General features: G+C 43.9%; 1 protein-coding gene across 1 annotated transcript; it reads right to left on the reverse strand.

Moving 5' to 3' along the window:
* Positions 1 to 14,621: 14,621 nt before the first annotated feature.
* On the reverse strand, positions 14,622 to 106,347 carry LOC137360845 (alpha-synuclein-like). Its single transcript, XM_068026028.1, has 6 exons — positions 106,258 to 106,347; positions 105,979 to 106,115; positions 104,802 to 104,843; positions 82,581 to 82,726; positions 16,915 to 17,007; positions 14,622 to 15,065 (listed from the first exon to the last, which is right to left on the reverse strand). Exons 2-6 carry the CDS (start codon positions 106,097 to 106,099, stop codon positions 15,033 to 15,035), a joined length of 435 nt encoding a protein of 144 aa, XP_067882129.1. The 5' UTR covers positions 106,100 to 106,115; positions 106,258 to 106,347; the 3' UTR covers positions 14,622 to 15,032.
* Positions 106,348 to 129,822: the final 23,475 nt, after the last annotated feature.

The raw sequence follows: 129,822 nt of genomic DNA on the forward strand, positions 1-129,822 counted from the left end.
ATTGCCTACAGCTCCACCTCACAGCATCCAATCACCTACAGCCCCACCTCACAGCATCCAATTGCCTACAGCCCCACCTCACAGCATCCAATTGCCTACAGCTCCATCTCACAGCATCCAATTGCCTACAGCTCCACCTCACAGCATCCAATTGCCTACAGCCCCACCTCACAGCATCCAATCACCTACAGCCCCACCTCACAGCATCCAATTGCCTACAGCTCCACCTCACAGCATCCAATCACCCACAGCCCCACCTCACAGCATCCAATTGCCTACAGCCCCACCTCGCAGCATCCAATTGCTTACAGCCTCACCTCACAGCATCCAATGATCCACAGCCCCACCTCACAGCATCCAATTGCCTACAGCCCCACCTCACAGCATCCAATTGCCTACAGCTCCACCTCACAGCATCCAATCACCCACAGCCCCACCTCACAGCATCCAATTGCCTACAGCCCCACCTCACAGCATCCAATTGCCTACAGCCCCACCTCACAGCATCCAATTGCTTACAGCCTCACCTCACAGCATCCAATGATCCACAGCCCCACCTCACAGCATCCAATTGCCTACATCCCCACCTCACAGCATCCAATTGCCTACAGCCCCATCTCGCAGCATCCAATTGCTTACAGCCTCACCTCACAGCATCCAATCACCCACAGCCACACCTCGCAGCATCCAATCGCCTACAGCCCCACCTTGCAGCATCCAATCATCTACAGCCCCACCTCACAGCATCCAATTGCCTACAGCTCCACCTCACAGCATCCAATTGCCTACAGCCCCACCTCACAGCATCCAATTGCCTACAGCCCCACCTCGCAGCATCCAATTGCCTACAGCCCCACCTCGCAGCATCCAATTGCTTACAGCCTCACCTCACAGCGTCCAATCGCCTACAGCCCCACCTCGCAGCATCCAATCATCTACAGCCCCACCTCACAGCATCCAATTGCCTACAGCCCCACCTCACAGCATCCAATTGCCTACAGCCCCACCTCACAGCATCCAATTGCCTACAGCCCCACCTCGCAGCATCCAATTGCTTACAGCCTCACCTCACAGCATCCAATGATCCACAGCCCCACCTCACAGCATCCAATTGCCTACAGCCCCACCTCGCAGCATCCAATTGCTTACAGCCTCACCTCACAGCGTCCAATCGCCTACAGCCCCACCTCGCAGCATCCAATCATCTACAGCCCCACCTCACAGCATCCAATTGCCTACAGCCCCACCTCACAGCATCCAATTGCCTACAGCCCCACCTCACAGCATCCAATTGCCTACAGCCCCACCTCGCAGCATCCAATTGCTTACAGCCTCACCTCACAGCATCCAATGATCCACAGCCCCACCTCACAGCATCCAATTGCCTACAGCCCCACCTCGCAGCATCCAATTGCTTACAGCCTCACCTCACAGCGTCCAATCGCCTACAGCCCCACCTCGCAGCATCCAATCATCTACAGCCCCACCTCACAGCATCCAATTGCCTACAGCCCCACCTCACAGCATCCAATTGCCTACAGCCCCACCTCGCAGCATCCAATTGCTTACAGCCTCACCTCACAGCATCCAATGATCCACAGCCCCACCTCACAGCATCCAATTGCCTACAGCCCCACCTCGCAGCATCCAATTGCTTACAGCCTCACCTCACAGCGTCCAATCGCCTACAGCCCCACCTCGCAGCATCCAATCATCTGCAGCCCCACCTCGCAGCATCCAGTCGCCTGCAGCCCCACTTCACAGCACCAACTGCCGAGCAAGTGTCTAGGTTTTATCTCTGCAGACTTATCTTGTGAACTCAATCCCAAATGCTGATTACTCTTCATATGGAGAAATAAATCATAAGATTACAAGAGAATCACAGAATTGTTACAACACAGAAGGAGGCCATTCAGCCCATCATGTCTGCACTGGCTCTCCGAATGAGCAATTCACCTAATGCTATTTCCCCGCCTTCTCCCCGTAACGCTGCACATTCTTCCTTTTCAGATAACAGTCTAATTCCCTTTGGATGCCTCAATTGAACATGCCTGTACCACGCTCTCAGGCAGTGCATTCCAGACCTTAATCACTTGCTGTGTGAAAAAGTTTTTTCTCATGTCGCTTTTGCATCTTTTGCCAATTACTTTAAATCTGTGCCATCACGTTCTCGACCCTTTAATGAGTAGGAAGAGTTTTTCGCTATATTCTCTGTCCAGACCCCTCATGATTTTGAATACCTCTATCAAATCACCTCTCAACCTTTTCTTCTCTAAGGAAAACAATCCCAACTTCTCCAATCTATCTTCATAACTGAAGTTCCTCATCCCTGGAACTATTCTCATGAATCTTTTCTGTACTCTCTCCTAAAGTGTGGCACCCAGAACTGGACACAATACTCCAGCTGAGGCCGAACTAGTGTCTTATACAAGTTTAACATAACCTCTTTGCTCTTGTACTCTATTCCCCTATAAATAAAGCCTAGGATACTGTACGCTTTATCAACAGCTCTCTCAACCTGTCCTGCCACCTTCAATGATTTATGCACAAATACACCCAGGTCCCTCTGCTCCTGCACCCCCTTTTGAGTTGTACCCTTGATCTTATATTGTCTCTCCATGCTCTTCTAATCAAAATGAATCACTTCACATTTCTCCGTATTGAACTTCAGCTGCCACTTGTCTGCCCATTCCAGCAACTTGTCTTAGTCGTTTTGAAGTTCTACATTGTCCTCCTCACAGTTCACAATGCTTGCAAATTTCGTATCATTCGCAAATTTGAAATTGTGCCCTGTACACCAAGGTCTGAGTCATTAGTATGTATCAGGGAGAGCAAGGGTCCCAACACTGACCCCAGGGGAACTCCACTACAAACCTTTCTCCTGCCCAGAAAAAACATCCATTAATCACTACTCTCTGTTTTCTGTCACAAGCCAATTTCATATCCATGTTGCTACTGTCCTGTTTATTCCATGAGCTATAACTTTGCTCACAAGTCTGTTCAGTGCAATTGTATCAAATGCCTTTTGGAAGTCCATGTACACCACATCAACAACATTGCTTCATCGACCCTCTCTGTTACCTCATCAAAAGATTCCAGCAAGTTGGTTAGACATGATTTTCCCTTGACAAATTCATGCTGGCTTTCCTTAATGTGCCTATTAATTTTGTCCACAATTATTGTTTCTAGAAGTTTCGCCACCACTGAAGTGAAACTGGCTGACCAGTAGAAAATGAAGGCAAATCCCAGTTTGGGATTTGATACCTAGTTTGGGTTCCAACAGGGCCACTCAGCACTTGACCTCATTACAGCCTTGGTTCAAACATGGACAAAAGAGCTGAACTCAAGAGGTGAGGTGAGAGTGACTGCCCTTAACATCAAGGCAGCATTTGACCAGGTATGGCATCAAGGAGCCCTAGCAAAACTGGAGTCAATGGGAATCAGGCGGAAAACTCTCTGCTGGTTACAGTCATACCTAGCGCAAAGGAAGATGGTTGTGGTTGTTCGAGGTCAATCATCTGAGTCCAGGACATCACTGCAGAAGTTCCTTAGGGTAGTGTCCTAGGCCCAATCATCAGCTGCTTCATCAATGACCTTCCTTCAATCATAAGGTCAGAAGTGGGGATGTTCGCTGATAATTGCACAATGGTTAGTACCATTTGCGACTCCTCAAATACTGAAGCAGTCCGTGTAGAAATGCAGCATGACTTGAACAATATCCAGGCTTGGGCTGATAAGTGGCAAGTAACATTCGTGCCACACAAGTGCCAGGTAATGACCATCTCCAACAAGAGAGAATCTATCCATCTCCCCTTGACATTCAATGGCATTACCATTGCTGAATCCCCACTATCAACATCCTAGGGGCTACCATTGACCAGAAACTGAACTGGAGTAGCCATATAAATACCGTGGCTACAAGAGCAGGTCAGAGGCATGGAATCCTGCGGCAAATAACTCACCTCCTGACTCCCCAAAGCCTGTCCACCATCTACAAGGCACAAGTCAGGAGTGTGATGGAATACTCTCCACTTGCCTGGATGGGTACAGCTCCAACAACACTCAAGAAGCTCGACACCATCCGGGACAAAGCAGACCACTTGATTGGCTCATCATCCACAAACATTCACTCCCTCCACCATCGATGCACAGTGGGAGCAGTGTGTACCATTTACAAGATGCACTGCAGCAACGCACCAAGGCTCCTTAGACAGCACCTTCCAAACCCGCGACCTCTACCACCTCGAAGGACAAGAGCAGCAGATGCATGAGAACATCACCACCTGCAAGTTCCCATCCAAGCCACACACCATCCTGACTTGGAACTATATCGCCATTCCTTCACTGTCGCTGGGTCAAAATCCTGGAACTCCCTTCCGAACAGCACTGTGGGTGTACCTACCTCACATGGACTGCAGCGGTTCAAGAAGGCAGCTCAGCACCACCTTCTCAGGGGCAATTAGGGATGGACAATAAATGCTGGCATAGCCAGTGACGCCCACATCCCATGAATGAATTTTTAAAAAATCCCCCAGTGCCCTGTTGAACACCATGTTTCAAGTTTATATAAAAGATTATAAAACTTCTTCCGTACCAATTTAAACATTGTTCCCATATGTATTAGCAAGTTTCATGACTATTTTATTGCACATTATCTTTGCATGAATTTGTGTGCTCACAATTATATTGGTGGTATGTCTGCTATTCGTTCCAGTTTATCGAACTTCACTATTGACTTGCATTATCACTGACACAGAGAAGAGTTGCTATGCAGCAGTTTCATTAGCTGGATCCCCTCAGTCATCTTCCAAATGTATTTTCATTAGCAAACAAGAATTGGTGGCTAAAGACTCACTTTGGTTTGATCCATTATACATCAATAATTACTTCCATCTCCCAAGCATGTCACTGTGGGAGTCTGTGTTTAATAAAGCTGGTTGTAATTAAATGCGTTGATTGATCTATTTGTCAACACGCAACTTATTAAGCACGCTGATTTACATTTCTCCATGGTAATGTATTTGAACTTACTAATGCCATACAAGATGGGTATTTGTGAATAGTGGCGTTGAGTACAAGAGTAAAGAGGTAATGATAACGTTGTTCAAAACATTGGCTTGACCATAGTTAGAGTAGTTTTGTACCCTCCCTTATTATTGAAAGAGCATTTGAGTTTTGGGGCAGGTTCACCAGGACAAAAAGAGGGATGAGAAACTATAATTATGAGGAGACTTGACATACCAGAACCATTTGAACTGGAGCAGAGAAAGCAACAAGGAGATTTAATAAATATTTTTTTTTTAAATTATGAAGACTTTTGATAGAATGAATAGGGAAAGATTATTCCCTTTGGTTGGGGCGACAATGCTAAAGGATTGTGTAATGAAGAGCTGCCACCATACAATGAGTTCTTCTATGTTGTCTGATGCAACATAAATGAAATGCATGGATTCTATGTTGAAGATCTCAAACAGTTTTATTACAGCTAAACTATTATACAGTGTAGAGCTATTTACAGAACGTGCCTCTTGGTGTTACAGTGGTAGAGTGATTCAGGATATGAGTCACATAACTGCATCCTGGCACTTAGCATACTAAAATTTTAAAGGGACATCACACTTAAAGGCAATCACACACCAGGTTATCAATTTAAGATTGTCACTAAAAGTAATCTAGAGGAGTTAGGAGAACTTTCTTCATGCTGAAGGCTGTTTGGTTACAGAATGGGAGATGTGGGGTGCGAGTGGACGGCTTTGATTTCTGTTGTCACTAAAGGCAGAATAACCTGCTGATACTGCTTCACCTTGAGTCCAAATCCAGGTTCATATCTATAGTGAGTTTGCCACTATCAATCCTGTTTCCTGGTTGGTGGAGGAAATTCTGTTTACCAGCCTTGTGCTTTTAGACGTGGACAATCTGAGTTTTCAATTACATTCTGGCATTCTCTTGCAGTTTATTCCAATTTCCAACATCCTCCGAGTCAGATCTTTATTCTGCAATCCAGCTTCTCCCCTGCCCAATTCAAATTGCTTGAAGCTGATTCTGGCTGCAATAAATAGAAGAAGATTGTTCCATTCCTCAGTGCTGACGTCCCTCACCTTGATGAACACAGAATTAAATCCTTCTCTCTCCCCTGACCCCCCACAAAACATAGAAGATAAAAGGTACAAACAAGGCAGAGAGAATGTGAATATTGCGGTGTCCAAATCCGTAACTGCTCTGGAAATCCAGAATATAGATTAATCTCCATGAAACACCGTGAGGGGTCACAATAAAATTATAGTCGGTCTCAAGCCTGAATGAATTAGCAATAAAAGTAGCAGAATGGTGCGTTTTTCGAGTTTTACTTCAGATATTTTTCCTGGGTTCAGTGCTTTGGTCCTCTGTATGAACTGGAATTATCTAGGAATTATGGATTGAACAGAAAACCTTTTCACCTTTACTTTGGCTTGGCTTTCTCATGTGCTTTTTCATGAACTTCCACAATAAAGAATAAAGTCTTCGCTTGACCGTGAACTAGGCTTTAAATTGCCAAACAGTTTTTTATTAATGATGAATGAGAAGTGAGATGGCTGAAACCAGTTCACAGCAGGAATATCATTAACCTCTTCAGAATGATCGACACAACACAACTGATGAACTGACTCAATGACAGAGCTGTAAGGACTAAACTACAGAACCAATTAGCAAACAAATTGACATCGTAATTGCCAGAATTGTAACAATAAAATTAAATTACAAAGTGACAGACTATTGCTAGAATGGATTCATATGGTAATAGTCTAGTGTGGTTCGGGGTCTAATTTTTTGGGATTTTTCCACCTTTCTGATTTAAGAGATGAAATTCCTCCCATCAATAGTTTTATTGGGAAAAAGCTGAGAGTCTAAGATAGATTTCTTTAGTTTGTGTACTGACTTTTCTTTCAGTAAGAACTTTTGTCAGATGGAAATGCGCCATTTAATTCTTGTGCATCATCATCAAGTTTTGCCAATGAATTAATTGATTAGATTATTGATAAATTCTACAGCTTCATTCACCATCCCCAGTCTGTTCTGTTTAGTCTGTTGTTGATCAAACATTTTACACCATATTAGTCCTGTTTGAACAGGAGTGTCTTTCTAACAGGGGACCATTTCTGCCATTTCTTTTCTGAAGTGAATTTCTTTCAGGCTCTCCTTGTGTCAGGCACAATAGCTACAGGTTTGTTAGTCTATTTGATCAGGCTTTTGCCCCAATTGTCGCTTAATTTCTTTTCAGGCAGTGAGGAAGAACAGTCCCAAGGTGTTGGCATCCCTCCAGGATCTTGACCAAGTAACTTTTTATCGTGAATGATAGGTCATCACTTTTGGCTCAGTGGTAGCACTCATGCCTCAGACGGTTATGAGTACATCCCACTCCAGAAACTTCAGCACTTAACTCCAGGTTCACACTTTTCCGCAGTACTGAAGAAGTACTGCATTGTCTGTGCCAACTTTCATTAAACTGAGGTCCTGTCTGCCCTCGCAAATGGACCTAAAAGATCTCATGGCACTATTTTGAACAGGAGCAGGGAACTTCTTTCTGGTGTCCTGGCCAATATTTATCCCTCAACTAACATCACGAGAAGGGATTATCTTGTCAGTTATCTCATTGTTGTTTGTGGGAGCTTGCTGTGTGCAAATTGACTGCCGCATTTCCCTACAACAGTGCATATCTGAGAACATACACACATAAGAATGTAAGAAATTGGAGCAGAAGTAGACCATTCAACCCCTCGAAGCTGCTCTACCATTCACTATTATTATGGCTGATCTTCTGCCTTAACTCCACTTTCATGCCCACTCCCCATATCCTTTGATTTTCTGAGACCAAGAATCTATCTAACTGCCTTGAATATATTCAACGATGGAGCATCTCGAACCCTCTGGAGTAGAGAATTCCAAAGATTCTGATTGAAGAAGTTTCCTCTTATCTGTCTTAAATGATCAACCCCTTATTCTGAGACTGTGCCCCCATGTTCTAGATTCCCCCGCCAGCGGAAACAACCTTTCAGTGTCTACGCTATCAAGCCCCTTCAGAATGTTGTATGTTTCAATAACATCACCTCCCATTCCTCTAAACTCCAGAGAATATAGGCCCAATTTACTCAGCCTTTCATCATAGGACAATCCTCTCATCCCAGGGAGCTTTCGCTGTAGTGACTCCAAGGTAATTATATCCTTCCTTAGAGACAGAGACAAAAACTGTCCACATTACTTAAGATGTAGTCTCATCAATGCCCGATATAGTTGTACCAAGACTTCCTTATTCTTGTATTTCAATCCGCTTACAATACATAAAGGCCAACATGCCATTTGCTTTCCTAATTGCTTGTTGTACCTACACAGTAACCTTCTGTGTTCCTTGTACAAGAACACCCAAGTCTCTCTGAACATCAGCATTTACAAGTTTCACACCATTTAAAAAGTATTCTGCTTTTCTATTTTTCCTACCAAAGTGAATAACCTTACGCTTCCCCACATTGTACTCCATCTGTCACCTGTTGTCCACTCACATAACCTGTGCAAATCTCCTTGCAGCCTCTTTGTGTCCGCCTCACAACTTAATGTGCCACCTAGCTTTGTATTGTCAGCAAACTTGGATATATATACCTCTTAGTCTCTTCATCTAATTCTTTAATATAAATTGAAAATTGCTAAGGCCCCAGCACTTATACTTGCGGCACTCCAATTAATTACTTCATTGACTGCAAAACATTTTGGATGTCCTGAGCTTGTGAAAGGTGCTATATAAATGCAAGTTCTTTCTCTTGTTTTTGATGGTAGGTTTGGACAAGTCGGACAGTGATGTAGCTGAGCCTGATCCAGTCCTCACCCATTGTCCACACTGCCCATCATCGGATACCAGTCGAGTGAAAAACTTGGCTTACACTTCCTTTTCTCTACTCCAGAGGAAGTCAGGGCAAACTCCAGCACCTTATTCCTGCAAGCAACTCAGCACAGAGCAGAGAACCTGGGACCTTTCTGCTGTATGTGACTCAGCTTTGCACCAAGCAATATCTTTCCCTTTAGAATGGACAGGGAAGTTGCTGTTGCTTCCTGCTAATCTTCAACAGATTAAGTTGCAAAATTTAAAATACTAGAACTGCAAAATGGAACAGTTTGCAAAGGGTTAAAATTCTCTGGAAGGAGGAGGTTGTGTTTTTGGGGTCTTAGGCTAGATGTTTCTCTTGGGTTCAGCATTCATCTCAGCAAGTTCTCACTCCCTATGATCTGGAGCATGGCTTCACCTGCCTTGTATCTAGGACATCTTGGTGTGACCAGGGACTGTTCAGAAAAGCCTTTCTCTTGTGTTCTGGTTTGATTACATCCTTTTCTCTTGCTCAGTTTCAGTAAAAGTGTGGAATAGAGTCTTTATTTGACTGTGAATGATGATTTTTAACTGCTGAAAGGGTTATTAACACCGTCAACCATGATGAATTTGCAGTAGTTACATGTTAACTAATTGCTTCTCAGAAGATGTAAAATAACAGTCGCTTTTGCTGAAGCGAATTGCATGACTCGACGATGGGAACCCCATTTGCATATTTAAATAAAATTTAAACAAATGCATAAATCATACTTACGCTGCTGCCTTCTGCCTTGCTGAGATCTTCCTGCTGCTAGCCGGCACTCCCGTGCCTTCGGATCCTCGTCCAGGGAAACGAAGCGGAACGCTTGTGGGGAGGAGGAGGTAAGTTTCTCAGTGCGGTGGGCGGGAGGATGGGTGGGGGGTCGGGGATAGCAGAGTCAAGGTAACATCATTGGTGTAGAGGATGGTGGGAAGGGTTTGAGGTTAAAGTTTATGCACTTTGTGGAGGGGAAGGTCAGGCGGACAAAGTAAGTGTTTTGGGGGCGGAGAGGGCAAGTAATTAATTCAATTGTTTTTCGGGGGTGGGAGAGGGGCAAAATAAATGTATTTAATTATTTTCATTCACTGTATTTTTAAATATTTAAATTTAACGGTGGGGCTCAAAGCCCTTTAAAAATGGCATCAGCACCCGCGCACAGGCAGCTGACACCATTGTCGGGGAAGGACAGCCCGCCCTCTCCATGTGATCGGAGATGGTGGGGGAAGCCCGCCCTAGCTATTTAAATCAGCCGCCACGCTTAGGATCGTAGCGGCTCCGCGACGAGCCGCCATTGTTTTCGCTTGTAAAATTCAGCCCCTTGAGTCTACCTGCCTTTCTCCCGCCTCATTCCCAGGCCATGGGAATCTTCTCCTCTTATTCGGTTTTTACATGCTTCCCTCCTCTTCTGCTTTAACCATTTACGCCTCCTAAGGACCCAACTCTTGTTTTCTTACTTGCCCTATTACCACCCCCAACCTTATAATAAAATAAAAGTAAAATACTGCAGTTGCTGGAAATCTGAAAGAAAAACAGGAAGTGCCAGAAATACTCAGCAGGTCGGGCAGCATCTGTGGAGAGAGGAGCAGAGCGAATGTTTCAGGTCTGTGACCTTTCATCAGAACACCACCCCAACCTTGCACCATCATCCCTCTTTGTCATTTAATCGCTCCTTTCCTCTGCCCTTTTGCAGGCCTTCACCTTTTGCGCTTTACCTGTGCTGCTCTTCTCTGACTCGCTTATAAACTGTTAAATCTTAAAACATCTTCCAGTATTCACAAAAGATCACTGACCTGAAATGCTAGGGGGAATTTTATGCTCTCCCCCCGCGGCGGGTTTTGAGGCAGGGAGAGCATAAAATTGGGTGGGATTGAGGCAGGGGTTGGGGCCTTCCCACCTCCGCCAAAATTTAGGGCAAGGAGGCCTGTGAATAGCCTTCCCGTCGTGCTTTCAATCGGGGGCCTTAACTGGGCAATTAATGCCCAATTAAGGGCCTCATCCTATCGTCACCGCAATTATCCATGTGGAGGACGGCCCTGTTGCCGCACGGGAAGCACAGCATGAAAAATCGTGCGGGCTGCTTCCCAGTTCCAGGGTGGGGGCATGGTGGGGGGGGGGGGGGGTCCCTCATTAAAAGGCACTGACCCACTGAAAGCCACCCCACCTGCCGTTGCTACCGACCCACAACACCCCTGCGTGACTCCCATGTCGCGAGACCCCTCCAGCTCTGACCTACCTGTGGCCTGGGTCTAGTCCCGGTCCTGGGCCTTGGGTAGGTGCTCCACTGGCAGCAGCCCCCACCTTTGCAGTGGCGCTGCTCAAAGAGTTGCCAGCCACTGATTGGCCGGCAGCTGTCCGATGGCGGGACTTCTGTTATAGGGGAGCTTGATCCCGTGGAAGGCCCACCACTGCCCACTTAAGTTCCTAATTGGCATTAGATTCAGTGGTTGCTTTTCTGGATGTCGACAGCCCCGTCGCCAGGATAAAATCCGCACCATTAACTCTGTTTCTCTCTCCACAGATTGTGCCTTACTGCTGAGTGTTTGCCAGCACTTTTTATTTTTATTTCAGATTTCTAGCATCTGCGGTATTTTCCTTTTGTTTCAGTGTGAACTGGACCTAACTCACAATGTACCACTGCTGACCTTCCACAGTGTCTCTGTTGTAACATCCTGCATTTATATAGCAGCTTTAACACAATAAGACATCCCAGGCACTTCACAGGAGTGTTATCAAACAAAATTTGACACTAAATCACATTAGAGCAAATTACAGCAAAAGCCCAGACACCAAAGTTTTTGACTATGTCCCCAAGTCCTAGACTCCCCATCCAGTGAAAATAGTTTCTATCTACCCTATCTGTTCCCCTTAATATCTTGAAAACTTTAATCAAATCACCCCTTAACCTTCTAATTTCCAGGAAATACAACCCTAGTTTGTGTAATTGCTCCTTGTAATTAAATGCTTGGAGTCTGGCAAGTGGGAGGCTTTTAAAAGTGAGATAGGAAGAGTTCAGGGCCGGCATGTTCCTGTTAGATGGAAGGGCAAGGCTGGCAAGTTTAGGGAACCTTGGTTGGCGAGGTATATTGAGGGTCTGGTCAGGACAATGAAGGAGGCATGTGTCAGGTATAGGCAGCTGGGATCAAGCGAGTCCCTCGAGGAGTATAGGGGATGTAGGACTACATTTAAGAAGGAAATTAGGAGGGCGAAAAGGGGCTATGAGATTTCCCTGGCAGATAAGATAAAGGAGAATCCTAAAAGATTCTATAAGTATATTAAGAGTAAAAGGGGAGCTAGGGAGAGAGTAAATCCCCTTAAGGATCAGTGTGGCAATCTATGTGTGGAGCCATGGGAAATGGGCGAGGTCTTAAATGAATATTTCTCGTCCGTATTTACCGTGGAGAAGGTCATGGAAGCTAGTGAGTTCAAGGGAGGGAACAGCGATATCCTGGAGCATATCAACATTACAAAGGAGGAGCTGTTGGAGGTTTTGAAGCGCATTAAGGTGGATAAATCCCCAGGGCCTGACTAGGTGTATCCTAGGATGCTATGGGAAGCAAGGGAGGAGATTGCTGGGGCCCTGACAGAGATTTTTGTATCATCGGTAGCCATGGGTGAGGTACTGGAAGACTGGAGGATAGATAATGTTGTGCCTTTATTTAAGAAGGGCAGCAGGGATAAGCCAGGGAACTACAGGCCGGTGAGCCTTACCTCAGTGGTGGGAAAGTTATTGGAAGGGATTCTGAGACAGGATTTATATGCATTTGGAAAGCCATAGTCTGATTAGGGATCGTCAGCATGGCTTTGTGTGTGGGAAATCATGTCTCACGAATTTGATTAAGTTTTTCGAGGAGGTGACCAAGAGGACAGACGAGGGCAGAGCGATGAACGTTGTCTACATGGACTTTAGCAAGGCCTTTGACAAGGTCCCGCATGGTAGGCTGGTCCAGAAGGTTCGAACGCATGGGATCCAGGGTGAGCTAGCAAATTGGATACAAAATTGGCTTGGTGATAGAAGGCAGAGGGTGGTAGTGGAGGGTTGTTTTTCAGCTTGGAGGCCGGTGACCAGTGGTGTGCTGCAGGGATCAGTGCTGGGCCCTCTGTTGTTTGTCATATATATTAATGACTTGGATGTGAATGTCGGGGGCATGATTAATAAGTTTGCAGATGATACCAAAATTGGTGGTCTAGTGGACAGTGAAGAAGGTTGTCTAAGGTTACAACAGGATATAGATAAACTGGGAAAGTGGGCAAGGGATTGGCAAATGGAATTTAACGCAGACAAGTGTGAAGTGATGCATTTTGGGAAGTTAAACCAGGGCAGGCCATATACAGTGAATGGCAGGGCCCTGGGGAGTGTTGTTGAACAGAGAGACCTTGGGGTGCAAGAACATAGTTCCCTGAAAGTGGCATCACAGGTAGGCAAGGTGGTGAAGAAGGCGTATGGCATGCTTGCCTTCATTGGCTGAGGCATTGAGTACAAGAGTTGGGAAGTCATGTTACAGTTGCACATAACGTTAGTTAGGCCGCATTTGGAGTACTGTGTGCAGTTCTGGTTGCCGCACTACAAGAAAGATGTGATTAAGCTAGAGAGGGTGCAGAAAAGATTCATAAGAATATTGCCTGGTTTGGTTTGAGTTATAAAGAGAGATTGGATCGGCTGGGTCTGTTTTCCCTGGAGCGAAGGAGGCTGAGAGGGGACATGATAGAGGTATATAAAATTATGAGAGGCATAGATAGGGTAGATAGCCAGAGTCTGTTTCCCATGGTAGGGGTGACTAAAACTAGAGGGCATAGATTTAAGGTGAGAGGGAGGAGGTTTAAAGGGATCAAAGGGGTAAATTTTGCACACAAAGGATAGTGGGTATCTGGAATGAGCTGCCTGAGGAGGTGGTGGAGGCAGGAACAGTAGCAACATTTAAGAGGCATCTGGACAGGCACTTGAATGAGCAAGGCATAGAGGGATATGGAATTAATACAGGCAGGTGGGATTAGTATCGATAGGCATTATGGTCGGCCTGGGCGCGGTGGGCCGAAGGGCTTGTTTCTATGCTGTACGACTCTATGACTCTTGGTATTATTCTCAAGTAACACAGTATCTACACGTAGTGAAACATTCACTTTATATGTCCACATTGCAACACAAGTAGACTGTTGGAATTGAGTGAAGCCTCTAGGAAAGGTTAAAGGAACACTTTATGGTATAAATCCCATTGAACTCCAGTATTTTAAGCAGGGGGCGTAGTTAAAGTATTTACTTCCCTTTTTCTTAGGTTTCCATATGCCTTCTGTGTCTGGGCAACTGGACAATATACTCCCAAGCCTCTGCCACTATGAGATAGAATTTTTCCCGCTCCTCACCTCTGGAAAAGTGTCAGATATCCAAGGCGTCTTCCTGATGGGAGCACAGATGAGATATGAACTTCACTGTGATAAAACCACAGCTCCAATTCTGTAAACAGCACCGTGCAATGGGATTCCCACATACCACACCTCCAGCACTAGTGCATTGTGTCCTCACCACATGCATGGCCTCTACATTCCAAGTGAAACAGACTCAACGACAGTGAGAGTTTTGCATATTCAGTTTAATTGGTTTCACAGAAACACCAGATATTTACATACACTTGCCAAAACCACCAGCACAAACTGATTTTCAGTGTCACAGTAGATACTAGTAATGTGCATAGCTCCATGCTTACCATTGTATACACTGTACACACAATAAAGTCCTCAGCAAACAGAACCATCATACATAGAAAACGTAGCAGTAAATATATAACATCAAGTTACACACGCACACACACACAGACACGTTACACACACACACGCACGCACACAAAATCTTTCATTTTTACACATACACATGAAAGCAGTAGACAGATAGGCAATTTTGTACTGTTGAACCTCAAACACAACAGAGAGGGTCCTGCTTCCAGGCCCTCATTTCAGTGGGAGGGAATCACTGGAATGGGGCCTGGTCAAAGCCACAACACTCTTGAGTACAGCTGATGGAAGACTTCAAAGTACACTGTAAAAAAAACACACACTTAAAGGAAGAATTTTACAACTAGTAACATCTGAATTTAAAGTACATTCACATACGAAATGAGAAAAGTCAAAGTAAAAGAGAGTTCTTGGTCAGTGTGCCCAGTCTGTTGATACTCACGCTTCGGGCTCATAGTCTTGGTATTCATCCTATGGAGAGACAGAGTGGAATCAGAGAAAAACATCAATTTGAATTCAACAAAACTTTTCCTTCCCTTCTCCTTCCTCCTTGGGATGAACCCTAAAGGTAGAACCTCTGTATGTTAAACAACCACAGCCAGAAGGGTGGTTTTACTAGCAACTGGTCCCGATGACTCAACCAGCCACACCCTTGCATTGCATTAGTTGGTACTTGCAACCTAGTGACAGTAGCTTAGGGGTAATGGTCAAACACTTGACGAGTTCTAGACCTCTGAAACCAATCTCCCTCATCATTGCTGCTGAGCTGACAGAGGAGAATTTGTAAGCGGCATTCCCTCCTCCTCGCTTGGAGTGCAGGTCCACTGGTGCCTCCAGTTCATCACTTGAGTGACCGCTTGTCTCATGTGAACTCAGACATTGAGTGTGGACATCAACGTGGAGCCCAACCCATAACCTCACCTTCCTAGCAGGCATCATTGGATAGCGACCAGAATTTACAGCACGGCTACCCGACCCGAACCCGACGGGACCTGACGACATGTATCGGGTTTGGGTCAGGTGGGGTCGCTCTTCCGGGTCCGGCATTTGGGCTCGGGTCAGGTCGGGCTGGGTAAGCTGGGTCGGACACATTCTATCACCACCTCCAGTAAGTGGCTCCAATGTTAATGTACTTTTTGGACTTGAAAGGTTGTTTAGTTACAGTTTTTTTAAGCTTGTGCAGATAAGCAACAAAGTGAAAAACGGAAGCTAGGTTAACTGATGGTCAGGTCGGGTCGGGCTCAGCAAAAAATGAAAGGACTTGGGCTGGGTCGGGCTCGGGGTTGGATGTGGTTCTGTCGGGCTCGGATCGGGTTTCATTTGTACACCCAAGCCGGCCTTTACCAGAACTGGCAACCTGGTTGATCTTGAGTGCCAGGCCAATTATTGAATAGCAGTTGCTGCTTGTCTGAGTTCAGCTGACTCAACATCCTCTGGATAACTGAACCTGGGACCATTAGGTCTGTACAGGATCCAAAGATTACATAGAATCTACTGCAGAGAAACAGGCCACTTGTTTCAACTATTCTATGCTGATGTTTATACTCCATATGTGCCTGCTCCCACTCTAATCGTCTCTTCCTAACAAACCCCATTATCCCTCTATTCCCTGCTCTGTCTCATGTATGCATCAAGCCTCCCCTTAAATGCATCAATGTTATCTCTTTCAACCACTCCATGTGGCAACAAGTGTCTACATCCTTACCACATTCTGTGTAAAGAAATTCTTCCTAAATTCTTTAACCACTGTGTTAGTCACTGTCTTATACTTACTCTCCCTTGTTGTGAACTCATCCACAAGTGTAAGCAGTTTCTCCACATTTACACTATCAAGAAACCGTGCATCTACTCACTATTCAGTCTCAGACAAAGAATGGTCACTTGGGAAATATGTTCTAGACTGTCTGTCTATGGAATTGTACCCAAGTCTTTAAAAGGCCATGGGAACACGTATTACAAAATATAAACTAAATGTTGAATTATATGAAAATTGATGTCACCTTAAAGGATTTCTCAATATTTGAACTCATTACTGCTACTTAAACAACCAAGAAAGAACAAGTACATTTGAACAGTAGAATGCCCTCCGAATTTTTCTCTAAGGAAAATGCAGTCAGGAGTCACAATCTCTCGCAGTTCAGTTCTACAGCTTACGGTGCCATTTGTAACCTCATCATTGGATTCTTGACTCTTAATTCAAAAGTCCATCCAGCTTCCCATATTTATTTATTGGTTTAAGTTGGCATTTAACTCTTCTGGAAGCTCACTTAAGCTCCTCCAGTCTAAATTACCCACAATCAGAGCAGTTTCATGAACTTACCCCAGGGGCTGCTCCAAAGGCCTCAGTATCAGGATCTATTTGAAGTGCTTCTGTGCTGTCCATCACACCCTCCTGAGGGAAAAGATCCTCATCCTGTCAACAAAGTAACTTGCCATCAATACCGTTGGATTCAATCCACCTGGCATTTTAAACTGCCCAGCACCTTCAATTGAAATGTAAATCTTGGAAATCCTTTCCAAGCCAGTAAGACAGCAAAATGAAGATTCAAAGGTAACATTCGTTGTTGCAAACAACAAGCCCAATCTAACCCTGAGCTACAAGGAGTGCTGTTGTAACCATGTGTGTCTGGCACAGGAACCACATATTCCTCTTGTGCTCATTGCACATGGTTGAAGAGATTAGGTTGCAGAAATTTGGCAATGAGATGGATGCTTCTACCAGTAGCTTTAACAATACAATTCTAAAGTGGGTGCAGGAGCAGAGGGTACTGGGGGTATATGTGCACAGATCATTGAAGGTGGCAGGGCAGGTTGAGAAAGTGGCTCAGAAAGCACGTGGAATCCTGGGCTTTATAAATAGGGGCCCAGAGTACAAAAGCAAGGAAGTTATGATAAACCTGTATAAAAACTGGTTTAGCCTCAACCGGAGTATTGTGTCCAGCTCTGGGCACCACACTTTCGAAAGGATTTAAGGCATTAGAGAGGGTACAGAATAGATTCATGAGAATGGTTTCAGGGATAAGGAACTTCATTTACGTGGATAGGTTGGAGAAGCTGGGTCTGTTCTCCTTGGAGAAGAGAAAGTTAAGATGAGATTTGATAGAGGTGTTCAAAATCACAAAGGGTCTGGACACAGTAGATAGAAACTGTTCCCATTGGCTGAAGGACCCAGAACCAGAGGACACTGAAATAAGGTGATTGGCAAAAGAAGCAACAGAAACATGAGGAAAAACTTTTTTTTGCACAGCAAGTGGTTAAGACCTGAAATGCACTGCCTGAGACAAATTCAACTGAGGCCTTCAAAGGCGAACTGGATAATTATCTGAAGAGAAAAGAAATTTCAGGGCTGCAGGGAAAAGGCAGGGGAGTGAGACTAGGATAGTTACTCTTGCACAGAGCTGGCATGGACACGATGGGACGAAAGACCTCCTTCTGTGCTGTAACCATTCTATGATTCGACGATAAAGCCAGATAACCAATTCTCTTTTCTCATTCTCCTCTTTCTGGTTCAGCTTTCCCACCTCTTCCCTCTTTGTTGCGCCCATCATTTACCATTTCCATAGCACTGATCATAATAGACTAAAGGAGGTGTCCAGGCTGTAGGCCCGGCAATGTGCCAATACATTAGTAAGCACTGAGTGGCTTCAAAGACTTTAATGTGTAACAGGGCTTTGTAGGTGGGATATATTCCACACATAACATTTATATAGCAGTTTACTTTGTTTCAGGTCCAGATGACACACAAACAAATTGTATTTATTACTGTGCATACAATACAGAGACAGTACCGTTGGAAGGAGCTGTGCAATATGTTCTGGCAACTGGGGTCCTGGAACTGCCCCTACCTCACTGGTAAAATTGTAGAGCAGATTTCAGAATACACTTGTTCTCGTGTTGTCACTAGTCCATTCTGGCTAATCTACAGATCAAAAGACCTGGTTGAACCATTGCAGACAGTACTAGATTCTGTGAACTTATATATGTATTTCTCCTTTGGAAGGTGGACCAATAGATAGTCTGGTGGGACAAGGCCAATTGCAAACCAAACTAGTTTATGTATGACTGAACAAAATACAGTTTTATGTGAAATTTTATGATTTTCTACTTGTAACATTAACAAAAATTACAAAACTGTGTCCCTTGATATGGGCCTAGATTCACTTTACACATCATTATTTGCTGAGTTAACTGAAGGTAACTTTAGAAAAAGAAATTCCTGTCCCTTTGATTGTTTCAAAATTGCCCAGAGAGGAAAAAGTCAAAAGCTTAATCTCTGTCTCAAAGACTGGCTCATTGAGCTGCCAATCAAACTACCACCACCTCACTTCTTGGAGTTGGGATCATAGCAACACATTGTCAGGTTAGTTAGGTCTTGCATTGTACTCAATAAAGAGAAACCATTCTAACATAACGGATAAAAATGTCTCTAAAATGCACTAACCTTGTCTCAGACTGATCATGTGCAAGAAACACAATTGTATTGACCACCTAGTCTGCTACTAGCTAACAAGCACAATTAAAGCTCCTAGATGGCTTGGTGTTGTTAAAAGTTTATTTGGACTGAATTTAACCGAATAGCAATATCTTCATATAAATTAACCTGAATTGAACATTCGCAAGATCGAAGTCATCATCTTTGGCCCCCGTGGTAAACTCTTTCCCCTCACTAACCCTTTCCTGGCACTGTCTCAGGACTGATCCTATTGGAACCTAGGCTGAGCTTGCATTTCCAGTACCTCACCATCACAAAGAGTGCCTACTACCACGTGTATAAGATCATCCGTCTCTGCTCCTGCCATAGTCCATCTGCTGTTGAATCGCTCACCCACTCCATTGTCAGCTCTTGACTCGACCTCCTTGTCGGTCTCCCAAACTTCACCTTCCATCAACTTCAGCTCATCCAAAACTCTACTGCACCAAGTTTCATAGAACATAGAACATAGAACAGTACAGCACAGTACAGGCCCTTCGGCCCACGATGTTGTGCCGACCCATTAACCTACTCGAAGATCAAACTACCTACATACCCTTCATTCTACTATCATCCATGTACCTATCCAAGAGTCGCTTAAATGTCCCTAATGTATCTGCTTCTACTACCACCGCTGGCAGTGCATTCCACGCACCCACCACTCTCTGTGTAAAGAACATACCTCTGACATCTCCCCTAAACCTTCCTCCAATCACCTTAAAATTATGCCCCCTGGTGATAGCCCTTTCCGCCCTGGGAAAAAGTCTCTGGCTATCCACTCTATCTATGCCTCTCATCATCTTGTACACCTCTATCAAGTCACCTCTCATCCTTCTTCGCTCCAATGAGAAAAGCCCTAGCTCCCTCAACCTTTCTTCATAAGACATGCCCTCCAGTCCAGGCAGCATCCTGGTAAATCTCCTCTGCACCCTCTCTAAAGCTTCCACATCCTTCCTGTAATGAGGCGACCAGAATTGAACACAATATTCCAAGTGTGGTCGAACCAGGGCCTTATAGAGCTGCAGCATAACCTCGCGGCTCTTAAACTCAATCCCCCTGTTAATGAAAGCCAACATCCCATACGCCTTCTTAACAACCCTATCAACTTGGGTGGCAACTTTGAGGGATCTATGGACGTGGCCCCCAAGATCCCTCTGTTCCTCCACACTGCCAAGAATCCTGTCTTTAAGCCTGTATTCTGCATTCAAACTCGACCTTCCAAAATGAATCACTTCACACTTTTCCAGGTTGAACTCCATCTGCCACTTCTCAGCCCAGCTCTGCATCCTGTCAATGTCCCGTTGCAACCTACAACAGCCTTCCACACTATCCACAACTCCAGCAACCTTTGTGTCATCGGCAAACTTACTAACCCAGCCTTCCACTTCCTCATCCAAGTCATTTATAAAAATCACAAAGAGCAGAGGTCCCAGAACAGATTCCTGCGGAACAACACTGGTCACCGAGCTCCAGGCTGAATACTTTCCATCTACTACCACCCTCTGTCTTCTATGGGCCAGCCAATTCTGTATCCAGACAGCCAAATTTCCCTGTGTCCCATGCCTCTTTACTTTCTGAATGAGCCTACCATGGGGAACCTTATCAAACGCCTTGCTAAAATCCACATACACCACATCCACAGCTCTTCCTTCATCAATGTGTTTTGTCACATCCTCAAAGAATTCAATAAGGCTTTTGAGGCATGACCTGCCCCTCACAAAGCCATGCTGACTATCTCTAATCAAACTATGCTTTTCCAAATAATCATAAATCCTGTCTCTCAGAATCCTCTCCAATAATTTGCCCACCACCGACGTAAGAGTAACTGGTCTGTAATTCCCAGGGTTATCCCTATTCTCTTTCTTGAACAAGGGAATAACATTTGCCACCCTCCAATCATCTGGTACTACTCCAGTGGACAGTGAGGACGCAAAGATCATCGCCAAAGGCGCGGCAATCTCTTCCCTTGCTTCCCGTAAAAACCTTGGGTATATCCCGTCTGGCCCCGGGGACTTATCTATCCTCATGTCTTTCAAAATTTCTAGCACATCCTCCTTCTTAACATCAACCTGTTTGAGTTCCAGGCACAATTTCCCTCCACTATCCCTGATCGGCCCTACGCTCACTCTGGCCATCCTCATGTTCCTCACATAAGTGTAGAATGCCTGGGATTTTCCTTAATCCTACCCGCCAAGACTTTTTCATGACCCCTTCTAGCTCTCCTAAGTCCATTCTTCAGTTCCTTCCTGGCTACCTTGTAACCCTCTATAGCCCTGTCTGATCCTTGCTTCCTCAACCTTAAGTAAGCTTCCTTCTTCCTCTTGACTAGCTCCACATCTCTTGTCATCCAAGCTTCCTTCACCCTACCATCCCTTCCTTGCCTCATCAGGACAAACCTATCCAGCAGTCGCAGCAAGTGCTCCCTAAACAACCTCCACATTTCTGTCGTGCATTTCCCTGAGAACATCTGTTCCCAATTTAAGCTCCCCAGTTCCTGCCTAATAGCATTGTAATTCCCCCTCCCCCAATTAAATATTTTCCCATCTCGTCTGCTCCTATCCCTCTCCATGACTATAGTAAAGGTCAGGGAGTTGTGATCACTATCATCGAAATGCTCTCCCACCGAGAGATCTGCCACCTGGCCTGGTTCATTGCCAAGCACCAAATCCAATATAGCCTCCCCTCTAGTCGGCCTATCTACATATTGAGTCAGGAAACCTTCCTGGATACACCTGACACACTCATCCATAACTCCTGTAATCGCAGTACATTTCAAATTTAAAATCCTCATCCTCATTTTTAAATCACCTCACAGTATAACTCCTCCCTATGTCTACAACCTCCTCCAGCCTTTTGAAAACACTGTGTTCCTCTTGTGCATCCCTCAATTCCTTTGCCCCACCATTGGCGTCCATGTCATCAGCTCTGGAACTCCCTCCCTAAACATTAGCTCTCCACCTACCTCTCTTTCTTTAACTTTCCCCCTTAAAACCCAATTCAACCATGGCTCTGTGGGTAGTACTCTCAACCTGCCTCAGGAGGTTGGGAGCTGAAGCCCCACTCCAGAGACTTGAGCACATAATCTAGGCTGGCACCCCAGTGGAATACTGAGGTAGTGTTACACTGTTGGGGGTGCTGTCTTTTAGATGAAGCATTAAACCAGGGCCCCATCTGCCCTTTTAGGTGGCTGTGAAAGACCCTATGGCACTATATAAAGAAGAGCAGGGAGTTTTCCCTGGTGGCCTGGCCAATATTTATCCCTCAAACAACATCACTAAAACAAATTGTTTGGTCATGACCTTATTGCTGTTTGTAGGACTTTGCTGTGTGCAAATTGGCTGCCCTGTTTCCTACATTGCAACAAAGTCTACAAATCAAAAAAGTACTTCATTGGTTGTAAAGTGCTATGGAACATTCTGAGATTGTGAAATGTGCTCTATAAATGCAAGTATTTCTTTTTGACCAATGCTTTAGTCACCTCCCCACCCCAAAACCTGGCTCAGCTTCCATTTTCTGTCTGATTCTGCTATTGTGAAGTGCTTTAGACTATAAGGTAATAAATAAATAAATGTTCAGAAATGTGATGTTCACTCTCTGATGTAGATCTCATTACTATAACAGAACATTCCTGAAAGCAAAATGAACCAAACCATTAGCCTTTGCTCCATGCTGTAGTATAAGGGTCTGAAAGGGTTAATGTTTGGGACAGTGAGAGTAAAACCTCCCACTGTGATGATGATGTAAGAGATCACATGTGTAATGGGCTTGGGGAGAAGCAAGAAGCATCACGTAGACTAAGAGCTAGACAGGCTTATGAAAGGTGTATATAGTCCATGTAAATATAATAAATGAGTTACTGTTTAGATTTACAATGGCTCCAAAATCTCTGTAAACCAAGCTCAACCTAGTATCTGAAATGATATCAAATAATATACATGCTACCCAAGCACAGAAAACTTCAATAGTGAGAAAGAAATCTTGGCTACAAAAGCATCTCAGAGGCTGAGAATTCTGTGGTGAATAACTCATCCCCTTATTCCCCAAAGTATGTCCACCATCTACAAGGCACAAGTCAGGAGTGTGATGGAATACTCTCCACTTGCCTGGATGAACATACGAACATACGAGTTAGAAGCAGGAGTAGGCCACTCGGCCCTTTGAGCCTTCTCTGCCATTCAATAAGATATGATTGTAACCGCGACTCCACATTCCCGCCTATCCCCGCTAACCTTTCACCCCCTTGCTTATCAAGAATCTATCGACCTCTGCCTTAAAAATATTTAAAGACTCTGCTTCCACTTCCTGATTGAGGAAGAGAGTTCCAAAGACTCACCACCCTCTGAGAGAAAATTTTTTTCCTCATCTCTGTCTTAAATGGGCGACCCCTAGTTCTAGATTCTCCCACAAGGGGAAACATCCTTTCCACATCCACCCTGTCAAGACCCCTCAGGATCTCATATGTTTCAATCAAGTCACCTCTTACTCTTCTAAACTCCAGCGGATGCAAGCCTAGCTTGTCCAACCTTTCCTCAGGAGACAACCCGGCCATTCCAGGTATTAGTCTGGTAAACTTTCTCTGAACTGCTTCCAACGCATTTACATCCTTCTTTAAATAAGGAGACCAATATTGTACACAGTTCTCCAGATGTGGTCTCACCAATGGCCTGTATAACTGAAGTATAACTTCCCTGCTTTTGTATTCAATTCCCCTCGCAATAAATGATAACATGGTAGATTTCCTAATTATGTGCTGTACCTGCATACTAACCTTATGCGATACTTGCACTCAGACACCCAGATCCTGCTGCATCTCAGAGCTCTGCAATCTTTCACCATTTAGATAATATGCTTCTTTTTTATTTTTCCTGCCAAAATGGACAATTTCACATTTTCCCACATTATACTCCATTTGCCAGATGTTTGCCCATTCGCTTAACCTATCTACATGCCCTTGTGGCCTCCTTATTTCCTTATAAGTGCAGCTTCAACAACACTCAGGAAGCTCAACACCATCCAGAGCAAAGCAAACCGCTTGACTGGCACCCCATCCACCTTAAACATTCACTCACTCCACCATTGAGGCACAGTGGCAGCAGTGTGTACCATATACAAGATGCACTGCACCATGCCTCCTTCGACAGCACCATCCAAATCTGCGACACCTACTATCTAGAAGGACAAGGGCAGCAGACGTGTGGGAACACCACCGTCTGCAAGTTCCCCTTCGAGATACACACCATCCTGACTTGGAAATATATCGCCTTTCCTTTACTGTTGCTGGATCAAAACCCCGGAACTCCCTCCCAACAGCACCATGGGTGTACCTCCACCAGATGGACTGCAGCAGTTTAAGAAGGCAGCCCACCACCATCTTCTCAAGGGCAATTGGGGATGGGCAACAAATGCTGGTCTTCCCAGTGATGCCTACATCCCATGAAATGAATTTTTAAAAAACTTATGATGAACAAAATCCTCATATATTTTGACTAGTTAATTTCACAACTTCTCTGGAGCATACTGTAAATAACGAAAAAGCTTCAAGATAAACATTTTAATTAATTGTTCTGGCTCCAACACCACCTTAAGCATATCTCTGTACAAATAGCAAGCCCAGAAAAATGTATATTAACAGTAATTAAATGTAAACATGTAAAAAAGGAAATGGAACAACACAGAACCCACTAAGTAGATTGGATAGAGGCTAAAGGAAAGCAACCATTATATTTGGCAAGATTGGATTTTTAATAGAACAAAGAACAGTACTGCACAGGAACAGGTCATTCAGCCCTCCAAGCCTGCGCCGATCTTGATGCCTGCCTAAACTAACACCTTCTGCACTTCCGGGGCCCATATCCTTCTATTCCCTTCCTATTCATGTATTTGTCAAGATGTCTCTTAAACGTCGCTATCGTATCTGCTTCCACCACCTCCCCTGGCAGCAAGTTCCAGGCACTCACCACCCTCTGTGTAAAAAACTTGCCTCGCACATCCCCTCTAAACTTTGCCCCTCGCACCTTAAACCTATGTCCCCTAGTAACTGACTCTTCCACCCTGGGAAAAAGCTTCTGACTATCCACTCTGTCCATGCTGCTCATAACTTTGTAAACCTCTATCATGTCGCCCCTCCACCTCCGTCGTTAATGAGTGTAAGGGAGGGGAGACTCCTGGTTGATAACTCTTTTGCTGACGTGAGGTAGCTGAACCAAATCTTGAACTTTCAGTTGCTCTCCTCTTAACCTGTAATATGTATTTTTACAGTCTGAGGTCCATGGAGGAGCCTTACCAACATTGGGCTCTATCTAACATAGGCTATCATATTGTTTTATTGGTAGCCTCTGACAAAACTGGGCACGAGCCCCAGAAAACTATAATCTTTGTTTTGAGTGATACCTTCACAGTATATACATCAATCTTTCACTGGCTGATATCTCCACAATGCTATGCTATAGAAGTAGTGAAAACCTGGAACTTTCTTCTCCCCAAAAGCTGTTGAGGTTGGGTTAATTGTCAATTTCAGCACTGATATCAATATATTTTTTATAGGTAGAGTATTAAAGGACCTGGAGCCAAGGCAAGTAAATGCTGTTAAGATACAGATCAGTTTTGATCTAATTGAATGGTGGTGTAGGCTTGAATGGCCTACTTCTGTTCCTATGCTTTGCTGCTTTTCACACCGTGGCTGCGTGCGATTCACAGAATCCTTTTTTTCTTGGTGTGCTGCACAATCATGGTACTGCCAGCAGGCTGGGAGCTGTTAATCAGTTGTCAAGATGTCCATGAAGTAGCAAGACTCTGACGAGGAATGGTAAAATGATGGGCTGCAGTCAGGAAGGCAAGAACAGTTGGCAAGATGTCAGTCAATTGATACTGCTTAATGATTAAGCAGCACAGTTGGCGGGTTGCCCAGCACTGGCAGTAGGAAGCACAGTAACATGGATATGACAAGAATGATCTGCCAGTTTGCCACTTTCTCACTTTCTGCATTAATCATGTAGCAATAGACTGAATACATAAATTATGATTATATATCCACTTTTATTCCCCTTCCCCACCCCCGTCCCTCTTCCCACAACAAAGAACACATCAGCCCTACACTTCACACGAAGTGCCCTTTCTTCTTGCATAAACCTAAACCGTGTGTGTTGGCAGCTCCTTGGCCATGGATGGCCATCAAATCAAACCTGATCCCATCACTGCGTGATGCCCATACAGGAACTTCTATGCTTTGGGGCTTTGACGCTTGATATTTTCTCGTGTTTACAGTCAGTAACCACCCCTAAAGGTGGATCTTGCATCCTCTATGATATTGAAGGTACTCTATTCTGCCCAATATCTGGGTAACAATAGTGAGACCCCAAGGGTCACAACAGAGAAGGCGGACACTGTACACTGACTACCGGAATGCATCGCGTGTTGCCACATGGTTCACCTCTCTTTGAAAAGTCAATGAATGTCCTCTCTATCAGATCAAGATTCTAGCTCTAAGCCAACTGACAGTTTATTTAAATAAAACAGGTAAGCGAACAATATACTGCACAAAACAGTAAATTACATAGAATTTACAGCACAGAAACAAGCCATTCCACTCAACAGGCCTGTGCCAGTGTTTATGTTACATACGAGTCTTCTCTCACCCCATTTTATTTAGTTCTATCAGTTATTCTGCTATTCCTTTCTCCCTCATATGCTTAACTAGCTTTCCCTTAAATACATCAATGCTATTTCCCTCAATGACTCCTTGTGGTATCGAGTTCCACATTCTAACCAGTCTCTACATAAAGATTTTTGCCTATGAATTTCCTATGGGATTTTTTGGTGGCTATCTTATATTTATGGCCCCTAATTTTGAACTCCCCCACAAGTGGAAACATTTTCTCAATGTATTAGAAGTATGACTTTACGCTATTAAACCCATACCTAATCTTAAAGACCCCTCAACCTTCCGTCTTCTACAGAAAACTGACCTAGCCTTTTCATTGTTTCATGATAGTTATAACATTTCAATTCTTGTATCATCCTTGTTAATCTTTACTGAACCTTCTCCAGTGCCTCTATATCTTTTTTATAAAATGGAGACCAGGACTGTGCACAGTACACCAAGTGTGGCCTAACCAGAGTTTACTACTCCAGCATAACTTCTCTGCTTTACAATTCTATTCTGTCCCTCCAGAAATGAACCGCAGTACTTTTTGCTTTCTTTGCATTCATTAACTTGTGACCTTTAGTGATTTGGGTGTCTGTACCGCTAGATCCCTTTGCGTTCGACCCAATTTGACTCATTTTCCAGAATATGTGGCCTTCTAAGTCAACAAATGCGGGAAAACTCAAAAATTTGATGAAGAAGCAGAAATCTAATGACCTCAGAAAGCCCTAGGATCCCTTCACAGAGTTCCTTATATCTGTGAACCTCAGTTTGAAAATCTATGGAATAGATATCTAAAACATACAGTAGAATCTAATGTACTGGATTTGTTGGAATAGAAGAGTGTACTTATTAGGGGATTAAATGATTTATAATGGGGCATACTGTGCAAGGATCACAGAAGAAAGATGATTGATGTACCAAAAAGAATTCACCCATTCTATGCTTTCATATCAGTACAATTAACACCAAGAAATTCACACTGAAAGGCTGACCCTCAGTGCTGCTAAGCATTAAAAATTTCAATTGAAAGGACTACCTCTTTGTGTGAAGAGTTTCTTGCAAATGATAAGGGTAAAAGAACCTAATCTTTCAGAGTCAATGACACTCCATTTATAACCGTGAACAACTGGGACAGGGGTTTCTGTTCATACAAATACAAGTGGACTGAAGATAAATTAAAACCAATACAATGGAGCAGAGGGATGTGATCTCTACATTATAGAATATACTATAGAGATCACACAACAAAAGGAGGGTCAGATTACTTAAAGTCACACAGTTGTTGATGTAGAGCATGCTGCTGTGAAAATTAAATACAGAATCTGATAGCTCCCTTAATTAGTCGGGATCACAGTTAGGCTCCCAAGGACATTATTAATTACCTGTAAAGGTAGAATAACATCAGCAGTGCTAATATCATTCTGTTATCCACAGGTTGCTGCATTAACATTGCACAAGGTGAATGCCTTCAAACCATTGCATTCCTTACTCCTTATTGTGCGTGGATCAAGTATTTACATATTTTGGAATTATTTCTACATCTTTGCAATACAAGTGAATCAAATTCTTTACAAACTATACAGCAGCTCAGCAGAACAGGTATTTTAGTTTGACAGTTCTTAAAAATGAATACCTAGTAAATAACATCAAACACTGAGCAGGTATGAAGAAGGCAGTACTTCAGCCTATTGGTTTAGGATACTTTCTGAATCACTCAATTTAAATAAAAGCAAAATACTGCAGATGCTGGAAATCTGAAACAAAAACAAAAATTGCTGGAAATACTCAACAGGTCTGGCAGCACCTGTGGAGTGAGAAGCAAAGTCACAGACCTGAAACATTAACTTTGCTTCTCTCTCCACAGATGCTGCCAGACCTGCTGAGTATTTCCAGCACTTATTGTTTTTGTTGCACTCAATTTAAATGATGCCCTTCAATACTTTTCTTTGAATCTTTCAGTGGATATTCTGCCTGGTTCAGTGTCGTCGATCACCTCTATAAGTGAACCCTGTGTCCCTTATCATCTGGAGTGCACCTTTTACTGCCAATTTCCAGTTAAACAATAGCATCATCTATAAAACGTGTTGCTACATGCACATTCCTCTCATTACCAAGGATGGACTGAAAAGCACTATACAGACACATGCTGTAGAGAAGCACAACAAAAATCATCCCAAACAATCAGAAATGATTAAAGAAGTTTAAGATTTTCAGTCTTGGGAGATGGCAAAGAAGGAACCTCACTGATGTGCAGCATCAGGAGAATATAGGGACAGGTGGGGATGTGGTAGGAATATGGGATTAGTGTAGGATTAGTATAAATGGGTGGTTGATGGTCAGCACAGACTCGGTGGGCCGAAGGGCCTGTTTCAGTGCTGTATCTCTAAACTAAACTAAAGTGTGAAATAATACTGATAAAATGAACACAGAAAATTATATCAAGATAAGTCAGTACGAATAACAAATTTAGTTGGTGAGAAGTAAATATAAAACAGCTATTAGAAAAAAAATCCTCTCAGGTAAGGTGGCAGAGTGAAATAGAGCATGGCTACCTGACCCGAACCCAACAGGGCTCGACGACATGTGTCGGGTTCGGGTCTGGTCAGGTCGTTCTTCCGGGTCCGGCATTCAGGCTCGGTCCAGTCGGACACACTCTATCATCACCTCTGGTACGTGGCTCCAATGTTAATATACTTTTTGGACTAGAAAGGTTGTTTAGTTACAGTTTTTTTAAGCTTGTGCAGGTAAGTAACAAAATGAAAAACGGAAGGTAGGTTAATTGATGGTCGGGTCAGGCGCGGGAAATAATGTAAGGACTCGGGCCAGGCTGGGCTCGGGTCGGATGTGATTCTGTCGGGCTTGGGTCGGGTTTCATTTGCAGACCCGAGCCGGCCTTCAGAGTGAAAGATATTAGAGTCATTCAAAACACTGTTGAATGGTAAATGTAGTGAGCTGGAATACTAAAAAGATGAACTAGATAGAATGGGCTAAATGCCCTTTCCATGGTTCAATGTCAATGATCACCCTTCAACTGGGCACAGATGCAGGGCCTAGAGAGTCACAAGAAAGGAGGCTCTACTTAGCAGAAACAGATGTGCTCCCATATGTCAGAATTTTCCAAGGCAGTGTGTGCTCATGGGCTGAAAATGGAGGAGTCCATTCAGCTCATGCTCGGCACTATGGCTCAGAGCTTTGAGCGCATGAGCTCGTCCATTGAGAGAGTGGCCAACCTCATGGAGAGCCACATGCTGCAGCACCCAACCAACTGGTCCAGGCACCAGAAACACATCTTCAGAAGCCTGATGGCTTGCTCAATGTTTGTCTAGTGAGCAAATGGCTTCAGTTGTAGCACCTCTGTGTCTCTGTCTCAGTTCCTTGTAGTGGGGCGAACAGCCATCTCTTCAAGGGATATCCCTTGTCCCTGAAAATCCATCCACAGAGTTTTGAGGATGGAATTAAGAGCTGCGGCAGCCTGGACTGCTGGAGGATGAAGGAGGCACAGTAGCTGCCAGCAAAACAAGAACACACGTGCAGGAAGCTCTTGGTTGTGTTCGCAGATTAGTTGGGAGTGGAAGCCCTTCCTGTTGGTGAACCCGACTGGCTGGTCAGTTGGTGCCTTGATGGCCAGATGGGTACATTCGACAATGCCCTGCCCCTGGGGGAATTGAGTGATGGTGGCGAAACCCAATACCCTCTGTCTCTGCGAGGGCCCATTTGGCTGGAATTGTATGTACTGCCCAGCTTTTGCAAATAGGGCATCAGTAACCTGCAAGATAGTGGTGTGCAGCCATTTGCAAGATGCCACCAAGATCCACTTGGAAAGAGCCAGAAGCAAAGAAGTTCAATGCCACAGTGAGTCTGATGGCTACTGGCAGGGCATGGCAAGCAGTGCTGCGAGGTGTGAGATGTTCCGTGATGAGGGCACAAACCTCCGTGACCATCTGCCTGGAGAGTTGCAGTCTCCTCCGTCACTGGTTCTCAGTCATCTCAAGGTACTTCTCATCTTCGGAGGTAGATCCTATGCTGAGAGTATGACCTCCTTTACCTTCCTGTCCCTCGTCCCGCTCCTCTGCCCTCCTGATGCCCAGGGGCTCTGCCCTTCCTGTGGAGGATGTTGCTCCTCATTGCCACTGGACTCAAAATCTGAGAGACACGCTCCCATTTCCAGCTGCTGCCTTCCTTGTGCTCAGGTGGCCTCCCAATTGTGTTTGGAAGCCTTGAACCCCCTCCTGTTAAGCCACCGTGATGCCAGCCGGGTGACGGCCCCTGCACTGACCGAGCGCTTACTAACCATTCTCCCTGCAAGCTGTCCTGAACTGATGGCACCAGTGTGCCAGTTACCAAGACCCTCTCTGTGCTGTTCTCCCTTTCATGTGGCCCACCTAATCTCCTGGGGCGGCCACGACTGCCTCCCTGTTGTGCATCCGCCTCCATGCACCTGGTCTGCTCCAGACTCAGCGTGCAGTCTGTGCACCCCTGCCAAAATCTGAACATGGCCCTCAACGAGCTCTTAATGAGGTCTTTAACAACCTTAATTGCCATTATTACCAGATTGGGCACGCTCTCGGGGCTGCCCTTGCCCCTGCTCTGGTGAAACTCACCGGCAGTGGGTACGGTGATGGGAAACCTGCACGTCGGCTGGCACGTGGTTGGGAAACTATTGGAAAAAATTCTGAGGGACAGGATTAATCTCCACTTGGACAGGCAGGGTTTAATCAGGGATAGTCAGTGTGGCTTTGTCAGGGGGAGATCGTGTCTAACTAACTTGATTGAATTTTTCGAGGCGGTGACTAGATGTGTAGATGAGGGTAAAGCAGTTGATGTAGTCTACATGGACTTCAGTAAGGCTTTTGATAAGGTCCCGCATGGGTGATTGGTTAAGAAAGTAAGAGCCCATGGGATCCAGGGCAATTTGGCAAATTGGATCCAAAATTGGCTTAGTGACAGGAGGCAGAGGTTAATGGTTGAGGGTTGTTTTTGTGAGTAGAAGCCTGTGACCAGTAGTGTACCGCAGGGATCGGTGCTGGGACCCTTGCTGTTTGTAGTGTACATTAATGATTTAGACGTGAATATAGGAGGTATGATAAGTAAGTTCACAGATGGGCAGCACAGTGGCGCAATGGTTAGCACCGCAGCCTCACAGCTCCAGCGACCTGGGTTCAGTTCTGGATATTGCCTGTGCGGAGTTTGCAAGTTCTCCCTGTGACTGCGTGGGTTTCCGCCGGATGCTCCGGTATCCTCCCACAGCCAACAGCTTGCAGGTTGATAGGTAACTTGGCCATTGTAAATTGCCCCTAATGTAGGTAGGTGGTAGGAGAATGGTGGGGATGTGGTAGGGAATATGGGATTAATGTAGGATTAGTATAAATGGGTGGTTGTTGGTTAGCACAGACTCAGTGGGCCGAAGGGCCTGTTTCAGTGCTGTATCTCTAAACTAAAATAAATGTGACATGAAAATTGGCAGAGTCATAGTGATGAGGAAAGCCCTAGATTACAGGATGATATAGATGTGTGGAGCTGTGGCAATTGGAATTTAAGTGTAAGGTGATGTATTTTGGGAGGACTAAAAAGGCTAGGGAATATACAATGGATGGTAGGACCCTAGGAAGTAGACGGTCAAAGGGACTTTGGTGTACTTGTCCATAGATCACTGAAGACAGCAGCACAGGTAGATAAGGTGGTTAGGAAGGCATATGGGATACTCCCCTTTATTAGCCGAGGCATAGAATATAAGAGCAGGTAGGTTATGATGGAGCTGTATAAAACGCTAGTTAGGCCACAGCTGAAGTACTGTGTACAGTTCTGGGCACCACACTATAGGAAGGATGTGGGTGCAGAGGAGATTCACCAGCATGTTGCCTGGGCTGGAGCGTTTCAGCTATGAAGAGAGACTGAAAAGGCTAGGGTTGTTTTCCTTAGAGCAGAGAAGGCTGAGGGGAGATATGATTGAGGTATACAAAATTGAGGGGCATTGATAGGTTCGATAGGAAGAAACTTTTTCCCTTAGTGGAGGGGTCAATAACCAGGAGGCATAGATTTAAGGTAAGGTGCAGGCGGTTTAGAGCGGATATGAGGAAAAAAAATTTCACCCAGCGGGTGGGTGGAATCTGGAATACATTGCCTGAAGAGGTGGTAGAGGCAGGAACCCTCACAACATTTAAGAAGTATTTAGATGAGCACTTGAAACGCCATAGCATACAAGGCTACGGGCCAAGTGCTGGAAAATGTGCAGGATTCAGGATTCAGACTGACCAAAAGTAGCCCAATTCAGATCGCGTTTGATTCTGTATGCAGTAGGTTGATGTTAAATATTTCACAATGAGTGCTAATTTAAGGCTCAGCAGGTAAGTAGAGGACACAGTGGGTAAATCAACTATACATTGTAGAAATCAGCCCGGCAGCCCAGATTTGTTTCTCAGTAAAACTTGAGATCTTAGCTGAGTGTCAGGAGGGTCATTATAATTACTCTCAACATCCCTGGGCTGGAGAGGGAGAAAGAACAGAAAAAAAGTCAGTAATTACTGCTAAAGAGAGCAGGGCAGGACAGAAGCAGTGGCAACCTGCACAGGAGACTGGATGGCTGGGCCGGAAGGTGAGTTAGTGCCTTCAGAAGATAAAAGGACATTTTATTAGAGGCCTGCAATGGAAAAAGCAAAAGGCGTAGGAGGTTTCATTGATTTAATTTATGGGAGTAATTTGTAGTCCTGCAGTATAACTGCTGCAATAAGATCCTTGTCAATATTTCCCTCTGTTTTCTCTGTTACTTGCCACAGTAACAAAGATGCAGGTTAACAGCCAGCTGTATGCTGACTGTTTTTTGTTTTGGTCTGTGAAAATGAAGGAAGAAAGGTGATGCAAGGAGGTAAGGAAGGCTGGTGTTGTTTGTTGGTTTATTCATTACAAAATCATTTGAAAAAGTACAACTTTCTAGTATGACATGTTAGTGCCGCACTGAGGGAAAGCTGCATTATCAGATGTACTCTATCTTTCTGATGTAAAACCAATGTATGGCAGATATAAAAGATCCCAGGGTATTATTTGAAGAGCTGTGATGGGGAGTGGATTTTTGTGGGGTTTCGATCAACATTCATTCCTCAATCATCACCACCAAAACAGAGTAACTGATCATTTATTTTGCCCCTGTTTGTGGGATCTTGCTATGTGTGAATTGGCTGCTGTGGTTGCCCACATAACAACAGTGATTGCACTTCAAAGTGCTCTGAGACATCCTGAGGGTAAGGATAGTGCAACATAAGTGCAGATTCTTCCTTTCATAAATCAGTCTTTGCATTAGTCATGAAAGAGTGTTCCAAGTATTGACTTTATGGCATTTGAGAGTAAAACTGTTGAAGTAATTGAACTGCAAACATGCCCAAATCTACTTATGTATGTCCCCAAGAGAGTTATAATACACAAAGCCTGTTGTTCTCAGGCCCAGAGGGAGCACTGATTAGGGACTAGCAGGGGAGCTTTTTAATTAAATGTATATTCAATTCAAGTATTGTACTTAACAATTACAAAGCATTTAATGTGAGTACAACTCCATTTCACTGCAATGACACAACTGGGCAGGATTTTTCCTGTGGGCTTCTGAACCCCATCGTCAGGTTCAAATGGGGGTCAGAAGCTCGCACTGTGTGGAAAGCAGTTACCTATTGGGCCGAATATTCGGGGCCCCCTAAAGTTGGGAATGAAAGCGGGGGGGGGGGGGGGGGGGGGGGGGGGGGAAGGCCCCTAAAATAGCAGCATCGGGCAGCATGTCAATTTCAAGGCACCAATCCCGGCACTGCCAAGAATTACCAGGGTGGGGTGGGATGGCGGGGGGCACGGAGAGGGTAGGACAGGAATCCCACTCTCCTCCCAATTAAGGCCAATTAACATGGTTGAAAAGCTCGTTAAGAGTTTGTCAGGGGTTCAAGTTCAAATTTGTAAAGGTTGCCTGCACCTTCAGAAACAGTTTATCTGAAAGCAGTTGGGTACAGGGTGGGGAGCCAGCAGTGGCTGCCCAGGGAATCACTCCTGCCCCATAAAAGGGTCAAAGGGGCAAAGGGGTCTGGGCACTTGGCTCGGAGTTACCATTGGCGCTGCACAGTTGGCAGGGAGAATGGGAACTCAGTGCTCGGGATTTGAATGAGGTTGGCAACGCTTGGCATTGCAGGGGCAGAAGAGTGGGGGGGCAAAGCTGCCAAGGACAACTGGATGGCAACCTGCCCAGAAGGAAGGCTGCAGCTGGTAATGGGGGGGCACAACTGCCAGATTTTGGGCCCAGTGTCAATGAGGGGCAACACCCTCTGCAGAAAAGGCGGAATCCCGGCATCAGAAGGACACGGGACAAGAAAGAAAGGCAGGAAAGCAATGCAGGCTAAACACTCAACACAGGATCGACTGCCGAAGATGGAGCCACCTGGAGATGACTGAGAACCAGTGCCGCAGGAGACTGCGACTCTCCAGGGAGATGATCACAGACATCTGTGCTCTCGTTGCCAAAGACCTCGCATATCGCATCACTAGTCACCATGCCCTGCCAGTGGCAGTAAAAGTCACTGTGGCCTTTAACTTCTTCACTTCTGGATCCTTCCAAGGATCAGCTGCGGACCTTACTGGCAACTCAAAAGCATTTGCACACAACTGCATCCTGCTAGTCATTAACACCCTCTTTGCCAGAGATGGACAGCACATTCAGTTAATGACAGATGCGGCCTCGCAGGGACAGAGCGCATTGGCTTTCGTCTCCATTGCTGGATTTCCCCAGGTGCAGGGCATCAATTGCACCCATGTGGCCTTCAAGACACCCAGTGACTGGCCAGTGAGATCTATCAACGTCTAACTGGTCTGCTACTACAAGAGCTTCCTCCATGTGTGCACTCACTTTCCTGGCAGCTGCAATGACTCCTTCATCCTCCGGCATCCCAGGCTGCCTCAGATCTTCATTCCAACCTGCAAATTGCGTGGATGAATCCTAGGGGACAAAGTAAATCCCTTGAAGAGATGGCTACTGACCCCTCTATGAGAGCCCCAGGCAAAGGCACAGAGGCGATAACACCTGCTCACCAGGTCAACCACTAGGCAGGCCATCAGGCTTCTAAAGATGCAATTCTGGTGCCTGGACCAGACGGGCGGTGCCCTCCAATGCCCTTCTGCAAGTGTCTCGGTCATTGTGGTGGTCTGCTGCACTCTCCATAACACGGCCCTCCAGAAAGGTGAGGACTTGGAGTAGAGTGAGGCCCTGGAAGGGGGAGGAGCAGGAAGTGAGAGGAGGAGGAAGAGGGAGATGACGCTGAACAGAGAGGTCGCCCTGCTGCATGACAAGGTGGCCTCCTCCTACCACCCTCAGAAAGAGGACCTCCCTCCTCACCCTCACTGCCTCCGGCATTAGATCCAGGTTGAAGTGTGGGTCTGCCCTGCCCGAGTGCCAGGCCTCCAGCTCCGCTGTGACATCTCGCTTCCCTCTGGTGCTGTGGAAGGCAGATCTCTCGCTCAGGACAACCAGCAGCGTCAGTGATGGCTGCTGTGGGAGTCTAAGTGAGTCCCACCCTCCATCTGACGCACCTCCATTCCCATCCCCGCTGGCTGTAAGTGGACATGAAATCCATCTCCTTATCAATTAAAGGCTCACCCTGATGAAAATCTGAACTTTAATTAGTTTCCCACTGGAGAAGGGTTTCTGACCCGGCTCCTGTTTCCTGCCTCTGTGGTGAAAATTCGGCCCCTTGTGATTTTCCCTAGAGCAGTCAATTAATCAGTTCAGCGTCCAATTAAGGACAGCGGGTGGGCTCGTGAAGCTGGAAGGCTCATCAGAGGCAATAGGATGCCATGGCAGATATATGACGGTGAGGGCACTTCAAAATGGAAGCACCCTCACTCCAACAGTTTTAAATTTAAAATAAAAAATAGCCATTGAGACTGGGCCACCAACGTGTTGGTATGAGGGTGTTGGGGGAGGGGGGGGGAAATGAGCCCCTCCGCAGGCGGCCTGTAGCTGCTGCTCCCAGGCAAAGGCCTCTAGTCCTGCCTGGAGAGCTGGCATCCCTCCCGGTCGGCCGCCAAGAGGCTGCCTCCAGGCAGCTAAACTGTCCTCTGCTGCCTCCAGAAATCCGGAGGCCGACTGGAAAATCCCAGTCATCGTCTGTTAACAGGCCTCGATAGGTCTTAAACTGGGACAATTGGCTACCTGCTGCGTGTGGGTGGGTAACCCTACCACCCCATCCCCACCCCCCCATTCCAACTCCAGGAAAATGGCCCAGGGGCGGCGGGATGGAGCCGGGGGAACTGTCACGCAGGCCGGCTGTGCGAAACTCCATGCCCGCCCAGCTCTGTTCCCAGCGGGGGCTAAAAATCCAGCCCTGTGTACTGAAGATGAGATTTTAAATAACAACTGTTTGCTTTACTTGTCTCGGCAGCAATTGGAAATCAATAAGTTTCTGATAAGCTTGAATAATCTGCAGGGCTCATTGATTTTAAGCTGCTGATTAGATTTGTATCTTTGGCATTGCTGACTTAATGTAATCAATGAAATAAGGAGAAACTGTTTCTACTGGCAGGTGGGTCAGTAACCAGAGGGCACAGATTTAAGATAATTTGAGGAAGATAATTTGAGGGGAAGTGAGGAGAAGTTGCTTTCTGCAGGGAATTGTTCTGATCTGGAATGCACTGCCTGAAAAGGCAGTGGAAGCAGATTCAATGGTAACTTTCAAAATGGAACTGGATAAATACTTGAAAAGGAAAAGAAATTGCAGGGCTAATGGGGAAAGAGCAGGGGAGTGCGATGAATTAGATAATTCATCCAAAGAGTTATCCAATGGCCACAAGGTTCTATGATTCTAAGCTTGCAGCTTTCCAGTATTCAAGGAAAATTGCCGAGGCATTCAGTCAGGTGTCATCTGCTTTTCTTAACTTAATAAGGCTACCCTACACAAGCCAAGATATTATATGGTTTAACATTGTAATAAAAGCTCTGATGATGACAGCAGATCAGTATTTCCCCCCACTGCATCTATGAAATATATTGCCAAATAAAATGGGTCAGTTAACACTGCAGCAATAAAAAAAAAAGCATTAATATCTGGTTAAGAATGAGTTTGAAGGTTGTAAGGATAAAAAAAAGTAGCGATATCTGAATCCAACCTGAAGTATGATAACTCGTGAGATACTCTGGCCACAGTCATGTCAAGCTAAGGAATGCAGCTGATCCAGGATATACGATTTGACAGATAGGGCTGGATTTTGTGTAGGAGGAGGGGCTCCCGGCACCTGGCTGAAAGGCCTTTTCGTGCCCCCACCCCAGCCACCACCCCACCCCACTCCGGAGAAATCCTCCGCCGTTTTTCTGCCTGTGTCCCGCACCAGGATCCTTGTCCCTTTAAAGATGGGGATCCAACTCAAAGAGCTGCCGGCCAATCACAGGGCCGGCAGCTCAGCAGTATCAGCAGCGCCACTGCTAGGTACCGGTACTACAGAGGCCTTGGACGCAGGCCCCGTGCTGGAGGTCCGGACCTCAGGTAAGTGAAGCTGGGTTGCTGGTATCAATCCAGAAGTCCCCAGCAGGTTGGAGGGAGGGGGGGTTCCGGTTGGTGAAAGGATGGGTTTGAAGTCCGGGGGGGAGGGTGGTTTTGCCAGTGTGGGTCCTCCGACTGCCCACGAAGTCGGGAATCCAAGCCCGAAGGGAGGGTGCCTCATTTTACGAGGCACACCCCACCATTGGTAAGATCCCAGCGGCAGTGGGAAGAGGCCCTTAAGTGGCCATTAATAGGCTACTTAAGGGCCTCAATTGGCCTCTGGTAGGAAGGCCATCGTTGGCCTATCCCACCCCTGGCAAAATCGCTTGGCGACGGCACAGTGACGGGCCCTCCACCCCCACCACCTGTCATGATTCTGTGGACCGCACCCACCTCCGACCCCGCCTCAGGAGATCCATAAAATCCAGCCCGAAATAGTCTCTGTTGTTTTTTTGGGACAGGGAAAAACTCAGCAGAAATTGTGATATAAGGGTATGAAAGGGTGAATGTCTGCGACAGTGTGAGTAACACCTCCCACTATGATGATGTAAGAGATCACATGAGAAAGAGAGACTTGAGGAGAAGAAGCAGCAGCATGGTCTCAGCGGAGTTAGACATCCTTAAGTAAAACTGTATATAGTTCTGTAATATGTAATAAATGTGAGAATAAGAAATACTGAAATGTTGTTTCTACAGCTTGTGGAAAGTTACCAAGAAGTCATTTGTACTCAACATAATGAAATCACTGAAAAAGAGAACTGATAAGGGGGTATGTAAGTAAAGACCTTAAGACAGTACATCACTGACAAAGAGAACTGATAAGGGGGTATGTAAGTGGAGACCTTAAGACAGTACATCACTGACAAAGAGAATTGATAAGGGTATGTAAGTACAGACCTTGGGACAGTACATCACTTAAAAATTGTGCTTAGGCAGATAAAAGAGAAACAGCAAGAGTTAGAACAAAGGATGTAGTGAATAAGAAACTGCCCCACTAAGATAAAGGCTGACAGCTGCAAGTTAAAACACACAATGGAGAGCCAAATAAGGTAAAACAAAAACAAGAGTTAGGGGCTAGAAAGTTAGAGTAGGGGGAGAAGTAAACAGAGGAGGAGACTGTAGCAACCATAGGATAGGTTAGTGTCATAATACGTTATAACCAATAATGTAAAATAAAGGCGTGGACAAATGGATTTGTATTGTATAAACATGAACTGAATATGTTGATCGGTGTGCCTGCTTGTAGGACACCCGATCTTGCAAGACCGTTAAATAAACTTACTTCTTCAGAGTTTGACTTGGTGTAAATTATTATTAAGTGGGCTACGTTTCTCACATAAACTGGTTATTGTTCAAACTTACCGAAGACTCAGAAATCTCTCCTGGCTGAACTAACCAAACATACACAGAAACTTTCCTCTGGAGGTGGAATGGAATGGAAAACAGAGAGTAAACAGAGACAGCAAATTTTGTGTGGCCTGGAGAAGGATTGTTGTTGAGTTCTTTTCTTCCATGCTTTATATAAGTGCATGTGCGGACTTGAGTACTGTATCTTGGTCACTGAGACACAAGATGGGGGCAGAGCAAAGGAGAAGCCATTGAGAGACTGATTCCCAGTATTAAAGTCCTGAGATTGGAAACTTATGTCCCTAGAAATGTGACTGTGATTTTTGGGCATTTTGGGCCGGCAAGGTGGTGTCGGTGGGCAGTATCTGCAACTGAATGGTGAGGCCTAAAGTGCATCTTATATTGGGCCTCAGGCTTTGCTATCAGGCTTCCAAGTTATGTCCACCTAACAGCTATCTCCAAATATTGGGCCTTGGTTCAGGCAGACACCTAATGGGCATCCCTGGTGGAACAAAGTGGAGCACTCAAAGCAACTAGGGATGTGCAATAAATACCAGCCGAGCCACCAACACCCAAATCCCGAGAATGAATAATTAAAAATAAGTCAAAACTCCTTCACTTCATGGGCTGGATTTTACTAGGCCCCAGATGTCGGGCTCCGTGGTGGGGCGGGGGGGCCAGAAGATGGTTCCGGCAGATGGCCCCGCTTGATCTTCCTGCCGTGGCGGCACCCCCACCGCTGGGCGACAGGACCTGCATTTAAATATTTGAATTAATAAAATAAGTAGATTTAAATAAACTTACCTCAAATCTTCCGGGCCCGCTGCAATCTTCCGTGCGGCAGCTGGCACTCCCGCGCCTTCACTTCCCCACTTGGGGAAAGCAGGTATGCCACTGGTGGGAAGGGGAGGAGGAGGAGTTCAGATTTTTAGTGCGGGGGGGGGTGGGGGCGGTGGGGGTTGGAATCAAGGTCAAATAATCATGATCAGTGGAGAGGATGGTGGGAAGGGGTGAACTTTACACTTTGTACAGTCTGGGAGGGGAAGGTCACATTTCAAAGCTATGTGTTTTGGAGGGAAATGGAAAATACTTAATGAAATTGTGACTGGGGGTGGGAAAAGGGCGTTACAATTTTATTTGGTAAATTTTGGGGGGTTGGGGGATACTTCTTTTAAAATTCAAATTGACTGTTAGGGCTGGTTGACCTTTTAAAATGGCACCAGCGACTGCACATAGGCAGCTGACGCCATTGCCAGCATCGGACAGCCCGCTTCCTCTACGTGGCCACCCCGGCTATTTAAATCAGCCATCGCGTGGGAGATCGCGGCAGCTCTGCGGCGTGTGGCCAGCATGTGCGAGCCACCATTTTTTTCACCCACCACCGGGAACGGCAGTGGGCTCTTAAAATCCAGCCCAATGTGTGTACTTTCATTGGGGAGATGGATGGCGTCACTGGCTTTTCCCTTGTGCCCGGCGACGCCAGCGAGTATTGTGGTTCAGGCACAGCACAGGTCAGATGCAGCTTCAAGAAGCTCGTGTCCCAGTTTCAGAGATGGCTCTTGCTTCAACTGCTTGGAATTTCCATTTCCCATTCAGGCGTGATATTTGCATTGTCCCATTAGTGTTGAATTGTTCACACGTTCCGCGTAATCGACTCACATCAACTGGGAAATTGCCAAAATATTCCATCATATTTACAGGAATGTAATTCATCTTTGATGCACATGTAGCCCCTTTGCCAATCATTAGTTTCTCTGTGCAGTCAGGTATGGTAAAGGCCCCAACGAAACAGAAAGCAGCAATCTGTCACGCCTGGTAACTGCTCATGTGCTACACAACTAACGCGTTAATTCAATTAGTCCCAGTTGAAGTCGACTTAAAAGAAAAGTGCCATTCTGATAATATCAAAACTGTTCCAAACATCTGCTAAAGCCTCCCAGTACAGACAGAAATTTTTTAATAAACCACCCATATAAATTATCCAATAACCTTAAAAAATAAGTATCCCCAAAGCAACTCTGATTTCTTCAGCAGTAACACAAACCATTGCATTCTCCTGTTCAAAATGCCTGAGGCCCCAGCACATTCAGAGATCTCATTTGCTGCACCTACCATGGCATTTAACTATCCGCTGTTCCTGAGAAAGATTGGAATTAGATTTTGGGAATAAAAGAACACAACTTAAGGCTCTGCTAAGCATTTCTCTGAAAGTCTCTCAGTCTTGTCTCAGTTTCTGCACTATTAGAATTCATAATTTTTTCTGGCAGTGATATTAGGATTACAGAGTGAGGGGAGCCAGTCCTTGAAAACAGAATCATGTCTACAATGGCCATTGCTTGACAAAACATTCGTTTCACCTTTCTCAACTGAAGTTATAACGACCACAAAAGACTGAACAGGTTGGGAGCTCTTTTCTCTAGAAAAGAGAAGGCTGAGGGGTGATTCGATGATAAAAGGAAATAAAAGCAAAATACTGCGGATGCTGGAAATCTGAAATAAAAACAAGAAATGCTGGAACCACTCAGCAGGTCTGGCAGTATCTGTGGAAAGAGAAGCAGAGTTAACGTTTCGGGTCAGTGACCCTTCTTCGGAACCCCAGCTGTGATGAATAGCATAGATGGATTTAAGGATCAGCTAGATAAGTACATGAGGGAGTAAGGAATAGAAGGGTATGCTGATAGGGTGAGATGAAGAAGGGTGGGAGGTTGCTTGTGAGGAGCATAAACACTTGCATAGGCCTGTTTCTGTGCTGTAGACTCAATGTCACTCACTGATGTAACATAAGAATCATAGAACGTTTATGGCACAGAAAGAGGCCACTTGGCCCATCGTGTCTGCGCTGACTGAAAAATGAGCCACCCAGTCTAATCCCACCTTCCAGCATTTGGTCCGTAGCCCTGCAGATTACAGCACTTGAAATGCATATCCAGACAACTTTTAAATTAGTTGAAGGTTTCTGCCTCTACTACCCTTTCAGGCAGTGAGTTCCAGATTGCACCACCCTCAGGGTGAAAGAGGTTTTCCTCATTTCCCCTCTAATCTTTCTACCAATCACTTTAAATCTATGCCCCATAGTCACTGACTTCTCTGCTAAAGTAAATAGGCTCTTCTCATCCACACTATCCAGGCCCCTCACAATTTTTTACATTTCAATTAGATCTCCCCTCAGCCTTCTCTGTTCTAAGAACAACCCCAGCCTATCCAATCTTTCCTCATAGCTGCATTTTTCCAGTCCTGGCAACATTCTTGTAAATCTCCTCTGTACCCTCTCTAGAGCAATTACATCCTTTCTGTAATGAGGTGATCAGACTGCACACAATATTCAAGTTGTGGCCTAACCAATGATTTATATAGTTCCAGCATAACCTCCGTGCTCATATATTCTGTACCTCAGCTAATAAGGGAAAGGATTCCATATGCCTTCTTAACCACCTTATCGCCTTGTCCTGCTACCTTCAGGCATCTGTGGATATTCACTCCAAGGTCTCTCACTTCCTCTACACCTCTAAGTATTCTCCCATTGATCGTGTATTCCTTTGCCTTGTTTGACCCCGCCCCCCCCCCCCACCCCCCAAATGCATCACCTCACACTTCTCCGGGTTGAAATCCATTCGCCACGTTTCTGCCCACCTGATCAGTCCATCAATATCTTCCTGCAGCCTACAGCTATTCTCCTCGCTATCTACCGCACGGCCAATCTTTGTGTCGCCTGCAAACCTCTTGATCATGCCCCCTTCATTTACATCCAAATCGTTAATATATCCCACAAAAAGTAGGGGACCTAGTACTGAGCCCTGCGGAAAGCAATTGGAAACAGCCTTCCAGTCACAAAAAACACCTGTTAACAATTACCATTTGTTTCCTGTAACTACAACTTCTCCACAGACTCCATCTCATTTTCATTTCCTACACCAAGCCAACTCTGTGATCTCTCTGAGAGAGATTCCGAATTGTAGTCCACTCCGTGTTCAACTGCTTGACTATACCTATTAGGCAAAAATTCCTCATTTCATTTTTTTACGCCCACCTGAACAGGCATTCAAGTTTATGCCTCATCCAAAAGATGGCACCTACAGTAATGTAGCACCAACCAAAAGTGTCAGCCTAGATCACATGCTCAGGTCTTCAAGTAGGGATTGCAAATAGGGCTGGGAAAGCTATCACTGAACAAGGTGCCCTGTTCATCAGCTTCCCACCTGAGGAGATCAGAGTATCACTCCAATTAGATCAGAACTCAACTCTGAATTTGCTTTCAACCTCTTTGCAGTAATGTGATCTTTGTAAAGTAACTATTCTTTTCAAGATCACGGTCATCAGAAGCTCTGATCTTCAGAGCTATTTAGGCAATGAACAAGTTACAAGGAAATATTTTTATAGCTCATTTCTACCCAGTAAAAATGATAAAGAACTACTTTGCAGACATCATTTCTGAAATACTTGAGAACAATAACTGGCAAAGTACAATCTTCAACCCCCTTTCTGTGCTTCACATAGCATCTTCTATCTCCGTGGAAATCATTAAAGGCCTAGGAAAATTTCACTGTGATCTGAAGCACCACCACAGTTGAAAAGGAACAAGAGCTACCTCAATGGAAACCAACCACCTTGCTTAGAGTATCCACTAGCACATGCTCATAGCTGTTAAAGCCACTCATGTCCAGCATGGGGCCTTTGTGCTGTTCAGTTTTTCATTAAACCCCTAGTTGATTGGCCACTTCGAAGAGTTTTCTCCAAGGCCAGGAAAGAGGAAGAATGTATTTGGCTCTGCTCACCCAGCTAAAGCATTGCTCTGGCTCTTAAACAATTTAGCAACATTACCGCTTTGAAAGGTCTGTTGACTGGTGGGAATTTTACTTCTAAATAATAGCATAATGCTTCCTCATGCTGAAACATTTGCAAGCACCACACACAATGGCCTTGAAATTCTTAGGCCTCACTTCACTGGCTTAAGTGCAGCAGAGTAGAATGGTACATGGCTAGATAATACCTCTCCCCCCATCCCAAATTTTGGGGAGAGGATCATTTGCATAGCTGCTGATGTGCTGTTTCATCTCCAAGGGCATATCATTGATGGCCATGACAGGTCTCAACGAGCTTGAGTTCTGTTGAGGCCTCATAAGGGTGAGAAGGCAAGCGCAGGAACTCTCCCTGACACGACTCCTTGATGTAGGAGATGGGGCTGTAAAATCCAGCAATGATCTTTTCCACTTGTAAAGACCCAGTCTAAATGGATTTTAGTGCATATTCCAGGTGCCACTCCCCCTGCGGAAATGGTTCTTGGCCTCTCTGGCTAGAGGAACAACAGGGTCAATGAAGGCTTTTGAGAGGTAGGGATTGCGTGGACTGATGTGGGGCAGTGCTCAGTAATAATACTTTTTGGGGGGGTGGTACTGGACAAAAAATGATTATCTGTGCATTGTCATGTGCCTCCTAATAGTGGGTTATAGAAAAGAATTCACACTGTTTGCTAATACAGCAAGACTTGTATGGGGGAAAAGATAGGAATTTCACAACATTGGCTCAGTGCTGGCACACTTGCTTCAGTCAGTAGGTCTTGGGGATCAAGGCCCATTCCAGAGGCCAAAAGATGTTAAATCGAGGCTCTGCCTGGCCTTTCAAATAGACAGAAAAGATCCCATGATATTATTCGATGAAGAGCAAGGGAATTCTTCCTGGATTCCTGACCAACATTTATCCCTCAACCAACACCTAAAAAAGACGGATTATCCGGTCATTATCGCATTGCTGCTTGTGGGAGCTTGCTGTGCGCAAATCAGCTGCCGCATTTCCTACATTACAACAGTGATCACATTCAAAAAGACCTCATTGGCAGTGAAGCGCTTTGGGACGGCTTAAGGTTGTGAAAGGCTCTATATAAATATAAGTTCTTTCTTGAAATTAAAAAAATAAGGAATTTATGCTAGAATTTTCCCTCCTCCACCTTTTCATTCCATGCTCTTGAACATTGGTGGGAAAGGGAAATTTCTTCTTATAAGTCTCCTTTTGCAGTTATGGAATTATTGCAAACATTTGTCCTCACGCCGGCATAACCAAGGCAACCGTGTGTGCCCCTGTGATTAGTGGTGAAAATCTACATTTTCCTTGCAGCGCTGTAGCAACAATATTCAAAACCAGCTCGATAGAAAGATAAATAAAAGGATGAGGCTGTGTGAGGCATACAAATAAAGACAGTGATACAGAATAAACATAGGAACAGGAATCAACTATTCATCCCTTCAGACCTGTTCACCCATTCAATCAGATCATGACTGATCTGTACCTCACCTCCATTGACCCAGATTTGTTCTATATCCCTTGATATCCTACCTAACAAAAATATACTGCTCTCTGTCATGAAAATTTTAATTGACCCCACATCCACAGAGGCTGGGAATTCTGCAGTGAGCAACTCACCTCCTGACTCCCCAAAGTCTGTCCACTATCGACAAAGCACAAGGCAGAAGTGTGATGGAATACTCTCCACTTGCCTAGATGAGTGCAACTCCGACAACACTCAAGAAGCTTGACACCATCCAGGACAAAGCAGACTGCTTGATTGACACCCCATCCACCACCTTAAACATTCAGGTGCACAGTGGCAGCAGTGCGTACCATATACAAGATGCACTGTAGCAACTCGCCAAGGCTCCTGCAACAGCACCTTCCAAACCTGCAATCTCTCCCACCTAGAAGGACATGGGCAGCAGATGCATGGAAACACCATCACATGCCAGTTCCCCTCCAAGTCACACACCATCCTGACTTGGAACTATATTGCCATTCCTTCATTATTGCTGGATCAAAATTATGGAATTCCCTTCCTAACAGTATACCTACATCGGATGGACTGCAGCGGTTCAAGAAGGCAGCTCACCACCACCTTCTCAAGGCAATTAGGGATCGCAACAAATGCTGGTCTATTCAGTGATGCTCACATCCCTTGAAAGAATAAAAAGTTATAGATTTTCACCTTTTGTGTGAAAAAAAATGCTTCCTGATTTCACTCCTAAGTAGCAGCACTCTAACTTTAAGATTATGCATTCATTTTCTCTGTATCTACCCTATCGAATACCTTGATCACTTTAAACACCTCGATTGGATCAACAGAGAAAAGTTGTTATGGATCAGTTGCAGAAAGAAAATGGTAAGTGACTTACATGCCAAAATGAAACAGGACATATTTATTTTATTAATAGCAAGCAATTAATGAATATGTTATATTATGTGTGAGGCTAAATTCCCTGAGGAGCCCAAAACTCAGGCAGTTCTCCAAGAGTCGTTCTGAGATAAACCCATTAACTCACAGTTGCTGCACAGCTGACTTTCTCCCACTTGTGCAAATAACTACGATACATCACTCATGGTTTATGGGCCTTTGATGCTGGCAAAAGAGCCCTTGTAAATGACACAATATCTAATAGTTCCTATTTTTTGCCCAGTAAGAACATCCAGTATCTTCTCCCTCATTACTCTGACAACATGGTGCAACCTCAAATGAGCTGCATCTAGTGCACTAGTATGGCACTTCCATCTGTTACCGTTTGTCCTTAAGGCCCTCTTGAGTATGACTGTCAAAGTGGCACCAATTAGAGAAGTTAAGGGCAGTTTTTTTATGGGGCAGGCTCTCACCCGCTGGGAACTGGATGGAGAGTGATTTAACTCATTTCAATTCAGACCCTTAGCAACCAGCAGTAGAAGTGGGAAAAGTAAGCAAGTTAGTGAATCAGCCTAAAAACATAGCCAAACAATTCCCAAATATATTTCAGTTCTCTTTCTCAGGTCTTTGCCAATGCCCGTTCAACAACAACTTGCAATTACATAGTACCTTTAATACATTAAAACATCCCAAGGCACTTCACAGCAGCAGCATCAGACAAAATTTGACACGAGCCACATAAAGAGTTATTAGGAAAGGTAACCAAAAGCATGGTCAAAGAGGTAGATTTTAAGGACTATCTTGAAGGAGGAGAGAGAGCTCGAGATGCTTTGAGAGGAAGGGAGGGAATTCCACGAGCTTAGGGCCTACGCAGTTGAAAATACAGTCACTAATGGTGGGGCTGATGGAAGTCGAGAATGCGTAAGAGGTCAGAATTGGAGGGACACAGAGTTCTAAGAGGGTTGTGGAGTTGGAGGAGATTACTGAGATAGGGATGGGTGGGGCCAGCTTCATTTTGGGCAATTCTCTTTCAGCCGAACAACATTTACTTGCAAGCCAATTTACACTAGAAATCCATCATCTGCTGAAGAATTTGTACTGGAGTTGATACAATTATAGAATCGGTCGGCACAGAAGGAAGCCATTCAGCCCATCATGCCTGTGCCAGCTATTTTAAAGAGGCATCCAATTAGTCCCATTAACCCCCCCCCCCCTGCACCCCCCCCACCCCACCACCTTTCCCCATAGGCTTGCAAATGTTTCCATTTCAAGTATACAGTCAATTCCCTTTGAAAAGTTACTACTGAATCAAATGTAAGCTGCTAAACGTTTAATCATTCTACTAATTAAATATATTAATTGCTTGAATTCTTGAGGGACCCTTCCCACAAACTGAAGTGTTAACACTCAACACTCCGTTAAAAGGTAGGAATCCTCCTGATTTGAAAACAACTCTACAATTTACCTCATATTCCTGTAAGATTATTGAATATTCAGTTGATCATGTAAGGTGTTTTCCTGACTGAAAGCAAAGTATTGAGTTACTCATAAATGTGAGCAAGGGATAATTACTCCCTGAATAAGTAACCTTTGGCTGAATGCATGATTATATTTCTGAAGCTATAAAACAACCCACTTAAGGAATACAAGAACAGAAGTGAGCAATGGAACTGAGCCAAAGGCTAGATTCAGTTGCGAGCCCAGCCAGGATGCAACCAGGATGTTCTAAAACAGCACGTGCAAGTAAAATACCATCTGTAATCCATGGGGAAATGTCTCTCAAGAACTGTCAAGAAGATCAGTGTTTAAGGTAGATGCTTCATTGATTGTTAAGCTCAGTTAACACACTATAGACAAGGAACAATTGGACAAATGCATCAAGTCAAGCAGATGTGAAACTGAAAACTATCTTAAACATATAGACAATATCCAGTTTCCCACCACACCACTGAAAGAGAAATATTTCAAATGAGATGTTAAACTGAGGCTCCGTCTGGCCTCTCAGGTGGATGTAAAAGAACCCAAGGCACTATTTCAATGAAGAGTAAGGGAGTTCTCCTCGGTGTCTTGGCCAATATTCAGTGCTCAACCAACATCAGTAAAACAGATTATCTAGTCCTTATCTCATGGCTGTTTGTGGGATCGTGACCGCTGCCTAAATTACAACAGTGACTACACTTCAAAAAGTGTTTCATTGGATAAAAAAGGCTTTGGGACATCTAAAAGTCTTGAAAGGTGTTATAACGATTGGGGTTATATTTCATGGAGTCTATCAACCCATTTAAACCTGAGGTTTTGAAAGGTGCTATATAAATGCGAGTTCTTTCTTGCTTTGGTATAATTGTAAGTTCAGGGAAGTACAACGCAGGTCAAGGGTGTCTCTCAGAAGTCTCTGTGGTAGAATCAGCTGCCTATTTCAGTTAGTGGATAAAGTGGCTGGAAGCTATCTCTACAGAATTCCAGCCCTCAATTTAATATTCTTGACTGATTCAATTCTCTTTGTTAATAAAAGACCTACAGATTTTTTGGACTTGGGTGAGTTTCAGCTTTCCTAGCAAGCCTCAAAGTGCTGCCTGCACTCCAGCATGTGTGTGACATGCTGGTTCCCTCAGCCCAGGACTGGCACAAACACCCACTGAGTCCTGCCACAGTAATTTCATTTATTTTAAGTGCTTAACACAAGTGAAGAGAGCTTGAAAAAAACAGAGAGTTGAATGACTGACGTGCACCACAGGTACACTGTGTGGTACCAGAGTCAGACTGATTGATGGATCGTAATCAATCACTATTTGTAAAATGTAAGCACAACTCCTAGAGTGTCTACCAGCCTAGAAATAAAGACAGATTTCATGGCTTAGAAATTCAATGATGGCACATTTGTTTTTCAGATGCAAAAATGGCACCTAATCATGCAACATGGCAAGCGCCCACCATATTGGCAAAGGCAGAAAAAGATCGAAAGAGGCATGCGGCCCTTTGCTTATGAAAATGGGACTAAGGTCCCTTTTGCAAATTGGGCAGCCTCGAATGGAGCCAGCATCAGTCCGACTGCACTCAGGAAAATGTGGTCTACATGCGGCCTACCCGGCCCTCTGTAAAGGGACTGTTGGAGGCTGCTGCCAATAAAAGCTGCTGCTTTTAATAAATCTACTTACTTGAATGTGAAGCCTGGAGGTGCATGAATAATCCTCCTCAGCTCATTGTGGTGTCGAAGACTCCGCTCAGCTCCCTTTCCCGGGACCTACCTGAGGGCTGTTGCCAGCAATGCAGTGGCCTGATGTTTAAATATTCATGCTGGGGAACTGCCTGGGGAAGCCTAGTAGTTGCCTGTGGCTTATCAGTCTCATGTAAAGCCCAATATTGGGCCCACCCACTCTGGCACAGGGATTAGCTAGTTTGTGCAAATCCCTTTCATCCATCACCTCCGTGCTTGCTGACCTACAGTGGCTCCTGGTTAGGCAATGCCTCGATTTTAAAATTCTCATCCCTGTTTTCAAATCCCTCCATGGTCTCGCCCCTCCCGATCTCTGTAATCTCCTCTAGTCCCACTTAGATACCCGCACTCCTCCAATTCTGGGCTCTTGAGCATCCCTGATTTTGATTGCTCCAACACTGGTGGCCGTGCCTTCAGCTACCTAAGGTAGAGCCCTAAGCCAGAGGCCCTAAGCTCTCTGCCTGTCTACCCTGCTTTCCTTCTTTAGGACTTGCCTTAAAACATACCTCTGTGACTAAGCTTTTGGTCATCTGCCCTAATATCTCCTTATGTGGCTCAGAGTCATATTTTGTTTATCTAATGTCTCTGTGAAGCACTTTGGGAAGTTTGATTATGTTAAAAGCGCTATAATAAATGCACATTGTTATATTTCTAGGCCCACAGTTCTAACCCTATGTTTCATACGGATTTTAAATAGTGCCGTCAGTGGACCATGTTTCCTCTCCTGAAAAGGCAGTCACTACCAGCCAGTAGGAAATTAAGTAAAGTTGGACAGATCCTGGATGGAAAGAAAGAAATTCCTTTGTACGACTGACGACAGTGAACACTTTACATGCAAGGTATTTCCTCTTGTACCTTCACTTTGAAATCAGCCACTGCGTTGAACTGTAGTTCTAAATTAACACTGCCATCTATCATTTGGATTCTTGAATTAAATATTTATTCTATAAGACACTGTTATATTAATAAGACTCAATGAAGTAAATGAGGGCATTCTGTCACCATCTACAAGGCACAAGTCAGGAGTGTGATGGAATACTCTCCACTTGCCTGGATGAGTGCAGCTCCAACAACACTCAAGAAGCTCGACACAATCCAGGACAAAGCAGCCCACTTGATCAGCAACCCATTTACCCAGCTAAAATATTCACTCTCTCCATCACTGGCATACAGTGACAGCAGTGTGTACCACCCACAAGATGCACTGCAGCAACTCACCAAGGCTCCTTCGACAGCACCTTCCAAATCCGCAACCTCCATCACCTAGAAGGAAAAAGGCAGCAGATGCATGTGAACACCACCACCTGCAAGTTCCCCTCTAAGCCACACATCACCCTGATATGAAACTATATCGCCGTTCTTTCACTGTCGCTGGGTCAAAATCCTGGAACTCCCTTCCTAACAGCACTGTGGGTGTACCTACACCACATGGACTGCAGCGGTTCAAGAAGGCAGCTCACCACCACCTTCTCAAGGGCATTAAAGATGGGCAACAAATGTTGGCCTTGCCAGCAATGCTCACATCCCATGAACTAATATATTAAACAAATCTGAAGCAGCTGTTCTACTTAGAACTTGGTCACGGAGAGGAGACTCCCAGGAGGACAGTGGAAATGCTTTCGAGATGTCCTTAAAGCATCCCTGAAGAGATATAACATCCTCGTCAACTTGTGGGAGTCCCTGGCTCGTGACCATGCTAGATGGAGGAAGCTCATTCGGGAAAGCATCGTACACCTCGAGGGACTTCGTCTGGAACATGCGGAGGTTAAGTCGATGGGTCAGAGGGAGCACACAAACCTCCAAACTAGTCGTCTATCTGACTCTTCCAGCACCACCTGCTCCTCATGTGGCCGAGTCTGCAAATCATGCATTGGACTTATTGGCCATCTCAGAACCCATCAAACTGGAGTAGAAGTAAGTCATCCTCCACCCCGAGGGATTGCCTAAGAGAAGGTAAACCCATGTTGTCCGTGGCATGATGGTCTGTTGCAGCTGAGTTGCCTGGACTGGGGCAGTTAAATTATTGAGCCTTTGCAATGGTTGCATTATTTGTGGATCCTAATCAAACAGTAAGAACAGATTGTGTTGCAGTCAGATAGCAACATCAAAAAACCAACAGACTGCTGCTTGTCATTTGTCTGCCTACCTGCTAGGAATGCTCAATATTGTAAATGCCTGACCATTTAGATGAATTATGCTTGACCTTCAAGAAAATGTTTCTCAACATCTCGGCAATGGTAAACTTATAATGGACACCAGTACTTGGGTCCTCCATTCCCTTTTTTGCAGTCCCTATTCCACGTTATTTGGCAAAGAGGGGTTTTCGTGAAGTCACTGCCCACATAACATTCCATCCAAGATTCACTCAAGAGCAACGGAGAATAATAAAACTTTGGACATTCTATTGCATTGGAACGGTTTGTGCACTGTGCAAGTTTCTGTACTGCTAGCTCTTAGCTGTATTCTTTATTCTAATTATCTTACTCAGAATCATAGCATTTTACAGCACAGGAGCCCAATGCACACATCATACCCACACTGATTCTTTACAAGAGCTATCCACTTGTTCCCAGTCCCCTGTTCTTTCCCTACGTCCTTTAAATTCAGTTTCTATTTCAAATACGTATGCACTTTATTTTTAAAAGCCATTTTGAATTTCACTTCCACAGTTTCGGATAGGAAGTTCCTTGGAAATAAAATTAGTTGTGAATGAACCAGAAGGTAATGTTCTTGTAGTGTGATATTCACACCCTTTCAGAGCTAATAGGAGAGCATGGTGAATTATTGTTAATTCTGTGACTTATTGTTGTATTCATTGCACACGTAGACTACCTGTACAGTCCATAGCAGACTTGGTCCATAGAGAATGGCCCTTTTCCTGCAGACAATAATGTTGGAAATCAGCAAGAACTGAGGGGTAGCCTAATCGAGATCTTTAAAATTATGAAGCGATTTGATAGAATAGAAGTAGAGAAGATGTTTTCACTTGTCAGGGAGTCCAAAATTAGTGGCCATAAGTATAAGATAGTCACCAATAAATTCAATAAAGAATTCAGAGGAACTTCTTCACCCAGTGAGTGGTGAGATTATGAAACTTGCTACCACAGGGAGTAGTTGAGGCAAATATCATAGATGCCTTTAAGGGAAATTAGACAAGTAAATGAGGGAGAAGGGAACAGAAAGCTATGTTGATAGGGTGAGATAAAGTAGGATCAGAAGAGGCTCATGTGGAGCGTTAACACTGGCACAGATTTGTTGAGCTGATTGGCCTGTCTTTGTGTTGTTAATTCGATGCAATGATCATTGGGGGTCACTTTGATGTTGGGTGATAATGTCAAGTCAGAATTAACCCCCTTAAAAGTTTACGGCACAGAAAGAGGCCATTCAGTCCATTGTGCCTGGAATGTCTCTTTGAAAGAGCTATCCAATTTCTCCCACTCCCCTGCTCTTCCCCATTGCCCTGCAAAATTTCCTTTTGAAGTATTTATCCAATTCCCTTTTGAAAGTTACTATTGTATCTGCTTCCACCGCCCTTTCAGGCAGCGCATTCCAGATCATAACAACTCACTACATTGTCCCCTCTGGTTTAAACCTATTAATTTTAAATTGATTAACATAGCTGTTGAATAGTGGATCCAGGCAAGTCGCACAAGCACATTTTTTTTTAAGAGATACAGCACTGAAACAGGCCCTTCGGCCCACCGAGTCTGTGCCGACCATCAACCACCCATTTATACTAATCCTACACTAATTCCATATTCCTACCACATCCCCACCTGTCCCTATATTTCCCTACCACCTACCTATACTAGGGGCAATTTATAATGGTCAATTTACCTATCAACCTGCAAGTCTTTGGCATGTGGGAGGAAACCGGAGCACCCGGAGGAAACCCACGTAGACACAGGGAGAACTTGCAAACTCCACACAGGCAGTACCCAGAATTGAACCCGGGTCGCTGGAGCTGTGAGGCTGCAGTGCTAACCACTGCGCCACTGTGCCGCCTGTGATCTTTCATCACAGACCTGAAACATTAACTCTGCTTCTCTCTCCACAGATGTTGCCTGACCTGCTGAGTATTTCTAGCACTTTCTGTTTTTCTTTCAGATTTCCAGCATCTGCAGTATTTTGCTTTTATTATATTGGATCAATTTGATCCAGATTCATAAAATCCTGTCTCTGCACCCCTCCCTCACCCCCCGCCATCCTGCAAGGCTGCATGCTTGTTGTCCCATTGTTCTGACAATACGGCAGCTTTGCACATCTTGCCATTCTGTGATGGTGTCGTCCAGCAGCAGCATAAGACGGCTTAGGTCATAGTAAGACTGGACAAAAAAGCATCCATCATGTGCCACCCAACCCTCTGCAGTGTAGAGCCGTGGCTCAGCTGGTAGTGCTCTCGCCTCTGAGACAGGCAGCCATTCCCTTTTTAGTGTACGAGTGCTTCTCAACAGTGATCAAACAGCTTTTAAGATTCAAAAAATGAAGAATGAGATTGTACAAATAGTATTTAAAAATGAAGCACAAAAATCTAGGCTAACACTCCAGCACTGAGGGAATGCTGTACTGTCGGTGGTGCTGCCTTTTGGATGAGACAATAAACTGAGGCCCCGTCTGCTCTCTCAGATGGACATAAAAGATTCCATGGCACTATTTTGAAGAGAAACAGATTACCTGATCATTGTCACCTTGCTGTTTGTGGGAGTTTGCAGTGTGAAAATTGCTTGCTGTGTTTCCTACATTACAACAGTGGATATAAAAATACTTCATTGACTTTAAAGCACTTTGGGAAGTGATGAAAGGTACTATATAAATGCAAGTCCTCTTTTCGTTGAAACTGGTTTATGATGCATATTCTTGGCTGAGAGCTATGTGTGGGTGCGGGTGCGGGAAGTTATAGGAATCTATCTTAAATATTGATGAGCTATCAACAAGTAACATACTTTGTGGAAATTCTTCTGTACCAATGTCTCAGATATGGAAATGCTGATTAATAATTATATTGATCTCCATTGTGATGAGGTATTAACCCAAGAACTGGGTGAAAAAGATGTATATGATTGTGCAATGCCAGTGCCTTGATGCTCGGTAATGCCTGTTCAAATATTTACACGATCAGTCAGGATCAAAAAGGCAGCCATTCCCTTTTCAGTGTACGAGTGCTTCTCAACAGTGATCAAACAGCTTTTAAGATTCAAAAAATGAAGAATGAGATTGTACAAATAGTATTTAAAAATGAAGCTTGCTACCAGCTAATTGGCAAAATGTACTGTGAATGTCAGTGTGGCATTTCCCAGTAGGAATTCCTTTCTTTGCCAAACAACGAGGCCAAAACCATTTAATTAAAAGTGAAATGGATTGAGCAACAATCAAGCTGTAAACTACAACAACAACAATTTGTAATTATATAGCGCCTTTAATGTAGTAAAATGTCCCAATGTACTTCACAGGAGCGTTGTCAAACAGAATTTGACACTGAGCCACGTAAGGAGATATTAGGACAGGTGGTCACAGAGGTAGGCCTCAGGGTCTGTCTTAAAGTGGGGAGGGGGAGGAGAGAGGTAGAGAGGTGGGCATAAGGTGGACAGCAGAGATTGAACCCATCCCCACTTCTATCCCCATATACTGTGGAAGAAGAATGCCCCCGGAAGAGTTCCAAGGCAGCAGGTTGCCCTACTGCTATCAGTTTTAGATGATCATAGAGTGAGAGAAGAATAGGACTTGAGAACAGGCATCCTTGATTCTTCTGTATCAGCCCCACTTCAACTCAAGCTTTGGAGAGGGCAGGCTGGAGATTCTCTATATTGGAAATTGCCATCTTCCTGGCTCGAGAACAGACTGGGACAGAATCTGCGGCTGGCACATCAGTGACAAGAGGATGCATCTGGGCCCCAACTCGATGGTCCAGGCTGGAGTTGTGGCCTGTGTTGATTCTATTTCTGTATGCCAGTGATGGGCATTAACTGGGGATTCAATTGTATTCCCATAAATAGGATCAGACTGAAAGTAGGGTTGCTGGGCTGGAAGGTGCATGTTTGTAATATGTATCCCTGCAAATAAATGCTGATAAAGTTGTGTAAAGATTGGTTCCAGGTCCATCCTTTACCATGAGGTTTTCTAGAATAGAAGAGCCTGAACCGTAGGGAAAAAAAAGCCAACATATTTTTGTACATGTAAAGTGGCTTCCTTACAGATTGAATTTCTACATTCTTTCCTTCTACAGTTTATCCCCTACCTCAGTCTCAGAGATGACAGCAGTCCCTGGATTGTATGATGTATTGTGCCATGTGGGCATCTGAGATGCACCTTTATTAGTGCTTGGGCACGCAAAGCATCTAAACGGAGTGTCTGTCATACATCCCGCAAATCTCATACTGCTTCTGTTTACATGGACCACAAGCACTTGAAATAACTCAGGCCGTGGAAGATTTGTTTTGTGAGGCGGGGGAGGGGATTTTCAAATGGCAAATTTGTGTCGCCCCCCCCCCTTTAATGATTGAATCCTATGTACTTTTCATGCAGTAGTTTTCTAGTATGAGTTTGAGCTTTGACCTTTAGAATGAGCACAGCAGCTGTACAATTACTGCAAACACCCCCCATGGGGATTGAGGTCTCACCACTTAACTAATTCTGACAATTCTTTGCCAAATCTATCTACAATCGAGCTCCATGATGTTTCACAATATATTTGAAACGTGACCATCATCTGAATTGTCTCTAATGTTGCTTTCCATGGGCGGAGGGAGAAATACTGATCTTAGCATGCTAAGAAAAACCAGCCCCTTCGAACTTATGGTGACGGAACAACAACCATCTGAAGTCCGCATCAGTCTGGTGTTAGGAAATGGAAGATCTTTCTTCCGAATATACAAGTCCTTCCACAAGATAACAGAGGTCAAAGGCACTCATTGGCTTTCATAGGAACTAAGCCTACAACAGTGATATTATTAATAATAATTACACGTATACTTGTATTATACTTAGAATAATATGAGTAACCAGAGATTTCATACGCTACAAATCTTGATCTCGAGGGCACTAGTTTGCCAAACCTTGTCCAATTCTGGAGTATCTGTTCTAACACCTCTCTTTTATACCTTTCTTTCTCTCTGGCTATGTGAGATCCTGCATGTTTCAAAACATTACCCCCTCCTGTTGTTCACTTTACAGGTTTCAACTTTGACAAGGAGGCTTCCCATATACATTATCACGGCTTTATCTTGATTGAATTGTCAATCAACTGGATGAATTATCGCTTGCCTTGGATCGATGTGTCCTTGGAGAAGTTAATCCCGAGGACACTGAGCTAAAACAAAGAAAGCTTGTGGCAGAATGCTCGTCAACCAAAATCAAAACTGATATTTCCAACCTTCTAACAGCAAAGCTAAAGTTAATGTAAAGAATGTAGCTGCTTCCTTACAGTGGATTCGAATGGAACAGCCTGCAAGTAGGGATCAAATATCCATGTTTCCTTTAAAAGAATGAAAGAACCCACAGACATCCCCAGTGTCTCTGTGTGAGATTGCATTATGTGCTGTGATACTCAGGCAGACTGATCAGCAAGGCTCCTACTGTACATTCGACCGGTGTATTTTTCTCTGATGCAAAAATATAAAAGGGAGTTCAAAATGCAGAAAACCCATTTAAAATTGCACTGACTCTTTTAGCTTGTGATAAAGTGATAAGCCTGATTAGCAACAAGAAATCGGACGTCAACCAGGGAAAAGTTGGGGCACAGCAACGAGCCTCTGTTAACAACTGAGAATTGGATTCCCAATTCTCAATCGCTATCCATCGACCCTTGCTTGTAAGTGTGTGTGTGTGAATATTAAGTGAGGGCCAGGACTGAGCCCTCAAAGCCAAACAAGACCTAGCTTTCACACTTTATGTTCATTCATGATCAGCAAAGTACTGAAGAGCATGAATCATTGAAGAGGGAGAATGCCAGAAGGTAGCAAGATGTTTTTTTAAGGATGCTGTTGAGACTATTACTATTCAGCTGTACTGTATAGACATTCTCCAGCAACCTCAGAAGATTGGAGCTCTTGAGGAATAGTTACTGCTTGGGACTTCATAACAATACAGAACAATTGGGATGGCTTTTCCAGCAATGGAAATTATAGCTAGTCATTGCAGAACCATTTCAGGAGGTTTCCAATTTGATGCAGCAATTAAGACGTGGTCTGACCCAGAACTTTACTGAAGTTCATTCGGTGTTGGAGCAGGGATACACAATAGTGAGCTACATATAATGTGGTGAACAGCCACACAACACCGTATGGGGAATAAGATGGGGAGTGACTTCACCACATTCTCGTCCTCAATGCACCAAGAAATTCTTCGAAATATTATATGACACAAAGGGCAGTTTTAAATTACGTCAAGTTTTTTCAGTAATGGGACAAATGGCCTCCTTCTGTGCGGTAAATGACTCAATGGGTTGAGATTTATGAGTGCGCCACCATTTGCGGTGGCCCGCTCCAATATCACCGGTCTTTCCACATGGATGCGCCGTTGCTGAGACCCTGCGATATTTCTCACGTGGAGCTCACTTAAGTGGAAGGGATGGAACGGCCGCCCCCGATGACGTAGAGGGGGACGCCGGTCCGTCCCCAGAAATGGTGTCCGACGCCACCTTGCAAGCGCCAGCGCCATTTTAAAGGGCTTCAGGCCCTTCACTTTTATTTGCATGTTTAAAGGTACTGTCTTGGTAGAAAGTGCAGAAACTTTTAATTTATATTTGATTACCCGCTTCTCCCCCCACCCATTTCATATATTGACATGTCCCCCCCAAAAGCCACTTTGAAAAATGCTTCCCTTTAACCCCCCACATCTTCAGAACATTTGACCCTCGACCTCTTCCCACCATCCCCACAGCCAATCGGAGAGGTTTCTCCACTCCCACATCCCTCCCAACCTGAAATTTAAACTCCTCCCCCCTCCTCACTAGTGTCTCACCTTGAATCCCCAAACATGGATTGGAAGGCACAGGGCTTCTGGCCGGTGGCCATAATATCAGTGCGTGACAGCTGCCGGGACAAGGTAAGTTGATTTAAATTTATTTCCATTGATTTTAATATGTAAATGAAGGCCCCGCCGCCTAGCGGCGGGGGGAGCTCACCGAGCCCTTGCCACCGCCGGTAAAATGTGGCAAGCCCTTCTCGCCATAGGGGGTTGTGGTGGGCCTCTCCTGGAAGACTTTTCCGGGCCCCCTGCCATGACCCCCGACACTGGAGGGCTTATAAAATTCAGCCTATGACTCTATAATGGGTGGGATTTGGTATGGAATAGGATGCAGGTTAATTTTAATGGAGAGATTCAAACATGGACTAGTGGGAAAAGTGGGTATGAATTGCGAAAGTGGCACATTTGAGAGCTTTGCAGAGGAAAGAGAGGTTGGAGATGGGGCTGCAAGTTGCATTGACAGAGGGGTCGAGGGTGTATGTTTTTTTGGGGATGTGGGTGTTGTGTAGAGGGAGTGAATGCATAAGATATTCAAGGGGCAGAAGACCAGTGAGGGCAATGCTGGAGGTTGTCCAGTGGAGACAGAGGGCTGAGAATGAGTAGACAGTTGAGCGTGAGAGAGTGGAAATTGATTCAAGGGGCTAGCGGAGATACAGAGTGTCTCAGGTGTTAGTGCACACCAGTGGATCTGCTATAGCAGCAGAGAAAGGAGGAGCATTGGCAGTGAAACCCAAGGGCTAGGGGCTCGGAAGTATATGGAGCTGGGGGAAGGTGACAAGTAAAGGCATGGATTAGTAGATATGGGAAGCAGTCCCAGGGAGATCGAGAGCAGCAGTAGGGGCTTGAAGAGTCAATCCAACCCAGTGTAGCAAAGGGTGACAGAGGAGTTCTGAAGGATGAGTGGAGACAGCGGCCACAGGAAGTGAGTGAAAAGTAGTAAAGCAGAGATCATTCTGCAGCAAGGGAGCAGGTTGGGAATCAGCATGGAACAGATCAGAACTAGCTCAACACAGAGCAAAGCAGTCACAGTGGAGGAGCAGAAAACCCAGCCTGCAGAAGCAGAATAGACACAGCCCAGCAGAGAAGCCAGCGGAGTAACAGACCTCGTGCAGCAGCAGAGTAAAGCTGAGAATTGCTATTCATTACAGGTTAACATTTGTTGGAACCTAACTGAATTTATCCTGTCTTGGATTTCCAAGCATTATTCTCAGAGGTGGAAGATACTTCCTTTGATCTTTTAGAAGCAAACACACCTTCAGATGATATTAAGAATGTACTTCATTCAGGTGAAGGAACAGTCCTCATGTTATCCCTGAAAAGGCCAACGTCGGATCTCATTAATGGGAAATCACAGTGTAATTATATCTCTTGTAGAAGTTGCCCTATTAAAACTAAACAGAGGCGTCAAATAGAGTCGGTGTTTCTCAGCATCTCTCCATAGGTCATCGCAACAGATGTAGACCATTCAGCACCTCAAGCCAGTTCCACCACTCAAATTCCTGGCTGGCATCTACAGCCTATTGAGGGATAGCGTTCCACATTTTTACTACCCTTTGCCTGCAGAAGTGTTTCCTAACTTCTGCCCTGGATGGCAGATCTCCGATTTTAAGGTTATGTTTCCTTGTCCTCCCTCACCTGCAGATAAAGTTTCTATCTATTTGTCCTATCAATTCTTTTCAAAATCCTAAAAACCTAAATCAAATCACTTCGAAACCTTCTATATTGCAGAGAATACAACCCTAGTTTATGTAATGTCTCCTCATAATATAACTCTTAGAGCCATGGCAACATTCTTATGAATCTGCACAGCAAGGCCAATATATCTTTTCAAGGTGTGGTTCTCAGAAGTGTACACAGTACTCTTGATGTGGTCTAACCTGAGCTTTGCATAGCTGAAGTAAAACTTCCCTCATTTTATATTCTGACCCTCTAGCCTTTTTGATTATGTTTTGTAACTGACTGCTGCCTTTTAGAGATCTGTGTACATGGAACCTGAAATCGCTTTGAACTTTCATTGTTCCTAACGTTTCACCCTTTAAACAGTATTTCAATCCATACATTTTTGGTCCAAGATGGGTGACCTCACTCTTACTTCCAATGAAATCCATCTGCCACAGTAACTTAGCTTGTCAGTGTCTCTTTGTAATTTTATGATCTTGCCTACCCTCCTTACTATGCCACCAATCTTTACGACAATAGCAAATTTGGATATACGATTCTCTATTGTGATATCTAAGTCATTATCAAATATAGTGAATAGTTGAGGCCCCAGCACAGATTCTTGTGGAACACCACAAATCGCTTCATTCCAATTTGAGTACATACCATTATCTCTACTCTTAAACCAGGCCAATAACCTGCCTTCAATTCCATGAGCTTTAATTTTAGCTAACAGTCTCTTATGTGGAACCGTATCGAATGTCTTCTGGAAATCTATATAAACTAGACAGAACACCTGTCAACTACATTAGTTTCTTTCTCCAAAAATGCAATTAGGTTTGTTAGATGTGATCTACCCTTTACAAATTCATGTTGGCTCTTATTAATCAGCTCAAATTTCTATAAGTGCTCAGTAATTCTGTCTTTAATTATAGATTAATGCTTCAAGAAATAATATCCATGTTAACTGTATTCCTATTAATCACCGCCAACAGGGTGAAAATATAAACGATGTAAAGATTATTAAATAACATATTACAAATGAGTAAGTCCAGAGTGCCATAAAGGAGATGGCCACTTGTGCCACAATATACTGTGGTTGCAGTGTATACTATTTACATGATCCATTGTATCAAATTACTGAAGTTACTTTGACTGCACATCCCTCCCTCTGACCTGCTCCCACTGAGAAGAACAAAAACAGCAATGTCAATGGAAACCATCACCTCTCAGTAAAGACGTTATAAACCACTGGTTAGGCCGAAGCTGGAGTATTGTGTTCAATTCTGGTCACTGCACTTTTGATGGATGTCAAGACCCTGGAGAAGGTGCAGAATGATAACATCTGCCAAAAGCCATCTAACAAGCCAAAAGACTTGCAGGTTGGTAGGTAAATTGGCCATTATAAATTGTCCCTAGTATAGGTAGGTGGTAGGGAAATATAGGGATAGGTGGGGATGTGGTAGGAATATGGGATTAGTGTAGGATTAGTATAAATGGGTGGTTGATGGGTCGGCACAGACTCGGTGGGCCGAAGGGCCTGTTTCAGTGCTGTATCTCTAAACTAAACTAAAACTAAACTAAACATCTGTTGCATCACTAACTTTTTCCAGTTCTGAAGATTGTCGACCTGAAATGTTAACTCTGTTTCTCTTTCTACTGACGCTGCCTGACCTGCTGAGTATTTCCTGTTTTTACAAGAATGATACCAGGGATGAGGGATTTCAGTTATGTTGAGCGATTTGAGAAGTTGGGATTGTTCGTCTTTGAGCAGAGGAGAGTAAGGGGAGATTTAAATGAGGAGTTTTGATAAAGTAAATAAAGAAAACCTGTTTCTAGTGGTGGAAGGGTCCGTAACCAGATGGCACAATTTAAGATAATTGGCAAAAGAACCAGAGAGGAAATGAGGAGAATTTTTTTATGCAGTGAGTTGTTCTGATCTGGATTGCACTGCCTGAAAGGGCGGTGGAAGCAGATTCAATAGTAACTTTCAAAAAGGAATAGGGTAAATGCATGAAATGAGAAGTTTTCAGAGCAGGGAAGTGGGACAATTGGATACCTCTTTCAAAGAGCTGGCACAAGCATCATGCACTGAATTGCCTCCTATTTTACTGTAAGATGCCATGCGTCTAACAAATGAGAGTAGCAGAGGGATGCATAGTGTCTGTTCGCTTAGGGTTCACTCTGTAAACCTGATGCCTGCCTTTATCATGTTGAATGGAACCACTCTTGTGCTGCATACACTAGTATGGCAATAGCCTTTATGCCCGGAAGCTGTGTAAGGCGTCCCCAGAACAGTCGCAATAGCATGAGAAGATGTTGGAGAAAAGGCCAAATTTTTATCACATAGATGTCATAATGTCCCTCTGGAACAAAGGTACTGTCAGTGGCTTTTACAGCACCCTGGGGTGTGTACAGATTTTTTTCTTAACATTTCTGTCAGTATTTTTTATTTATATTTTTTATTCAATCACAAGATGTGGGTGTCTCAGGCAAAGCCAGCATTTATTGCTCATCCCTACTTACAATGAGAAGGTGGTGGTGAATCACTACAATCCATGAGGAGTAGGTACACCCACTGTACTATTCGGGAAGGAGATCCAGGATTTTCACCCAGCGACAGTGAAGGAATGGTGATATAGTTCCAAGTCAGGATGGTGTGTGAATTGGAGGCGATAGCTCCTCAAGCACTTGCTGCTCTTGTCTACTGAGCAGCAGTGGTCATGCGTTTGGAAGGTGCCATTGAAGGAGACTTAGCTAGTTACTGCAGTGCATCTTGTAGCTGGTAGACAATGCTGCCACTGTGCACCTCGATCATCGTGGGAGTGAATGTTTAAGGTGGTAGATGGGCTGCTTTAGTCCTGTATGTTGTTGAGCTTCTTGAATGTTGTTAACTGCACTTATCCAGGCAAGTGGAGAGTATTCCATCACACTCCTGACTTGTGCCTTGTAGGTGGTGGAAATGCTTTAGGGAGTCAGGAACTGAGTCACTGTCCAATGTCACCATATTAAATACTTTGAGAGTTCAAGTTAGGGCACAAATAGAAGACTAAGATGCTAAATGGAGAAAAAATTGTCTGGGAATCACTTTCAATGTCAAATAGTTCACCTCATCCTTGGTGCAGCTTTGAATTTTACATGCTGGATTTTTTCATTCTTGGGATGTGAGCATCATTGGAAAGGCCAGCATTATTGCCCATCCCTAATTGCCTCAGAGAAGGTGGTGGTGAGCTGCCTTCTTGAATTGCTGCACTCCATGTGGTGTAGGTACATCCACAGTGCTGTTAGGAAGGAATTCCATGATTTTGACCCAGCAACAGTGAAGGAATGGCGATATAGTTCCAAGTCAGGATGGTGAGTAGTTTGGAGGGGAACTTGCAGGTGGTGGTGTTCCCATATGTCTGCTGTCCTTGTCCTTCTAGGTGATAGAGGTCATGGGTTTTGAAGGTGCTGTTGAAGGAGGCTTGGTGAGTTGCCGCAGTGCATCTTGTAGATGTTACACACTGCTGCCACTGTGCGTTGATGATGAAATGAGTGAATGCTTAAGGTGGTGGATGGGGTTCCGATCAAGCGGGCTGCCTTAACTTGGAAAGTATCGAGCTTCTTAAGTGTTGTTGGAGTTGCACTCATCCAGGCAAGTGGAGAGTATTCCATCACACTCCTGACTTGTGCCTTCTAGATGGTGGACAGGCTTTGATGAGTCAGGAGGTGAGTTACTCGCGGCAGAATATCCCAGCCTCTAACCTGTTCGTGTAGCCACAGTATTTATATGGCTGGTCCAGTTAAGTTTCTGGTCAATGGTAACCTCCAGGATGTTCATGGTGTGGGATTCAGCAATGTAATGCCATTGAATGCCAAGGGCATTATCCTCCTAATATCTCTTTCGCCGTCTTAGCGTCGATTTTTGTCTGATTATACCTCTGTGACGTACCTTGGAATGATTTATTTACACTGAAGGTGCTGCATAAATGCAAGATGTCTTTGTTAAAATTGGTTCCAAGCAAGAATAGGCTTGTGTGGAGCATCGGCCCCAGCATGTTGGGCTGAATGGCCTGATTTTGTGCTGTAAATTCTGTGTCATTCTATGTAGTGAAGAATAAAAGCACAGGCGTGAAGAGCACAATAAAGTAGCCCAAAATCAGGTCCTAAAACAGAAAAAGTCTCCACAACTCTACAGAACGCTCTTAATCCTGGCATCAATGTCATGCCAATTATATCTTTAACCTAACAATCAAGCACTTGCCATGGATTTCACCAGTTGGATGGGCCTATTCATATTTCAATAAATCACCTTTATATATACTGATGGGAGCGCTCATCAATGAGCCCAATGTTGTAAACCATGAAGTAATATTTTCGAAGTATGTAAAAGTGAAAGTGCATTATTAAGAATTGCCACATAGTAATCAGAACAGCAATGTTATCTTTTCATTTAGTGCAGAATTATAGGTACTATAGCTGATCTGTGTCCATTGGGTAAAAAGACTGTGACTGGCTAAATTCACTTCACTCAGACAGTCTTTATAGTTGCCAGACACAGGCCTTTGTCCCATTAATCACTGAAGCTGGATTCAAGCTCAAACACGACAGGTGAGTGGCACTGTATTGATTCCCTTTACTGTCCAGCCAAGTATGATCTGCCTGTGTAAGCACTGTGCTCTTCAAAGAGACTTTCAACTTATAAACCATGCATTCAACAAGGCAAATTGCTACACTGGAACAGAAAAATCATTCTGCCCATCGGGCCCGTGCCAACTCTTTGAAACAGCTATCCAATGCGTCCCCCTCCCCTGCTCTCTCGCCCATGGCCCAGCAAATTGCAGGATCTGGCCTTTGAAAGCTGAAACCAAACAGATAATAATGAAGGGTAGGTCCAGCTAGCAACAAAACCGTACCCCTTCCCCAAACAATCCCCACCCCCCACCATTTCCTGCCCAGGCTTCTCCTGAAGTGTCTGTTTCAAATGGAAAGATAGCAACTGGAGAACCACTGAATAACATGGTAGGGAGGTCCCTAGGTTAAATAGATTGGTGGGTCTCAAATGAGCCTGTGTGCGTTGTGTGCAGAGTCTTAATCATAACGGCACAGAAGGGGGCCATTCGGCCCATTGAATCCATGCCAGCTCTCTGTAGAGCAATCCAGTCAGTCCTGTTCTCCCACTCTATCCCCATAGCCCTGAAGGTTTACTTTCCTCAAGTGCCTATCTAATTTCCTTTTGAAATCATCGATTGTCTCCGCTTCCACCACCCCCATAGACAGTGAGTACCAGGTCATTACCACTTCCTGCATAAAAAGTTCTTCCTCACATCCTCCCTGAATATCTTGCCCAAAACGTTAAATCTGTGTCCCCTAGTCCCTGTACCATCAGCTAATGGGAGCAGCTTTTCTTTGTCTACCTTATCTAAAACTGTCATAATCTTGTATACCTCTATCACAGCTCCCCTCAATCTCCTTTGCTCCAAGCAGAACAACCCCAGCTTCTTCAGCGTAGCCTTGTAACTAAAATCCCTCATCCCTGGAACCATTCTGGTATATCTACCCTGCACCCTCTCAAGGACCTTCACATCCTTCCAAAGTGTGGTGACCAGAACTGGATGCAACGCTTTGGTTGTGGCCTAACCAGAGACTCCCAGAACACGATGCACTGGCTGCCTGCATAAAAGGGAAAACAAAGGTTGAAGTGAAGAAAATTGCAACTCACTGAGAGTTGGGCCTAGCTACAGCAAATGAAGCCAACAATAAGTACACCGTTCTGGAGCTTGAAAAATTAGATCTTTGTTGATCTTGGCTGCAGGAGGCATTAACAAAAACCATTTAGAACCAATTATCTTAAACATAAGGGGGTAAGTTTCCACTTAGGGTGCATTGGCAAAACTGGCACAAATTACACTCAAAATTGAGCCAGTTTTGAAAAGTGTTCTTTTCTCCAGGAGTTTCTGCACAAACTTATTTGCAAATTACCAAAAGCAAAAACTGCCTTGAACTAGCACAATCAGACACAATGAAAAAAACATAATTTAAAAAAAATTGCTTTAAAAATGTTCCTTGATATATTTAAGAGCAGTAACTAGGTGTAGTTTGATTAATACATGGGTTGATCACAAGAAATAAGCATATTTAAGCTCAGTGTCATTCCGCCACCTGTGAGTAACTCAGTGTTGATGACTTGTTAAAAGTACGCAGATCCATTTGCTAGATACATTGGTGTAGAATGGTCAGTTTTAGTAAATTAAAAAAATACGCAAAAACGTTCAAAACATACCTTTTAGTGTCCTTGCAGCCAGTTTAATTTTTACAGCCTCCTCAAAGGCCGCAAGTGAATGCAGTTAGTGTAAACTCTCTATGGTGATTAATTCAGTCTGGGGTGTGGCCAGCATCTAGCGTGATGTTTTTCAAACGAGTGCAAAAGATCATGGAAACGCAAGTTGCAGTGAACTTGCGCTAAAAATTCTGTGATCCTTTGCATTGCTTTTGGCTGAATAAAACCAACACAACTGAATGGAAACTCCAGACCAAGATGCCATAGCTGTTCAGTAACACCAAGAAAAATAGCATGGTGAAGAAGACTGCAAGCATCAAATAATGAAACCACAAGAGCAGGTGGAGATCAAGGAATAGGGTCTGGAAAAGGGCAGCTCCAGTCATATATGACTGACAAGATGAGGAAATGAAAGCCACAGAGTTTCACAGCAGTGAGCTTTTTGGTTCTATAAAGTTTAGTGCAGCCCCAACACAGAGGAGCAGAGGTAATGCAAACATTTGAACATATGAACAATGATGGACAGGAAAAGACCCTCCAGTCCATCCAACCTGCCCCACACAATTCTGATACCATGTCTATCTCTGCCCACCCAAAAATCAAGAGATCTTCTAGGGGAGGCGAAAAAAGATAAAAACCAAGGCTAACTTGAGAAATCAAACTTGAGAAATTCTTCTCTTATGCACCTAGGAGAGCGAAACCAATCCAGAGATTACTCTGGCCTTGAATTCCTTGCAGCACCTACCTTTAATAAGAGGTAATTGGCCCTGTGACTCGCAGAAACAAGACAATTGTAGGCTAATAATTTCTTTACATTCAACGTGGAGATCAACTGGAGAAGTACCTCAACAAAATCAAAACTCGAGGGATCATTTTTTTGACTTCCTGCTCCCAAGGGGAAGCCTTGTCTGCCAGGAACACACAATGGAATATTGGGTGAGTGCTGTAGGTATTCCCAACTATTGGCGGAAAAAGTGCTGGAAGCTTGGACAAGTGCTGGTACCCAATCTGCTATCCCAGCGGGCATGTAATGAAAGAACTTGCATTTATATAGCATCTTTCACAAACTCAAGATGTCCCAAAGCAGCCATAGATATAAAGACAAAATTTAAAAAAAATTAGAACTGCTTGGACTAATTGGATAGCTCTTTCAAAGAGCTGACATAGGATTGATGGGCCAAACAGCCTCCTGCCATACTGTAAGATTCTATGATTCTAAAGTAAACTAAGGACACAGCAGGCCCACTGCTATCTGAAAACAAAGAAACATCTGGCAAAGGTCTTTATACGAAATGCCAAGCCATCTTTTCTGTTTTCATATAGTGATCATGCTCCTCTGTATCAATATCATCCTGTCTCTGCCCCTGCCCCAGTTCATTGGCTGCTGAACACCCCCCGGACTCCCGCACCCCACCCCCTTCCATCTGTGCCTTTGTAACCTCCAGACCTGACTATTCCAATGCTCCATTGGCTGGTTTCCCAACCTACATAAACTTCCGGTCATCCAAAACCCTGCTGCCCATATCCTAACTCGCATGAGGTCCCCTTCACCCATCTCTCCTGGGCTCGCCGACCGACACTGGCTCCCAGCCTACCAGCACACTAATTTTAAAATTCTCAGCCAAGTGTTCAAATCTGGCCATAGCCTTGCCCCTCACCCTTCCCCCACCACCCCCCACGCACCATCTCTGAAACTTACTTGAGCACTTCAACCCTCCAAGATCTCTGCACTTCTCCAATACTGGCCCCTTGGGCATCCCTGATTTTAATCACTCCACCATTGGTGGCTTAGGCCATAAGCAAGCCTGAAACCTCTCCGCCTCTCCACTTGTCTATTCTCCTTTACGACAATCCTTAATATTTACCTCTTTGACCAAGCTTTTGGTCACCTGTCCGAATCACTTTTTATGAAGGTCCTCACCTGCCAAGAATGAGGAACATTAATTTCGCCACATGGACATTAAATTTCAAATTGTTGCTGGGAAGAAGAGAAGGCCTGTTACAAGAATTGCCAGATCTTGGCTGAAAAAAAAAACCATTTACATATTAACAGACAGTGCTTGTAGTCAAAGGAGTTATTCCCTGCTCCAATTCAATCCACAAACAGATGTAGTCTGACCAGTTAGTCACATGACTAACTGGCTGTTGCAGAGTTTTGAACTGAAAGCCTGCAGAAAGCTGTTTGCTTCTGGACTGAAAAAACCTCTCCTGGCTGGCTCGCCACAGCCTCTCCTGTCTGCTCCCATCTCTTTCTCAGGGAACTGAAGCCACTGAAGACACATGAACCCCAAGAGAGAAAAGTCTCCTAAGCGAACAAGGTTTAAGAAGAATACTGGGGCCCAACGAAAAGCAAGATCTACCTACAATGAAGGACCCTACAGTGAGCTTGAAGACCCGTAGCAAAAACTCTTCAGATATTGCCTCAGACTTTTCCACTTTATTTTTTCTGCTCTTTTCTGTCTCTATTTGCATGTGTGTATCGCGTATGTATGCTAACGTATCGTGTATCGGTAGGCGCCAACCAAATTAGAGTTTAAGTTCAATAAGTTTCAATCTTTCTTCTTTAAACCTAAGAAAACCTGTGTGTGTGTGTGCTGGTTTCTTTGCCTTATAATTTTTTTTTTAGATTAGAGATACAGCACTGAAACAGGCCCTTCGGCCCACCGAGTCTGTGCCGAACATCAACCACCCATTTATACTAATCCTACACTAATCCCATGTTCCTACCAAACATCCCCACCTGTCCCTATATTTCCCTACCACCTACCTATACTAGTGACAATTTATAATGGCCAATTTACCTATCAACCTGCAAGTCTTTTGGCTTGTGGGAGGAAACCGGAGCACCCGGAGAAAACCCACACAGACACAGGGAGAACTTGCAAACTCCACACAGGCAGTACCAGGAATCGAACCCGGGTCCTTGGAGCTGTGAGGCTGCGGTCCTAACCACTGCGCCACTGTGCCGCCCAATTGGAAAGCGTTGAACAAGGAGTCACCAAGAGGGAGCTAAAAACACTGTGTATTTAAAATTAAACCCTGTTACAGTGAAGGCTGAAAGCGAATCCAGACCTCTTTCTCACCTGGTGCCAAATTTTGTCTGATAACGCTCCTGTGAAGCACTTTGGAATGTTTTACTACATTAAAGATGCTATTTAAATGCAAGTTGTTGTTGTATTGCCAGCATTCTCCGGTTCTTTCACAATGTTGGCAGTTACCTCTGATTCCCAGGAATTGCAGAAATCGTAGTCCAGAAGTTGGATCATATGTGGAATTAAAGACTTACACGGGAGGAGAAAACTCCTCAGGGAAACAGAATGAGATTAAACAAATTGTCTGCCAATGTGCAAAGCCTCAGAACTTTCAAACACACCTGAGTCAGGGAACTTGGTCATAGCTGACAGTTTTTGTGCAAAGAGAAAAAAGGATGTAGCAAGATGACTTGTTAAGAGCTAGCTTGGCGATAGATTTTGAAATTAAGGCTCTCACTAGATATGTTTGTCTCAGCCCTAACACAAATACTAGCTTCCATAATGTCAAAGGCAAGACTGCCAAGAGTAGATTGTCATAGAATTACGTACAGGAGCCATGATGAGTGCAGCAATGGCAATATTGAACACCTCAATCCTACTGCCACATCTTCTACTTCAGAATTAGAAAAGTCCCAGATCCTTGAGTCTATCCCCATGTTTTATTCTCCAAGACCCTGATCATCTGAGTAGATTTTCCAGCTTAACTACCTCTTTTCTGTGATGTGGGTTCTCAAACTGCATCCAGTACTCCAGGTGGATACTGACCACTGCTATTTATAATGGGAGGATTAATTCCTTTGACCTGCAACTTTATGCCCAGTAGGAATTGGTTGAGTCTTGCCAACTTTTGTCGAGTTTAGAACTGGACAGGAAGTGGGACAGGAGAGAGGTCATGGCTCAAGTCCTGAGAAAAGTCATTGAAAATTGTAATGACCACCTCCACTTGACATTCAAAGGCATTGCCTTTACTGAGACCCCATCATTAACATTCTGGGGGTTACTATTGAACAGAAAGCAAACTGGACCAGCCATCTAAATGCTGTGGCTGCCATGGCAGGTCAGAACTGGGTATTCTGTGGGGAGTGGCTCACCTCTTGATTCCACCAAGCTTTGCCAATGTTGAGGTGAAGGGAGGGGGCTGCAGGAAAAGCCACCATCAAAGTAACAGAGCATTCGTGGTGGGGAGGTTGGGAGTTGCAAGGCTGGAGAAGGTTACAGAGATGGAAAGGAGCAACGCCATGAAGAACTTTCAACATGGGATGAGAGGATGAGAATTTTAAATTTGAGACACAGCGGGGCAAGAATCAATGTAGATCAACAAGGCCAATGGGTGAGAGGGCTTGGTGCAACATAGGATTTGGGCAGCAGAGTTTCGGATGAGCTGAAGTTTATGGAGTGAGGAAGATGGGAGACTGGCCAGGAGAGCACTGAAACAATCAAGACTGGAGGTGACAGGGGCGGAGGCTGGGGCTGACAATAGGCGATAACTCTGACTCTATATGGTCAGGAGCTCAATTCACGGTCAAATAGGATGCCAAGGTTGGAAACAGTTTGGCTCAACTTGAGACAGTGTTTTCTCAACGTTTAACTGGAGGAGATTATAGCTCACCAAAGGCTAGATGTCAGATAAGCAATCTGACCACATAGAGGCAAGGGAGAGGTCAAGAAAGGTCATGGAGAAGTAGAGTTAAGTTTCATCAGTGTACATATGAATCAGTGTCTACAGATGATGCCTTCAAGGGGCAGAATGTAGATGAGGAAAAGGAGGAGCCAAGGATCGACCTTCCAAGTCTCTGGATGTAACAGCATGGGGGCAGGAAGGGAAGCCATTGATGGAAATGCTCAGGTTATGAATGGATCAGTAAGACTGAAACCAAGTGAGGGCAGTGGAAGTGATCAACAAGGGAGACCTGCATGAGAAGGATGGTGCAATTGACTATGCCATAGTTTGCAGAGAGGTCAAGGAGGTCCAGAAGGGATAATGCAGCATGGTCACAGTCATAGGAGATACTATTTGCAACTCTGTTAGGACTATTTTAGTGTCAGTAGCAGAAACCTGAGGATTCAAGCATGGAGCTACGGGAAAGATGGGCACACGCATGTACTAATTTACACATAGTTGCGAACTCAGATTTAGTGGTTTACAATCAGTAATTCCTACTTTCCACTAGCATACTGGATTGTTATTATTGAAACACAGTCAAATCAGTTTAATGTCAATAACACCGAGCTTCCCTAATGGTTCAGCTGATAAAGCAGTGACCAGCTGAGGCACAGAGCGCATTAAGATGCCAAGCTCAATCCCCTGGCAAACGAAGTTCACTGATTTCCGCCATGGAGATGATTGGGGAGCTAGAGCCAGCAGGACAGGGAAAGCTTCCTATCCAGCCACCACTGATAGAAAGGGTAATCTTGTGGAGATCTCAGATTCCTGTATTGATGGCTTCCATGATGAGTCAGAAGATTTGGTATCATGCCCCACTCCGGACAGCCCTGGCCAATGGAAATCGGAGCACTGGCTCTAAATACTGGATTACTGCCCAGCAGGTGTATTGGTATCAATAGCTATCGATACCCCTCCCTCTATCATAAAGGCTAGGTGGGGCTCTTTAACCTTGGTTGCAGCCCATCAAGGAGAAGATAAAAACCCTGAGAAATAAACGGGAAACCACCTCAGCTCTTCCCGATTGCCTCAAGAATCTCACAGGCGAGCGGACGGGCACACTTTTGACTTGTGAAGCTCTGAACCTGGCGAATTATCATGTAAAATTGACTCAATGTACAAACAGTCCAGATGGGGCAGAAGGATGGGATTGTTACCCTTCATCCAGACAGTTTGGGCCAACAACAAATGAGGAAATACACCAAAGGTGGGCAATGTCATCAGGCATTTAAAGAAAATAAAATGACCCATTTCAGATACGTACATCTATCTTCACAACAATTATCAAAGAAGAAGTTTTGTGTTTGACAAAGGAATTATAGCAAACAATTGTAAATTAAATTCCCAACTTGGGGAATCCAGAATTCTGCAGAGCCATAGAGATTTATAATGGTGGAGACAAAAAAAACTAGAGACTGAAAACATTACTCTGGAGAATCAATATACAAATTGTATTTTAAAAGCTATTCAAGCAGGAGACCTGTAATTACAGAGAACTAGTTTTCAATGTATTTTCCCCCATTGTGACATATCCCTTTCAGCAGAACTGGCTCATTACTTATCAAGGTAACCTGCAGTTACTGGTCGAAGCAAATGAGAGGTTGCAGGTACAGGAGCAGTGCCTTTCAACCTCGATTTCCACTGGAAAATCATTTTGAAAAACATGACGAGGAGAATTTCCACTCCCCCAAAAGGTTTTAGTCGATTCTTCCTCCCTCTCACTGCTCAAGTTCTAATGCCTTCCCTGTTCCACTGAAGCCACCAAATACAGCCTGTGCAGCTCCCCAGGGATTATTTGGAATATCTGTGCACAGGATTCCGAACCAATGTTTCCAATTTCAGAAATTCTTTGCACCTCCCTAACCTCCTCTTTCTCCTTGTATGACAATGTAACAGTGGCTACTTCAACAGTAGTATTCCTATGTTCGCAGATGGTGCATAGAATATAATGAGAAAGAAGGAACATAAAGAAAATAACAAACTTGCATTTATGTAGTGCCTTTCATGATGTCAGAATGTCCCAAAGCACCCTGTCATGTATTACACAGCATTGCACAGCCAATGAAGTACTTGACAAGTGTTGTAATTTAGGAAATGCAGCAGCCAATTTGCGCACAGCAAGCTCCCACAAGCAGGAATGGGATAAAGACCAGTAAATCTGTTTTAGTGATGTTGGTTATGGGATAAATTTTGACCAGTATAATGCTCGTGCACTCAGACTTGAATAAAAACCATCGCACCTACCCAAATCTCAAGAGAACAATTGAAAACGTGTTCGGACGAGAAAGGGAACTCCATAGAAAACACAAAATGGAAATAGGCTGTTTATCAATAATCTACCAATCGTGATGTCACAATGTTGAATCTTTTCAGGATGAACACACAAACAATGACGCACAGGAAATACCCTCTGGTCCATCCAGCCTCCCCACATAATTGTGATACCTTGTGTCTTGCAATATATACACTGCTCAACCCCACCCACGTGATCTCTTTGGGAGGCCAAATCCAGATAAAAACCCAGGCCAATTTAGGGAAGAAATTCCTGTCCCATCCCCCCACCAGGCAAATGTTGCTTGTTCAGATTACTCGAGCCTGAATTAGTTACGGTGCCTACCTTTTGTGAAATGGGATCTCCACCCCAGGCAGAAACAAGTCAAGCTCTCATGCAGAAGCTGGCAGTCTGTTCCAGAGACCCATTATTCCTTTGGAAAGGAGCAACCTCCTGGACATCTAACATAGATCTGGCCTTACACAACATAAAATTGCTACCCCTGATCTTTCTTAAACTAGTTCTTTGGAACAAACTGTTAACTGGAACACAATCTATTCACAATCAGTGCATATCAATGGCAACATATGTACCGACAGCCACTGACTACACAGGAATCAATCTAACTGAGTCGAACTATATTCACAAAGGGTACATTATAAAGCGAAAACACAGAATAATGCAACACCCTTGAGTGATTTTAAGAATCTGAGGATGAGTATAGGTTTGTAAATGGATTTAACTTCCCTTGCACATTTTATGTAGTTACCAAACTTCTCAATTGAATTAAACCATTATAATTATTCCCAAGTATTCATTTCTCTCACTAATTCCATTTAAAAGCAATCATAGGACATAACCAAGGTTGTGCCCCAAACACTGTGTAATGCTGCATTTTTATCACATTTTATTTAGCTGCCAGGGGCACCTTCAGACACAAGAATCTATCTTGGGAAGTAGCTGCCGTCAATGCTTTATCATTCGCACTGAACATGAGTAATAGCCATGCAATATAGTTTAGCCCATGGCTCAGCCAATGATAACTCCAGTGCCGAATGTAGAACTAAGCCACAGGGACCAGGAAGATTCCATGTTCAATCCATGATATGTCCCATTTGTTCTGTCATCTCAGCCAGTATGAAAGAAAAAAGGAGCTTCCATTTAGATAGCGTCTTTCATGACCTCAGGATGTTCCAAAGCTCTTGACAGCCAATGAAGTACTTCCAAAGTGATGTTGGTTGAGGGATAAATATTGGTTAAGGCAAAGCCAGTGCACCCAAAATTAATTAAAAATCCTTTTATCTGCCTCAATCTCAGAGAACAATACAATGAAAGAATTGGTTAGGACACCAGGGAGAACGCCCCAGGAAAGCTGCAGAATTGGGAAAGCAGATCTTGTGCTAATTTACCAATGGGCTGCGCAATTCGATGTATTTTGCACCTTAACCTGACCCCAGATTTAATGCAAAATTATTTAAGAATGAAACGGAGCTCAATTCTGCTGGACTTGCGTAGTGTTTGCTCTTTCCACCTTGCTTCCATTTCAAAGCTCCACAAGCGAAGGAGGGCTTCAAGCGGAACACGGTTTTCAAGTTTTTTTGCAATGCTTAACAGCATTTTTTTTCAATAGAATATTATTTTTATTAATGATTTGTTCCATGTCTCTGAAATAGTTATTATCAATATTTATTGCTGTGGAAAATTGCTAAGGGCTTATTTTTAAAATTAATTAACTTTTTTTTGAAGTGCCCCAAATACAGTACTTACGGTTGATATGGCAAGCCGAGAACAATAACAAGCGTCAGACCATATGTGCAGACCTTCAAAAACCTACCAGCCAAAGACTGACACAGCAGGCAGCCAGTGGCAGAGTTTTTGCCATCTGTAGCAAGGGCAAATTGAAACATAAAAACAGCACCGTCAGTGGTTTTAAAGTTATCTTTCTTCTCAGCTATTATACCTGTGGTTCACTTCCAACTAAATTACTGGTCACACATCCCCATCATACAGATGATTAATGCATTGCTCAGCATGAACATCACTTTCATCTTCTCTTCACTGATAGAATGACACATCTGCCCAGACCTCACTGTATTGGGGGCATTTCCCAAAGAAGAAGGGGAGTCACTGATGGCTGCCATCGTGAAGCCCATCCTAGGTATCATGCAATGGTCTTACAGTGGATTGATATGGGTGTGACAAGGCTTTCAACTGTAAATTGCAGCTTGAATGTGTGCCCTACTGAAATAAGGTATCCATGGGATGCAATGACAGAACTGGAAGTTTGAGCCAGTGCTTCGCATAGGTGAGCAGTAAATGTGGAACAGGCAGATGGCCCAATATTGGTAGTCTGCAATCTTGAGCTATCTATCTGATATACAGTACTAGTCGAAAGTGTTAACTTGCTAGGATCCTTACAAAAACAAAAAAGGGCTACATGAATGGATTCAGAACATTCTCACATCTGTTCCTACACCTGTAGGAACCCTATATAACACTGGGACTAGCTGACACCTCCTCTCAGGATTGGCATATTGCCATCTTGTGGAAAAGGTGCTATATAATGCCACAAAGAGTAAAACCTCATTGTAGCTCCTTAATTCCCACTTCATCAGGGATCAAGCAGGGAACAGGCTCGAGGGGCCTAATGGCCTACTCCTGCTCCTAATTCATATATTCCTATGTAACTGGGTGCTGCACTGCTCCACCATTTGCCTACATTTCATGCCTTTCCACTGGGTCTGCCTTTCTTACGGTCTGTTCCCTTTCTTGGAAACGTTGACAAAACATTTAATGTCTGTGCTCAAATCTTTCTGAATGCTGGAATAACAGTGTCCACAACCTGTCGAATCTCTGAGCAACCTGTGTAATATGTCCTGACCATTCTTCAATCCCACTCCCTGCACCTGGGCCACTGTGTCCAGGGATCATCCTCTAATGTCTTTAGAGGAGCAGACCTTGCAAACTCAGGCAATATTGGGTCAATATACTGGGTGTTGCACACACTAATGGCAGTTTTCCTTCTGCAACTATTATTGGATTTCAGCATTAGTTCCAAATGCATCATGACTTCTGAAAATTATGTCAACCTTAGCTCAGTGGTAGCACTCAGAGTCAGAAGATTGTGGAGACTCTGGAGATCTGAGCACAAAATCTAGCTTGGCACATTAGTTCAGTACTGTTGGAGGTACCGCCTTTTGAATGAGATACTAAACTGAGACCCTTCTGAAGTGGACGTAAAAGATCACACAGAACAATTCGAAGAAGAGCAGGGGAGTTCTCCCAGTGCTCTGGCCAACATTTACCCTCAATAAACATCACTAAAACAGAACATCTGCTTCATTTATCTCATTGCTGTTCGTAGGACCTTGCTCTGACCAAATGGACTTGCATTTCTCTGCATTACAACAGTGACTACACATGAAAAATAATTAGCTAGCTGAGAAAAAATTGGGATGTTCTGAGATGATGAGGAACACTACATAAATGCAAGTTTTTCCTTTCTCAAAAGGAGATTTGAATAAAAAGTAAAAGGAAACACACAAGAAAAGAACATGAAAATGGGAGCATAATACATGGTTCTATTGAAGAGTTAGCAGCACCACTGGAATGAATGGCCTCTGTGCTGTGATTTTCTAGAATAGCGTTACTGGTCAAAGAGGTGAAGGAAGATAACATTTTGTTTTTAAATGTATTCCAGCACAGACCTCATAAATGACAGCATGATCCACAGTGGTGAATAGTTGCTGTGATATATCCATTCATCGATTACAGAAAGGGTGGTGCACTTATCTGAAATAAAAACAAGAAATGCTGGAAATACTCAGCAGGTCTGGCAGCATCGGTGGAGAGAGAAGCAGAGTTAACGTTTCATGTCAGTGACCTTTTATCAGAACTTATCTCTTGGCTGCTTATTTCATGGCCTGTTTGTCATTTGTGATAACTCAAATAATAAGCCCACAGAAGTTTGATTGTGCACAGTACAGGGGCTACCCACTGTGGGCTTCTGAAAGTTTTTTTTATTCATTCATGGGATGTGGGCGTCGCTGGCTAGGCCAGCATTTATTGCCCATCCCTAATTGCCCTTGAGAAGGTGGTGGTGAGCTGCCTCCTTGAACCCCTGCAGTCCATGTGGGATAGATACACCTACAGTGCTGTTAGGAAGGGAGTTCCAGGTTTTTGACCCAGCGACAGTGAAGGAACGGCGATATAGTTCCAAGTCAGGAGAGTGTGTGGCTTGGCGGGGAACTTGCAGGTGGTGGTGTTCCTATGCATTTGCTGCCCTTGTCCTCCTAGGTGGTAGAGGTCGTGGGTTTGGAAGGTGCTGTCTAAGGGGCCTTGGAGCGTTGCTGCAGTGCATCTTGTAGATGGTGCACACTGCTGCCACTGTGCATCAGTGGTGGAGGAAGTGAATGTTTGTAGATGGGGTGACAATCAAGCGGGCTGCTTTGTCCTGGATGGTGTCGAGCTTTTTGAGTGGTGTTGGAGCTGCATTCATCCAGGCAAATAGAGAGTATTCCATCACACTCCTGACTTGTGCCTTGTAGATGGTGGACAGGCTTTGGGGAGTCAGGAGATGAGTTACTCACCTCAGGATTCTTAGCCTCTGACCTGCTCTTGTAGCCACGGTATTTATATGGCTACTCCAGTTCAGTTTCTGGTCAATGGTAACCCCCAGGATGTTGACAGAGGGGGATTCAGTGATCGTAATGCCATTAAATGTCAAGCGGAGATGGTTAGATTTTCTTGTTTGAGATGCCAGTGTTGTACATGTACTGGAACAGCTTGGCTAGGGGCGCGGCACGTTCTGGAGCACAGGTCTTCAGTACTATTGCTGGAATGTTGTCAGGGCCCATAGCCTTTGCAGTTGTGTGGCGCAAATGTTACTTGCCACTTATCAGGCCAAGTCTGGATATTGTCCAGGTTCTGCTGCATTTCTACACGGACTGCTTCAGTATCTGTGGAGTCGCGAATGGTGCTGAACATTGTGCAATCATCAGCGAACATCTCCACTTCTGACCTTATGATTGAAGGAAGGTCATTGATGAAGCAGCTGAAGATGGTTGGGCCTAGGACACAACCCTGAGGAACTCCTACAGTGATGTGCCGAAGATCAGATGATTGACCTCCAACAACCACAACCATTTTCCTTTGTGCTAGGTATGACTCCAACCAGTGGAGAGTTTTCCCCCTGATTCCTATTGACTCCAATTTTGCTCGGGCTCCTTGATGCCATACACAGTCAAATGCTGCCTTGATGTCAAGGGCAGTCACTCTCACCTCACCTCTTGAGTTCAGCTCTTTTGTCCATGTTTGAACCAAGGCAGTAATGAGGTCAGGAGCTGACTGGCCCTGGCGGAACCCCAACTGAGCGTCAGTGAGCAGGTTATTGCTAAGCAAGTGCCGCTTGGTAGCACTGTCGACGACACCTTCCATCACTTTACTGATGATTTAGACTGATGGGTGGTAATTGGCCGGGTTGGATTTGTCCTACTTTTTGTGTACAGGACATACCATACCTGGGCAATTTTCTACATTGCCGGGTAGATGCCAGTGTTGTAGTTATACTGGAACAACTTGGCTAGGGGTGCAGCAAGTTCTGGAGCACAGGTCTTCAGTACTATTACTGGAATATTGTCAGGACCCATAGCCTTTGCAGTATCCAGTGCCCTCAGTCGTTTCTTGATATCATGCAGAGTGAATCGAATTGGCTGAAGTCTGGCATCTGTGATGCTGGGGACTTCAGGAGGAGGCCGAGAAGGATCATCAACTCAGCACTTCTGGCTGAAGATTGTTGCAAATGTTTCATCCTTACTGATATGCTGGGCTCCCCCAACATTGAAGGTGTGGATATTTGTTGAGCCACCTCCTCCAGTTAGTTTAACTGTCCACCACCATTCACGACTGGATGTGGCAGGACTGTAGAGCTTAGATCTGATCCGTTGGTTATGGGATTGCTTAGCTCTGTTTATTGCATGCTGCTTATGCAGTTTGGCATGCAGGTAGTCCTGGGTTGTAGCTTCACCAGGTTGACACCTCATTTTGAGGTATGCCCGGTGCTGCTCCTGGCATGCCCTCCTGCACTCTTCATTGAACCAGGGTTGATCTCCCGGCTTGATGGTAACGGTAGAGTGGGGGATATGCCGGGCCATGGGGTTACAGATTGTGGTTGAGTACAATTCTGCTGCTGCTGCTGATGGCCCACAGCGCCTCATGGATGCCCAGTTTTGCATTGCTAGATCTGTTCAAAATCTATCTCATTTAGCACGATGTTAGTGGCACAACACGATGGAGGGTATCCTCAATGTGAAGACCAATACTGTCATGGACAGATGCATCTGCGGCAGGCAGATTGGTGAGGATGAGGTCAAGTATATTTCTTCCTCTTGTTGGTTCCCTCACCACCTGCCACAGACCCAGTCTAAGAAAGTTGTTTGACTGAGACTGAATGCCTGCTTGTTTACCCCGACCCCAAAATTGCTCAATTTTGTGGCAAGTATAAACTGTTACTCTTCAACACAGCATCAGAATTGATTCTGTTAAAGAGACATTTAAACCATTACATTTTCGCAAGGAACATCAGGCGAGAGGTTTCCTCAACCAGTTCCTGCAAGTAGCAAGAGCATCAGCAAACATGGAAACATGTATTTAAGAAGTGAGCGACAGGAAGACTCTCCTGTATGGTTCAGAGAGGCACTCTGCCCCAAAAGCTAGGAACAAGGCACGTCATAGAGTCATAGGCTGAATTTTACATTGGATGGGAGGCCTCACCCACTGGCGAGCTCGCCCCTGCCGGGCCTGGGGAGTAAGGCTGGGATTTTTTGCTCCCCAGGCCTTTAATTGGTCTTGGGTGGGACGACCACCTCCTTGAGGCAGGAAGTTCCACCTAATGGTGCTGCTGGCCAATTAGCGGGCTGGCAGCTCTTAGTCCCAGCAGCGCCACCGAGAGCAATGCCACTGCTGGGTCTACACCCAGCCATCAGAGGCAACAGGAAGGATGGCCCCAGAACTCAGGTAAGTTTTTAGGGCTTCACCGGGGGCAATCGGCAGGACCCCATCGAGGCAATGGGGGGTCGGTTGGGAGGGGACAGGGAGTGTTGTGTGTTGGGGCGGTTGGGGCTCCCCCACAGAGGGCCCGATCAGGAGGGACCTCCCCCCCATCCCACAGACCGCAAGAATGCCGCCTAGTTTTACCAGTCGGGTACTTGGGGCCTTTGATGTCAGGCCGCCGAGGGCAAAATACATGCGGCAGTGGGAGGAGGCCCTTAAGTGGCAGTTAATTAGCCTTGATTGGACTGGGGTGGGCTGGCTGTTTCTCGCTGCTGCCCCGCTTAGGGGCAGTGGGGGCGGGATATGGTTGGGAACAACTCCCCCCCACCCACACCCCATTTCCCACTCAATTCTATGGCCCCCCACCCCCGCCACCAGTCCGCTCATTAGTGGTCTATCAAGTTCCAGCCATAAAATCATGGAATGATGCAACTCAGAAGAAGGCCATTTGGCCCATCGTGCCTGTGCTGGCTGTTGGTAGAACTATCCAATTAATCGCACTCTCCTGCTCTTTCCCCACGGCCCTGTAAATTATTGCTCTTCAGTAATTATATAATGCTCTCTTGAAAGTTACGACTGAATCTGTTTCCACCAACCTTTCAGGCACCGTATTCCAACTCACTTAGCAAAAAAGATCTTTCCTCATGTCATCTCTGTTCATCTGTCAATCGCCTTGAATTTTTGTTCGCTGGTTGCTGACCCTTCTGCCACGAGAAATGATTTCTCCTTTGTTACTTTATCAAAACCATTCATAATTTTGAACTCTTCTGTCAATCTCCTCTTAACTGTCTCTGGCCTAAGGAGAATAATTGCAGCTTCTCCAGTCTATCCATGTTACTGAAGTCCCTCATCCCTGACACCATTCTAAAAAATCTCTTCTGCGCCCTTGACATCCTTCCTAAAGTGTGGTGCTCCGAGCTGAACACAACACTCTCGTGTGATCAGTGTTTTATAACGGTTTAGCATAACTTTCATGCTTTTTTCTATTAATAAAACCAAAGATCCTGTATGTTTTTATGAAAAATTATTTTCACAGGACTCACCCTAATCTGAATCCAAAATGGGTAATATCCTGGTGTTTACATACCAACTTGAAATAACCCAATAACCCACTTCGGGTTCTGAATTCTGTTTTGGTGCTCATCTCAATAGTCTTAGCATAAAACGTAGCTCACTACTGCTGTGCCACAAGTCTTCTCTGACTATAAAATGACCCTATTTTCATAGCTCACATGACTTATCCATACACACCACTGATGATGGAAGCTTTTCCCTATTAGAAAATTTTCTAATCTCCCAGGACTGAATCGATCTGAAGAACACACTCAGACTAAACCAACTCCTGCTTAAACACTGCTCGGTAGCTAATGCCAGACCAGGGAGCTAAACATTTCCATCAGAGATGGTTTGATGCAATGTACAAGTTCAGAATAACCAGCCCATTGCTGCATTTTCTTGTTAATATTCTCAGCTCCTCTGAGCTTCCGCTCTCTCAAATGCTTACGAAACCATTTTTAATATAACCATTTTTAATATAACTATTCTGCTTGTATTATTCCTTTGAAGCCTGGGGCCATTCAAGTCTCTGCAGAGGCAGAAGATTATGTTCAGATGATGATGACATCAAATGCTCATTTTCAATGCAATACAAGAGGAATACATCATTTAATAATATGCAAACCATAACCAAGCAGATTTGAGTGAGGTGGGTCTATTATGGCCTTGGGGAAAAAACTGAAATGAATTTTAGAAAGCTAACCTGCTTCACCAATTGATCCTTCTTCACCAGTCCAGTAGCAGCTGCTATGTTTCCAGCTCCTTCCACTGTCTTCTGAGCAACTGTGGACATCCCAGTCACCATGGCTCCTCCGACCAGAGACGCCTGCTCTTTGGTCTTCTCGGCCACTGACAAAAGAACCACAGGGAACATTCTGACCAACTGAAAACTCACTGTGTAAGAAGGGTCGTCCTTTCCAATCTGTACTGAAATGGCACAGAAACAGTACCAGTCATGAACTATTCCTCTGTTCGGGAGGAGTTTCAATTGCCAGATTAGAATATTTTACCAATGCACGAAACAACAACAGCTTACATTGATATAGCACCTTTAACATAGTAAACCGTCCCAAGGCACTTCACAGTAGCACTATTAAACAAAATTTGCAACTGAGCCATATAAAAGTTGACATTAGGACAGGTGGCCAGAAGCTTGATGCAAGAGGTTGGTTTTAAGAAGAATCTTAGAGAGAGAGGTGGAGATGTTTAGGGAGAGAATTCCAGAGCATGGAGTCCAGGCAGCTGAAGGCACAGCCACCAGTTCCATTCCATTTATCTACACTATTCTTATTATTTCCCCCTAATAGGGACATCCAGTCATCCTGGCCAACGTTTATCCCTCAAATCTGTTGATTCTTGTGGAACCTTACAGTGTGCAAATTGGCTGCTGTGTATCCCTATATTACCACAGTGACTACACTTCAAAAGTACAGCATTGGCTGTGAATTGCTTTGGAATGCACTGAGGTTGCAGAAGATCCTGTATGAATGAAATCTCTTTCTTTCTTTGTAACAGGATGATGGGGGCAGGAAGTCAGGCTAAGCTGACACCAGATTGGAATGCTGCTTCTTGAAGCTAACTGAACAGATGGGCAGGAATCTCGACAGTTTAGGACAAGATTGCAGCACGTCACAGAGATAACAGCCAATTTTTATTTTTTTTAAAAAGGCGAGATGGACATCACAACTGCCAGTTTTCTGGCATCTGCAATTCAGTTTCTGGGCAAAAGGTGGCTCGAAAGGATTTTGAATGTAAGTGAGGGAACAATGATTTTCCCTTATTTGTTATGTTCTTCTCCTTTGGTAGCAATGAAGCTAAAATGGAAATTTTGCTTTATAGTGAGGTAAAAATCCTTCCATAAATTCACAAACAAGGGAAATCTAGGGCAGATTACAGAGCTTTTTGCCACTGGAAACAGTTTCTTCTTATTTACTCCATCAAGACCCATGATAGTGTGTCGATCAACACTGCCAATGCTGGCTGGTTCTTAATCCTTTCTTCTGCCACCTCACAGGGTGCTTCCTTTTATCATTGTCTTGTGTACAGGTAAAACCTCTCAAGTACTTTGCCCTGTGGAATTATAGAGGGGATTCCTACTGTACTATGTTGCCTTTGCAATAATTCAGTGAATAGTACAACAGAGCTCCCTGGATGAAGAATCAGAGCTCCCTGGATAACGAAAGAAATAGAGAGTAAGATGCAGAAAAGTGTGAAGTGATTCATTTTGGTAGGAAGAATGAGAAGAGACAATATGAATTAAAGAGTACAATTCTAAAGAGGATGCAGGAGAAGTCAGGTATACGTGCACAAATCACTGAAGGTTGCAGGGCAGGTTGAGAAAGCGATTAATAAGGCATTCGGGATCATGGGAATTATAAAAAGGGGCATAGAATACAAGAATAAGGAAGTTATGAGGAACCTGTATAAAACACTGGATTGGCCTGAGCTGGAGTTTTGTTTCCAGTTCTGGGCACCAAACTTTAGGCAGGATGTGAAGGCATTAGAGAGGGTGCAAAAAAAATTCACGAGAATGGTTTTGGGGATGAATAACTTCAGGTAGCTTGGAGAAGCTGGGTTTGTTCTCCTTGGAGGAGAAGATTAAGAGGAGATTTGATAGAGCTGTTCAAATTCATGAGGGGTCTGGACAGAGTAGATAGGGAGAAACTGTTCCCATTGGCTGAAGGATCCAGAACCAGAGGACAGTGACTTAAGGTGATTGGCAAAAGAACCAGAGGAGAAATATGGAAAATCTTTTTTTATGCAGTGAGTTGTTACAATCTGGAATGCTCTGCCTGAGAGTGTAGTGGAGGCAGATTCGATCAAGGCCGTCAAAAGAGAACTGGATAATTACCCAAGAGAAAACATTTGCAGGGCTATGAGGAAAAGGCCGGGGAGTGGGACTAGGTGAGTTACTCTTTCAGAGAGCTGGCACAGATTTGACAGGCTGAATGGCCTCCTTCTGCGTTGTAGACATGCTTTGACTCTTTGATTTTTAATTAATATTCATTCAATGAGACTTCAGTCCCAGACCGGCAGAAGCATAGAGTGAAGTTTAAAGAATTTATTAAATGTCAGCTGTTGTATAAAGGATTTTAGACTTCAATCATGCTAATCACATCTGAGACTTGCCTCCTTCCACAACAAAGTGGGACATCTGCTCCCCAACCACAGCCAATATCAGTTTCTTGCCAGCCACCAGGAGAATGTAATAGTGGTTCTGTGACGTTGCCCTCTCCAATACTCTTATCTCCTCCCACACTATCCACACGAGGGATTGAGGGAATAAAACCACATTTTATGTTACCTACCGGTTCATCGTCACAGTGCTTTTTATTTATTTATTACAAAAGTATTTTGTTCTACATTTATAGCCAAGCCTAGCCACACATCCCAGCTCTTGGTTTTGGAAAAATACACCACATGTATTAAAATGTACATTCTTCTAGCTTATTTTATTTGTCGGTAAATTATAAATTTAGATAAGTGCCTAACAAGAAATAATTCACTTGCGTGAGCATTTTGAAGAATTGGCATTAAAACTAACCAGATTCTAAACCTTTGTACCAAAGCCATTAATTTAAAATGAATCCAGAGCAAATGTTTAACAGGTATCATTTTCACAACAAAATTGTTCAGCATTTCCCTACAAAACAGCAGTGACTACATCTAAAAAAATTCAATGGCTGTGAAATGCTTTGAGAACATGAAAAAGTGTTTCTGTTTTCTTTAAGTGGAACACTTTATGCTTGCATCTACAATTCTATATAATAGGAGTGAGTGGGAAGAAGGCAGGCTTTGAAATTCTCTACTTAAATGAAGTTAAAAAGGCCTATGGAATCCTTGGCTTTATAAATAGGGACATAGAGTACAAAAGTAAGCAAGTCATGCTAAACCTTTATAAAACACTGGTTAGACCTCAGCTGGAGTCTTGTGTCCAATACTGGGCATCACTCTATAGGAAGGATGTCAAGGTCTTAAGAGCGGGTTCAGAGGAGATTTATTAGGAAGGTACCAAGGATGAAAGACTTCAGCCACATTGAGAGACTAGAGAAACTAGGGTTATTCTGCTTAGAGCAGAGAAAATTAAAGGGAGATTAGATAGAGATGTTCAAAATCATGAAGGGGTTTGATAGAGTGAATAAGGAGAAATGGTTTCCAGTGGCAGAAGGATCGGTAACCAGAGAACACAGATTTAAAGTAATGAACAAAACAGCCAGAGGGGACATGAGGAAAAAAGATCACAGTAAGTTGTTATGATCTGGAATGCTCTGCTTGAAAGGGTGATGGAAGCAAATTCAATAATAACTTTTAAAAGGGAATTGGGTAAATACATGAAGGGAAAAAAATTGCAGGGCAATGGAGAAAGAGCACGGGAGATAGACTAATTGGATAGCTCTTTCAAAGAGCTGGCACAGACACAATGAACCAAACGACTTCCTTCTGCGCCATATCATTTTATGATTCTAAGTAAAGATTTATCCAAAGTTGATTTGATCATTGAAAGTGAGAAGATAGGCACAACATGCTAGCACATTGCATTAGATCCCAACAAGCAGTGCTTCAAAGTGGTAAAGTACTGTCTCCATGATTAGCTCATCCATCCAGAATAGAATACCTACGGTGCCATTATTTAACAGTTTCTTGAAGAAGTCTAAGTTTCCAACTCTGCTACTTTAAGCAAAGATCATTCCAAGTGTTGGCTATTCTAAATATGACAAAGTACTTTCAGATAGCTATCTCAAACACTTCCCCTTCGCCAGTTTTAACTATGCCCCCTTGTCTGAGGGTCCGACTATAGACTGAAAAGTTCTCCACATGAACCATACCTAAGAGGTTAGGTATGCTCATGTAAGGTGCCTCTTTGATCTCTTCCTTTCAAGGCAGAAGAGCTTGATTTCTCCGATCTTTCCTCATAACGCAATCTTTTGACTCCAGGAATCAGCCTAGTGGCTCTTCTTTTCATCACCAACCTGGCTTGAATGCTTCTCGTGTTTTGGTGCCGAAAAACCAAACAAGGCCAAGTCCTACCGGGAAACTGCATAGTTTTAGTTTAATGTCTTCAGGCGGTGGCGCAGTGGTATTGTCACTGAGCTAGTAACCCAGAGATCCAGGGTATTGCTCTGGGGACATGGGTTCGAATCCCGCCACAGCAGAAGGTGGAATTTAAATTCAATTTATAAATCTAGAATTAAAAGCTAGTCTAATGATGGCCATGAAGCCATTGTCGATTGTTGTTGAAAACTCATCTGGTTCACTAAAGCTCTTTAGGGGAGGAAATCTGCTGGTCTGGCCTACATGTTACTCCAGACCCACAGCAATGTGGTTGACTATGTGGTTACATGCCCTCTGAAATGGCATAGCAAGCCACCTAGTTGTATATAACCGCTACGAAGTCAATAAAAAAGAATTAAATCGGACGGACCACCCAGCATCGACCTAGACACCGGAAACGACAATGGCAAACGCAGCCCTGTCGACCCTGCAAAGTCCTCCTTATTAACATCCGGGGGCTTGTGCCAAAGTTGGGAGAGTTGTCCCACAGACTAGTCAAGTAGCAGCCTGACATAGTCGTAATCACAGAATCGTACCTTACAAACAATATCCTAGACACTGCTATCACCATCCCCAGGAATGTCCTGTCCCACCGGCAGGACAGACCCAGCAGAGGTGGCGGCACAGTGGTATACAGTCAGTAGGGAGATGCCCTGGGAGTCCTTAACATTGATTCCGAACCCCATGAAGTCTCATGGCATCAGGTCAAACATGAGCAAGGAAACCTCCTGCTGATTACCACCTACCGCCCTCCCTCAGCCGATGAGTCAGTACTTCTCCAAGTTGAACACCACTTGGAGAAAGCATTAAAGGTGGCAAGGGCACAGAATGTACTCTGGGTGGGGGACTTCAATGTCCATCACCAAGAGCAGCTCGGTAGCACCACTACTGGCCGAGTCCTAAAGGACATAGCTCCTAGACTGGGTATGCAGCAGGTGGTGAGGGAACCAACAAGAGGGAAAAACAGACTTGACCTCGTCCTCACCAATCTGCCTGCCGCAGATGCACCTGTCCATGAAAGTATTAGTAGGAGTGATCACTGCACAGCCCTTGTGGAGACAAAGTCCCGCCTTCATGTGGAGGGTACCCTCCATCGTGTTGTGTGGCACTACCACCCTGCTAAATGGGATAGATTTTGAACAGATCTAGCAATGCAAAACTGGGCATCCATGATGCGCTGTGGGTCATCATCAGCAGCAGAATTGTACTCAACCTGCATGCCAAACTGCATAAGCAGCATGCAATAGACTGAGCTAAGCAATCCCATAACCAATGGATCAGATCTAAGCTCTGCAGTTCTGCCACATCCAGCCATGAATGGTGGTGGACAATTAAACAACTAACTGGAGGAGGTGGCACAACAAATATTCCCATCCTCAATGATGGGGGAGCCCAGCACATCAGTGCAAAAGATAAAGCTGAAGCATTTGCAACAATCTTCAGCCAGAAGTGCCGAGTAGATAATCCATCTCGACCTCCTCCTGAAGTCCCCAGCGTCACAGATGCCAGACTTCAGCCAATTCAATTCACTCCGTGTGATATCAAGAAACAACTAAAGGCACTGGATACTGCAAATACTATGGGCCCTGACAATACTCCGGCAATAGTACTGAAGACCTGTGCTCCAGAACGTGCCACACCCCTAGCCAAGCTGTTCCAGTACAGCTACAAAACTGGCATCTACCCGGCAATGTGGAAAATTGCCCAGGTATGGTATGTCCTGTACACAAAAAGTAGGACATGTCCAACCCTGCCAATTACTGCCCCATCAGTCTACTCTCAATCATCAGTAAAGTGATGGAAGGTGTCATCAACAGTGCTATCAAGCGGCACTTGCTTCGCAATAACCTGCTCAGTGACGCTCAGTTTGGGTTCCGCCAGGGCCACTCAGCTCCTGACCTCATTACAGCCTTGGTTCAAACATGGACAAAAGAGCTGAACTCAAGAGGTGAGGTGAGAGTGACTGCCCTTGACATCAAGGCAGCATTTGACCAGGTATGATATCAAGGAGCCCTAGCAAAACTGAGGTCAATGGGAATCAGGGGGAAAACTCTCCGCTGGTTGGAGTCATACCTAGCACAAAGGAAGATGGTTGTGGTTGTTGAAGGTCAATCATCTGATTTTCAGGACATCACTGCAGGAATTCTTCAGGGTAGTGTCCTAGGCCCAACCATCTTCAGCTGCTTCATTATTTACCTTCCTTCAATCACAAGGTCAGAAGTGGGGATGTTCGCTGATGATTGCACAATGTTCAGTACCATTCGCGACTCCTCAGATACTGAAGCAGTCCATGTAGAAATGCAGCAAGACCTGGACAATATCCAGGCTTGGGCTGATAAGTGGCAAGTAACATTCGTGCCACACAAATGCAAAGGCAATGACCATCTCCAACAAAAGAGAATCTAACCATCTCCCCTTGACACTCAATGGCATTATGATCACTGAAACCCCCACTATTAACATCCTAGGGGCTACCATTGACCAGAAACTGAACTGGAGTAGCCATATAAATACCATGGCTACAAGAGCAGGTCAGAGGCAAGGAAACCTGAGGCGAGTAACTCACCCCCTGACTCCCCAAAGCCTGCCCACCATCTACAAGGGACAAGTCAGGAGTGTGATGGAATACTCTCCACTTGCCTGGATGGGTGCAGCTCCAACAACACTCAAGAAGCTCGACACTATCCAGGCCAAAGCAGCCCGCATGATTGGCACCCCATCCACAAACATTCACTCCCTCCACCATTGATGCAAAGTGGTAGCAGTGTGTACCGTCTACAAGATGCACTGCAGCAATGCACCAAGGCTCCTTAGACAGCACCTTCCAAACCCACGACCTCTACCACCTAGAAGGGCAAGGGCAGCAAATGCATGGGAACACCATCACCTGCAAGTTCCTCTCCAAGCCAAACACCATCCTGACTTGGAGCTATATCGCTGTTCCTTCTCCGTTGCTGGGTCAAAATCCTGGAACTCCCTTCCTAACAGCACTGTGGGTGTACCTACCTCACATGGACTGCAGCGGTTCAAGAAGGCAGCTCACCACCACCTTCTCAAGGGCAATTAGGGATGGGAACAAATGCTGGCCTAGCCAGCGGCGCCCACATCCCATGAATAAAAAAAAACACACTCAACTGAGTGAGCAATATAACCAAGCCTTCTGTACATAAGAACATAAGAACTAGGAGCAAGAGTAGTCCATTCGGCCCCTGAAGCCTTCCCCGCCATTCAATAAGATCATGGCTGATCTGCCCAGACCTCAACTCCTCTTTTGTGCCAGCTCCTCATTGCCCTCAACTCCCTGATATTTCAAAAATCTATCTACCTCCTCTTTAAATATTTTCAATGATCTAGCCTCCACAACTCTCTGGGGTAGAGAATTCCAGACATTCACTACCCTCTGAGAGAAGAAATTTCTTCACATCTCAGTTTTAAATGAGTGTCCCCTTATTCTGCAATTATGTCCCCTAGTTTGAGATTCCCCCACTAGTGGAAACCTCTTCTCAACATCAACCCTCTCAAATCCCCTCAGAATCTTGTACTTTTTAATAAAATCACCTCTCATTCTTCTCAACTCTAATGAATAAAGGCCTAACTTTTTAGCCATTTTTGATAAGTCAACCCCTTCATCCCAGGAATCAGTCTAGTGAATCTCTTTTGACCTGCTTCCAATGCCAGCATATCTTTCCTTAAGTACGGGGACCAAAACTGTACACAGTACTCCAGTTGCAGCCTCACCAACACCCTGTACAGTTGTAACAAGACTTCCCTATTTTTAAACTCCAACCTCCTAGCAATAAAGGCCAAAATTCCATTTGCCTTCTTAATTACTTGCTGCACCTGCATGCTAACTTTTTGAGTTTCATGCACAAGAACACCCAGATCCCTCTGTGCTGGACTTTTTTGAAGTCTCTCTCCATTTAAATAATAGTCTGCCTTTTGATTCTTCCTACCAAAGTGCATGACCTCACACTTTCCGACATTAAATTCCATCTGCCAAGTTTTTGCCCACTCACTCAACCTATCTATATCCCCTTACAGATTCCTTATGTCCTCATCACAACATGCCCTCCCAACTACTTTTGTATCATCAGCAAATTTGGATATATTACACTCTGCCCCCTCCTCCACGTCATTAATATAGATTAATTACAGCTAACCATTTGCAGGATTGTCCCTCACAATAATGATTTGGAGATTTATCTTCCTGTAAAGCAGACAGTATAGTCACACTTGAAGCCAAATTACATGCCCATGCTAATTTTAGTGAAAAAGCAGATGTGATTTGAAAAGTGGTTGCCATTTTTAATTCACATTAATTTTTTCACTAAAATTAGACAGAAGACCGGAATTTCAGTCCCTTGCTGACACTGTTAATGTATTCTTCAGAAATGTCAACAATAGTTCCCGACCCACTACTTTAGCCTGATACACAAAACGGTGACAAACAGAATTGAAGGAGATAGCTGATCCAATGTGAAGAACAGCGGTGTGCATGGTTGAATTGTACTGTAATGATGCTCAAACTCAATGAAAGCGAATTACACTCATCTCACATAGAAACCTGCCTCTTCCTAATCTTTGGATGTTGCCATGAGTGATTGTTCAACCTCACGAGACCTTATTCAGAAATTGCTCTCAAACCAGCCTCAAACTGAGAATGGCCAGCTTTTCAAGCAGAAATCGAGATCATGATTTATCATTACATCAGTTATTACACACATGCACAGACAAGAATCTCCAGTATTCAGTATAATTATGGGATCTTCTGATGGATTATGGAAATTGACAGGGAATCAGGACTCCCAACTTTTGGTCCTAACACATACCTTAGGCATAGAAATTAAGACAAATACAACACAAACATTTAATTAACTCAATCTTTTTGGAGTGTGCAATTAAGTTATGTTAGATATGAGATTGGTGTTAGACAATACCTCAAAAAAGCTTTCTCCGTGTAAATTTTGGCAGGTAATTAGAATGTGGATTTATCAAGGAACGCAGTAGGCTCACAATATCACCTCCTTCCCTGTCTCTCAATATGAAAAGAATTTTCACTCCGAACCATGTATACATGTTTGATGAATCAGACTACAAACCAAAATAGCAACATTGAGTTCTAAGCAATGTGGCTGCACAACAAATACTGGAATTCTCCCCGGAGGTTCACTCTGGAATTTGAACTGGAGTCCTATTATCTGGAAGAGAGAAAAAAACCTGCTCTCTCCAAGCTGTGGTCATATTCATCCAGCATCTCCCTGACAACACTTCTTCTGATCTCTCTCAGAAGCAGGATGCAATTAATTTGCAACAGTTCTGTAGGAAGCGTTGAGCATGCCTCATTCTTTGTCTTTTATGCTCTGGCATACTCCCTTGTGCATAGTAATATTGTCAGAATTTGATACACATTGGCAAGCCTTCTGCACTTGGGTCTAAAGGGATCAAAGGGTATGGGGCGAAAGCGGGAACAGGCAGCATTGGAGGAGATGCTAGTTTTGGTTCTTAATCTCTGCACTAACATTACTCATTAACATAATATGCTGTAAAATAGAACTCCCCCCTCAATCTTGCTAATCTGTTCTTTGAGTATAATAGTTGCTATCTAAAATGCTTTTTTCCCCAGAAAACATTGTTTTCCTGTAAAGTTCCTTCCAGTGGGAAAGGTATATCTGGTGCTTCATTGAACATGATTCTCCTAAACCCAATTCATCATTCTCCCAGAGTCAATCTTTAACACGTCACTGAATTCAACTTCAATACTCTACTGCATATTACAAAAGTAAAGGTGGATAAAGGTTACCAGTTCCCATTTTCTGAGCTTTGAATACACTCGATGAGAAATTTTAAATTAAATGAAGGATAACGTCCCATGAAGGCTGCAATATTGAGTTTATTTCATGATAATGACTGCAAGAAGGATTGTGTGAATTACCCATCTTTCATAATGAGTGAAATAAATTCCCTCCTCTTTCTGATGCAGCTATTTATTTTCATCATATTTGTATTGGTATGGTTATAGACCACAGTCTGTGTGACACTTGTGACAAAACTGTCTGAGCATTAGTCAACTAACTTGTGAAATTATCATTTTGCATTTAACACTTTTGGGAAATAGAATTCTGTGATTGGGCCAAAAAAATGGGTTACATATGGGGCATGGAATCTGAAGGGCAGCAGCTCTTAAAGGTATGCTGCACTTACAGGAAGGTAGAGTCTCTGTGGATGGAGGAGCTGGAAGAACTGCCCTATTCATGTAAATTGCCTCTGTCATCAGAAGTTCCCCCTTCACTGGAGAGTACCACAAGGTCCTCCTCAAGATAAGTAATGGCAAGGCAGCTCGGCCAAGCAGAATGTGCCTCCTGTGGTATGTGGGAAGTCATGGATGCACCATGTATTCTTGACAAACACATCTGCAGAAAGTGTCATCGCCTGTAGAAGCTTGAGCTCCGGGTTTCAGAACTCGAGCGGCGCCTGGAGTCACAGTCGTGCATCCGTGAGGCGAGGACGACGTGGATAGCGTTCAGGAGGTAGTCACCCCAGAGCTTAAGACAGCACAGGCAGAGAGGGATTGGCTAGCTGCCAGACAGACAAGGTGGTCAAGGAAGGTAGTGCAGGGGTTCCCGGAGGGCATCCCACTTTCTAACCGGTATTCAGTTCTGCGTACTGATGGGAAAGAGGGTTCCTCTGGAGAGTGCAAGGAGAGTCATTGACCAAAGTATCATGGGTGGCTCAGCTGTGCAGGGAGGGAGGAGAAAGGACAAGACAGCAATAGTGGTGCAGTTAGGGGAACAGACAGGTGTTTGTGTGGTCTCAGACGTGGCTCCAGGATGGTATGTTGCCTCCCTGGTGCAAGGGTCATGGATATCACTGAGCATTCTAGGGGGCGAGGGTGAACAGCCGGAGGTCGTGGTCCACATTGGTACCAATGACATAGGAAGAGGGATGAGGTCCTGCAGACTGAGTTTGGGGAGTTAGGAACAAGATTAGCAAGTAGGACCTCAAAGGTAGTAATCTCCAGATTACTCCCAAGACCATGTGTTAGTGAGTATAGAAATAGGAGAATACACAAGATGAATGCATGGCTGGAGAGATGGTGCAGGAGGGAGGTCTTCAGATTTCTGGGGCATTGGGACCGATTCTGGGGAAGGTGGGACCTGTACAAGCTGGACGGTCTGCACCTGAACAGGACTGGGACAAATATCCTTGCAGGAAGCTTTGCTAGTGCTGTTGGGGATGGTTTTAAGTAGTTTGGCAGGGGGATGGGAACCTGAGTGCAGTCTTAGATAGGACAATTTCAGGGCAGGGAACAGGAGACAGAAAATTAGCGAGTGACTCTGAAAGACAGAAGAAGCAAAGATTAAAAAGTGGGCAGCACAGGAATTTGGCAGTTTTAAAGGGTATTTATTTAAATGCAAGGAGTATAGCAAATAAAGCCGATGAGTTGAGGACACAGATAGGCACGATATCGTTGCTAGAACGGAAACTTGGCTGAAAGAGGGGCAAGAATGGCAGCTCAACAACCCTGGATATAGAGTTTTCAGGCGGGATAGAGAGGGAGATAAAAAAAGGAGGGGGTGTAGCATTATTAGTTAAGGAATCAACACAGTTTTGAGGAGGAATGATATTCTAAATGAATCATCAAACGAGGCCATATGGGTGGAGCTCAGAAATAAAAAAGGGGCAGTCACATTACCAGGATTGTACTATAGACCCCCAAAGAGTAAGAGGGAGGTAGAAGGACAAATATGTAGGCAAATTTCTGAGTGAAAAAACTATAGGGCAATAATAGTTGGGGATTTCAACTACCCCAGTATCAACTGGGATACAAACAGTGTGAAGGGCACAGAGGGGACAACATTCTTGAAATGCATTCAAGAGAACTTTTATAGCCAACACATAACAAGCCCAATGAGAGGGAGCGCAATTCTAAATTTAGTCTTCGGTAATTGAAACATAGAAAATAGGAGCAGGAGTAGGCCATTCGGCCCTTCAAGCCTGCTCCGCCATTCATTATGATCATGGTTGATTATCCAATTCAGTAACCTGTTCCCGCTTTCGCCCCATACCCTTTGATCCCTTTCGACCCAAGAACTATATCTAACTCCTCTTGAAAGCATACAATGTTTTGGCCTCAACTGCTTTCTGTGGTAGCAAATTCCACAGGCTCACCATTCTCTGGGTGAAGAAATTTCTCCTCATCTCAGTCATGAAAGGTTTACCCCGTATCCTTAGACTATGACCCCTGGTTCTGGACTCCCCCACCATCGGGAACATCCTTCCTGCATCTACCCTGTCAAGTCCTGTTAGAATTTTATAGGTTTCTATGAGATCTCCCCTCACTCTTTTCAATTTCTATTTTTCAAGGGCAGCACAGTGGCGCAGTGGTTAGCACCGCAGCCTCACAGCTCCAGGGACCCGGGTTCGATTCCGGGTACTGCCTGTGTGGAGTTTGCAAGTTCTCCCTGTGTCTGCGTGGGTTTTCTCTGGGTGCTCCGGTTTCCTCCCACAAGCCAAAAAGACTTGCAGGTTGATAGGTAAATTGGCCATTATAAATTGTCACTAGTATAGGTAGGTGGTAGGGAAATATAGGGGACAGGTGGGGATGTTTGGTAGGAATATGGGATTAGTGTAGGATTAGTATAAATGGGTGCTTGATGTTCGGCACAGACTCGGTGGGCCGAAGGGCCTGTTTCAGTGCTGTATCTCTAATCTAATCTAAAATACTCTTCTGAACTCCAGCGAATATAATCCTAAAAAGCCGACTCAATCTCTCCTCATACATCAGTCCTGCCTTCCCAGCAATCAGTCTGGTAAACCATCGCTGCACTCCCTCTATAGCAAGAACATCCTTCCTCAGATAAGGAGACCAAAACTGCACACACTATTCCAGGTGTGGCCTCACCAAGCCTGTATAATTGCAGCAAGACATCCCTGCTCCTGTACTCAAATCCTCTCGCTATGAAGGCCAACACACCATTTGCCTTTACCGCCTGTTGCACCTGCATGCTTACCTTCAGCGACTGGTGTACGAGAACACCCAGGTCTCGCTGCATATTCTTCTCTCTCAGTTTATAGCCGTTCAGATAATAATCTGCCTTCCTGTTTTTGCTACCAAAGTGGATAACCTCACATTTATCCACATTATACTGCATCTGCCATGCATTAGCCCTAACACTAAACTTGTCCAAATCACCCTGAAGCCTCTCTGCATTCTCCTCACAACTCACCCACCACCACCACCACCACCTCCCCCCCCCCCCCCCCACCCCCACCCAGTTTTGTGTCATCTGCAAATTTGGAGATATTACATTTAGTTCCCTCATCTAAATCATTAATATATATTGTGAATAGCTGGGGTCCTAGCACCGATCCCTGCGGTACCTCACTCGTCACTGCCTGCCATTCCGAAAAAGAACCATTTATCCCTACTCTTTGTTTCCTGTCTGCCAACCAATTCTATCCATCGCAATATACTACCCCCAATCCTATGTGCTTTAATTTTACACGCTAATCTTTTATGTGGGACTTTGTCGAAAGCCTTCTGAAGTCCAACTAAACCACATCCACTGGCTCCCCCTCATCAACTCTACTAGTTACATCCTCGAAGAATTCTAGTTGATTTGTCAAGCATGATTTCCCTTTCGTAAATCCATGCTGACTCTGCCGATTCTACCACTGATCTCCAAGTGCTCTGCTATAAAATCTTTGATAACGGACTCTAGAATTTTCCCCACTACCCACGTCAGGCTGACTGGTCTATAGTTCCCTGCTTTCTCTCTACCTCCCTTTTTAAATAGTGGGGTTACATTAGCTACCCTCCAATCTGTAGGAACCGTTCCAGAGTCTATGGAATCTTGGAAGATGCATCCACTATTTCTAGAGCCACTTCCTTAAGTACTCTGGGATGCATACCATCAGGCCCTGGGGATTTATTGGCTTCTAATCCCATCAATTTCCCCAACATCATTTCTCTACTAACAGTGATTTCCTTCAGTTCCTCTCTCTCACTAAGCCCTATGTTCCCCAACATTTCTGGTATGATATTTGTGTCCTCCTTTGTGAAGACAGAACCCTAAAGTATGCATTTAGTTGGTCAGCCATTTCTTTGTTCCCCATCATAAATTCCTCTGTTTCTGACTGTAAGGGACTCACATTTGTCTTCACCATCTTTTTCTCTTCACATACCTATAGAAACTTTTACAGTCAGTTTTTATGTTCTCGCAAGCTTGCTCTCGTACTCTATTTTCCCCTTCTTAATCAATCCCTTCGTCCTCCTTTGCTGAATTCTAAACTGCTCCCAATCTTCAGGTCTGTTGTTTTTTCTGACAAATTTATATGCCTCTTCCTTGGATCTAATGCTATCTCTAATTTCCCTTGTAAGCCATGGTTTGGCTACCTTTCCCGTTTTACTTTTGCGCCAGACAGGGATAAACAATTGTTGGAGTTCATCCATGCGCTCTTTAAATGTTTGCCATTGCCTATCCACCGTCATCCCTTTAAGTAACGTTTCCCAATCCGTCATAGCCAACTCGCTCCTCATACCTTCATAGTTTCCTTTACTAAGGTTCAGGACCCTAGTCTCAGAATCAACTACGTCACTCTCCATCTTGATGAAGAATTCTATCATATTATGGTCGCTCATGCCCAAGGCATCTCGCACCACTAGATTGTCAATTATTTCTCTCTCATTACACAATACCCAGTCTAGGATGGCCTGTTCTCTAGTTGGTTCCTCAACGTATTGGTCCAGAAAACCATCCCGTACACACTCCAAGAATTACTCCTCTACGGTATTGTGACTAATTTGATTTGCCCAATCTATATGCAGATTAATGTCACCCATAATTACATGCGTCTCTAATTTCCTGTTTAATGCCATTCCCATTAAGTCACCACTACAGTTTGGAGGTCGATATACAACCCCCACTAACTGTTTTTGCCCCTTAGTGTTTCTCAGCTCTACCCATAAAGATTCCACATCTTTCCTCACTATTGTATTAATTTCCTGTTTAACCAGCAATGCAACTCCACTGCCTTTTGCTTTTTGTCTGTCCTTCCTAAATACTGAATACCCCTGGATGTTCATTTCCCATCCCTGGTCACCTTGCAGCCATGTCTCCGTAATCCCGACTATATCATACCCGTTTACATCTATTTGCGCGATTTGAGGCTGGGCAAGTGGATGAAGTAATAATGGGTGAACATTTTGGAGATAGTGACCATAATAGTTAGTTTTAGCATAATCATGGAAAAGGCCAAAGGTAAAATAGGAGCAAAGGTTCTAAATTTGGGGAAGGCAAATTTTACAAAACGGAGAGGTGACCTAGTGAAAGTGGACTGGATACAGCTATTTGAAGGAAAATCAGTGGCAAACCAGCGGGAGGCATTCAAAAGCGAGATACTACAGGCACAGTGTAGGCATGTCCCCACAAAGATAAATGGTGGTATGGCCAAATCTAGAGCCCCCTGGTTATCTAGAAGCTTACAGGGTAAATTAAAGCAGAAAAAGAAAGCTTATGATGATTACAAATATCTTAATACTTTAGAAAGCCGAGAACAAAGAACAAAGAACAGTACAGCACAGGAACAGGCCATTCGGCCCTCCAAGCCTGCGCCGATCTTGATGCCTGCCGAAACTAACACCTTCTGCACTTCTGGGGCCCATATCCCTCTATTCCCTTCCTATTCATATATTTGTCAAGATGTCTCTTAAACGTCGCTATCGTATCTGCTTCCACCACCTCCCCTGGCAGCAAGTTCCAGGCACTCACCACCCTCTGTGTATAAAAGTTGCCTTGTACATCCCCTCTAAACTTTGCCCCTCACACCTTAAACCTATGTCCCCTAGTAACTGACTCTTCCACCCTGGGAAAAAGCTTCTGACTATCCACTCTGTCCATGCCGCTCATAACTTTGTAAACCTCTATCATGTCGCCCCTCCACCTCCGTCGTTCCAGTGAAAACAATCCGAGTTTATCCAACCTCTCCTCATAGCTAATGCCCTCCAGACCAGGCAACATCCTGGTAAACCTCCTCTGTACCCTCTCCAAAGCCTCCACGTCCTTCTGGTAGTGTGGCGACCAGAATTGCATGCAATATTCTAAGTGTGGCCTAACTAAGGTTCTGTACAGCTGCAACATGGCTTGCCAATTTTTATACCCTATGCCCCGACCGATGAAGACAAGCATGCCGTATGCCTTCTTGACTACCTTATCCACCTGCGTTGCCACTTTCAGTGACCTGTGGACCTGTACGCCCAGATCTCTCTGCCTGTCAATACTCCTAAGGGTATAGAAAGTGCAGGGGTGAAATAAAAAAGGAAATTAGAAAAACAAAGAGAGGACATGAAAAATTATTGGCAGGTAAAATTAAGGAAAGCCCAAAGATGTTTTATCAGATCAGTACATTAAGAACAAGAGGATAACTAAGGAAAGGGTTGGGCCTATCAGAGATGTACAAGGGAACTTATGCATGGATGCAAAAGATGTGGCCAGGGTTCTTAATGAGTTTTTTGTCTCTGTCTTCACAAAGGAGAGGGTTGATACACACATTGTAGTTAAAGAGGAGGAGTGTGAAATATTAGATATGATAAATATAATGACAGAAGAAGTACTAGAGGGCCTGACATCCTTGAAAGTGGATAATTCACCAGGACCGGATGGATTACATCCCAAATTGTTAAAGGAAGCCAGGGAGGAAATAACAGATGCACTGAGGATCATCTTCAAATCCTCACGAGAAACAGGCGAAGTATCAGACGATTGGAGGTCTGCGAACATTGTACCATTGTTTAAAAAGAGTACGAGGGATAGGCCAAATTATTATAGGCTGGTCAGTCTGACCTCGGTGGTGGGTAAATTGTTAGAATCAATTCTGAGGGACAGGATAAACTGTCACTTCGAAAGGCACGGATTAATCAGGGACAGTCAGCATGAATTTGTTCGGGGAAGGCCATGTCTTACTAACTTGATTGAGTTTTTTGAGGAAGTGACAGGGAGGATTGATGAGGGTAGTGCAGTGGATGTGGTCTACATGGATTTTAGGAAGGCATTTGACAAGGTCCCGCATGGCAGACTGGTCAGTAAAATGAAAGACCATGGGATACAGGGCAATGTAGCAGGTTGGATCCAGAATTGGCTCAGGGACAGGAAACAAAGGGTCGTAGTCGACGGATGTTTTTGCGAATGGAAAGCGGTTTCCAGTGGCGTTCCACAGGGCTCAGTGCTGGGTCCCTTGCTGTTTGTGGTATATAATAATGATTTGGACTTAAATGTGGGAGGCATGATTGGGAAAGTTGCTGATGACATGAAAATTGGTCATGTAGTTAATTGTGAAGAGGCTAGCCATAGACTCCAGAATGATATCAATGGTTTGGTTGAGTGGGCGGGAAAGTGGCAAATAGAATTCAATCCACAGAAGTGTGAGATAATGCATATGGGGAGGGCAAATAAAGCGAGGGAATAAACGGGAGAATATTGAGAGGGGTGGAAGAAATGAGAGACCTAGGAGAGAATGTCCACAGGTCCCTGAAGGTGGTAGGGCAGGTAGATAGAGTGGTGAAGAAGGAATATGGAATGCTTTCCTTTATTGGCCGAGGTATAGAATTCAAAAGCAGGGGTGTAATGCTGGAACTGTGTAAAATGCTGGTTCGGCCACAGCTGGTGTATTGCGTGCAGTTCTGGTCACCACATTACAGGAAGGACATAATTGCTCTGGAGAGAGTACAGAGGAGATTTACAAGAATGTTGCCAAGGCTTGAAAGTTGCAGCTATGAGGAAAGATTGGATAGGCTCGGGTTGTTTTCCCTCGAACTGAAGAGGCTGAGGGGTGACTTAATTGATGTGTACAAAATTATTAGGGGCCTAGATAGAGTAGACAGGAAGGACCTGTTTCCCCTGGCGGGGAGGTCAGTTATAAGGGGACACAGATTTAAGGTGATTGATAGAAGGATTAGAGGGGACATGAGGAAAAACCATTTCACCAAGAGGGTGGTGGGTGTCTGGAATTCGCTGCCAGGAATGGTAGTGGAGGCAGGAACCCTCAATTCTTTTAAAAGATACCTGGACATGTACCTGAAATGCTGTAACCTGCAAGGCTATGGACCAGGTGCTGGAAGGTGGGATTAGATTGAGTGGCTAGTTTTTTCAGCCGGCGCAGACACAATGGGCTGAATGGCCTCCTTCTGTGCCGTAATTGTTCTATGGTTCTATGGTTCTAAGATGGTGGCACATAGGGAAGTGGCCATTTTGTGCAGCCATGTAGTAGGCTTGGCAGGAGGTGGCAAAGAATCAATTCAGTCTCACACAGCCTTGGGTAACTCAAACAAGTGAACAAGAAATTCTCAGGACTGAGGAATCCTTCCACCAAAGTCTACTTCAATAAATACTCCCTAAGAGGGAAGGAATGCCTGTACTGTGTGTTATATTATCTATTCTACCTTCTTTAGTCTAGATTTTTTGGTTCTCTGTCTTAAATCACTCTCCTGGCTTGCATGAGGGACTTCATTAGCTTTAATATTAACGTAACATGCACAGAATGACAAACAGAAAGCCCTGGTCACATAATTATTTTGCAGCTACTGAAATTATTCTTGGCCAAGCAATATTATATTAAATCAGACCCAGTTCTAATTCTAAGGTATTAGGCAAATTTAACAATAAACAAGCAATTGTATAATAAAATGTTTACGGTAGAAATTGTATAATCTAGCTCCTGAAAAGGGGAAAATAACAAAAGGGTTCAAATCTAATGTTAATCCGCATCTCCTCAAAACCCATTATATTCAATGTTACTTCCTGCTCCTTCTTTGTGGGAGCAATCCAAAATCTGTCTGTTTGATTCAGTACACTCAAGACAATTGGCCGTTTGCTCGTCTTTATAACTCTTGACCCATTGCCAATGCTTAAGATAAATTCAAAACTGGCAACCTCATTGACAAAAAAAAATAACAGGTTGGCATATTCATAAGTATTCATGTCATCCAAAAATTTGTTTTATTTGAGTATCTTATGTGAGACTGCCTCTCAAATGAGAGCCTTTAAAAAAAAGTTCAAAAAAAAGATAATAAAATGGATTGAGGCAGTTAGCTGTTCTTTTCATCTCGTGTATTCTTCATGGTTTAATGGGACTGCTACCAATCAAAACAAGATAGAAATGCTTCATTTTTTTTCACACAGTTCCTGCTTGCTCACTCAAATGAAGGCTAGGTGCCACATCAACAGTGCATCACAAATCTTAGGTGCCCCAGTCGACATACCAACCCCACCTCAATAGCATCCCAGTGGAGTTGCAACTTCAGTTCCAACTTGCTGGAAAACAAGAGTAAAGACATTCCTTTCACTCCCATTAGCGTCTCCTGTTTCCTCACCCACTTCTTTTTGGCTCCTTAAATTTCTTGCATGTATTCTACTCTTCATGCCACTGGAGGTGGAATGTGGGCTGAACTTAGGACTGCACCTAAGGCTTCAATTCTAATGAAATAATCTGTTTGCTGTATTTCTGTAGGAGAAACCCACATTCATTCATGAGAGAAGTCAAGCTAGAGGTGGACCACCTAACCTGCATCACATCAAATGATTGCCATGGAGGACATCAAGGGAAAGTTTACTGGTGCCAGCCCGTGGTAAGTCTTCACTTCAAATTTGTCTTCTTGCTGACACTGAAAACCCTTCCACCACAAGGACAGGCCTTGTTACTCTGCACAGCAATTGGCCAGAAAACAAATGGGGGTGGGCATTTGGGCACTAGGGAGGGACAGGAAGAAGCTCCCTCACAAGCACTCCAGCCTCTGCAAACACCAACACAGAAACCTCCAATTTTGGAGGGTGGGGCGGAGTGTAAGTCCAATCAGATAGCAGCAGTCAGAAGGCAGAAGTTGCTGAAACACCAGGTTTCAGTGTAGCAATACTCGTGGAGATAATAGATAAGCAGCAACAGGAGCAAGGGTAAAAGCCAGGTAAACATCTGCTGTGGGACCCTCAATGCTGCCCCCTCCTGCCCATATGAAGAAATTATTGTTCAAGGTTTTTACCTTGATCGCCATCCAGAGACAGCTGATAATAAGGCAGTGTGTGTTTACTTGCCTGTGATGCCAACCCACTGCCAGTCGATATTCAGGCTCAAAATAAATAGTCCGTCATAGGAGGAACAAGAGGCCTGTTATAGCCTTTGGAACTATACTACAAGGGAAAATAAGGAGCAAACCTCAAACTGAAGAGGCAAAGGGGGAATGATCAGACAGAGAGTCAAATTATGTTAGTCTGATGCAACGCCCTGAAGCCTGTTCAACATACAATCACTGGCAGACTCCTCCGCACTTACAACCTAGTATTTTTGCTGTTTACCACAGCGTTTTTTGCAAGTTGTTGTACTCACACAGCAAATTGCTACATGTGGAAATTGACCAGGTCCATCACGGATATTCTAACACCCCAAAAACACTTGCTCCACCTTAACAGAGCTGTGCTCCGAACAATTTTATTACAAGGATCACAAGGCAAGTACAGATGAGGCACCCGCATGTTACTTTTCCTTTCAGAGCAAACTACAGACCCAAAATCCAATTATCTGTCTAATAGCTCTAGAGCTTTTGCTCCTGGTCACCATCTGAAAAGACCAAAGCAAACACATTAATTACTCTTTGTGTGAAGAAGTGTTCCTTGAGCTTGCCTTTTACCAGTTTGTCCCTATTTACTTTGTACTTACTTTGTTAGAAGCGCTATATAAATATAAGTTGTTGTTGTTATTGTACTTGCTTCAAGAAATTGGCTCAGGGACTTAAAAATATGAAAGATAAACACTAAAACACAAGATGGAAAATTGAGTGTGCAATTATAAGTACTGATTTAACATTGGTACCTGCACGAGTTCTGCACAGCCAGGTTATACTGCTGGCTGAACACTGTTCTCTCACATTTCAAAGCCCAACCTTACCATGGCTTGATCTACATTGTGTTCTCTTCTAATTTCATCAACCTCGATGGTGCCCTGCTTTACACATAATTTTACTGCACAGAAACAGGTCATTCAGCCCAACAGGTGTTTAAGCTCCACACAGACTTTCTTCTGCCTTACTTTATGAGTCACACAATGTGAGTGAAGAACCAATGGAGCAGTGAAGGCTCTGCTAACTGTAGTGGTTAAAAATGACATTTGGCATGTTCTCAGGTGGTCAAAATGAACTTTTTAAACCTCACTGCTCACCTGCTGCAGCAACAGGTACGCGCAAGGTGCTCACTTATCGGAACAGTCAATTTGTCATTTCCCACCTCAGATTTTGTATCGAAGCAAAGCTCAAACCAACTCTACAGGAAGATAAAATCTGCACTCCGTCTGACCTATTGAATGTACGGATATGGGGGTAATGGTTAAATTATGAGGATAGGTTACATAGACTAGGCTTGTATTCCCTTGAGTAGAGATTAAAGGGTGATCTAATCAAGGTTTTCAAGATGATGAAAGGAGTTGATAGGATAGATAAGGAGAAAATATTTCCTCTGGTGGGAGAGTCCAGAACAAGAGGGCATAACCTTAAAATTAGAGTCAGGGGTGATGCCAGGAAGCATTTCACAAAGGGTAGTGCAGATCTGGAACTCTCCCGTGAAAAAAGCTGTTGAGGCTGGAGGTCAATTGAAAATTTCAAAACTGAGATTAGATTTTTATTAGGCAAGGGTATGAAAGGTTACAGAAGCAATGGGTGTAGTTGGAGTTCAGATATAGATCAGCCCTGATCTAATTGAATAACGGAATAGGGTGGAGGGGCAGAATGGCCTCCTCCTGTTCCTAACATCCAGAAACAGACAGACACAAACATGGACAAAGAGACCAACACGGACAAAACGTTGAGATACAGAATTCTATTAGCCACTAATACCTGAAGACACTCCATGAAACACACCTTCTTTAGTCCTGGAGCCTGGAATTAAATACATTTCAAAAAGAAAACCCTGTTAATAAATGTCATGCTTCGGAAAGATTTCACAAATCACAGCAGCAAATCCCTTTCCCAATTCAGAAGGGCTCTCGACAAGGATGTCAAGTATAGGCAAAACCGGGCGTCCTTCCCGGGCCAACCAACCAGGTGAAATTGACAGATGTTGGCACCGATGCCCGGGTTGGGCATTTTGGAGGGACGGGTTTCAGGGACACGATGACGGGATTGGTTTGGGTGAGTAAACAGCAACATACATCGAGCTTTCAAATCAGCAAGGGGTTAAACGCGCCATTGTTCCTTTAATCCAGGAGCTCCCCCCTAGGAATGCTCTCTCCCCTTGTTCCGGATTGCCCTGGGAGAGTTAACAACCTGCAAATGTGTTAAAAGCAGTCAGATCCGGGATTTATGTGGGAAAGGGGTGGGGAGGGGAGGGGAGGGGGGGGGGGGGGGGGAGAATTTTAAAAATAAACCTTTGGCATTAAAATTCAGGATTTAAAAAAAATACAATGCAAAAAGTAAATGGACTTTATCCCGCATCGATACCGAATCATCACAGCCGGTTGTCATATTTCACTAACTCACCTTCACACTTTCAGCTCTCCTTTATGTAAAAAGATATTCAGCTTTCAGAAGCTAAATGACCTTGAGACCCACCTCCCCCTCACTCCTCTCCGAATGTAATCTTTACAGACAAGAATCAAGTGCTGATTTTTTTGGTTTGTTTTGTAAAAAGAATTTCTTTCCTTTTCATCACCCAACAGTTAGCATTTACAATCTTCCAGTTCGCCACTGGATTGCTCTGAAATTTTTTCCCCCCGTCTCTTCCTTCCCGTTCAAACACTTGATGCTGTTTCTCAATCATTTCCACTGTCTTATAACTAACAGTGTCGTTCTCCACATATTCCAAACTATCATTCCCCTGTCCGAGTCACACTAATTCGTTCTTACCAGCGAAAAGAGGTTGCACTTGATCCTCCAGTTACTTACACATCCCCAAGCGTTTCTCCCCCTCCCAGGTCCTCAAATGGATGAATAAATGGCGCACTCTTTCCATGCCAAACATTACATTGCTTTAATCAAAAGAGACCGCCATGTGAAGCATTCATTTTCCACATACCCACATACAGAACCCCATCCTTTGTCTTTCCTGCTGCCTCGGCCACTCCTTGCTTCGTTTTCTCTGCAGCTGCTACTACCCCATCTTTGGCTTTGGACAGTCCCTTCATGAAAACATCCATGGTCACTCTTTGGTCACTGAGTAAGAGAGGAAGAGAGATCACACAGTAAGTCGTCTTCACAATGATTTGAAAAAAAACCCCACATCTACCACCCCCCCCCCCCCCCTCCCCATACACATACCTACATTCGCAAATGCAAACACAATACACATGTTTACCGTCTATTCCTTTATTCGCAAAAAGGGAAATAACTCTTCAGTCTTTCAGTACATCACTGCTAGCATCAAGCTTTGGTTTAGGAGGTTGAGCTAAACGTAGCCCACAGCTGAAAGTATTGAAGGCTCAGAGCCTGATGTGTGAACAGATTGCTTGACTCCGGCTGAGAAGCTGAGCTGCTCTCCTGCGTCCCTATCTCGGAAAGCAGACGTGCCGCCTGATTTGTTGATGTGAAACACTTTGATCTCGGCTCCAAACCCGCTTTGGGACAATCGGCATCTCTCTTTTTTCTCATCGCCCCCCCCCCCCCCCCCCCCTCCTCCCCTCCCCACAACATTGATATAAAATACATCACTCACAATCAGCACTTTATTTAAGCTGTTGAAGGGAATGCATCATAATCTTGGATCGTCAGCAATCTGACATGTGTTTGGAGTAATGGAAGGTTGTGTCCTTCTCCCATGTATTGAAAATTAGAGCTGTATTTTAAACCTTGCAGATCAAGAAATGAACAGCAATACATATCCGAAGAAGGGTCACTGACCCGAAACGTTAACTCTGCTTCTCTTTTCACAGATGCTGCCAGACCTGCTGAGTGGTTCCAGCATTTCTTGTTTTTATAATACATATCTATGTATATTTTAACATTTCCTTTCTGTAGTGTTTCGTGGGTTTGCTATTAATGTAGTAGTATTATCTAAAAACTATTAAGAATCCTTTCTCTTCACCACTGTGAAAGGTTTTGAGGATTTAATTTGGTCTCTTGACCATAATAAACAGGAAAGTGTAGTGGGGAAAATGGATATTTCTATGAGATTTAAATTACTTGCTGGCTTTTTATTCCTGATACCAGATTATGCCAAATAATGTGATGTGCGAATAACATTAAAAGAAACCCTTTACAATAATTGTGTTCTGTTCCAGAAGTATTTTGATAGTAATTTTAATTTTTTTTTTGATATGCTGTGTGTGTGATGTCATCAGGAGAAGCCTCACAAAGTCGGCGAGTTTTGCCATCTGGTGAAAGTGTAAATGCTAAATAGAGCAGAAAGAAATAGTTACTACAGTCAAGTTGAATCTGTCTTTCACTCAGTGGAACGAAAAGCAAAGTCTATGTAAACTGAGATGCTGATTTTACTGTGAAAAACAACCATTCATTATAGTGAGGCCTATGAGGATTCATATGATTTTATAATATTTGCTGAGGGAGTTCACTCCTTTTCGAGATTTATGTGCTTTGTATGCCATAGGAATGACAAGCTGTTAATATGCAAGGGAATTGGGAAGATATACTTTAATAATAGAAAATTCCCTCAACAAATCTTGCAAATGATTTTCCCCTCAATCACTACAATGATTTTCTTTTTATTCATTATCAAGGTAAGATTACCATTGCTGGAAAATGGAACACACTTCCACTTTGGACCTCCAATCTCAATTCCAAGGTCAGATATGGCACAGGTTATATCGTGCAGCCGCCCCGACATTGTATTTTACCTTCAGCTTCGAAGGGACATCTTCCATTGCTCCATTCTGATGTTTCTTGTACCAGCTGTCCTTATGGTTACTCTGACTAAGGTTGCCAATATATAGCCAACCTGTGGAAGGTAGATGAGGGTTTTGGAGACCTGTGTCCACTAAAAACTATGCTGAGTCTGTGAAAACCCATTTCATGTGGAACCTTTGGAGGCAGCAGAGAAGACACCCTTCATTCTATTAGTCTCGACTCGTTTAAATCTTTGGCTCATAGCGGGGGCTGCTGAGTTTTTGGAGAGGCTGAGTGATACACAGGGGGTGGTAAACTGTGGTGCTGCTCAGTCTCGCCATCTGCACAATCTTTATAAAATGTAAAAATGCATTATTTCCCTCTTTTACCAAAAAGAAAAATTGAAAATCTTTTTAACATAGGAACTGGAGTAGACCGTGAGCCGGTTCCCTCACTCAATTAGATCATGGCTGATGTGTCCATTAACTCCAATAGCTTTTTCAAGATTTCCACATTGAGGACATTGATCAATAGGTGTGCAGCCAATGATATGAGAGTGCGTAATCTTTTTGTTCTGGATTTAAAGGCAGGCCAGTCTCAATGAGTTGTAGTGGTAAGACTTGGACTTTTGAAATCTTTTTTTAAAACTTTGCTCCAAAGTTCCAATATTCAGGTATTTCTGAAGTAGAATTTGAAGATGCCCAGTGGCATTTAGATCTGTATTCCATACCTAATAGGTCAAGTAATTGTGCTATAGATAGGAAAACCCTTGAAAAGCAGTGACTAGAATCTAATTAGATTCACTTTGAAATTAGATGAAAAAATATCATTGATGATAAGAACAGGTGTTGGTCTGGATCTCAATGCTAATCTCAATGCACTGAAAGGGACATTTCTCAGAGAATCATGGAGTTGTAGAATGCTTACAGCATAGAAGGAGGCCATTAAGCGCATCATGTTTGTGCTGGCTCTCTTTAATGGTAACTCAACCTTTTCACTGTAGCCCTGGAAATCTTTTCTGTTCAGATAATTACCTAATTCTCTTTTGAAAGCCACAATTGAATCTGGCTCCACCTCACTTTCAGGCAGTGCATTCCAGAACCTAACCACTCGCTGTATAAAAATTTTTTCCTCATGTCACCTCTGGTTCTTTTGACAATCATCATAAATCGGTGTCCTCTGGTTCTTGACTCTTCTGCCAAAGGGACCAGACTCCAGACCCCCCCATGATTTCGAACACCTCTTTCAAATCTCCTCTCAACCTTCTCTCCTCCAACGAGAATATTCCCAGCTTCTTCTATCTATCCTGGTAACATAAGTCTCTCATCCCTAGAACAATTCTCATGAATCTTTTCTGCACCCTCTCCAATGCCTTCACATCCTTCCTAAAGTGCGGTGCCCAGAATTGGACACAATACTTCAGTTGAGGCTGAACCAGTGTTTTATAAAGGTTCACCAGAACTTCCTTGCTTTTGTACTGTATGCCCCTATGTATGAAGCCCAGGATCCCGTATGCCTTATTAACCACTTTTTCAACCTGCCCTGCCACCTTCAACAATTTGTGCGCATATACCCCCAGGTCCCTCTGTTCCTGCACTCCTTTTAGTAATGTATCCTTTATTTTATATTGCCTCTCCTCATTCTTCCTACCAAAATGTATCACTTCACACTTCTCTGCATTAAATTTAATTTGCCATGTATCCACCCATTTCACCATCCTATGTCCTCTTGAAGTCTTTCACTTTCCTCCTCACAGTTTAAAACATTTCCAAGTTTTGTATTATCTGCAAAATTTTGAATTTTGACATTGTGCCCCGTACATTCAAATCCATGTCATTAATGTAGCTCAAGAAAAGCAGTGGTTCCAATACTGACCCCTGGGGAACGTCACCAAATAGCTTCCTCCAGTCCAAAAAACAACCATTCACCATTACTCACTGTTTCATGTCACTCAGCTGACTTCATATCCATGCTGCCACTGTCCCTTTTATTCCACTTTGATGACAAGACTCTTATTTGGCACTTTATCAAACGCCTTTTGGAGGTCCATGTATACGGACCATGCCTGTCTCTTCTTATGCTCTCACTTTGCTGCTCTTACTCTCTTCACTTCTCTTTTGAACTTTCTATATCCAGCTTGGTTCTCCCTCATATTGGGGTGGCACAGTGGCAAGCACTGCAGCCTCATAGCTCCAGCGACCTGTGTTCAGTTCTGGGTATTGCCTGTGTGGAGTTTGCAGGTTGTCCCTGTGACTGTGTGGGTTTCCACCGGGTGCTCTGGTTTCCTCCCACAGCCAAAGACTTGCAGGTTGATAGGTAAGTTGGCCATTGTAAATTGCCCCTAGTGTAGGTAGATGGGAGGAGAATGGTAGGGATGTGGTAGGCATATGGGATGAATGTAGGATCAGTATAAATGGGTGGCTGTTGGTCAGCACAGACTAGGTGGCCAAAGGGCCTGTTTCAGTGCTGTATCTATAAATAAATATACCACATTATCTGCATTACCCTCTCTGTTACTTAATCAAAAAAACTCAATCAAGTTAGTTAAACATGATTTGCCCTCAACAAGTCTATGCTGGCTTTCCTCAATTAATCCACATTTGTCCAAGTTACTGTTAATTTTGTCCTGGATTATCATTTCTAAAAGCTTGCCCACCACTGAAGTTAAGCTGACTGGCTTGTACTTACTGCGTTTATCCTTACACACTTTTTTAAACCATTCTCCAGTCCTCTGGCACCACCCCTGTATCTAAGGAGGATTAGAAGATTATGGCCAGTGTCTCTGCAATTTCACTCCTTACTTCCCTCAGTATCCTCGGATGCATTTGATTCAGTCCTGATGACATCAACTTTAAGTACAGCCAGCCTTTCTAATACCTCCTCTTTATCAATTTTTAGCCCATCCAGTATCTCAACTATCTCCTCTTTCATGACAACTTTGGCGACATCTTTTTCATTGGTAAAGGCAAAGTACTCATTTAGAATCTCAGTCATGCCATCTGCCTCCATGCATAAATCCTTTTTGGTCCCTATATGGCCCTATTCCTCCTTTTACCACCATTTTACTATTCATAGAAGATTTCTGGATTCCCTTTTATGTTGGTTGCCTGTCTCTTCTTATGCTCTCACTTTGCTGCTCTACTTTTTTCACTTCTCTTTTGAACTTTCTATATCCAGCTTAGTTCTCACACATATTATCAACCTGACACCTGTCACAGACACCCTTTTTCTGCTTCATCCTGCTCTCTATTTCTTTTGTCATCTAGGGAGCCCTAGCTTTGTTTGTCTTACTTTTTCTGGTCGTGGGAATGTAACGTGACGGTACCTGAACTATTGCCTCTTTAAAGGCAGCCCATTGTTCAATTACAGTTTTGCCTGCCAATCTTTGATTTCAATTTACCAGAGCCAGATCTGTTCTCATCCCATTGAAATCGGCTCTCCCACAATTAATTATTTTTACTCTGGATTGCCTTTTGTCCTTTTCCATGGCTAACCTAAACCTTAAGATACTGTGATCACTGTCCTCTAAATGTTCCCCTACTGACACTTGATCCATTTGTCCCACCTCATTCCCTAGAACCAGTTCCAGCAATGGTTCCTTCCTCATTGGACTGGAAACATACTGACATAAAAATTCTACTGAACCTACTTTAGAAACGCTTCCCCCTCTCTGCCTTTTAGACTATTACTATTCCAATCTATATTAGGATAATTAAATTCTGCATTATAACTATTGTATGGTTTTTGCACCTCTCTACAATTTCATTGCAAATTTGTACCTCGACATTCTTCCCTCTGGTTGAAGGTCTATAGAATACACTGGTACAATAATGATACCTCTATTGTTTCTTATCACTAACCAAATAGATTCTGTTCTTGACCCCTATACGATACCCTCTCTATTATATGTAATATTATCAATACTGCCACTCCTTCTCCTTTCTTTTCTTCCTTATTTTTCCTGAGCACCTTGTATCCGGGAATATTTAATACCGAATCCTGCCCTTTTTGAGCCAGGCCTCTATCTGCAGCATCAGACTCCCATATGGCTGCCTGTGCCTGCAGCTCACCAACTTTATTTACCACACTCCGTGTGTTCACATACATGAGCTGTAAACCTAATTTAGACCTTACTGCATTCCCTGTTACTCTGACCCCACCTAATATCTTACTATTTCTTACTCTAGTGCTCTCTATCTCTCTCAATACTTTGTGCACCTTGTTTTTCCTCTATAATGCTGCCTCAGATTAATTGGTTCCTGCTCCAATCTTCGGCCCAGTGGCCGACACTCCCACGCTGTTGGAACCTCGTCCGGGGAAACGAGGCGCCACACTGGTGGGCGGGGGGGAGGTGGTAAGTTTCTCAGTGTGGGAGTGGGGGGAAACGGAGTAAAAGTAATATAATTGGTATAGGACATGGTGGGAAGGGTTTGAGGTTAAAGTTTATGCAGTTTGGTGGGGTGCGTGGGGCGGGGGAGGTCAGATGGCCAAGGTAGGTGTTTTGGGGAGGGAAAGGTCACATAATTAATTTAATTGTTATGGCATGGGGGTGGGAGAAGGACAGAAGAAATGTCTTTACTTTCATGCACTTTATCTTTAAATATTTAAATTTACCGATAGGGCTCAAAGCCCTTTAAAAATGGCATCAGCGCCTGCACAAAGGCAGCTAACGCCATTACCGGGGCGGACAGCCCACCCTCTCCATGTGATCGGGGGAGTGGGGGATGGCACAGCCCACCCCGGTTATTTAAATGTGCCACTGCGCGACAGATTGCGGCGGCTCCGTGACATGCGATGTTTTTCTTGACTGCTGCCGACATCGGCGGGTGGGGTGGGCGGGGGGGGGGGGCACAGAAGATTCAGCCCCAGCAGTTGCTATCAGTTTCAGCAGAGTAAGGACGGTGAACACTACCAGTTTCACCGTCAATGCCACTGCAAAATCCAGGCCAATAAAGTCAGAGTAAAATCATAAAATGTGAGCTCTGATTTTTGAAAAATCGTTTTGCATGCAGTGAAAACAAAAGGATTGAAGGAGGCCACATTTTACGTCTCACTGTATTTTTTCACACTGAACCACAGGAAGGCATCATTACCAATTCGAGGCACACGATGATTCTGCTATGTTTTCTCTCGAATACGGCTTTGTAAATCAGAGTAATGTAATGGCTCTGTCATGCTTACTCACTGCCTTAGGCATTGGAGACTGAAATCTCTGGTCTGTTTCTTTTGCATCATCAGAAAGATCATTTAATACTTTAGTAAACACCTCAGAATGCAATAATCCCTTTCATTGGGTGAAAGAAAAATAAAACATTTTTGCTTCATCAGAATACTGCCTGAGGGTCAATGCAATTGTGGCTTAACTCCTGAAATCCATCAGGTGTATCTCTATACCTGCAATTATTAAAGAGAAGATTCAAAGTTCCAGGTTAATTGCCTGACATTTATAGGAATTATGCTTATTAACATCAAGAGGAACAATTGCCTTCCTCCCCTTTTATTTGTCATCTAGAGGTTGATAGTTTATTAAAAGCATAAAGTGTTGACAAAACAGATTTCTTGGAAATCACCAGATGGATAAATGAAATATTCAATCAGTCCATATCACTGTGATTGTTTATACCATGGGTTTAAACAAATGCTGCTTCAAAAATTTAACATCTTTTATTATTGTACATCTTCTCCCTCACTTTTGTTCAGCTAGTGTTCTGGGACCTTTCAGTAGACTCTCAGCACCAGCCTTAAAGGGATGCAGTTCCTAACCTAAGGTTCCTCCATACAAGTGGAAGTGTAACCCAGAGCATCCGATCATTTGAATTCTCCAGGCCACTCCCACTCTGACCTCTCTATCCTCAGCCTCCTGTACTGTTCTAATGAAACTCAATGGAAGTTTGAGGAACATCACCTGGTCTTTTGATTCGGCACTTTAGCACACAGAGTTCAACAATTTCATTTCATAATCACCATTTCCATTCTTCGGCTGTTTTTTCAATTTACACCTCCTCTAGACCTATCTGTTGTTTCTTTACTTGTTCCATTACCATCTTCTATTGCCTTGCACCTTTTGTTATTTAATCTCGTCTGCTGTTCACCCTATCACAGACCTTCTCTTTTGTTCTTTCCTCACCCCTTTCTCTCTTTTTATACTTGCTTAAAACCTGTTACATCTCTAACCTTTTCCAGTTCTGATGAAAGGTCATCGATCTGAAACATTAACTTTATTTCTCTCCACACAGATGCTGCCAGACCTGCTGAGTATTTCCAGCATTTCCTGGTTTTATTTTTTCAGAACTGTGCTGAGTGAGCAGTTCTTACCCTGTGTCTGGGTAAGACAGTCTGGCTCCCTGACTTTGTTCACCTCCTTCTTCTGCACAATGTTGCCAGTTGGAGCATCACAGTTGGCTGCAGTGATTTGGTTTGGCTCTGATTTCCAACCCAGCCTGTCCCCTATTAATTTTACATGCTGGAAGTAGATCATTTCTCAAAACTGCCTCAAAACCCAATGAAGCTAAAACTCCTACTTCTTACGCACTCAACCCAAAAACTCACATGTTTTGCAAAATGCCAATGAATGAAGGAACTGGCTACCTCTAGTGTACTAGCATACAGACTACTTTTCATATCATTCATTGATCAATTTTTGGTACTGATTGGCAAATTTGATGAATTTGGAGTGACCACATAATTCCCAATAATCTCATTCCTCAGAACAGCACTCGGCCTTGCCTTATTTTATCATTGGAACAAGTCAGGTAGGTTCCACAATGGGCAGACAAACCACTCTGCCAGGTTAGCGCCCAGACGGTAATGTTGAACATGACACCCCTCCCACCTCCCACCCCCTACCCCCCCCGCACCCAACCCTGTTGCTTCTGGGTCCCTTTATTAAGCAGCCAAACTCATAAACCATTTTGAACCAAACCTAGGAAATAATTTCTTAATATTAACTGATGGTTTTAATACAATATAGCAATTTTCTCAATTTGGCGCATAACAAGCTTTGCTTCTATTACACCTTGTCACGATAAATATCGAAAAGATGCAATAATTAAAAAAAGAAGGGAATCCTAACAGGGATAATGAACCCCTGTTAAGTCTCAAAGAACAGTGGCCTTTTCATTTCAGCAGCTGAGTTTCTTCAATAGTGTGGTATCAAGAAACACTAAACACACTGGCTATGGGCTCTGACAGCATCTCAGCTATAGAAGACTGAAGTCTTGTGCTCCAGAACGAGTCGCATCTTTAATCAAGCTGTTCCAGTACAGCTACAACACAGGCATCAATGTGGAAAATTGTCGAGGTATGTCCTATCTACAAAAAGCAGGACAAATCCAGTCCAGCCAATTACCACCCCATCAGTCTGCTCTCAATCATCAGCAAAGTGACGGAAGGTGTCTTTGACAGTGCGATCAAGTGACACTTACTGAGCAATAAGCTGCTCACCGATGTTCATTTGGACTCCACCAGGACTACTTGGCTTCAGACCGCGTTACAGCTTGGTCCAAATGTGGACAAAAGCACTGAATTCCAGAGATGAGGGGAGAGTGACTGCCCTTGACATCGAGGCAACACTTGACAGAGTTTGGCAGCAAGTAGCCTTATCAAAAGTGAAGTCAATGGGAATCAGGGGGCAAACTCTCCACTAGTTGGAGTCATACCGAGCACAAAGGAAGATGAATATAGTGTTGGCGGCCAATCATCTCAGCACCAGAATATCGCTGCAGGGGTTTCTAAGGGTAGTGTCTAGGCCCAACCATCTTCAGCTGCTTCATCAATGACCTTTCCTCCATCATAAGTGGTGATGTTTGTTGATGATTGCACAGTGCTCAGGGCCATTCACGACTCCTCAGATACTGAAGCTGTCTGCGTCTGCATACAGCCAAACCTGGACAACATTCAGGCTTCAGCTGATAAGTGACAAATAATATTCGAGCCACACAAGTGCCAGGCAATGACTGTCTCCAACAAGAAAGAACCTAAGCATCTCTCTTTGGCATTCAACACCATTATCATTGCTAAATCTCCCACCATCAATGTCTTGGGGGTTACCATTGACCAGAAACTTACCTGGAATAACCATATAAATATTGTGACTGCAAGTGCAGGTCAGAGGCTGGGAATTCTGCAGCAAATAATTCACCTTCTGACTCCCCAAATCATTTCCACCATCTAAAAGGCACAAGTCAGGAGTGTGATGGAATACTCTCCACTTGCCTGGATGAGCGCGGCTCCAACAACACCCAAGAAACTCGACACCATCCAACACAAAGTGACCCACTTGATCAGCACTCCATTTACCACATTAAACATTCTCTCTGTTATATATGTATATATTGTTATACTAACTGTAAAGTGTTAGGAACTAATTAGCTAGGAACTTGTTGTTATGTGTAAGTGTTCCAGTAGGGGACCTCATTCACAGCTGCACTGGGGAGTCATGTTTTATGTAACACAAAAATCAGATTCTACAGCACAAAGCATTGTGCTGAAATAAGCATGACTGACTCCAACCTTTTCCAAGTTTAAAGTGTGATTCTTTCCAAAATCTGGGAACCAGAAACAACATAAGGACGAAACATACTCCCTCCAGCAACCACGCACAGTGGCAGCAGTGTGTACCATCTACAATATACACTGCAGTAGCTCATTAAGGCTCCTTCGGCAGCACCTTTCAAATCATGACTTCTTCTACCTAGCAGGACAAGGGCAGCAGGCGCATGGGAACACTACCTACCACCTGCAACTTTCCCTCCAAATCACACACCATCCTAACTTGGAACTATATCGCCATTCCTTCACTGTTGCTGGGTCAAAATCCTGGAACTCCCTTGCTCACAGCACTGTGGCTGTACCAACATCACATGCACTGCAGTGGTACAAGAAGGCGGCTCAACTCCTTTCAAGCACAACTCGGGATGGGCAACAAATGCTGGCCTTGCCAGCGGTGCTCATATCCCACGAACGAATAAAAAAATTGCTGTAGAAGCTCTGCAGTGGGTTTATGATGAAGTGCATTGTGTAATATTACCTCCAAGCTGATTTATGAATTGCACTGATTTACATTTCACATGTGTACTTGACATGAAGGGTATTTTTGATTTGCAATGGTTTGCTTATCCATTTGGAAACAAATGCCTCAAGATCAATTATGACACAAGTCAAAGTGTAGTACACAGCACCCACTGGTTACTATGATAATGAGCTGAATTAGAGTTTCAAACAACATTCCTTTGGTTCCTTTAGTTTTCATGGTACATTATCTTTGAAAATAATAGTAAGGAACCACATTACTCAGGTTGAGAATTGATTTGGATTGGAGTCTTTTTACAAAGCATCTGTGTCACATTGAGCAAATATAGAGTGGCTAGAGTGGTTGGGGTGGGTTTAAACTAAAATGGATGAGACCCTTTGCAAGGGGTCAGAGGAGGGGGATCAAAGAGAAGAACAAAAGATAGTAAGGGGAATAAGGAAAGTGATAGGCAGAGAAATCAAGGGCCAGAATCAAACAGGGCCACAGTGAAAAAGAGTGGGAATGGGACAGTATTGTTAAAAAGACAGGCCTTAAGGCTTTGTGCCTTAACGCACGGAGCATTCGCAATAAAGTGGTTGAATTAATCGCGCAAATAGACATGGCTGCAAGGTGACCAGGGATGGGAAATGAACATCCAGGGGTATTCAGTATTACGGAAGGACAAACAAAAAGCAAAAGGCAGTGGAGTTGCAGTGCTGGTTAAAGAGGAAATTAACACAATAGTGAGGAAAGATATTAGCTCTGATGATGTGGAATCTTTATGGGTAGAGCTGAGGAACACTAAGGGGAAAAAAATGTTAGTAGGGGTTGTATATAGACCCCCAAACTGTAGTGGTGACTTAATGGGAATGGCATTAAACAGGAAATTAGAGATGCATGCGATAAAGAAACATCTGTAATTATGGGTGACTTAATCTGCAAATCGATTGGGCAAATCAAGTTAGTCACAATACCGTAGAGGAGGGATTCTTGGAGTGTATACGGGATGATTTTCTGGACCAATACGTTGAGGAACCAACTAGAGAACAGGCCATCCTAGACTGGGTATTGTGTAATGAGAGAGGAATAATTGACAATCTAGTGGTGCGAGATGCCTTGGGCATGAGTGACCATAATATGATAGAATTCTTCATCAAGATGGAGAGTGACGTAGTTGATTCTGAGACTAGGGTCCTGAATCTTAGTAAAGGAAACTATGAAGGTATGAGGCGCGAGTTGGCTGTGACGGATTGGGAAACATTATTTAAAGGGATGATGGTGGGTAGGCAATGGCAAACATTTAAAGAACGCATGGATGAACTCCAATAATTATTTATCACTGTCTGGCGCAAAAGTAAAATGGGAATGATAGCCAAACCATGCCTTATAAGGGAAATTAGAGATAGCTTTTGATCCAAGGAAGAGGCATATAAATTTGCCAGAAAAACAACAGACCTGAGGATTGGGAGCAGTTTAGAATTCAGCAAAGGAGGACCAAGGGATTGATTAAGAAGGGGAAAATAGAGTACGAGAGCAAGCTTGCGGGAACATAAAAATTGACTGTAAAAGTTTCTATAGGTATGTGAAAAGAAAAAGATTGGTGAAGATAAATGTGGGTCCCTTACAGTCAGAAACAGGGGAATTTATCATGGAGAACAAAGAAATGGCTGACCAACTAAATGCATACTTTGGTTCTGTCTTCAAAAAGGAGGACACAAATATCATACCAGAAATGTTGGGGAACACAGGGCTTAGTGAGAGAGACACATTGAAGGAAATCAGATTTAGTAGAGAAATGATGTTGGGGAAATTGATGGGATTGGAGGCCGATAAATCCCCAGGGCCTGATGGTATGTATCCCATAGTACTTAAGGAAGTGACCCCAGAAATAGTGGATGCATTGGTGGTCATCTTCCAAGATTCTATAGACTCTGGAACAGTTCCTACAGATTGGAGGGTAGCTAATGTAACCCCACTATTTATAAAGGGAGGTAGAGAGAAAGCAGGGAATTATAGACCAGTCAGCCTGACATCGGTAGTGGGGAAAATTCTAGAGTCCATTATCAAAGATTTTATAGCAGAGCACTTAGAGATCAGTGGTAGAATTGGGCAGAGTCAGCATGGATTTACGAAAGGGAAATCATGCTTGACAAATCAACTAGAATTCTTCGAGGAAGTAACTAGTAGAGTTGATGAGGGGGAGCCAGTGGATGTGCTTTATTTGGACTTTCGACAAAGTCCCACATAAGAGATTAACGTGTAAAATTAAAGCGCATGAGATTGGGGGTAGTGTATTGCAATGGATAGAAAATTGGTTGGCAGACAGGAAACAAAGAGTAGGGATAAATGGGTCTTTTTCTGAATGGCAGACAGTGACTAGTGAGGTACCGCAGGGATCGGTGCTAGGACCCCAGCTATTCACAATATATATTAATGATTTAGATGAGGGAACTAAATGTAATATCTCCAAATTTGCAGATGACACAAAACTGGGTGGGGGGGTGGGGGGGGGGGGGGGGTGGTGTGGGTGGGTGAGTTGTGAGGAGGATGCAGAGAGGCTTCAGGGTGATTTGGACAAGTTGAGTGAGTGGGCAAATGCATTGCAGATGGAGTATCATGTGGATAAATGTGAGGTTATCCACTTTGGTAGCAAAAACAGGAAGGCAGATTATTATCTGAACGGCTATAAACTGAGAGAGGGGAATATGCAGCGGTACCTGGGTGTTCTCGTACACCAGTTGCTGAACGTAAGCATGCAGGTCCAACAGGCGGTAAAAAAGGCAAATGGTATGTTGGCCTTCATAGCGAGAGGATTCGAGTACAGGAGTGGGGATGTCTTGCTGCAATTATACAGGGCCTTGGTGAGGCCACACCTGGAATATTGTGTGCAGTTTTGGTCTTATCTGAGGAAGGATGTTCTTGCTATAGAGGGAATGCAGCGAAAGTTTACCAAACAGATTCCTGGGATGGCGGGACAAACGTATGAGGAGAGATTGATTTGATTAGGATTATATTCGCTGGAGTTCAGAAGAGTGAGGGGGGAATCTCATAGAAACCTATAAAATTCTAACAGGACTTGACAGGGTAATAAAAGCAAAATACTGCGGATGCTGGAAATCTGAAACAAAAACAAGAAATGCTGGAATCACTCAGCAGGTCTGGCAGCATCTGTGGAAAGAGAAGCAGAGTTAACGTTTCGGGTCAGTGACCCTTCTTGGTAGATGCTGGAAGGATGTTCCCGATGGTGGGGGAGTCCAGAACCAGGGGTCATAGTCTAAGGATACGTGGTGAACCTTTCAGAACTGAGATGAGGAGTAATTTCTTCACCCAGGTGAGCCTGTGGAATTTGCTATCACAGAAAGCAGTTGAGGCCAAAACATTGTATGTTGTCAAGAAGGAGTTAGATATAGCTCTGGGTCTGAAGGGATCAAAGGGTATGGGGTGAAAGCGGGAACAGGTTACTGAGTTGGGTGATCAACCATGATCATAATGAATGGCGGAGCAGGTTGGAAGGGCAAAATGGTCTACTCCTGTTCCTATTTTCTATGTTTCAATATCAAACAGACAGAAGCAGTTCTGGGTGTTATCACAAGACCTCCTAATGATAACACAACCTGAATACAGCTTCCATGTTTCAGACATAACTTGGTAATAGTTAAATTTCAATTATCACTAACTTAACCAGATTTATTAATTGCATGCCAGAGTTAATTTTGATATAAGGCTAGCTAACTGTTAAGTGCTTTAAAATAGAAATTGGCTAATTCCACAATTGGAGAGGTAGAGACTGCTGAATAAATGTTTGTTATTCAAGAGTCTCATTGAAATGATTTATTTAACTTCAGGCACAGGTAACTAGTTTGCTATAAATACCTGAGTCTTCCCCAACTACCTCAATCATATTTCAATAATAGCTTGCTTCAGTCACTTGTTAAAGAGTTAATGTAAATTTCTGATTCATAACTTGTCACAAAGACATAATTATATTTTAACACTGGTACCTTATGTTAAACAACCGCAATAAGGAAGCACATCCTACTTCACTTAAGCCACTGGCTGCTTTCCCCGACTCGTATAATGAGAATCCCAAGTTGACAGGATAATTTAAGTATTGGCACTTGGTATTACAGGCACGGTGGTAATGCTAATTCATAGGTTTAGTAAGATTTTCAGAAAAAGACAGCCATGCAATTCGAACTTTAAACTGGGAACATCATAAATTATGAAAATTTTGATGGTTAGCCCGCACTGACAATGAATGAAGTAAATTGGCCTCATAATACAAACGGACTGAATTTTCACCCAACATCTAACTTTAATGTTTCCGTGAACTATTTCAAATAGTTCTAGGAAACTGAACTGAAGTTCTAGGAAATGTTAAACTTCCATGCTTACAATAGTCTTGATTAAAATTACATTTCATTGATAAATTCTGAATTGTTTTACTGCCACGTTTAATACCACCTTCATGATGTAAGCATTTGGTAGAGGCTTGATTTTATACATCTATAAGTATAACCTGTATAGTTCTTTCATATCTGCGCTGTAGTAATTGACACTATATTCAATGATTTACTTCCATTACTTCCAACATGCCTGCCATGTTTCAAGGTTTTTTTGCCTAATTGGCTGAGTTGGGAATTCAGGTTAATTTCTATTTTGATGCTGCAAGAAATTTGTGGCACAGGAATTAACTTGCTGTAAACACAGCTTTCTGGAAATGATGATAATACCTATCAGCTGGGGAGCAGATAAAAGTAATGATCAGAACTATGTAAGTAAGTTACATTACCATATCAGTTTTGAGACATTGAAAATTTCGTCAGTACATTTCAGAGGGGACTTGGATGTTGGAGGAACTGGAGATTTGTTTCACTCGCTGAGCACAGCAGGGGTCCTAGCTAACTTGACCATGTGTTGATTAGTAGCTTAATGGGCCAATCCTCTAAAAAACAATTAAACTTTTGCCATTCTGCCTCTGGGTGAGAAGCATGTAAACTTCAATTGGCAACAGTCAAAGAGGCAGAAACATCTTTCTTTTGAAGTGAATGCCAGTCAATTCAATGATACTAATTACAAGGCAGTTTGAATATAGGAGTAAAGATGTCTTGCTGCAATTATATAGAGCCTTGGTGAGACCACACCTGGAGTATTGTGTACAGTTTTGGTCTCCTTACCTAAGGAAAGATATACTTGCCACAGAGTGGGTGCAACGAAAGTTCAACAAACTAATTCCTGGGATGGAGGGATTGTCCTATGAGGGAGTTTAGAAGAATGAGAGGTGTCCACATTCAAACATACAAAATTCTTACAGGGCTTGACAGGGTAGATGCAGGAAGGATGTTTCCCCTGGCTGGGGAGTCTAGAACCAGGGGACACAGCCTCAGAATAAGGGGTAGGAAATTTATGACTGAGATGAGGAGGTATTTCTTTACTCAGAAGGTGGTGAATCTTTGGAATTCTCTACCGCAGAGGGCTGTGGACAATCAGTTGTTGAGTATGTTCAAGACTAAGATCAAATGATTTCTACATATTAAAAACATCAAGGGATATGAGGATAGTGCAGGAAAATGGCGTTAAAGTAGAAGATCAGCCATGATCTAATTGAACGGTAGAGCCGGCTCAAAGGGCTGAATGGCCTACTCCTGCTCCTATTTCTTATGTTCTTATGAAAGTGACTAGACCCATTTCAAGGGCAAAGTTAGCATTATTTATTATTTTTAATTTTACTACAAAAATACAATCTCTTTTAATTTGTAATTTTATCCCTGGGACCCAGGAGCTTATCAGCTCCCTTACTCCAGCTAATCACAATTTCATAGATTTTTGCCCTATAATCCCAAGGTTCTTTGCCTGATAAGAAAGAAAGAAAAAAAGATTTGCATTTATATAGTGCCTTATGCTACCTCAGGATGTCCCAAAGTGCTTTACAGCCAATTAAGTATTTTTGAAGCGTGGTCACTGTTGTAATGGTAGGAAACTTGGCAACCAATTTGTGCACAGACACGAACAGCAATGTGACAATTGTTACAACCGACCGCTCATGTCAAAGCCCCCAATCAAAATATACGATTCTGATTGTGGTGGGAGAAACGCACTGTTGATTCAGTCCCATCCCTCCACAGATTGCCTAACATATCATTTTTAAACTTTCCAAATTAAAGAAAGACCCAGCTAAATTGTACCAACTATTAACCCCTGGATGAGGCTAACAAAACCAGGTGTCTTTAGATCAACAACTTAACTGTCTAATTGGAAAAACTAAATTCTTAAACACTGCTAAGATATAAACAACATGTAAAATGGAAAAAATTGTGTCCTTGCATATTTATGCTCCTGCCAAAGTGAAATCTTCCAATGTGGAACATTCCAAGATTGCTTGAAGTCCTTATAGCCATCCGATGGGGAAAAAAAGGTTCTTCAACTGTAGAACAATCCGTAGTCTATTTCAGCAGCTGAAGTCATGCTCTACTTCCTTTTTCCAGCGATGAATTTCAGCAATTACAATTCAGCAGTTAAAGGAATTAGGTTATTTTCTTTTAAGAAATTTATTTGGCTTGACATCAGAATTCTGAGAGTATAATAAATAGGGATTTAATAAACCCAGAGAGAGCTCTCTTTTCCTTCAGTATATGCTGGCAGAGTCTGCGTCTGTTAACTGTGTCTCAAAAGCCAGTTTTTCAGCTAGTTTCAAATGTCAGTCGGCAACAATGTATCTCCCGATCCTCAGTCTCTGAGTGGCTGTATCCTATGACAACAAGAATGAGTCAGTCTCTGGAGCTTGCTGCCTTAAAGCAGTCGTGATCCTGTTACAGCCTTAAAGGCACACCGCATACTTCCCAGAAAAGAAAAAAACCACAGGATCATAACATAATGACCACATAATCTGGTTTTTGTGATGTTGATTGAGAGATAAATATTGGCCAGGGTACTGGGGATAACTAAAAGCAAAATACTGCGGATGCTGGAAATCTGAAATAAAAACAAGAAATGCTGGAAATACTCAGCAGGTCTGGCAGCATCTGTGGAGAGAAAAGCAGAGTTGATCTGAAACGTTAACTCTGCTTCTCTCTCCACAGATGCTGCCTGACCTGCTGAGTATTTCCAGCATTTCTTGTTTTTATTACTGGGGATAACTCCTCTGCTCTTGTTTGAAATAGTGCCATGGGATCTTTAACCTGAGAGAACAGATGGGACTTTGGTTCAACACCTCATCTGAAAGACGGCACCTCTGACAGTGTAACACTCCCTCAGTACTTCACTGGAGTGTTAGCCTAGATTTGTGTGCTCAAGTCTCTGGAGTGAGCACATTGTTCTATTTAACACAGATTCCCTCTTGTTGTTCTTTACCCCAGACTAACTACTTCACACATGCCCCCATTAACTTGATTGGAAGTGTTAGTGTAGCAGCTACTATCATCTGAAACAGTCAGGAGCTTTGGGTACCCAGCGGTAGGCCCCTTTCAAAATGGCGCTGGCCACAAATGGGACGGTAAGGCTACAGCCCCGCTTTCTAGCTGTTACCACCCCATTAATGACAGGCACAGCGACCAACAATTGGTCCCACAGTGTGTGACGGTTATGGTGAGAGGACATGTAGTTAGGGTTGAATCATACAAAATAGACTGAATGGTCTTTTCCTGTTCCTACAAATTGTTGTTTATAACCAAAAAACCTTACAATTAATATGAAAAAATCCTGATACTGTCAAAGGAGAGATCACATGACCATGGATCAGACCGATCTCAGATGAATCAATTCCCAAGTTCAGAAGAGGTCTCCAAAAGGTTACTGGCAATTTTATTTTCAATTAAAATTACTTTCATGACTCTTGCCTCAGTTCCAAACAGTAACAGCAGGTCATCTATTATATCCCACAGCTTATTTCACTCCAATTTGTGGAGGCACCAGACAGTAATTCTGCCACAAATGTCAAGATTGCAACATTCGTCTTCAAACAGTGCTTAAGTAGACATCTGATAAGCAATCAAACCTGACAGAAAGCTCTGAGCTTTCCAAAGCCCAAAGATTAATTACAAAAACTTTAGCAGTAGACATGCAGGCAAAACAAACCAGATTAAAGCATCTCTCGTCAATTAAGTCAAAGTAACAGACCCAACTTTAACCCTATGTCAGAAAGAATTTGAAGTCCCTTTGAAATATGTGTTCAGTGATTCGCAGCTGACTCCATATTGGCAACAGTTATGATTTTATTTAAGCATAAGCGAGATTTAATACATTACAGTATTTGAGCAGCAGTTTACAAAGAGCAATTGAGAATTATATTGTCCGTTAGTGTCCTTTGGGTAGTAGGCAGGTCCCGTTCCCCATTCCTTCTTCCCACATATGTTTCTACACTTGCCCTACTGCGCTGAGAATAACACAAACCTCAAGAACCAGAACTGGGGAAAAAGCCACCCAATCATAGGTGCAGCAAGTTCTGTGGTCAAGTACAGGCCTTGGGCCTCCTTTATCTGATTTTTAGCCTTCACGCAAGCTTGTTTTCTGTTCTCATGGTTGATAACACAATCTAGGGCCCTGAGGACAACAAGAATGAATAAAACCAACAATTTAATATACTGTTCTGGAATTCTAACAGAAGAAAAATAAAACTCAAGTAATAAACCTATAGACTAGCAGCCTGAAAATTAAACTGCAGTCTAGTAAAGAATCATGCTGAAAAATAGTATAAGGGAATAAAATGAAATTTATGTTTCGTTATATTTCAGCAACTGACTAAAGTTTGAGCATTCCCAAAGAGAATGAGTCTGCAGACAGCCCTGAATTTCACCCTGAACTGTTTCACTCTCATAACAATAATAATTAGGTTTTTTGCATTAACAAGGCCACTTGTGATCGGATGTCATCCTGAGAGTCCATAAGTCATGGATTTTGCAGAACTGCCAACCTAGCAAAAATCAATGCCCAATCCCTCAAAATATCCTCATAACCCCAGATTCTAACACCTAACACTGACAAATTGTTTCAACAGGTATAGAACCAAAGCGATGTCAACATAGCAGCTGAACTCAGATAGTCAAGTTCTTTTCCATGCAAGATAACATTTAAAATCGATGGGAAAGATCCCCTTAATTGAACTGACTGGCAGGAAAAGGCATATCAATTTACGGAGATGTGTTTATAAAGATCTTCTGTATGAACTATTAGTAAGAGGGCTAGAGAGGGAACAATATTTTCACCATGTCAAAGATCATGGTACTTAAAAAATTTTAGGAAAATCTGATTAAACTAAATGTTATTACTTGCCTTTTTTTTTTCATTGCAGCAGCTTTTTCGGGAGCAGAGAGTGCGAGCGAGTGAGCAGCTGGGAAGGTCAGTTTAAAGTAAACTTAATTTCCTTTTGTTTTCAGCGGAGACCAGGGGGCTGCTGGGTAAGTAAAACCCTATATATTTGGGCCGTTTCTGAACCCGATACACTACACCTGTAGTGTCTCCCACCCGCCCTCCTCCTCTAACCAAAAAAAAGGACTCGGTGGTGTGTAGATAAGGTAAGGCTTTTTCTATTTCTCTTTTTTGTTTTATCGTGTGATTGGTTAAAAACTTTTCATTCCTTTTTGATTTAACTAAGTTTAAGTTTAAGATTAAAAATGGCAGGAGATCTCAGACCCGTGACATGCTCCTCTTGCTCAATGTGGGAGCTCAGGGACATGGCTGATGTCCCTGACTCCTTCACGTGCAGGAAGTGTGTCCAGCTGCAGCTCTTGTTAGACCGCATGATGGCTCTGGAGCTGCGGATGGACTCACTTTGGAGCATCCGCGATGCTGAGGAGGTCGTGGATAGCACGTTTAGCGAATTGGTCACACCGCAGATTAGGATTGCTGAGGGAGAAAGGGAATGGGTGACCAAAAGGCAGAGAAAGAGCAGGAAGGCAGCGCAGGTGTCCCCTGCGGTCATCTCCCTCCACAACAGGTATACCGTTTTGGATACTGTTGAGGGAGATGGCTCACCAGGGGAAGGCAGCAGTAGCCAGGTTCATGGCACCGTGGCTGGCTCTGCTGTTCAGAAGGGCGGGAAAAAGAGTGGAAGGGCTATCGTCATAGGGGATTCGATTGTAAGAGGAGTAGATAGGCGGTTCTGTGGTCGAAAACGAGACTCCCGAATGGTATGTTGCCTCCCAGGTGCACGGGTCAGGGATGTCTCAGATCGGCTGCAGAACATTCTGAAGGGGGAAGGTGAACAGCCAGTTGTCGTTGTGCACATAGGCACCAATGATATAGGTAAAAAAAGGGATGAGGTCCTACGAGCAGAATTTAGGGAGTTAGGAGCCAAGTTAAAAAGTAGGACCTCAGAGGTAGTAATCTCAGGATTGCTACCAGTGCCACGTGATAGTCAGAGTAGAAATGAAAGAATAGTCAGGATGAATGCATGGCTTGAGAGATGGTGCAGGAGGGAGGGGTTCAGATTTTTGGGACATTGGGACCGGTTCTGGGGGAGGTGGAACTATTACAAATTGGACGGTCTACACCTGGGCCGGACTGGAACCAATGTCCTTGGGGGTGCTTTTGCTAACGCTGTTGGGGAGGGTTTAAACTAATGTGGCAGGGGGATGGGAACCAAAGGAGGTCAGTGGAGAGTAAGGATGTAGTAACTAAAGCCTGTAAGGAACTAGATAATGAAGTCAACGTGACTAAGGGAAAGAGCAGGCAGGGAGCAGATGATGAAAGCAAAGGGACTGGTGGTCTGAGGTGTATTTGTTTTAATGCAAGAACTGTAATAGGTAAGGCAGATGAACTTAGGGCTTGGATTAGTACCTGGGAGTATGATGTTATTGCTATTACTGAGACTTGGTTAAGGGAAGGGCATGATTGGCAACTAAATATCCCAGGATACCGATGCTTCAGGCGGGATAGAGAGGGAGGTAAAAGGGGTGGAGGAGTTGCATTACTGGTCAAAGAGGATATCACAGCTGTGCTGAAGGAAGGCACTATGGAGGACTCGAGCTGTGAAGCAATATGGGCAGAACTCAGAAATAGGAAGGGTGCGGTAACAATGTTGGGGCTGTACTACAGGCCTCCCAACAGCGAGCGTGAGATAGAGGTACAAATATGTAAACAGATTATGGAAAGCTGTAGGAGCAACAGGGTGGTGGTGATAGGAGATTTTAATTTTCCCAACATTGACTGGGTTTCCCTTAGTGTTAGAGGTCTAGATGGAGCAGAATTTGTAAGGAGCATCCAGGAGGGTTTTCTAGAGCAGTATGTAAATAGTCCAACTCGGGAAGGGGCCATACTGGACCTGGTGTTGGGGAATGAGCCGGGCCAAGTGGTTGACGTTTCAGTAGGTGACTACTTTGGGAATAGTGATCACAATTCCGTAAGTTTTAGAATACTCATGGACAAAGACGAGAGTGGTCCTAAAGGAAGAGTGCTAAATTGGGGGAAGGCCAACTATACCAAAATTCGGCAGGAGCTGGGGAATGTAGATTGGGAGCAGCTGTTTGAAGGTAAATCCACATTTGATATGTGGGAGGCTTTTAAAGAGAGGTTGATTAGCGTGCAGGAGAGACATGTTCCTGTGAAAATGAGGGGTAGAAATGGCAAGATTAGGGAACCATGGATGACAGGTGAAATTGTGAGACTAGCTAAGAGGAAAAAGGAAGCATACATAAGGTCTAGGCGGCTGAAGAAAGACGAAGCTTTGAAAGAATATCGGGATTGTAGGCGCAATCTGAAACGAGGAATTAAGAGGGCTAAAAGGGGTCATGAAATATCTTTAGCAAACAGGGTTAAGGAAAATCCCAAAGCCTTTTATTCATATATAAGGAGCAAGAGGGTAACGAGAGAAAGGATTGGCCCACTCAAGGACAAAGGAGGAAAGTTATGCGTGGAGTCAGAGAAAATGGGTGAGATTCTAAATGAGTACTTTGCATCGGTATTCACCGAGGAGAGGGACATGACGGATGTTGAGGTTAGGGACAGATGTTTGATTACTCTAGGTCAAGTCGGCATAAGGAGGGAGGAAGTGTTGGGTATTCTAAAAGGCATTAAGGTGGACAAGTCCCCAGGTCCGGATGGGATCTATCCCAGGTTACTGTGGGAAGCGAGAGAGGAAATAGTTGGGGCCTTAACAGATATCTTTGCAACATCCTTAAACACGGGTGAGGTCCCGGAGGACTGGAGAATTGCTAATGTTGTCCCCTTGTTTAAGAAGGGTAGCAGGGATAATCCAGGTAATTATAGACCGGTGAGCCTGACGTCAGTGGTAGGGAAGCTGCTGGAGAAGATACTGAGGGATAGGATCTATTCCCATTTGGAAGAAAATGGGCTTATCAGTGATAGGCAACATGGTTTTGTGCAGGGAAGGTCATGTCTTACCAACTTAATAGAATTCTTTGAGGAAGTGACAAAGTTGATTGATGAGGGAAGGGCTGTAGATGTCGTATACATGGACTTCAGTAAGGCGTTTGATAAGGTTCCCCATGGTAGGCTGATGGAGAAAGTGAAGGCGCATGGGGTCCAAGGTGTACTAGCTAGATGGATAAAGAACTGGCTGGGCAACAGGAGACAGAGAGTAGCAGTGGAAGGGAGTTTCTCAAAATGGAGACGTGTGACCAGTGGTGTTCCACAGGGATCCGTGCTGGGACCACTGTTGTTTGTGATATACATAAATGATTTGGAGGAAAGTATAGGTGGTCTGATTAGCAAGTTTGCAGACGACACTAAGATTGGTGGAGTAGCAGATAGTGAAGGGGACTGTCAGAGAATACAGCAGGATATAGATAGACTGGAGAGTTGGGCAGAGAAATGGCAGATGGAGTTCAATCAGGGCAAATGCGAGGTGATGCATTTTGGAAGATCCAATTCAAGAGTGAACTATACAGTAAATGGAAAAATCCTGGGGAAAATTGATGTACAGAGAGATTTGGGTGTTCAGGTCCATTGTTCCCTGAAGGTGGCAACGCAGGTCAATAGAGTGGTCAAGAAGGCATACGGCATGCTTTCCTTCATCGGACGGGGTATTGAGTACAAGAGTTGGCAGGTCATGTTACAGTTGTATAGGACTTTGGTTCGGCCACATTTCGAATACTGCGTGCAGTTCTGGTCGCCACA

The sequence above is a fragment of the Heterodontus francisci genome, chromosome 1, assembly GCF_036365525.1.
Source record: "Heterodontus francisci isolate sHetFra1 chromosome 1, sHetFra1.hap1, whole genome shotgun sequence".
Taxonomy (NCBI): Eukaryota; Metazoa; Chordata; class Chondrichthyes; order Heterodontiformes; family Heterodontidae; genus Heterodontus; species Heterodontus francisci.

Excerpts from the sequence above, each read along its gene's own strand:
- LOC137360845 (XM_068026028.1), bottom strand. The coding sequence starts at position 106,099 with ATGGATGTTTTCATGAAGGGACTGTCCAAAGCCAAAGATGGGGTAGTA. Across the intron at positions 104,844-105,978 it reads GGATGGGGTTCTGTATGTGG|GCTCCAGGACTAAAGAAGGT; the intron begins GTATGTGGAAAA and ends ATTTAATTCCAG. Across the intron at positions 82,727-104,801 it reads GTTTCATGGAGTGTCTTCAG|TGGCCGAGAAGACCAAAGAG; the intron begins GTATTAGTGGCT and ends TTCTTTTGTCAG.